Source organism: Balaenoptera musculus, chromosome 12 (genome assembly GCF_009873245.2).
Source record: "Balaenoptera musculus isolate JJ_BM4_2016_0621 chromosome 12, mBalMus1.pri.v3, whole genome shotgun sequence".
Lineage (NCBI taxonomy): Eukaryota > Metazoa > Chordata > Mammalia > Artiodactyla > Balaenopteridae > Balaenoptera > Balaenoptera musculus.
In genome coordinates, this window is record NC_045796.1 from 85,032,044 (window position 1) to 85,176,222 (window position 144,179).

General features: G+C 39.7%; 1 protein-coding gene across 1 annotated transcript; it reads left to right on the plus strand.

Moving 5' to 3' along the window:
- The first annotated feature begins 502 nt into the window (after positions 1-502).
- On the plus strand, positions 503-120,889 carry LMBRD1 (LMBR1 domain containing 1). The gene is made up of 16 exons (XM_036871758.1): positions 503-757; positions 8,542-8,718; positions 16,130-16,190; positions 40,021-40,118; positions 42,155-42,222; positions 55,128-55,216; positions 57,659-57,732; positions 66,989-67,114; positions 71,834-71,986; positions 87,588-87,652; positions 88,008-88,110; positions 88,678-88,782; positions 90,441-90,590; positions 91,954-92,032; positions 120,187-120,278; positions 120,417-120,889. Exons 1-16 carry the CDS (start codon positions 686-688, stop codon positions 120,531-120,533), a joined length of 1,629 nt encoding a protein of 542 aa, XP_036727653.1. The 5' UTR covers positions 503-685; the 3' UTR covers positions 120,534-120,889.
- The last annotated feature ends 23,290 nt before the right edge of the window (positions 120,890-144,179 follow it).

Consider the following 144,179-nt stretch of genomic DNA (forward strand, 5'->3'; position numbering starts at 1 on the left):
GGCGGTACCTTGCTCACTTATTTATGCACATCACGAGAAGCTGCGATTTCATTCTGATATGTTCACAAAGTCAAGTACCTTTAGGGTATAAAGTCATCATGGAAATTTACAGGCATGTAGAGATCTAAATATAAAGGCCATAACATCACATGATAAGGCAGCGTCCAGCCCAGCAGCTACTCAGGCTGGGCCCCGGTGCCAGCAAATCAGAAGGACATTTGGGCAGCTGGGAAACGTTCCCTTCATAGTCCGCCATGCCTGCTACCTGGGGAGGACTTCTGCCTTGGACATTAGGGAGCCTCTTTCTTTACAGCGGCAGTGGAAGCCCCCAAGGCGGCCGAGCTCTGCAGAAACAACAGCTGCAGCGCGCGTGGGCTCCTAGCTTTTCCGGTTCAGCAGCCAGGACCTAATTAAGTATTCCACAGGGGTGACGTGGCCGGGAGACCACGCCCCTTCAGAGCCCCGCCCCGCAGCCGGCAGCGCGTGACGTCACGGCGTCCCGGACGCGCCCCGCCCCCGGCCGCTCGTCGCCAGGGGCCGCTCGCGGGCCCGGTCTCCTAGGCAACCAGGCGCTCCGCCCCTCCGCCCCTTTAACCTTTAGGGTGCGCGGGGCCGCGTCCTGCGCTCGCTCCCTTCTCCCCTCCCCTCCCCCCCTTCGCCGGGGCTGTCCCGGCCGGAAGCGAAGATGGCGGCGGCGGCGGGCGCGGCGTCAGCCGAGCTGGTGATCGGCTGGTGCATCTTCGGCCTCCTGCTCCTGGTAGGGGAGACGCTTGGAGTTCCCCAGGGCCTGGACGGGGGAGGGGGCAGCCCCGCCGTTGGCCTCCGGGGCCGGGACCCTCCTCGCCCCGCCCCGCCCGCTCCTGCGGGGGCTGCGGGGGCCCTGGGCGGGGGCGGGGCCGCGGGGAGGGGCGCGCCGGCCCCTCGTTGCCCGCGCGGGGTGGTCCCCCCGGCTGCTGGCTGCGTCCTGACCCGGAAGCCGCGCGGGCGCACCTGGGTATGGGGTCCGGGGAGAGGAGGGGCCCTGGGAGCCGGGAGCGCCCGCCTGCGCGAGTCCCGTGGGCGCCACGTCGTCGCCCCGTGGGGGGGGTTCTCTGCCCCTCTGAGTGGTCCACCTTGCCCCTTCTCTTAGGACGGGGGGTCTGCAGCCTTCTCTCCCCATTGTGCGACCCTGCCTTGGTGACGTGCGGTGTTCGTTCTGACGCCGGGTGTCGCGTTCCTTCCCGGTCTCTGCTGGGCGAAAACCTGTGCAGGGCGGAGCTGGGCCCCGGTCACTGCCAGTGTCAGGGTCTGTGTACCCACCTGTCTGACTTCAGGTGCCTCCTTCCCAGCTTCCTGGTTCCTTCTTCTCCAGTGAGCAGAACGTGGGCCTTAATGGGCCAAATGGCCTAGGTTGTACTTCCCTAACCCATATTAAAACGCTTTTATGTGGGAATTCAGTTTATTTCTCTTCGTACCCTTCCCCAGTCTCACTCTTCCCTCGTGGTCTCCAGCCCATCCTGTCGTTGCTTCAACAGGACAACTATCCGCCCCAAAGTATTTTGCCACTTTGCATTAGGAAAACAACAAAATCAAACCAAAAAACTGTTTACTTCACTTGTTGAAATCAAGACTTGTCTCATTTTACTTTACTTTCTTGATTCCACTACCGTGTCTGCAACCTCTGTGTTATAGTCTGTTTTTCCAGTAGGTGTTGCAGCGGAAACTACCCTCCCCTCCAAAGTGCGAAAACTTGAAAAGGCTTCTCTTGTTGCCTTTACTCCTCGCCCGGAAAGTAATAATGCCTTTACCCTGGAACACACTTTATTCTGCTTGGAGAAAAGTGGAAACCGTGAAGGTTGGCTGTGGTTTCCAAAGCCTGTACTTGGAGAGTTCACTGGCTTTTCCATACCCTCGTATTCACTTGACTTTGTAGGGGAGCAAAATTTGGCGCCCCAAAGTGGCTCTCTGGCTTGATGGTTAGTTCAGGCTGATTATATGTAAGAAACGGAAGACTCGGGAAATCTTTCTTTTTTACCTCTGTCTTAGCTGCTGGGAGAATTTAGGTAAGGGACTTGTTCCCCAAATAGAGTCATCACCTGAGATGTCTGCAGAGGATGTGGGCTAGGCGTGATGGTGGTGGTGGTACTCCGCTGGGCCTAGAGATCCGAGTCCCTCTGTCCTGTTGTCTCTGCCTGGCCCAGCAAAAGTGTATTTGCCAACCTTTTGCTTTCTGTCTGCATGTGAATTGCCTTCCTCCCTGTTGAAGTCCCAAACCACCCCCGCCCCAGGATCCTCTGTCTACAGCTGAAAGTGGTATTTAAGGTGAGGGCTTTGGCCATTTTGGCGAGTTTTCTTGGGTATCTCCCCTGTATACATGTTCTCAAGCGTTTGTTTGATTTTCTCCTGTTGATCTATCTCATGTCAATTTAATTGTTAGACCAGTCAGAAGAACTGAAGAACGAAAGGTACATTTCTTCCTCCCTGACAGAGGAAAACAAAGGAGCATGTAACCTGTATCAAAGTCCAGGGGGGAATCTCTTGGCAGTTATCAGTGAAAAACATGTAAGGTACAGCAGTTGTGCTGTAAATTGTAGGAGGATGCAAACGAAACATAATGTGGCCTTTAGGAGGGCCTGAAGATAGGTGGGAAAACAAAAATCCTTGTAACAGGTTATTTTAAGTACTGAAAACCAAAGTATGGTTTTATGAATTAAATAGGACTTCAGAGAATAGAGAACAATATTGGGAGAAAGTGGAATTGAGGCAGACTTTTGATAGATAATGAAGGGAAGGCATTTAAGTTGGTGATACTACAGTGGGAACAAGATAAAATGAGAAGGGAATTAAAGGTCTGAAATTAGATGTTGGAATAGAAAGAAATTAGTAATGAGGGCCATTGTTTAATTTTGTGCAAGTCTCTTTAGTTCCTGGATTATTAGAAGAGAGCTGAATTCTCATGTCTGCTTCTGCATTCAGCCTTTTCAGAGATTATTTTGGTTGAAGTATATGAAGTTTTAGTGATACGTAGTTGGAAGCAGAGTATCTTTTAGGTCATTGTGGACCTTGTTCTGTAATACTACACCCAAACTCAGTTAAGTAGAAGCTTCTTAATATGAAATATGGATTCTGAAACCCTATCAATGAACTTTTGTTCAGTTGTATTAAAGTCCACGTTGTACTTTGAATGGATCTTTCCCCATGCGTGGTTTTATAATGTGATGCATTTGATCATTTAGAAAATACTGGTTCACTGAGTTATGCAGATCTTCCAAATGTGGATACCTTTCATTATATAAATCAAAATATCCCATTCATCAGTATCACGACTGATCTTGTCAGAAGAAATGTCTCAGAAATAAGTATTGAGAATTGTCAAGCTCACAGTCGTGGATACAGGTTTTCCAAAATTCTGGTTTTCATTTGAAAGCTTGAATTTTATCACTGGTAACAAATACTCTCAGTTGTTTTTCTTGAACTGATCGGCTTCCTTTGTTCATTTAGACAAAATCTGCCAAATATCCAAGTCTGAATAACCATAGTTAGTCACTTGTGCTTTCAAGTGAAAACGATGTTTCTTGGAAATAGTGCCTAGTTTGGCTTTTGACTCTTAAATACTGAGGTGCCTTTCCTGGGGACAGCCAGCCATCGCAGGTTGAGTACATACTTCCAGTATGCGTTTCCCCAAGGAGTATTAAAAGAGTCAAGTGTTGACGTTTAATAAAGTTAACATTTACTGCTTTGTCAATTATAGTTTTAAGTTAAATAGTCTTTAAAAAAATTTTTTTTTCCCCCTTCTGTGAGTGTGGTGTGGTGTGGTGGTAAAGAATAAGATTACTAATGGCACGTTTGGTGCCATTGTCTTGATTCATGCTTAAATCGCCAGCAGTTTTCCCCACCATGGCTTTTGCACCATCAGTGCATATATCAACATAGTGACAAAGGCGGATGACGGCTTAGTATTATTATGGGGTTAGTTTCTATTTGCAAATCCCCAGAAAGGGTTGTGGGGCTGCCAGGGGTCTGGGGACTTAACACTTTGAGAACTGCTGCCGGTGGTCTTCTAAAGAATTAGAACTCTGAGATTGACTACTTTCGTAACCTTGGGCAAACAGGATGGACTTCGTTTTCTTCTGCCACATAAGGAAAGGTGAGACTTGGCTCCTCCAAAGCCTATAATCTAACTGTCTACGTTTACTGTATCAATCTGAGCTCCTCTACCTAACCCCTCCCCCTGCAAGATGCTCAGTAATTTGGTTTACACCATCTCTCAAGTTGCAGTTCCCGTTACTGTACAAGATTGAGTCTCCGTTTCTGTAAAGCAGGTTTACTCTTGTTAGTCCAAGTGAGGGGATCATCTGGGAACTTGTTAGAAATACAAAATGTAAGACCCCAGCCCCACCAAATCAGAATCTGCAGTTCGACAAGATCCCAGGCGGTATGTGTGTGTGTTCATTTAACAAAAGTTTATCTGTTCTCATGCCTGCCTCTGCCCAGGTGCTTCTCCACCTTGACTGCTCATTAAAGCCACCTGGGGAGTATTAAAAGCCCTAATGCCCTGACAGGTTAAATCACAATCTCTTGGGAGGGGTTGGGGACTGCTCTAAACCTTTCCTTATAATTGTTAGCAAAATTATGTATTGGTTTCTTTTATGAAATCTTCTAAGATGTTATTTCGTATGACATTTAATAATAATTGGTGCTGTTTGTGGCGCTGTGCTAAACTCTTCTTTCAATTTTTATAACCTGCTATGAAAGAAGTATTCTTATTTCTATCTTACAGTTGAGGACATTTGGTTTATTTTATAATGTACAAGCTTGCTCTGCTCGCCGCATGACAGGCCAGTGAACCCGAGACGAGGGCAAGGAATACGACTTTACTCGGAAAGCCGGCAGACCGAGAAGGTGGCAGACTAGTGTCTCTGAAAAACCATCTTATCGGGGTCTGGATGCCAGTTTCTTTTACAGAATCAGAGAGGGAGTGGCCTTGAGGAAGTAAAGTAAAAGGGCCATCAGTCTTGCAAAACACTTCCTGGAATGACCAGCCTCGGAGAGGGGATGTGTTAGTTTCTTCTTTCTTGCAGCCATTCACAGGTGGGCGGGTTCCCTGAGGCAGGCCATTAGGTATGGTTATAATAACAAAAGCAACGAAAAGAAAAGGTTAAAGTCAAAGAAACAGATCCAACTTGGAGTCCGATTTAGCTCTTCCCTGTTACCGATTTAACCTGTAAACGACTGTTTGGGGTTCTGTTTTAAAACTGTAAAGGGATCTTGAGACCAAAAAGTTTGGGAACCTCTGGCTTAACTATTTTGCCTGCGTTGCCCTTTCCCTGCCTGTTATTGGCAAACTCCTTTCTTTGCAGTAATACCTGTCACGCTGAACTTTGTAAAAGTGCAGATCTCCTTGAAGTCCAACAAAAAGTTTATTGAGCACTTTGTGTCAGGTACTGCTAAGGATAGAAAGAAAAGGCTCATCTTCCAGTGACCTCCAAGATAATTGGGGAATGTTTTAAATATCTGTCAATTAATTTAGAAACAAACCCATTAAATATTAATATGAGTAACATTTTATGAAAGAATATTTTCCAGAACAAAAAGAAATTAGTAAGTTGTTAAGCCGGAATTTGAATGAAGCTCTTCTTTCTCTCTCCCTTTCTTTCTTCCTTTCTTTCTTTCTCTCTCTCTTTCTCTCTCTCTCACCCTCCCTCCCTTCCTTCCTTTCTTTCTTTTTCTTTCTCTCTCTCTCTCTCCCCCCTTCCTTCCTCCCTCCCTCCCTCTCCTTCTTTCTTTCTTTCTTTCTCCCTTCGAAGCTTTCTTTCTTTCTTTCTCTTTCTCTCTTCCTTCCTTCCTTTCTTTCTTTCTCTCCCTCTCTCCCTCCCTCCCTCTCACTCTGTCTTTCTTTCTCTCCCTTCCTTCCTTCCTCCCTCCCTTCCTTCCTTTCTTTCTTTCTCTCTCTCTCTCCCCCACTTCCTTCCTCCCTCCCTCCCTCCCTCTCTCTCCTTCTTTCTTTCTTTCTCCCTTCGAAGCTTGCTTGCTTGCTTTCTTTCTCTCTCTTCCTTCCTTCCTTTCTTTCTTTCTCTCCCTCTCTCCCTCTCTCCCTCCTTCCCTCCCTTCCTCCCTTCCTTCCTTCTTTCCTTCCTCCCTCCCTCCCTCCCTCTCTCCCTCTCTCCCTCTCTCCCTCTCTCTGTCTTTCTTTCTCCCTTCCTTCCTTCCTTCCTCCCTCCCTCCCTCTCTCCCTCTCTCCCTCCCTCTCTCCCTCTCTCCCTCTCTCTCTTTCTTTCTCCCTTCCTTCCTTCCTTCCTCCCTCCCTCCCTCCCTTCCTTTCTTCCTTCCTTCCTTCCTTCCTTCCTTCCTTCCTTCCTTCCTTCCTTCCTTCCTTCCTTCCTTTCCTCCTTTGTTTCTTTCTCTCCAACAACCATGTTCCCAGGAGCACATTTTCCTTTTCACCTTATTTTTTCCTGCTATTCTGATACCAACTGAAATGTTAATAATGTAAAGGAATTACATGCAACAATTTGGATGGATTTCAGATTCATTATGCTAAGTGAAAGAAGCCAGACTCAAAAGACATACTATATAAGGACATGATGACATTCTAGCAAAAGCAGAAGGTATGGGGACAGATAACAGATAGTGGTTGTCGAGGGCTGGGGAGTAGAGAGACGGGTTAACTCTGGAGGCGCATAGGGGATTTTTCTGCGGTGATGGAACTGTTCTTAGATCTTGACTGTGGTTGGAGAATTTGGAAACTGAAACTAGTTAGGTGGTGCTTAGGTTAGTTAGGTGGTGCTTAGTTCAGTTCTGGCTCCTGAACTAGAAGGGAAGTTACATGAAAAACTGGGTTCGCCTGTTGATGGGTGTTGAACCAAAAGACACAACCACGCCACAGAGCAGGAGTAGGGAGAACACCGGGGATCTTTCCCAAAGCAGTGTCTCCTCAGCAGCAAGACTGGGGAAGCTTTAAGCTAAGGGTGTGTGCATGTTCCTGAAGGGGCTTGAGCGGAGGAATAGAATTGGGGCACAGGTCCACAGAGCTAGCTTTAATTGATTGAAGTCACTAGGGTCAGAAAAGGTCAACATCATCACCCCTTAGGTTCCAGTTGGTCTAGTGGTTGAGCGCCCGAGGCGGGGTTAAATTCTGCAGAACAGATCAAGAGAGTGCTTCAGGCTAATCTTTACCACCATTGAAACAGAATTGGGAGTTTACAACTGATTTATTATCTTTACTGTTGGTACTTCTCTCGCCTGATAAGTCTTTTGTTCCTTTTTAACGTCTTTAATTACTGAGACCCATTCAAGGATGTGCGCTGTGGCCAGGCTTAGATCACTAAATGGCTTGGGCCAAGAGTGGCTTCTCTTATGTCAGGAAGGCCATGCCTGGTTCTCTGTCTCTAGGGAATCCCTGCCCTATCTGCTTATAGTGAAAGTTAAATCTGTTGAAAAGCATGGAATGCCAAAACCAAGCTTGTGTCCCAGGGCTTTGATAGAGCTTAGTTAAAACCCTGGTTTTCAGGCTCGCCTCAGATTGGAATCCTCAGGCACTGGAAGTGCCGATGCCTGGAGGAGCCTCACTCGCTGATTGAAGTGGTTTGCGGGGTGGGTGTGCAGGTATGTAAGTTTTTACCCAGGGGATTCTAACACAGCCAGGGCGGAGGATCCCTGATTCAGGATCTGTCTGCTTCCCCTAGGATTAGGGCGGATGTTCTCGAAGCGTAGTCCTTGGACCAGCAGCAGCCTCACCTGGGAACTTGTGACAAACGCAGGTTTTCTGGACCTTCTCCAGACCTGTTGGATGGGGAACTCTGTGCTTTAGCAGCCCTCCAGGGGATTCTGATGCTGGAATCTGAAGTTAGAGGATTGCGAGAGTACAGTCCTATACCCTCTGTTAGTCTCTAGGAAGATGTTGACGACTATTGAGAGTACCTGGTGGAGATGTCAACCTCAGTACCTCTGAGTGTGCTTTTTCCCTGAAGAGTTCCTTGCAATGCACGGGCATCCATTTTCAGTGTTCACTTTTCTTCGTTTAATGCCCTTTGAAATGTGAATTATAGTATCATGTGTCAATTGCATGGTGATTATTGGCAGTTAATCTTTAGTTGAATGGTACTCTTGAACTGTAATAATGGGACAGAAGTTAATTTCAGTTCAAGTGGTATTCTGTGATGCTTCAGCAGTAAGAATAGGATAGAACAACTTCTAGTTATGTCTTCCATCTATAGGGAAAAGTATTCAAAGCTAGTTAGAACTGTAATGTTGTGTGAAACCATGAATGGTTATACTGTGTTCAGTGAGGAAATATGTAACTGAGCACTGTTATTGATAACTTTTGCTTGTTTTTTTTGGTGTCTTGGCACCCAAGTGAAGTTGTACTGCTTTCATGAACTCGGCTTTGAAAGTTATAAATCTTGAATAAGTTTATAAAGGGGTAGTGGATGTTGCTTGCACATCCGGAAAAATCACTACTTGACATAATGTTTCCCATTGGGAACTTCCAAACACAGACTAAAATCAGTTTTAGAGAATACATAGGGCAGTAACAAAACATTTCTTTCTGTTCTATTTCAGGCTATTTTGGCATTCTGCTGGGTATATGTTCGTAAATATCAAAGTCAGCGGGAAAGTGAAGTTGTCTCCACCATAACAGCGATCTTTTCTCTGGCGATTGCTCTTATCACATCAGCACTTCTACCAGTGGATATATTTTTGGTTTCCTACATGAAAAACCAAAATGGTACATTTAAGGTAATTATCATCATACTATGGGAATTTTTTCCTTTCTTTTCATATTCTTGGCAATTAAGTATTTACTGAAATGTTTAGCAGTGCAGTGTATGTTGTGTTTTATTGTCGTCTCTGGGAATAAGCGAGAATGGAAATGCACATAGAGGCCGAGTATGTGACAACTACATGGAACAGACTGTTCGCTGACTTACAACCATCCAAGTGTGAAGAATGCATTTTGTTAATCGGAAAATGTGCTAAGTAATCCTAATAGGGTTGTTTTTGTGCCTCTTGCACCTCCCTTGAAGTCTGTTTGACTTGATCTGCATCAATGCAGTACATGATAATTTAGAAAGGATTTTGTTAGTGGCAGATTAGGGTCTTCATCTCTATGTCATATTGAGTACTCTGAGTCACTGTGATGTAGGCTGTGGATTATCAGACCTGAGTTCTAATCTTGATTCTCACTGTCTAACTTGTGTCTTTGGCCAAACTGAACTTTTCTGGACTTCAAGTTCCTCATTTTTAAAATGCATGGTGTTGGACTGGAAAATTTCTGAGTTCCTTTTCAATTATGCAAGTTACTTTTACATTTCTTATTAGTGTAACCTTCTATGAGGCAGGAACTGTGTCTTGTTTGTTTCTGTATGCCCAGTGTCTGACAAGCAGTAGGTACTTAAATATTTGAATGAAATATTATTTCAGTTATCTCAATAATGCATGGTTCCAAAGTAAGTTCCTGAATTGGGCCAACTGGGCTGAAATTGATAATTTTTTGTAGTTAGGTTTGGATAGATTCTGATTGCTGTGAAAACTACAGTTATTTTCTGTAGGTCAGTCATTCATTTAGCGAGTATCAATTGACCACTTAGTATGTGCCGAACACTGTACAGAGATAGTAACTAACGTTTGTTGAGTATTTACTATGTGTCAGACCCTTTCCTAAATGGTTTACATGTCTTCACGCCATTAATGTCCCAACCACCCTATGAGGTAGATAGTGTTATCCATGTTTTTATGGGCAGGAAGCCAGGGTTCAGAGAGGTGACGTGACGCATCTCAGGCCTTGGGGTTTGTAAGTGCTGTTTGCTGGGATTTGAAGCTCTGCAGTCCAGCTCCGAAGCTCTTTGCTCACTGGGATCTGGATCTGTACCTCTGTCTATATCTATCCATCTGATACAGTGGAAGTAGTGTTATCCCTTGTATAACTGTTGTTTGAGTAGGAGATTTTTTAAGTTTTAAATTTAGAATATTTGATTTGTTTAGATTTTGTGGGATTATGTTTTCATCTTGAAATTTCTAAAGTAAATATTTTCATGAAATTATGAGCTTCCCCTTAGATGATGTAGTTGTTCTGGAACCATGCTTACTTTAGTAGTCACTTTCTGGGTACTAGTTTTTTGTTTTACTTTTGTTTTTTTTAATCCGTGAGATTGCATTTATACTTGTTTAAACAAGACTTCAGGAATTCACCCACCTAAAGAAGCAAAAGTATTACCCATAAAAACTTAGGGCATTTATTTTATTAATAATATGCCCCAAAAGAGAAGAAAATGTATAACTATAGTTAATGTGCTTATTTTATGGTTGTTAAATCTGAATGTGCACCAATAATTAGAAGGGAAAAATTCCATGTTAGTGTTTTTTTTCCCCCAATTAAAAAAAAAATGTTTTCTTTCATTATTGAGGGATTATTTATTCAGCAATTGTATGTTCTTTTTTTTTTCCTACTGTTCATTTACTTAGTTGTCTCTGTTTAGTTCTGTTTGTTTTTAGCTAACTCAGCTTAATGTATCAGTTTTTTTTCCCAATACTTTGATGCCTTTCTTGATATTTTAAACATCCTTTGTTTCCCTTTCTGCCTTTTTCCGGGAGGGCTGGATGGGAGACTAGTGAAATTCATAAGAGTTGTCATTTGGAGCTGGCATGTGCTAACACTCAAAGGAGAACTGAAAAGACTTTCAAAGGACACTTTCCCAGTAAACCGTAGAGAGTATTTTCTCCAAACTGTTATTAATGAATTCTCTTGAGGTGCTTAGTGAAAGACAAGAGTGAGTATTTAAGAATTAGTTTTCAGACTTCATGCCGCAGCTGTAAATTTAGCTGTCTTCGGGTAGAAGTGTCCACACTGTCTTTAATCTCTTCCGTCCTTATTAGTCAGGATGAATGTGCAAGTTGACGTTGTTTTCCATGATACATTATGTTGTATCCTAAGTTTTGCAATGTGCATTTCTTATTCCTAAATGAATATAAGTATCGTCTAACCTTCTCCATTTCCACCTCAAATGTTGAAGCCTCTAAACCGATTAGGGACCTGCTTATAAGGTGTAATTGTTTGGAAACTCGAGATATCAAGGACTGCTAACATTTGGCTTAGGAACTGAGGGTGCCGGACAGGCGGTCAACACACTTTCTCTGTTTTATCTTATTTGCCTTCCTAGCTGTTTCTGCCTTCTTTTGGCCAAGGGTATATTGTAATAATGTCTGAACTGTTTCCATTCACCTTTTTTTAAACACATGGCACTATGAATAATTTCAGCCATATCATTTCTTTGTTTCTAGTTTTTGTGAAATAATTAACTTTATAGATTAAAGAAAAAAAAAAAACCTTAAAGTATAGCCGAAGTGTTCTATTATAGTGTCTAGTTGACCAATAACTTTAGCTAGTGATATACACAAAGTATAGCAATCAAAGAAATCAGAAATGGCCACTAACGTGAGCAAATATTCTTTTTTTTATACAGTGTGTAAAATTAAAATAAAATCAGTAGTTAAGGTATGGCATCGCAACATTTGTTTTGGTGGCTAAAATGTTCATCTCCTCCTTCCCTCCATCAATGATTAGTCTCTCTATGGCCCATAATTATGAGATGTCTGGGTTGAACTCTACTACTGCCTCATTCCTACTCTCAGATGCTGGTAATTTTATCTTAGAGCTCTGTACTCGTCACTACACCTTAAGTATGTTCACGCACTTCATCTTTACTGAGTGTGTAATGTGCACCTGACAGAGACGTGGATGCTAGAGGTTAACGATCACAGCCGTGAGGCCGCTGCTCTCAGGGAGCTCACGTTCTGTGAGAGCAGACCAGCAGGCAGCAGCCAAGAGGCTAGCTTCCTAGTACTCCCTGCTGTGAGGATGCGGAACAGAGGGACGGGAGGGTCCGCCCGGCGGGGGGGGGGCGGGGGGCGTTGAGGCCGGAGAATGGCTGAGGAGGACCGGGCTGCCGGCGGTCCTGCAGGTGAGAACCGAGCAAGGGCCGCCTCGGGAGAAGCCGCGGCAGGTGCAGGGGCCCTCAGGCAGACGTGCTTTCGGCCCGTTTGGCTGAGGTGTGGCACTGGGGGCCGTGCTTTGGTACGAGCTGAGATGAAGAGGAAGGTGGGGACAGATTGTTTGTGACTCTTAGGCCATGTTAATGGGTTTAGATTTTCTTCCAAGGGCAGTGGGAAGTTAGAGAAGGTAAAAAATAAAGGTGGTGTGGATTAGAGGGGTACTAGTGGAGAAAAGTGATTAAAACTGGTATGGATTTTGGAGCTAGAACTGCTGGGATTGGCTGATGGATTAGATATGGGGGTGGAAGGAAAATGAAAACCAGAGATTAACGAAGCACTGAAGCCTAGTACACCTTCGAGAAATAGGGCAGCCTGGGGGAATAATTAGACCTGTGTGTGCACACGGGCAAATGAGGGATGTAGAAAAAGAGCTGTATTTTGGACAAGTTACCTTCAAGGTGCCTATCATACGTATTCAAGTGCGGCGCCGAGCAGGGAGTTGAAGCTCCAGGGAAACCCTAGGGTTGGAGAGGGGTATCTGGAAGTCATCAGCACGTGGATGGTATTTAGAGCTATGCACTGTCCGGCAGCTGGGGAGACCGAGTGGTCAGAGAGGGCTTGGCATGCGCCATGGATTCGAGAGCTGCGTTAGTTACGTGGAGGCCGGCCCAGGGGGAGGGGCTGCAGCCTGGGAGGTGGGAAGGAAAACGACAGAGGGGCCTCTCGGGAGGAGAACGTGTTTCAGGAAGCGTGGTGCTGAGAGGTGGAGGGCGAGAGGGAGGGGAGTGACCGCGGCTTTGGTGAGGAGCCGTTTCCGCGGAGCCGCGGGGCAGCTAGGTGGGAGCGGCTGAGTGTGCGCCGGAAGGTGAGGGAGCAGGGGCAGGGGATGCCCACAGCGTTTCAGGAAGCTCTGTCCTCCAGGGCAGTAGGAGGTCGGGCGGCGTGTGCTTATCTGTGGTGGTGGCGTGTCCTTTCATGGAAGCTACTAGAGCGTGTGCGCTTTAGGGTTCAGTAGAGCGGGAGAGGTGTCTGGGAGGAGAGAAGGGGTATCGCCGCAGGTGCAGTGTCCTTGCGAAGGCAGAGGGGTGGGGACCCAAAGGGAAAGGGTTGGCTGTAAATAGCGCGGGCGCTCGGCAGAAGGAAGGGCTGGCACTCGAGTACAGATGGCGGTCGGTTCTAGATTTGGGAGTGAATTGAGTAGCTCTTTTTTGTCCTCAGGTTATTTGAGAGACCTGTAAGTCAGTGCTTGTCAACCATTGGCTTCTGTGCTGGGTGACCCTTATGAGGGCTGCCCTGTGCATTGCAGGTGTTTAGCAGGTCCTGGCCTCCACCACTCGATGCCGCTAGCGTACAGAGCCCGCCGCCACCCTCCAGCGTCTCCAGGACATTGCCAGGTGTCCATGGGGGACGGAGTCACCCCTGCGTGAGAACCATTGGTCTAAGGTGAGGTTATCTGGTAAAATTAAGGAGAGTCAAGTGTGGTTTGGGGTTGGACCGAGCATTTCGGAAAGTCATCTTGAAGAATGGGAGAGGGAGTTTTACATACACGAACCGCTCCCTCTTTGTTCTGTGGACTTTATATCCTTTTCCTTTCTTCTAAAATGTTCTTCTTTCGTATTCTTTACTTAGTATTAGTTCTTGTTTGTCCCACATTCCTTTGGGTCTTCTGAAGTTCCTTTTGGTCTCTACTTTGGGAGGCAGTAGCTTGTGGAATGTATCAAGGGTACAGCATTTCTCAAAATGCAGAAGAAGGAAGTTTCATAAACTAAGCTCTTTTGACAGTACATCAGATACCTTGGAGGCAAGACTGTATATAAAAGCCAAATACACAAATAGTACTTGAGTGATGTTGTATATTTTACACATATTTTTGCTTTAAAATAGTAACAGTAATGCTCTCTAACTGCCACAAGATTTGGTTAAAGTAAAGAACGTTGGAGGGTAAAAGATACTAAACTTCAATGAACCTTTGGCTTTAATTACCTTCAGACTTTCTACATTTAATCTTTTTCTGAGGTTGGAGTCTTCTTCAATTTTGAAGTTTAACTTTTATGTGATTCTCAAAGGGTACGTTAATACCTCGTGGGGTTGTCTTGGAAATTGGTAAGGAGCTTGAGTAAGGATAGATGTAATTATCCTCTGTTTCAAAAAATCTTCAAGTTTGAAAAATCTTTTAAAATGTCTGTTTTGATGTTTAAACAATCACTAAAGAAACACAGCTTTTGGGAGTAGAAGCTTCGGTTGTGTGTATATTCATTTGGATACTTGAGTCGTTGATGAAGAAATTTCCAGTCATTGGCGAGAATTCTCCCCAGTGCTTTTCCAGTCCTGTGTGGGAAGCACTGCTTAACGTTCTTTCCATTTTTCTGTAGTATATGTGCAGCGTTTCTTTCGTTACATTTTTTAGACAAAGATTGTGTATGTTGTTAAAACTATTGGTTGCAACTTGTTCTGTTTACCCGCACTCAAAAGTACTTTATGGATATCCATATACGCCTGTATGTTTTGCAGATGACTTTTAGAATCAGCATGGCAAAACACTCTACCCACTATTGGGATTTTGATAGGCAATATATAGTTTTTATAGATTAATTTGGAGGGATTTGGTATTTACAGTCTTTTCATGTGGGAACGTGTGACTTTTCATTTATTTGGATCTTTTTTATATTCTGTATATAGTTAACATAATTTTAAAATTGAGGCCATTAAGTTTTTCTTTTTTAAAAAAATTTATTTGTTTTTTATTTATTTTTGGCTGCGTTGGGTCTTCGTTCCTGTGTGCAGGCTTTCTCTAGTTGTAGCGAGCGGGGGCCGCTCTTCGTTGCAGTGCACGGGCCTCTCATTGCGGTGGCTTCTCTTGTTGCGGAGCACGGGCTCTAGGCGCGCGGGCTTCAGTATTTGTTGCGCATGGGCTCAGTAGTTGTGGCTCACGGGCTGTAGAGTGCAGGCTCAGTAATTCTGGTGCTCCGCGGCATGTGGGATCTTCCTGGACCAGAGATCAAACCCTCGTCCCCTGCATTGGCAGGCGGACTCTTAACCACTGCACCACCAGGGAAGTCCTCTTAAGTTTTTCATAGTCTTAATTGCTATTGGAAAAATGCTATTTTTATTGTGCGCCGTGTGTCAGGGTTTGCATTTGTAGTGCTAAATTTGGGGTTTCCACATTTTTGTTCTGTTAAGCATTTGTCAATTAGAAATTCATAGATATTCATTGCTAGAGGTGCTTGTAGGTGAAAAAGGAAAAAAAAGAAAAACCTAAATTATTTTAGGAGAGTTAAATGTTTCCACTCTTTGTTAAGAGACCTTGTAAGTGGGATGTTGATACTAGCTTGAGCTCTTAAAGTATTGATAGAACAAAATTGACCTGGCTACTAATTTGAGCCTTGGTGCTTAATCGCAATGACCAGTCACATTGGCGCTCCAGGCTTAATTTTCATATGCATACAATTAGGATAGTCAAAAAGACTTGCTATTATACCCCAGTTCTATTTTGTTAATGTATAGATGTTTTTATTTGAAAAGATTAATTAGAATTAATTTTCTAAGTTAAAGTACTAAATTTAAATGACTAATTTAAAGAAAATGTGGGTTGAATGCGAAGAAGTTTATATTGACTGTTCTTTTAGGTATTTTAAAATACCTTGTTTCTAAAATACAAATCATACCTGTCGCTCTGCACAAAGCTGCATCACTGTCTTCCGTTGCCTTTAGGACAGAGGCCAGAATACCGAGCGTGACTCACGGTCCCTCAAACCTAATGCCTTTCCCTCCCTCACTCCACCTGCTTTCTCTCCCCTTTCCAAAAGCTCTAGTGAATCTATAGTTTGCTTCCTGCAGGTTTTTCAGAGTCTCCATGTATGTTGCTTCATTCTCTTCCCTCCTTCCCACTGTGTTATTCTGGCCCCAGTTTCGTGGCCCTGGCCCGTAGCTGCCTCTGCTTCACGTGCTTCCCCAGGACCATGTCGTCACGTCAGCTCAGCATTCACCTGCTGAAATTGCCTGTTTACTTGTCTGTCTGTCACTTCTTGAGGGGACAGACCATACCTGTCAGAGTCGATGATACATTTATAAGTGATATCCAATCATATTAAAATTTAAGTATAATTGTTAAGCAAATGGCTGTTTCATTAATATTTCTATTGTTTCCTTTTGATCCTAGGACTGGGCCAACGCTAATGTCAGCAGACGGATCGAGGACACCGTATTGTACGGTTACTACAGTAAGTATATTTCCGTTTCATTGCCTGTCTGGGCTGCTCGCCAAAATGTAGAATAAAGCTACATATAGACTTTTTTTTTTTAATTGGAGTATAGTTGCTTTACAATGTTGTGTTAGTTTCTGCTGTACAGCAAAGTGAATCAGCTATATGTAGACATATGTCCCCTCTTTTTTGGATTTCCTTCCCATTTAGGTCACCACAGGGCATTGAGTAGAGTTCCCTGTGCTATACAGTAGGTTCTCATTAGTTATCTGTTGTATACATTTTATTGTGTATGTGTCAATCCCATTCTCCCAGTTCATCCCAAGCCCCCTTTCCCGCCTTGGAATCCATACGTTTGTTCTCTACTTCTGTGTCTCTATTTCTGCTTTGCAAATAGGTTCATCTGTTCCATTTTTCTAGATTCCACATATATGTGTTAATGTACGATATTTGTTTTTCTCTTTCTGACTTACTTCACTCTGTATGACAGTCTCTAGGTCCATCCACATCTCTACAAATGACCCTATTTTGTTCCTTTTTTATGGCTGAGTAATATTCCATTATATATACATACCACATCTTCTTTATCCATTCATCTGTCGATGGGCGTTTAGGTTGCTACCATGGCTATTGTAAATAGTGCTGCAGTGAACATTGGGGTGCATGTATCCTTCGGAATTATGGTTTTCTCTGGGTATATGCCCAATAGTGGGATTGCTGGGTCATAATGTAGTTCTATTTTTAGTTTTTTAAGGAACCTCCATACTGTTCTCTGTAGTGGCTGTACCAGTTTATGTTCCCACAGTGTAGGAGGGTTCCCTTTTCTCCACACCCTCTCCAACATTTTTTTTAAAAATTTTTATTTATTTATTTATTTATTTATTTATGGCTGTGTTGGGTCTTCGTTTCCGTGCGAGGGCTTTCTCTAGTTGCGGCAAGCGGGGGCCACTCTTCATCGCGGTGCACGGGCCTCTCACTGTCGCGGCCTCTCTTGTTGCGGAGCACAGGCTCCAGACGCGCAGGCTCAGTAGTTGTGGCTCACGGGCCCAGTTGCTCCGCGGCATGTGGGATCTTCCCAGACCAGGGCTCGAACCCGTGTCCCCTGCATTGGCAGGCAGATTCTCAACCACTGCGCCACCAGGGAAGCCCTCCAGCATTTATTGTTTGTAGATTTTTTGATGATGGTCATTCTGACTGGTGTGCAGTGGTATGTCGTTGTAGTTTTGATTTGCATTTCTCTAATAATTAGTGAAGTTGAGCATCTCTTCATGTGCCTCTTGGTCATTTGTATGTCTTCTTTGGAGAAATGTCTGTTTAGGTCTTCCACCCATTTTTGGATTGGGTTGTTTGTTTTTTTGATATTGAGCTGCATGAGCTGTTTGTATATTTGGGAGGTTAATCCCTTGTCAGTTGCTTCGTTTGCAAATGTTTTCTCGCATTCTGAGGGTTGTCTTTTTGTCTTGTTTATGGCTTCCTTTTAATTCTGATATCACATTTGAGATGACTGTTTCAGCACCATGAATAAGTAGTGTAGAACTCATCTGGTCACCTGAAACTTCCGTTACATACTTTGTTTCACTTAGGTTCACTTTCAACCCTTCTTTGTAGAGGTTCAGTCAAGTTCCCTTAAATCTCCACTCTCTTCCTCTGATACCATTGTTTGGTAACTTTTGTTACCACTTTCCCACTTGCACTCTTGATTTTGAAAATCTCAGTTTTCTAGAAATTTCTTCTAAGTATTGGCACTAGTACAGTGTACTGTCTGGGAGTTTGCAGCATCAGCCAGTTTAACCTGGGGGTCATGGTGGATTGGTGTGTTTTGTACTTTACAGAACCGATTAATCCAGGGGTGGTGGTGGATTGGCCCCTCCTTCCCTCCTTTCCTCTCTCTTCCTTCCCTAGTGTTGGATTAGAGAAGCTATTTATAATAGCCACCTAAATGTTTTCGAAATTGTCTCTTTGAATACATATGACTCGTGCTTCTATAAAAATGTGTAAGTGCTGAGTTAGGAAAGGGATGTCTTTTTTTTTTTTTTCCAGCAATGAATCAAGAGGTTGAATAAAATTTCAGTAGGACACTGAAAAAAAAATCTATAGAAGTTTCTGTTGATGGGGTAAGTTTTTCAGGGGTTTCATTGGATTTTAACTTAGCTGCTTTGGCTCTAACTTTTGTCTCTTCTCCTGATGTGAAATCTACAGGACCTATGAAATTCCATTTCTTTGGTATAGATTTCAGAAATATTTTTATGGTATTTTAATATAGAATTTATTATTTCTAATGAATAAATTTAATATATATCATAAAATCTAGATTTGACCTGTTAAGTTAAAACTTTTGAAATGGTGGTATATTAAGCAGAATACAAACTTATTGGCAGGATATAAATCACTTCTTCAAAAACAGTTTTGTGAGGTGGGGCCTGTCTCCTATGTAACACTACAGTGTATTTATGCTGTAGAACGTGTGACAAGATAAGCCAGCTTTTATCTTAGTGCAGTCCAGGTTTATGAACCGTATCTTATCAATGAACCTAGAGGCTAGTGGATTGATCCATTGTAACCAAGGTTACAGAGACTTCTACACTGGAATGTTAATTCAGCAGTCTTTCCAGTTGGTTTCATAGAGAGAATTAAGCTTACAGGAAGTGATCTGTGATTATTTTTCTTAATCCTCCCAAGGATAGTGTGTTTCTAGTATCATTTTAAATGCATGGGAGAAAATTAATCATTATAAACAAGATGACTTAGGGATTTAGGGTTTGGTCCTCTGTATAACTTGGGTTGTAGTGAGAAATAATAACTGCCTTGGGATAGGATAGTTGAGTCACTGATCTAGGGAAGAAATCTGCATGAGAAGCCAAATTATGAATAGAAGATTTCTTGATGACCACGGAATTGAAGCAAGAAGATTTAATTCAATAATATTAGTGGTTGTTGTCATAAAGTTAGTTACATCCGTTTTAGCTACGGCGGGTGGGCCTTTGGGTTTAACTCAGATCATGCCCTACAGCTAGGAGCCGTAGCCTCTGAGGTGGTCATTGTCCTCCAGCCCAGCCGTTTCCCAGAAATGCTGGGTGTTATCTGATTACATATTACATCTCCAATTCTGCATGCTGAGGACTAAGCAGACTCCAGAGAATCCGGAGCACGATTTTTATCCGTTCCCTTCTGTGAGGTTCTGTAGTTCATCTAGTCTCTCCTAACATATCAACACATTTTCGTTGTCTGACCTTCCCAGGCACTGTGCAGGGCTTTCATATTCAACACTTTCTTTGATCTTCATGAACGTCGTTTTGTGGAGGTATTTTCTACATTTTACAGGTGACGAAATTGGACCTAGAGATGTTAAAGATCACCTTGTTAGTGAGTGATGTAGCCCAGAGTGGATATTATTTCCTAAGCTGGAGCTGCTTACCGTGAAGTCAGCTGCCTTTTAATAAATTGTTCTGGGAATGTTTGCTACCTCTGGGAATGCTTAGCCAGCCCTGAACCCCTGGGGCCGCTTCAGACATCATCTCGAGACCTTTTAAATAGTACGGAATGTAGATTACATCCGCAGAGATTCTGATTTACTTTGGCATTCAGTTAATATCACCACTATTCTTATCAGAGAAGTGCTTATGCATTGGAAGGATGTAAGACTCAGGGTGCTGGATTCAAGTTTTCCAAAAATTCCGGTTTTCTCTTGAGACCTCAGTTTTTATCATTAGTAACGAATACTGTTACTTATTTTCTTTAAAGTGACTGACAGACTCACTTTATTCATTTTTGAGAGAATCTGCCTAATACTCCAGTCTGGATAGCTATAGTTTTTCTGTCCGTGTTCTTTCAAGTGAAAATGATATTCTTTGAAAAAAAGTGCCTAGTATAGCTCACAACTGAAATAGCACAGGTGCTTCTCACAAGTACACTGTATGTGTACGTCCCCAAACACAGAACACTAAAAAGACGTGCACTCAAGGGTGGACATCTCAGAATTATTTCTTCTTAGAGGGACTTTGCTGAATAAAAGTGCCCCCCCCCCGCTGGTGTGCGCTTGGAGGGTGAAGAGTATAGTAACTGCTAGTGGAAAGGGAAACAGCATCTTAACATTGTCATGAAAATAATTTCACATTGCGGATACCCTGCAAGGACCTTGCTGATCCTAAGGTCTCAAAACGACATTTTTAAGAAACTTCTGTTACGTTAATGGAACTTTGGGTGTTTCTTCTGGAAAGTTTGTGGAAGTGAGGCCTACCCACTGGATATCCCCAGCTGTTGATCGGTTATTACCAGTCTTCATTAACTGAAGCTGCCTACAAAGGTACAGTTTCCTGGAGCTCGTGGAAGGCTGAGAGGGTAGAGTTTGTTTCTGCCCCTTTGCCCGGTACTCATGGGGACCCTGCACGCAGGAGGAGACTTCCTTATCTGAGGATGTTGTGCCCACCCCAGAAACACTAAGGACTTGTTCTTTTTTCTCGTTCTGAAAGTTTTTGTTTGTTTCTTCATCTGTGTCTTCAAATTTCTTTGATATTTTCTTTGAAAAAGCATCTCTTGTCTGATGTTCTGGCTCTCAGTTCTGTTTTAATCTCATATTTGGACCTCTTATGAAATCTTTTATCTCTTCTGTATATGCTTAGCCTTTTATCTGAGCTCTATTTTTTTTTTTAAATTTTATTTATTTATTTATTTATTTATTCATGGCTGTGCTGGGTCTTCGTTTCTGTGCGAGGGCTTTCTCCAGTTGCGGCAAGTGGGGGCCACTCTTCATCACGGTGCGCGGGCCTCTCACTATCGCGGCCTCTCGTTGCGGAGCACAGGCTCCAGACGCGCAGGCTCAGCAGTTGTGGCTCACGGCATAGTCGCTTCGCGGCATGTGGGATCTTCCCAGACCAGGGCCCGAACCCGTGTCCCCCGCATTGGCAGGCAGATTCTCAACCACTGCGCCACCAGGGAAGCCCCCGAGCTTTATTTTTGATTTCGAATTTATTTTTATCTTTAAATTCTTTCCTTTTATTTATTGTAATCTATTGTAAATGTTTATTCTGTTTTCTCTGACTATTCTTGAAATTTTTAGTTTTAATTCTTTCACCATCTACTTTAATTTCTTTTAAGTGAATTTTCCTTTTATTTAATCATTTTTCCTAACCCTTGTTTTGATTTTGTAGTGAGTGCAGGGGTTGTAGAGATGGGGAGCGCCCAAACCAAGAGCAGGGATTGTTCAAGGCTGTCGTGCTGGCTTGTCTGTAGTTGTCCTGTCACTTTCTTCCAGAGACCCTTTCTCCTCTTGATGCTGATTTTTCGGGCTGTCATTTTTTCGTCTACATATAAATTGAGTCATATACTATGTATTGTTTTCTGTTTGGCCTCTTCAGTGCTCAGCATTACATTTGAGACTTATCGGTGTTGTTGTGGGTAACAGTACTTTGTCAATTCTCATTACTGTGTAATATTCCATTGTAACAGCATACCATCGTTTATCCATCCTCGTATTGATGATCAGTTGGGTTGTTCAACTTTTGGCTATTTCAAATACTGCTGCTGTGAGGCTCTTGTATATATGTGTGTGGTGTGTGTATGTGTCTACGTATGCATATAGATAGACACATACACATATATATATATATATATATACACTGCATTGTTTTCCATCGTATGGATACTCTTTTTCAAATAATCCCAGATAATTAGATATTTAGTACGTTGTTAACTTTTTGCTGTTAAGCAATTCTATAGTGAAAATAGAAGACTTTGCCAAAGTGTGTGCATATTTAGATGAGTTACGTTATGGAACTGAGGAAGGATAAGATGGACCAAGAAGGTTTCAAGCTCCTCTTTCTATGCCAGGCATTTTAGAGCACCTAAGAGAGTTTTTAGGAAGTTTCTCCTCACTCCCTATTGGTTAATTGCTGAAAAATTGTACAGTCATTTTGAAGTTAGTATCTAATTTGTGAAGAGTGCCGTGGGACCTTGAGGTCAGCTTAACTTCCCTCTGACTTCTCCACCTGTGAGATGATACTGGAGTAGTGCCTCTTCGTCGTAGCAGGGGTGTGAGAAGTGTTAGTGCTGAGTAGGTGTTACTGCCGGGCAGACCTCTCTCGAACTTCATGTCCCTGTGTCCAGTGGTCCATCTGTCAATTTCTACCAAGAAGTTAACATCTCAAACTTAACGTTTCTAGAACAGCTGATGCTCAGTCTGTTATACTCTGTAAAGTTCCTGGTTTCAGTGAAGGGCAACTGGAAGAATAGAGTTGCTCAGGCCAGAAACCTTGGAGTCATCCTTGACTCTGCTTTTTCACACTGTATCACGTGTGGCAGTACATTCTCTTGTGTTTGACTTTCAGAATTTATCCATAATCTGGGAGTTCCCTGGTGGCCTGGTGGTTAGGATTTTGGGCTTTCACCGCTGTGGCCCCGGGTTCGATCCCTGGTTGGGGAACTGAGATCCTGCAAGCCATGCAGCATGGCAAAACAAAAACAAAAACAAAATTCATCCAGAATCTGACCACTCCTCACTGCTGTCTTAGTCAATTGGGGCTGCTGTAACAAAAGCATCGTAGACTAGCTGGTTTCAGCAGCAAACATTTATTTCTCTGAGTTCTGGAGGCTGAGAAGTCCAGGATCAAGGTGCTGACGATCTGGTGTCTGGTGAGGACCTGCTTCCTGGTTTGCAGATGGCCGTCTTCTTGTTGTGTCCTGACATGGCAGAGAGAGAGAGAGAGCAAGCTCTCGTGTCCCTTCTTACAAGCACTACTCCCGTTCATGAGGGCTCCACTCTCGTGACCTAATTACCTCCCACCTTCAAACCCCAGCTCATTGGAGATTAGACTTCAGTGTATGAATTTTGGGGAAACACAGTTAGTCCATAACGCTGTATAAATGTGAAGGGATAATGGGTACTTCCATGTTGTTAAGGTTGCATGATCTGGGGTGTGACTTCACACATGGCCAAGTAAGTAAGAAGGTTGGCAGAGCCTCTCCCCAGAAAGCAATACAGAACTGACAGAAGAACAACTTCAGTGCTTTGGAAATCAACCAAATACAAGACTCTTTGTACTTGCAAACTGGTAAGGACAGTGGTAGTGTGTAATGTTTTAGACTGGGTCTGTTGCCTCCCCTCTAACCAGCTCTCCCCTCTTCAGCCTGGTTATGTTCTGAACTGAATGAAGATAAAAATACAACATATCAAAATTTATGAACTGCGGCTAAAGAAGTGCTCAGGGGATGACTTGCAGCTTTAAATTTCTCTTGAGAAAAGAAGTCTCAGTTGGGACTTCCCTGGTGGCGCAGTGGATAAGACTTCACACTCCCAATGCAGGGGGCCCGGGTTCGATCCCTGGTCAGGGAACTAGATCCTACACGCCACGGAGCAGCTAAGAGTTCGCGTGCTGCAACTAAGGATCCTGCCTGCCGCAGCTAAGACCTGGTGCAACCAAATAAAAAACAACAAAAAAAAGTCATCTCAGTTGCCTAAACTGCTGCCTTATGAACTAGAGAAAGAAAAGCCAACTGAACTCTAAGCGAGCACAAGAAAGAAAATAAAGGTTAGAGGGAAATCAATGAAATAGAAATCACATATTATACACTGTGACAAAGTGGGATTCATCCCAAGAATGCAAGCAAGGTTGGTTTAATATCCCAAAATCAAGTCATGTAACATACCATATTAATGGAATAAAGGACAAAACCCACAATAGATACAAAATCTGAATACATATGAAAAAAAGCATGAATTTTACAAAATCCAGTATCCATTGCTGATAGCAGCTCTCAGCTGTCTGGTTACAGAAGGGAGCTTCCTCAACCTGGTAAAGGGCATCTGTGGATAACCTACTCCTGACAGGTGAAAGACTGAATGCTTTTCCTCTAAGATTAGGGACAAGGCAAGAATGTGTGCTCTCACCAGTGCTGCTCCTGGGGATCCTAGCCAGAGTAATAAGTCCATATATAAATAGATAAATAAAGGCATCCACACTGGAGAGGAAGAATTAAGACTCTTATTTTCTCAGCTGACATGAGATCCGATAGGTGCAAAATCTCAAGGAATTATATAAAGTCAAATAGAACCAATAAACAAGTTTAGCAGGGCTACAGGATGCAAGATTAATATGAAAACTAGAAATCTACAATTCAAACGAAATGAAGGAAACAATTCCATTCACAAAACATCAGAAGGAAAAAAAAAAACCTGAGAACACATTTAACGAAAGAAGTGTAAAACTTACACACTGAAAACTACAAAAAATTGTTGATAGAAATTAAAGATCTAAATAAATAGACATTTGTTATTAATGGATTTGAAAACATAATATTGTAAGGATGGCAGTTATAGCAATTTTCCCTCAAATTGACAGTGTTTTTCTTTTTTTTCTTTTTCTTTTTTTTAGAAATTGACAAATGGTTCCTGAAATTTACGTGGAAATGCAAAGGACCTAGAGCAGCCAGAAACAATTTTGAAAAAGGATAATGTTAGAGAATTATACTATGAGATTTCAAAACTTACCGTACAACACAATAAACAAGACAGTGTGATATTGAAGAGGGATAGGTACATAGAGCCATAGAATTCAGAGACCAGAGAAAAACCCTTACATGCATGATCAGTTGATTCTAAACAGCTGTGGCAATTCAGTTTAATTCTTTTCAGTTTCAATAATTGTTGGGTGAATTGGATAACCACACGCCACAATAACAGCAGCAACATTGAGCCTTACCTGACATATACAAAAATTAACTCGGAAGTCGGAGACCTAAACTATAAAAGTTTTTCTTTTTTTTTTTTTAAACTGTAAAAGTTGAAAACTTCTAGAAGAAATTCAAGGACATACGTTCATGATGGGTTAGACAGAGAGTTCTTAGATATGACACAAAAGCTTTATTCATAAGAGAAACCTTGATAAATTCTACTTTATCAAAATTAAAAGCTTTGTCCTTCAAAAGACATACTTTAAAAAATGAAGGTAAGCCACAGACAAGGAGAAAATATTTACAAATCATGTATCTCATAAAGGGCTTGTATTCAGAATGTATAAACAGTTCTTACCAGTCACTAAGTATACAAACAGTTAAAAAATGAGCAAAATATTTGAGCATAACTTCATCAATAACGATCTCTAGGGACTTCCCTGGTGGCACGGTGGTTAAGAATCTGCCTGCCAATGCAGGGGACACGGGTTCGAGCCGTGGTCCGGGAAGATCCCACATGCCACGGAGCAACTAAGCCCGTGCGCTGCAACTACTGAGCCTGCGCTCTAGAGCCCGCGAGCCACAACTACTGAGCCCACGTGCCACAACTACTGAAGCCTGCGAGCCTAGAGCCTGTGCTCCGCAACAAGAGAAGCCACCGCAATGAGAAGCACGCGCACCACAACTAGAGAAAGCCCACGTGCAGCAACAAAGACCCAACGCAGCCAAACATAAATAAATAAATAAATTTATTTTAAAAGAATAACGATCTCTCAATTGCTTGTAAGCACGTAAAAAGATGTACAACATTGTTCATTAGGGAAATGCAGATTAAATCCCCAGTGAGATGCTACTACACAGCCGCCAGAATGGCTGTGTCAGCTTAGGCGGCTCTAACAGAATGCTGCAGACTGGGTGACTTAAACAGCAGACACACGTATTTCTCGTGGTCGTAGAGACTGGGAAGTGTAAGATCAAGGTGCCAGCAGATTCAGTTCCTCTCTTGGCTTGCAGAGGGCTGCCTTCTTGCTGTGTCCTCGCGTGGCAGCGGGAGGGGGAGAGAGAGATCTGGCCTCTCTTCCCTTTATCCTGAGCACCCGAATCACGTCATGGGGGCCCCACTCGTGACTTCATCTGAACCCAATAACCTACCAAAGGTCCCACCTCCAAATACCATCACGCTGGAGGTTAGGGCTCTAACCTGTACATTTTGGGGTGAACAAACATTCAGTCCAATGGCTGTCATAAAAACCAGACACTATCCAAGTATTGACAGATCCGGAGAAACTGGAAAATTCAAACGCTGCCATTGGGAATGTAAGATGGTGCATTGCGTTGGAAAGCAGTTTTCAACTTTGCTAAAAAGTTAAACTTACTGTATGATCCAGCTGAACATAATGTCCACATGAAGATGTATGCAAATTCCACAGCAGCTTTTTTCGTAATAGCACAGAACTGGAAAGAATCCACATGTTCGACAACTGATGAATATTTAAGTGAAATGTGTTCTGTCCATACAATGGGATGCGTGTTCAGCAGTCTGAGTCAGAGATCAGCAAATTGTGGCTTGGCCCATGGGCCCCTAAATCTAGATACCTATTTGTTTACCTGTTGTCTGTGGCTACTTTCATGCTCTAACATCAGAGTTGAGTGGTTGTGACAGAGATGTATAAGCTGCAAAGCTGAAAATATGATCTGACCCTTTACAGAAAAAAATCTCCCAACCCCTGTGCTTAGTGAAAGAAGCTGGAGACGAAAGACTGCATCTTGTATAATTACATCTATATGAAATGTCCAGAAAAGGCAAATCTCTAGAGACAGAAAGCAGATCAGTGGTTGCCTCAAACTAGGGGCTGGAGTGGGATTAATTGCAAATTGGCACAGAGCAGCTTGTCTGGGGTAATGGAAATGTTCTAAAAATGAATCATGGTGACAGTTACCCAACTGTATACATTTATTACAAATCATTGAATTGTAGACCTACAATTCGTGCATGTTGTGATATGTAAATTGTATACGAAGTTGTTGGGAAAAATAATGGGCAAACATAAGTCAAGAGTGTAGCACAGAGCTGGATATATGACAGGCTGTCAGCACAGGATAGCTGCTAGTATTATGACTTAAAACTTGAGGGAACTTGCATTATTATGATTTCTTTTTATTTTCTAGAGTTGGAATCTTATCCTAATTTACAGATGGAAAAAAAATGAGGCTGAAAAGTTATGAAGTACTAAGTTTTATAAATTGGAATGTGATTCTTTGTATATCACACAACATGGCTTCCAAGAATAGTTAGGTAGTAATGCTAATTTGCATTATGTCTTTTTTATGTACTGTTATTTCAGCTAATATTTCTATGTATAGCTTTGGAGTCAACAGTTAATGATAACAGTCTAGTTATCATTAATTGCCACACAACTGTGAGTTACACTATAAATTGCTCAGCCTTTTCTCTGACCATGTAGTTTAACAATTTCTTGTTATAAAAATGGCATTGCAGCGTAAACCTTGAAATAAATACCAGAGAGAGGAAACAACCAACGAAAATAGTCCTTAAGGTAAACGACTGTTCTTCAGACGACATATTCTAAATTAAAACCTGTAAACGATTTTATTCTCCAAGTTCTATACTGTCAGATCATGCACCAGAATGTTTTAATCACTTGGCTCTACTGTCAGCAGTGGTACTAGTTATCTATTGTCACGTAACAAATTACCCCCAAATTTAGCAGTTTAAAACAACAAACACTGTGTCACCGTTTCTGTGGGTCAGGAGTCCAGAAGCAGTGTCTCAAGGCTCCGCTAGGGGGGACCTGGCTCCCGAGCTCCCCCTCGTGGGCATGGGCGGCCTCAGGTCTCGTCTGTGTGTCCTCAGCTGTGTCAGTTCCTGGCCACATGCACCTTCCATAGAGAGCAGTTCACAACAGGCCTGCGAGCAAGCTGGAAACCAGTCTTGCAGTAACTTGTTCCCCCACTTTTGTCGTACTGTCCTGTCAGCAGTGATGTACTGGTCCAGCCCGCACTGAAAGGCAGGGCGTGCACATTGGAAGTGCTGGGCTCATCAGGAGCGTTTTAGAGGCTGCCCACCACAGCTGTCTTGCAAGTGTTGACAATTTTGATATTTACTCAACACAAAGTACTTTTATACTTGCAAAGTATTTATTAAGCATGCAAAGTTTGAGGTTTGAAGTCAGCATTTTGAAGTTCCCTGTGCGCCTTTCCCTGACGCCATCTCCTCCCCAACCCCCTTAGAAATAACCACTACTTAAATTGTCTGTGTTAATTCCTTGCTTGCCTTATAGTGTTACCATCCTGTGTCCTTAGTTTTACATTTTCTGAACTTTATATGAAATGACTTGCTTGTTTTCATTCAACCACATGTTCGGGGGATTCAAACATGTTATTGCGTAAAGGGTAGTTTATTTTCATCGTGTATGACTATATACTGCATGTTGGTCAGTCTGGACATTTGGATTTTTTGCTATTAAAAATTGTGCAATGAACATGTTTGTACACGTTTCTTGTTGCATGTGTGCAAGATATATACGTATAATGGCGTCGATGGGTCGTAAGTTATGTTCATCCTCAACATTCTAAATAATGACAGATCATTTTTCTAAATGTACCAGTTTAAGTCTTGTTAGGAGGTTATAACCTTCTAGTTGCTCTATACCCTAAACTTTGACATCGCCATGTAGTTTTAGTTTTTGCCAGTCTGGCGAGTGTGAAATGATCATTCACCAATCTGCATTTCACTTATTTGGAAATGAAGTTGCATGCCTTTTAAGATTTATTGGCTTTTTCAGTTTTCTGCTTCAAGTGCCTTTTTGCAGTTGGGTTGTGTTTTTCTTACTGATATAAGAAATTTTTTAATGTACTCTGAGTAGTTCCTACAGTGATTCTAAATATTCTTTTTCCCACTAGAATTAAGTGATGTGAGAGTAGGGAACTTCTGAGTTTTGATTTAACCATGTCTGTGACCCCTAGAATGATGCCTGGAAAGTACTCAGTAGATGTTTGTTGGATTGAATACATTTGTCAGGGGAGATAATCATACGAAGTTTTTTGGTTTTAGTTCCTCCAACTGATGTGTTACATGGATAAATTGCTCTTAAACCAACTTTGCATTCCTAGGATAAACCCAGATTGGTCATAACGGTGGCTTTTTGGGTTTCTTTTTAAATCTTCTGCTGGACTTGATTGCTGCTGTCTTGTTTAGGATTCTTTTAAAAATTGATTCAGAGGTGAAACTGGTCTGTAGTTTTCCTTGATCTTATTCTCATCAGGTTTGAGTATCAAGACTCTGCTAGCTTCCCAAAATGAATTGAGAAGTGCTCTTTCTGTGTGTTAGAGAATGCTGTGAACCACTGAGCGCTACCATATGGTTCTTTTCTCCCATAATCTGTTTGTGACCAGTGTGACCGGTGACTAAGGGGTAGAAGTGAGCATGGCAGTTTGTACTAGTATTCCTAATGAACCATTCACAAAATTGTTGCTTTTCACCTTGCAGCTGAGTTCCTCTGTTTTAGAATTCTTACCAGCCATATGGGAGTACATCCAGCAGGGATGAAACAATGATTTCATTGAATTAGGAGGTGTGATTTCTACCTGACCATTTTGGTCTCCTTATTCCACTGAGTGAACAGGCTGTAATAGTTACTGTATCAGCTGGAGGGACTGGTGCTGATTATTAGGGGAAGGAGGGAAGGAGAAGTATGTCTTGAACCCAGGGGACTCTGTGGCACCTCATGATGCTGCCATGTGCAGTGGCAAAAACAAATTGAGATCTGTTCCACTCACCCCTCACAGCACCACCGGGGACTCAGGATGGCTCAGGAGTGAATGTTTGGGGTCCCCCATTTCTCCTACAAAATTCTATCTCAGGAATTACACCTGGCTGCTGTGAACAGATTGGAAACGCATGGCTTAAATAGTATAGTGGTTTTTCAGTCTTACTTAAAGTAAGTCTGGAGAGAGGCTATCCAAGGCTGGTAAGGCAGCATCAGGAGGGGCCTAAGCTCCTTTGCTCTCTGCTCTCCATCCTTAGTACCTGATTTCTACTTGAAGGTCACCGCAAAGTCCAAGAGAGTAGCTGGAGTTTAAGCTATAATGTGTCCATTTCAGGCGGAAAGTCGAAGGAAGGGAGAAAGACAAAAAAGGGAGTGGGAGCTGAAAGGAAAATGAATATTGTGTATGCAGCTAGCAGCCTTGACTCCAGATTGTTTCAGCTGGGACAATGGGATAATTTTAGAAGGCTTTTAGGTTCCCAGAATATCTTTATACTTTGACCCTCTAAAGCAAAATGCTTTGTAATGATTAACTATACTATTACAATATTGACTAAGTTATCCTTTGTTTTAGTGTTTTCACTGGTAGTTGGGAGGGATAAAGAATGTCTAAAAATTCAGAAGTCTAATTTATCCAAGCTAATTCTTATGTGAGGAATAATTAATGATGCAGTTTTGAAAAGGTAGATTGTTTGCTTTGCATATATTTAAAAAATCATAAGAATTACCATGTATTCTTTGCTACAGTTTCTGTCTGTGGCCTTTGGAGAGTTGATGGCTTTCTGTTCACTTGTTTTTGTTAGTTCGTTTTAAACAAAGAACTCGTTTTATGAGTTTAATTTTTGCCAATTTCTCTGGGCATGAGGTTTTTTAAACTTATTTATTTTTCTTTGGGTTTTTTTGTGTTTCTTTGTTTCTTTTTTCTTTTTTTTTTTCCTTTCTTTTGGACGTCAGGTTTAAAATTTTTTTCTTAGTCTGTTTTCTTTGATGTTAGTGGGACTATTAAACCAAGTAGTCTGTTTAACTTTTACTTGCTGGTAGCAGTCTTTTAACAAAAACATTTACAAGTAAATGTAAAGACGTCAGGATATAAGAGTGTCATCCCTGTTGGAGTTAAGAATAATTTTACTTTGAAAATAGCTATCAGTTTGAAGTAGAATTTTATTATTTTTATTTATTTTTTTGGCATGGAACAGTGTTTTTCTTTTTTTAACATCTTTATTGGACTATAATTGCTTTACATTGTTGTGTTAGTTTCTGCTGTATAACAAAATGAATCAGCTACAAGTATACATATATCTCCATATCCCCTCCCTCTTGTGTCTCCCTCCCACCATCCCTATCCCACCCCTCTGGGTGGTCACAGAGCACCGAGCTGATGTCCCTGTGCTATGCAGCTGCTTCCCACTAGCTATTTTACATGCGGTAGTGTATATATGTCCATGCCACTCTCTCGCTTTGTCCCAGCTTACCCTTCCCCCTCCCTGTGTCCTCAAGTCCATTCTCTACGTCTGTGTCTTTATTCCTGTCCTGCCCCTAGGTTCTTCAGAGCCATTTTCCTTTTTTTAGATTCCATATGTATGTGTTAGCATATGGTATTTGTTTTTCTCTTTCTGACTTACTTCACTCTGTATGACGGACTCTAGGTCCATCCACCTCACTACAAATAACTCAATTTCGTTTCTTTTTATGGCAGAGTAATATTCCATTGTATATATGTGCCACATCTTCTTTATCCATTCATCTGTCGATGAACATTTAGGTTGCTTCCATGTCCTGGCTATTGTAAATAATGCTGCAGTGAACATTGTGGTACATGTCTCTTTGTGAATTATGGTTTTCTCAGGGTATATGCCCAGTAATGGGATTGCTGGGTCATATGGTAGTTCTATTTTCAGTTTTTTAAGGAACCTCCATACTGTTCTCCATAGTGGCTGTACCAATTTACAGTCCCACCAACAGTGCAAGAGGGTTCCCTTTTCTCCACACCCTCTCCAGTATTTATTGTTTGTAGTTTTTTTGATAATGACCATTCTGACCGGTGTGAGGTGATACCTCGTAGTTTTGATTTGCATTTCTCTAATAGTTAGTGATGTTGAGCATCTTTTCATGTGCGTCTTGGCCATCTGTATGTCTTTGGTGAAATGTCTATTTAGGTCTTCCACCCATTGTTTAATTGGGTTGTTTGTGTTTTTGATATTGAGCTCTGTGAGCTCTTTGTATATTTTGGAGATTAATCCTTTGTCCGTTGCTTCATTTGCAAATATTCTCTCCCATTCTGAGGGTTGTCTTTTCGTCTAGTTTATGGTTTCCTTTGCTGTGCAAAAGCTTTTAAGTTTCCTTAGGTCCCACTTGTTTATTTTTGTTTTTATTTTCATTTCTCTAGGAGGTGGGTCAAAAAGGATCTTGCTGTGATTTATGTCATAGAGTGTTCTGCCTGTGTTTTCCTCTAAGAGTTTGATGGTGTGTGGCCTTACATTTAGGTCTTTAATCCATTTTGTGTTTATTTTTGTGTATGGTGTTAGGGAGTGTTCTAATTTCATTCTTTTACATGTAGCTGTCCAGTTTTCCTAGCACCACTTATTGAAGCGGCTGTCTTTTCTCCATTGTATATGCTTGCCTCCTTTATCAAAGATAAGGTGACCATATGTGCGTGGGTTTGTCTCTGGGCTTTCTATCCTGTTCCACTGATCTATATTTCTGTTTTTGTGCCAGTACCATACTCTCTTGCTTACTGTAGCTTTGTAGTATAGTCTGAAGTCAGGGAGCCTGATTCCTCCTGCTCTGTTTTTCTTTCTCAAGATTGCTTTGGCTATTCAGGGTCTTTTGTGTTTCCATACAAATTGTGAAATTTTTTGTTGTAGTTCTGTGAAAAATGCCATTGGTAGTTTGATAGGGACTGCATTGAATCTGTAGACTGCTTTGGGTAGTATAGTCATTTTCACAATGTTGATTCTTCCAATTCAAGAACATGGTATATCTCTCCATCTGTTGGTATCATGTTTAATTTCTTTCATCAGTGTCTTATAGTTTTTTGCATACAGGTCTTTTGTCTCCTTAGGTATGTTTATTCCTAGGTATTTTATTCTTTTTGTTGCAGTGGTAACTGGGACTGCTTCCTTAATTTCTCTTTCAGATTTTTCATCATTAGTGTGTAGGAATGCAAGAGATTTCTGTGCATTAATTTTGTATCCTGCTACTTTACCTACTTCATTGATTAGTCCTAGTAGTTCTCTGGTAGCATCTTTAGGATTTTCTCCGAATACTATCATGTCATCTGCAAACAGTGACAGCTTTACTTCTTCTTTTCTGATTTGGATTCCTTTTATTTCTTTTTCTTCTCTGATTGCTGTGGCTAAAACTTCCAAAACTATGTTCAGTAATAATGATGAGAGTGGGCAACCTTGTCTTGTTTCTGATCTTAGTGGAAATGGTTTCAGTGTTTCACCATTGAGAACGATGTTGGCTGTGGGTTTGTCATATGTGGCCTTTATTATGTTGAGGTAAGTTCCCTCTATGCCTACTTTCTGGAGAGTTTTTATCATCAATGGGTGTTGAATTTTGTCAAAAGCTTTTTCTGCATCTATTGAGATTATCATATGGTTTTTATACTTCGTTTTGTTAATATGGTGTATCACATTGATTGATTTGAGTATATTGAAGAATCCTTGCATTCCTGGGATAAACCCCACTTGATCATGGTGTATGATCCTTTTAATGTGCTGTTGGATTCTGTTTGCTAGTATTTTGTTCAGGATTTTTGGCATCTACGTTCATCAGTGATATTGGCCTGGAGTTTTCTTTTTTTGTGACATCTTTGTATGGTTTTAGTATCAGGGTGATGGTGGCCTCGTAGAATGAGTTTGGGAGTGTTCCTCCCTCTGCTATATTTTGGAAGAGTTTGAGAAGGATAGGTGTTAGCTCTTCTCTAAATGTTTGATAGAATTCACCTGTGAAGCCATCTGGTCCTGGGCTTTTGTTTGTTGGAGGATTTTTAATCACAGCTTCAATTTCAGTGCTTGTGATTGGTCTGTTCATATTTTCTATTTCTTCCTGGTTCAGTGTCAGAAGGTTGTGCATTTCTAAGAATCTGTCCATTTCTTCCAGGTTGTCCACTTTATTGGCATAGAGTTGCTTGTAGTAATCTCTCATGATCGTTTGTATTTCTGCAGTGTCAGTGGTTACTTCTCCTTTTTCATTTCTAATTCTATTGATCTGAGTCTTCTCCCTTTTTTTCTTGATGAGTCTGGCTAATGGTTTATCAATTTTGTTTATCTTCTCAGACAACTGGCTTTTAGTTTTATTGATATTTGCTATAGTTTCCTTCATTTATTTTTCATTTATTTCTGATCTGATCTTTATGATTTCTTTCCTTCTGCTAACTTTGGAGTTTTTTTGTTCTTCTTTCTCTAATTGCTTTAGGTCTAAGTTTAGGTTGTTTATTTGAGATGTTTCTTGTTTCTTGAGGTAGGATTGTATTGTTATAAACTTCCCTCTTAGAACTGCTTTTTTGCTACATCCCATAGGTTTTAGGTTGTCGTGTTTTCATTGTCATTTGTTTCTAGGTATTTTTTTATTTCCTCTTTGATTTCTTCAGTGATCTCTTGGTTATTTAGTATTGTTTAGCCTCCATGTGTTTGTATTTTTTACAGATTTTTTCCTGTAATTGATATCTAGTCTCAAAGCGTTGTGGTTGGAAAAGATACTTGGTATGATTTCAGTTTTGTTAAATTTTCCAAGGCTTGATTTGTGACCCAAGATATGATCTGTCCTGGAGAAATGTTCCATGAGCACTTGAGCAGAAAGTGTATTGTGTTGGTTTTGGATGGAATGTCCTATAAATATCAACTAGGTCCATCTTGTTTAATGTGTCATTTAAAGCTTGTGTCTCCTTATTTATTTTCATTTTGGTTGATCTGTCCATTGGTGAAAGTGGGGTGTTAAAGTCCCCTACTATGATTGTGTTACTGTCGGTTTCCCCTTTTATGGCTGTTAGCATTTGCCTTATGTATTGAGGTGCTCCTATGTTGGGTTCATAAGTATTTACAATTGTTATATCTTCTTGGATTGATCCCTTGATCATTATGTAGTGTCCTTCTTTGTCTCTTGTAATGGTCTTTGTTTTAAAGTCTATTTTGTCTGATATGAGAATTGCTACTCCAGCTTTCTTTTGATTTCCATTTGCATGGAATATCTTTTTCTATCCCCTCACTTTCAGTCTCTGTGTGTCCCTAGTTCTGAAGTGGGTCTCTTGTAGACAGCATATATATGGGTCTTGTTTTTGTATCCATTCAGCCAGTTTGTGTCTTTTGGTTGGATCATTTTATCCACTTACATTTAAGGTAATTATCGATATGTATGATTCCATTACCATTTTCTTAATTGTTTTGGGTTTGTTTTTGTAGGTCTTTCCCTTCTCTTGTGTTTCTTGCCTAGAGAAGTTCCTTTAGCATTTGTTGTAAAGATGGTTTGGTGGTGCTGAATTCTCTTAGCTTTTGCTTGTCTGTAAAGGTTTTAATTTCTCTGTCAAATCTGAATGAGATCCTTGCTGGGTCTAGTAATCTTGGTTGTAGGTTTTTCCCTTTCATCACTTTAAATATGTCCTGCCAGTCCCTTCTGGCTTGCAGAGTTTCTGCTGAAAGATCAGCTGTTAACCTTATGGGTTATGTTATTTGTTTGTTTTCCCTTGCTGCTTTTAATATTTTTTCTTTGTATTTTATGCTTGATAGTTTGATTAATATATGTCTTGGCATGTTTCTCCTTGGATTTATCCTGTGTGGGACTCTCTGTGCTTCCTGGACTTGATTGACTGTTTCCTTTCCCATATTAGGGAAGTCTTCCAATATAATCTCTTAAAATATTTTCTCAGTCCCTTTTTTTTTTCTCTTCTTCTTCTGGGACCCCTCTAATTCAAAAGTTCGTGCGTTTAATGTTGTCCCAGAGGTCTCTGAGACTCTACTTAATTCTTTTCATTCTTTATTCTCCTCTGAGGTAGTTATTTCCACTATTTTTTCTTCCAGGTCACTTATCCATTGTTTTGCCTCAGTTATTCTGCTATCGATTCCTTCTAGAGAATTTTTAATTTCATTTATTGTGCTGTTCATCATTGTTTGTTTGCTCTTTAGGTTTTCTAGGTCCTTGTTCAACGTTTCTTGTGTTTTCTCCATTCTCTTTCCAAGATTTTGGATCATCTTTATTATCATTACTCTGAATTCTTTTTCAGGTAGGCTACCTATTTCCTCTTCATTTGTTAGGTCTGGTGTGTTTTTACCTTGCTCCTTCATCTGCTGTGTGTTTTTCTGTCTTCTCATTTTGCTTATCTTACTGTGTTTGGTGTCTCCTTTTCACAGGCTGCAGGTTCGTAGTTTCTGCTGTTTTTGGTGTCTGTTCCCAGTGGGTGAGGTTGGTTCAGTGGGTTGTGTAGGCTTCCTGGTGGAGGGGACTGGTGCCTGTGTTCTCATGGATGAGGCTGGATCTTGTCTTTCTGGTGGGCAGGACCGCGTCCGGTGGTGTGTTTTGGGGTGTCTGTGAACTTAGTATGACTTTAGGCAGCCTCTCTGCTAATGGGTGGGGTTGTGTTCCTGTCTTGCTAGTTGTTTGGCATGGGGTGTCCAGCACTGGAGCTTGCTGCTCGTTGAGTGGAGCTGGGTCTTAGCGTTGAGATGGAGGTCTCTGGGAGAGCTCTCGCCGATTGATATCACGTGGGGCCGGGAGGTCTCTAGTGGTCCAATGTCCTGGACTCGGCTCTCCCACCTCGGAGGCTCAGACCTGACACCTAGCGGGAGCACCGAGACCCTGTCAGCCACATGGTAGTTCTGTGATCTTGGACCAGGCAGTGTACCTCTCTGTGGCTCAGATTTCCTTTCGTGTAGCACCTCCTCACCCCAGAGGCCCAGTCAGGTGCGAGGGGAGGGCTGTCGCTCCCAGGCTCTGCAGGGAGGAAGCCCATGAGGCTGAAGTAGAGCTTTAAACGAAGCAATTTCTCTGTTTGATGATAGTGGTAGCAGCATTTTTTTTTTTTCCATTTACAGATATATTGATGTAAGTCCAACTTGGCATTAGAACTGATCCGAAACACATAAAAATGTTAATTTAATTCCTTCTTTACAGTTTAACATTTACAAGCTAAAGGAATAAATCTTTTTGAAGGACACTGAGAGAGAACAGTCCGATAACCAGAAGGTAGCTTAGAATGTGGTGTCAGGGAAACAAAGACTTAGAGCAGTGCCAGACTGAGGGGATGTTAAGAGTCTCTTCAGAATTGTGTCTTCCCCATTTCCTTCCTCCAGGAGTTGGTTCCTAGAAATTGTCTTTTCTGGATATTCCTACCAGCAACATATGAGATTTTTGGTTGCTGTACATCCTCATGTCTCTTTATAGTCAGTAGCTGCCCCAACTACTTTTTTGGTTTGGGTCGTAATAAACCGGTTTTGCTAGTTCTCAAGCTTCCTTAAGTTCAACCCTAGAAGATGTATTCTTGTGTCTGTGCTGCTTTTATTCAGTTTAAGGTCTGTGAGGTTCATCCTCATCGCATGTGTTCATAGTTTATTCTTTCTTATTGCTGTACAGTAGTCATTTGTATGACTGTACCACTCAGCGTATCCGTTCACCTGTTGATGGACATTTGGATCGATTCCAGTTTTTGATCACTGTTAGTAATGTTGCTGTCAGCTTTCTTGTTGTGAGTCAGACCCGATATTGTTTAATTCTCACACATCTTTAGGGGGACCTGCTGGTGTGCTGACACTGGACCAATACTGGGAATCTGGCCCTTGGATGTTCCCTAATGTTAGTAATTGCTGAACGGTTCTGGACAGCTGCGTACGGCCTGGAACCACACAGTCCAACCTGTTAAGCCTGTTCGTGTGCGTGATTTATGGTGAATACTTGCTTTCCTTCTCGGGGTCTGTATTTGGTCATCATAGCTGGTCACTCAGGCAAATGTGCCTATATCCTAAGTCCCCAAGAAGAGCCCTGGACTCGGCAACTCAGGCAGGCTTCTCTGGTCAGAAAGACTTTGCATATGTCGCTGCACTTCATTGCTGGGGGAATAGAATTGTTCAGTCATATGGTAGGTATATGTTTAACTTGGTAAGAAACTACTGAACAGTCTTCTACAGTGTTGTGCTGTTTTACACTCCCTCTAGCAAAGTATGGGAATGTCTGTTGTTCTGCATTCTTGGCCACACTTGGTATTGTCAGTTTAATTTTAGCCATCCTAGTGGGTCTGTAGTATCTCATTACAGGTTTAGTTTGCATCTTCCTGATGACCAATGATGATGAGCACCTGTTAAAAGTGCTTATTGGCCATTTTGTATATCTTCTGTGATGAAGTATCTGCTTGTCTTTTGTCTATTTGTAAAAGTGGGTTATTTGTATTTTATTTATAGGAGTTAATTTTATACCTTGTTATGCTAAATGAGTATAATGGTAACTTAGGCATTTACAAGGTCATTGATCACACAAGTTCAGGAATACCAGGAATGCTTATGAAATAGTCATTAGGCTCTTTGGCTGTGTGAGGGCCTAGGCCACCAAGTAGTAGACACAAATGGTGTACTGAGGCTGAAGCCAAACCTTACTGCGTCTGTCAGTTTATCAGAGTTTTTGGCATGTGGCTGTCAGCCCACTATACTCTGTTGTCCTAATTTCGGGTTTTTCCTGTTCTGTACAGATTATTTGATTATTTCAATCATAATATTGGTATGGTGTTTAGGGTGATTTATAGTACTTTCCCTTTTATGTTTAATTTTTTGAAGCTTTTAGAATACTTATTTTGGTTACTTTTTTTTTTATTAATTAATTTATTTATTTATGGCTGTGTTGGGTCTTCGTTTCTGTGCAAGGACTTTCTCTAGTTGCAGCAAGCGGGGGCCACTCTTCATTGCGGTGCGTGGGCCTCTCACTGTCGCAGCCTCTCTTGTTGCGGAGCACAGGCTCCAGACGCGCAGGCTCAGTAGTTGTGGCTCACGGGCCCAGTTGCTCCGCAGCATGTGGGATCTTCCCAGACCAGGGCTCGAACCCGTGTCCCCTGCATTGGCAGGCAGATTCTCAACCACTGCACCACCAGGGAAGCCCTTGGTTACTTTTTTGAGTACTTGTTTATTTCCACTGGCTCTTAGATTTGTAATAGAAATGTTAATACTGACTACTCTCTGGTTTGTAGTAGAAATACCAATATTCATTACCCTAAAGATTTACTGTCATTATTAGTTTCTCATAATATTAAAAGATTGCATAAATTTCACTGAATATCTGTAGTGCCAAAATTCAGTATGCTGACAGTCATTTTGTGATTGGTCAGTATAAATTAACTGATTTTTCTGTCAGTTATTTAGGGCCCTGTTCTGAGTTTTTTTTTTTAACTATGTTGCAGTTAGTGGGGGCTGCTTCATAAGTGGCCTCCAAATAAATGAGATGGTGCTAGCAGGTATTTAGATCATGTTTAAAACCTCTGTAACTCATACAGTCGTTCCTTCCAAGAGAATAAGTAATTTGGGGTTTATTATACATTACTAACGAATACTTTTTTTTAAATAAAGGCATATAATGATTATCATCCTGTGGTTGCTTTATATAATTATGTCATCACTATTTTCCATGAACTTATGTATATGCAAATAAATGTAAATACACAGAAGGTTTTAAGGCCAGGTTTCTTAGGTAGATTTGTTAAGTCTCAAAAAGCTGTTTATGTTGTTTTTATTTTAAATACTGTATCTTTTGCTGTTCAAATTTTAAGTTCTGTATTAAATTAAAAGAAATATTTTGATTGACTGACTACTGGTTGAAAGTATTTCAAATCTAACGTTATTTTAAAGCAGATAAATAGAAATTCATGTTAGTTAACTTTGAATCTGGTTTTACTGTTCTTACTTTTTCTCTATCTTGATTTGTTATAAGATCAGTTTCATAACACTGCATATTTTAAACTTAGATTAGGGAAATGATTTGTATCAGAAATGCAGTATCAGTTATAGTTGTTTCTTTAACTTGAGTGATTGGCAAATGTGTCAGCTGTACTCAGTATTAAGGTGGAAGGAAGACAAAAGTTAAAGTTTATTTAAATGAGATGGTTCACAGAAAGTTCTTAGCACTGGTGAGTACATAGTGAGACCTGAGATGTTAGCTGCCACAATTTATTGGCACAGTTACTATCATGATTATTGCTAAAAATTGCCCCATAGTTAACTTGAATTATGATTTGTTATGTAATAGTTGTGTTGATTTCTTGGAAGGGGGGTCAGAAAAGGCTGATTTTGGATATTACATATACGTATAGAGTTACGGTTCTAGGGATCGGATGGGGAGTGTGTGTGTGTGTGTACATATATGTACGAAACAGTTATTAAGTTCATGTGTTTTATTTTAACTCGGCTTATTATTTCTTTCCGCAGCCTTATATTCTGTCATATTATTCTGTGTGTTCTTATGGATCCCTTTTGTCTACTTCTACTATGAAGAAAAGGATGACGATGACACTGGGAAATGCACTGTGAGTAGCTTTAATTCACAGGTCTCAGTTTAGGGGGAAAAAGATTATTTCCTTCTTTTTCAGAGAGTGATGTGACTTTGAATTTATTCTAGAGCGGTGTTGTCTAATAGAACTATAGTGTAATCCACATGTGAAATTTTAAATTTTCTAGTAGCCACATTAAAATAAGTAGAAAGAGCAGATGAAATTATTTTTCATGACACATTATATTTAATGTAATATGTTGCAAGTATTATTATTTCAAATAGTCAAAAACTTGTTAGTAACGAGACATTACATTTTGTCACACTCTGAAATTTAGAGTGCATTTCACACCTACAGCACACGCCAGTTCCAACCAGCCATATCCCAGGTGCTCAGGAACCACATGGGACTTGAGACTGTTGTTTCAGAGCAGTTCTAGAGCAGGGGTCAGCAGGCTTGTTTCTGTAAAAGGTCAGGTTGTAAGTATCTTAGGCTTCGTAGGCCTTACAGACTCTGTCTCGGCCACTCAGCTCTGCGGTCGTAGCGTGAAAGCAGCCAGAGACAGGACTCAGAGAGTGTGATGTGCAGTAGGAGGGGCCGTGTGTGGCCCACAGGAGGTAGTTTGCTGACCCCTGTTCTAGGGCATAAAGGAGGAGCATCCGCAGACCGGTCTTACTAGTCCGTGGTAACACTGACACAGAAACCTGATTAGTAGAGCACACACGTGCACGCCCAGAACTGCAGATCAAGGTCACTTAAGTCTTGGTATAAAAATCTTCACTAAAACATTAGCAGATAGAATTCAGGAGCATCTTAAAAGTACATTAATGCAGTATAACCGAGTTGGGCCTATCTCTAGATTGCATTGGTGGTTTAGAATCAGCACATCTGTTAATAAATAGTAATTTAATAGGTCCTCGAAGAAATTGTATGTTGAAGGGTATTTGCGAAAATCGAACACTTTATTTCTGATTTCAGGGGAAAAAAGCAGCAGAAAAGGAATAAATTTCTTTTGTCTTTTTATTGAGTTATAGGAATTTGTTTTATACCTTGTTTTTGTTTTGTATTTAAATACAGAAATACATTCACTCAAAAGCCAGCATTATGCATAGCCGTGTTTATTAAAACCTTAAAGCATTTGCATTAAGATCATGAGCAGAGTACTTCAACAGTATTTTAAATGATTCCCAGAGTGGTAATCAGTGCAATTTGTTAGAGAAAAAAAATAGTATGCTGAAATATTTATAAAGAAAGTCGAATTATTGTTTGCAGATACTATGTAACTCTACATTTGAAAACCCACGGTATGTAAGGTAAAGTGGCTGGTCACCAGTTTACTGTTGAAAACTGAATGAGATAAATGCTTTCTCTTCTCTTCTCTTCACTTCCTCTAAAGCACATCTTCCCCATCCCTTTTGGTTGACCCTCCTTACCTTTACTTTAGATATTTGTGAATAAGAATTCATCATATAAAGCATAAAGTTAATTTCTTTTTTTTTTTTTTAATGATACCATCATCCGTCTCATGAAACTTATTTGTTTATTTATTTATTTATTATTTTTTGGCCTTGCCTCATGGGATCTTATATAATAAGTATATATAAATATATGTTTTATATATGAGATATACAAACATATGTAAATTAAATATTTATTGTAATTATTAATTATTACTTAACCCATTTTGGTGAATTGGGGTAGGGGCATTGTGGATTCTGAATGCTCCCTGTTTTGAGAAATATTTTATTAAATATTGTGGTAATTTTACTAAAGTAAATTAATTACTATTAATTCTCCCATTGGAGAGTTAATTATGCTTTAGGTGTTCTGCTTTTCACAAGGTCTAACCATTGAAAAGATTTTAAAAATCTAGTGTAGTTTGATAGATACTTAAGATGTGGTATATACGTTGTTTTCTTTAAATTTTAAGATTTGTTTTTCAACAAGGGGAGCTTTACACAGTTGAATATAAATGTGCATAGGATATGAAAGTGCTGTTACACTATAGCTGAGAATATTTTATATTTTAAAAGTCTTACTAAATGGAATATTTTTTCTCCCTTGACATCTAGCAAATTAAAACGGCATTCAAGTATACTTTCGGATTTGTTGTGATTTGTGCACTACTTCTTTTAGTTGGGTAAGTCTTGATTTTTGTTTTCCTGAAAATGGAAATAGCATTATTTTAACAATAATAATAATAATAATAAAGACTCATTCATAAAAGTCTAGGAAAGAAAATTAAGAAAATCTAAAAAAGAAGAACAAAGTACTACCTTTTATATCACCAACAAACAATAACCATAATTAACCTTTTTTTCTACAATGCTCTGTCTAGACATTTTTTATGTGCTCAAATACATGCGGAAAGCCCCTTCTCCCACATAACCTTCCATGTTGTAATTTTACACAAATGTGATTATGTTTTATGGGATTCTTGGTAATCCACTGGTTGACATCTCTTCAGTATAGTGAATGTATATCCATCAATTTTGTCTGTATTGCATTTCCTTCTTAGGATACAACAACTTATTTGATCTTCTAGTGATGACTACTTTGATTCTTACGATGTTAGCAGTTTTTCCATTTTTATAAACAACACTTTGATGAAAAATCCTTGTCTGGATATCTTTTCAGATTTGATGCATCAGTCTTTAAATCTTTGAATTAAACTTTGTCAATGAGTTCGTTCTTAATTCTTCTTCCATAAGTTTTTATAAAGTAATGGCAATAAAATTTTGCACATTTTTTATACATTTAAAGTTTTCTTTTTGGAAAACATTTGTCCCTGTTAATGGAAGACATTTATCTTTGTTAAAATAGATCTTGATAATTTTGTTTTTTATGTTAGGAAATATATGAGGTGCTAATAAGTTTTTTAAAGTTTCTGCTTGTAATTTGGTCTCAGAATTTTCAATAAATAAAAAAAATTTTTCAGATACAATTTGTGGTGGGAATAAAATTGGTCAATAACTTTTTGTAGTTCTAGGAGTTCTTAGAATGCATATGTTCTATAGTCAAAGTATATTTTTAGGTCCCTTTCTTCCCTTGATAAGTCATGAAAAAGAGTACTTGCTGAAAGGACACATTTTAGTGGTTTTGCTATTTATTTTAGCTCTCAAATATATTTTTTAAAGTCTTTTTTGGCTTTTTAAGTTAAGCCAGATATAGTTAGGTGAATTTGCTTTGTCAGTGTTCAGGTCCCTTATCTGTAAATCTAAATAGAGATCAGCAAACTTTTCTTAAACAGTAGATAGTAAATATTTCAGGTTAGGGGTCCATGTGGCACTGCTCAACTCTCTTGCTGTAGCTCTAATCACAGACAATACGTAAACCAAAGGACATGACTGAGTGCCAGTAAAACTTTACAAACACGGGCAGTCAGTAGTTGGCCAGCTCCTGATTTAGAACATGACTGAGAACCGTCAGTAAAACCACAAATCTTTACAACAGCCAGGATATCTTTCCCAGACAAAAGGGTTCCTGAGGTTTCTTCTGAAATTTTTTGGTTCTTTGCATGGAAAGTCATCTTCAGTCCTAGAGAGTTTACATTTTGTATGATTTTAATAAGCTTTAACTGATTGTCTACATAATATTTATTTATTTAGAAGCAGTGCATTAAAAGTGAAGCAAACAGCTCCTTGCAAATCCACTAATAACGAGAAGTGACGGTTTGACCAGATATTTTGAACAATAAAATATTCACTTATTTTCCAAATACTTACTGTGTTCCTGATGTGTTCCAGATACTGTACAAGGCGCTGGGGAAACAGCGATTAATAGAAAAGACAGTTCCTTCTTCTCACGGAGTGTACGTTCAGTAGGGGTTAGGGGAGCGGATGAAGAAAATAGTTTGTGTTGGGGGCGTGACATTTTCGGGGAAGGCACTGCTGAGGAGGTAGGGTGAGAAGACACTTGAAGGAGGTGCAGGAGCCGTGAACACATGTGGAGGGAAGAGCGTTGCAGTCAGAGCAAAAGCAGGTAGACAGCCCCGAAGCAGGAGAGCGTCTGGCACGTTCGAGACAAAGTGAGGAAAGCAGGGCGGCTGGAGTGGAGGGGCGGAGGCGGGAGTAGCTGAAGGTGCGGTTAGAGGGGCCGGAGCTGCCGAACCGAGCGGGGCATCGGGGGCCGTTGCCAGGACTCTGGCCTTTATTCTCCAGGAGTGGGAAGCTGTGCTGGGGGTCTGGGCTTGGAGTGACATGATGGACATTTTGCAGAGATCTCCGGGTGGTGTTTTGAGGGTTGACTTTGCGGGGTGTAAGGCGGGAGACATGAGGTCTGTTCAGTAACCCAGGCAAGACAGGATGGCAGCGGCAGTGGCTGGATCCTGCCTGTCTTTTGGGGAGAGAGCCGGCAGGATCTTCTCAGGTCAGGTACGGGGGGTACGAGAGAGAAAGGCATGGAGGACACACCTGGAGTTAGCCCAGCTGCGGAGTCTGAGGGGCACTTCTCTCACTTTTGAAACCAACCGCAAGCTTTGGGGGGGTTCCTAAAACCACCCTCTGCTTTGATAATTCTCTAGAAGGATTCACAGAACTCACCAAAAGCAGTTATATACCATCTATTACAGGTAAAGAATACAGACTAAAATCAACCTTTTAAGAGATGCATAGGACAGAGTCTGGGAAGATTGCAGATGTGAAGCGTGTGTTGTCCTCGGGACGCATTCTCCTTCTGGCTTCCATGTCTGACGACGTGCGTGGAGTACAGGTTTCCCCTGCCATCCAAAAGTAGACGGTTCCTATGAAACCTTTCCTGAGCTGAGAAGGCGTAAAGGGAAGAAGCAGTGACCTTAGGACACATCTTGCTCACGGACGCGCAAGATAAATGGGGTAAAGCACAGATGCCCACAAAGGTCAGAGCTGTGGTGGCTGATGGCTGAGATGCAGAGCGTGGTCCCCGGGAAGGAGCCTGGTGGGGCCGCGCGCTCTGCTCTGGGCGCAACGCACGCCGCCTCTGCAGCAGCTCACTCCGGAACCAGCACTGACGTCGTCTCTGCTTTTTGTCTTTTTCGTAAAAGTGACGATCCTTCAGATTCCTTTTGGTTAGTGTGAAAATAGGTGCTAATGTAGGTCTTTAGTAAAAGTGAAGTGGTATAAAGCGGACGTTCAGAAAGCTGGGGGGATACTTGTATTGCCAGCCAGGGAGGCTCGCTTGAGCCCTGGTGCCTGGTGTTTTTATTGAGACCCTCTCACGCAGGCGTGTCTGAGTGACTGACCGCCCGCCTGGTTCTGTCAACCCCCGCTGATGCCACTGGCCCAAAGCCCCACCCTAACCACATGTTGGTCTTTCTGGCCACCACCTAAGGTTGGGTGTGACCATCCCCTGTCCTAAACACAGACACTCCTATCAGGTCTGACACGGACGACGTCCCGGAATCACGGGGAAAAGTCAGACCTCGTTTGGGGGCAAGGCCGAATTCTTTACCACGCAGGAAGGGTGAAGTTGTCATCCACGGGCACGTCGGAAGGAGGAGCCGCTTTGGAGAGGGGGCGTCAAGCTCAGCTTGCTTCACGGTTAAGTCTTAGGAACGCTCAGGAGAAGGTTCGGGGTAAGCCGTCAGATCAGGCGTTAGGACACTCAAGTTTTAGTCTCTGCTCTGTTCCAGTAACAACACCCAATGAAGAAAATGAGCCTTATCCTGTGTAAAGTGTGGGCAGTAAGCTGAATGACTGCTGTGCGGTACTCCCTGTGTCACCTCCTGCCTTTCTTAGAACCGGGACCCTGTTTTGGTGGAATTGATGGCGTTGGCTGTCAGGGGGGTAACAGGAGAGCAGGAAGGGCGTCCAAAGCACTCAGGCAGTGGGAGGCTCCGGTCAGGGGGGAAGGACGTTTCCTCCGTGGTTCTGAGAGGGATAAGAATGAAAAGAGTTCCAGGTAGGTGCATAGGTTTGATGGGCAAATGAAGGAGTTCCTCTCTGATCGCCTTTATTTTCTCCTCCGTATTTGAGGTGAAGGCATCTGCCCAGGACACTGATGTAGGGGAGGGTGTGTGGACTCCTCTGTTTCACAAGCCAGCAGTTTGTGACTAAAAGACAAGCAGTGTTTGGTTATCTAGGGCAGTGTTGTTCTCATTACCGTGTGTGAGTATTTGAATGAGGTATATTTAGCTTAAGTGATTGACCGCATTTCCTGAAACTTTCTTGAAGGTGACACATTTCTAGTTTTTGTTAAGTGATGTATTTTTTTCTGATAAAACAGTAGGTAATTTTATGGCAAAAACGTGGTCTAGGTTTAACTAATTCACGCAGCTAACACTTGGAACTCCTGCGGGTTGGGTAGTCTTGGGAATAAGGTTGGAGGGTCGTGATGTTTGTCCTCAAGGTTCACATGGGGAGAGATGCAAATAGATAACCTGAGTTACAATACTTAAGGGCTCTAACAAGAGACGGACGCCAGGTGTTGATGGTGGAGTAGCAGGTTCTGCCTTGCGGAATCAGGTAAGACATAAGAGGAAGTAAACTTGGAATCAAAATTTGATGGAGTGAAAGTTGGGCAGCAGACTAGGAAAAAGGTGAACAGCAGGTGTAATGTACGCTTCACCCCTGAACACATGGGCTTGACCTGTGCAGGTCCACTTACACGTGGGTGTTTCTCAGTAGTAAACAGTACAGTACTGCGTGATTGGTGGAGCTGTGGGTGCTGAGGAACTGTGGACGTGGTGGGACCAGGTCTGGGGGGCCGAGTGTAAGTCGACGCTCAGAGTTTTGACTGCGTGGAGGGTTGGTGCCACTAAGCCCCGTATTGTTCAAGGGTCACCTGTATTAGTCTGCTCACGCTGCCGTGAACAGCAGGTGTTTATCTTCTCACAGTTGTAGAGGCTTGACGTCCTGGTAAGGGAGGACTCTCCTCCTGGCTCAGGGATGGTGTCGTTCTCACCGTGTCCTCACCTGGTCTTTCCTCTGTGCTTCACGGGGGAGAGAGTATCTCCAGGGTCTCCTCTTCTTCTTGTAGGGACGCCAATCCCGTTGGGCTAGGGTCCCACCGTTACGACCTCATTCAACTTTAATTACCTCCCTGAAGGCCCTGTATCCAAATACCATCCCGTTGGGGGTTAGGGCGTCAGCGTGAATTTTGTGAGGACAAGTTCAGTCTATACTCTGTTCTCTGGCCCCCCAAAATTCATGTTCTTCTCACACACAAAATGCATTTACTTCATCCCAACAAGCCCCCAAAGTCTTAACCCAGCATCCAGTCTGAGTCCTAAGTCTCATCTAAACATCATCTAGATCAGGTGTGGGTGAGACTGATTCCTCCTGAGTCAGAATTCTTCCCCAGCAGTGAATCTGTGCGACTGGACAAGTTATGTGCTTCCAAGATACAAGGTGGGACAGGCATAGGATAGGCATTTCCATTCTAAAAGGGAGAAATTGGAAAGAAAAAGTGATGGGAGCCAAGCAGGTTCAAAACCTAGCAAGGCAAATTCCCTCAGACCTTAAGGCTCAAGAGTAAGCATCTTGGAAAAAGTGATGGGAGCCAAGCAGGTTCAAAACCTAGCAAGGCAAATTCCCTCAGACCTTAAGTCTCAAGAGTAAGCATCTTGGAAAAAGTGATGGGAGCCAAGCAGGTTGAAAACCTAGCAAGGCAAATTCGCTCAGACCTTAAGGCTCAAGAGTAAGCATCTTGGAAAAAGTGATGGGAGCCAAGCAGGTTGAAAACCTAGCAAGGCAAATTCGCTCAGACCTTAAGGCTCAAGAGTAAGCATCTTGGAAAAAGTGATGGGAGCCAAGCAGGTTGAAAACCTAGCAAGGCAAATTCGCTCAGACCTTAAGGCTCAAGAGTAAGCATCTTGGAAAAAGTGATGGGAGCCAAGCAGGTTGAAAACCTAGCGAGGCAAATTCGCTCAGACCTTAAGGCTCAAGAGTAAGCATCTTGGAAAAAGTGATGGGAGCCAAGCAGGTTGAAAACCTAGCAAGGCAAATTCGCTCAGACCTTAAGGCTCAAGAGTAAGCATCTTGGAAAAAGTGATGGGAGCCAAGCAGGTTGAAAACCTAGCAAGGCAAATTTGCTCAGACCTTAAGGCTCAAGAGTAAGCATCTTGGAAAAAGTGATGGGAGCCAAGCAGGTTGAAAACCTAGCAAGGCAAATTTGCTCAGACCTTAAGGCTCAAGAGTAAGCATCTTGGAAAAAGTGATGGGAGGCAAGCAGGTTCAAAACCTAGCAAGGCAAATTTGCTCAGACCTTAAGGCTCAAGAGTAAGCATCTTGGAAAAAGTGATGGGAGCCAAGCAGGTTGAAAACCTAGCAAGGCAAATTCGCTCAGACCTTAAGGCTCAAGAGTAAGCATCTTGGAAAAAGTGATGGGAGCCAAGCAGGTTGAAAACCTAGCAAGGCAAATTCCCTCAGACCTTAAGGCTCAAGAGTAAGCATCTTGGAAAAAGTGATGGGAGCCAAGCAGGTTGAAAACCTAGCAAGACAAATTCCCTCAGACCTTAAGGCTCAAGAGTAAGCATCGTGGAAAAAGTGATGGGAGCCAAGCAGGTTGAAAACCTAGCAAGGCAAATTCGCTCAGACCTTAAGGCTCAAGAGTAAGCATCTTGGAAAAAGTGATGGGAGCCAAGCAGGTTGAAAACCTAGCAAGGCAAATTCCCTCAGACCTTAAGGCTCCAGAGTAAGCATCTTGGAAAAAGTGATGGGAGCCAAGCAGGTTGAAAACCTAGCAAGGCAAATTCCCTCAGACCTTAAGGCACCAGAGTAAGCATCTTGGAAAAAGTGATGGGAGCCAAGCAGGTTGAAAACCTAGCAAGGCAAATTCGCTCAGACCTTAAGGCTCAAGAGTAAGCATCTTGGAAAAAGTGATGGGAGCCAAGCAGGTTCAAAACCTAGCAAGGCAAATTCCCTCAGACCTTAAGGCTCAAGAGTAAGCATCTTGGAAAAAGTGATGGGAGCCAAGCAGGTTCAAAACCTAGCGAGGCAAATTCGCTCAGACCTTAAGGCTCAAGAGTAAGCATCTTGGAAAAAGTGATGGGAGCCAAGCAGGTTCAAAACCTAGCGAGGCAAATTCGCTCAGACCTTAAGGCTCAAGAGTAAGCATCTTGGAAAAAGTGATGGGAGCCAAGCAGGTTCAAAACCTAGCGAGGCAAATTCGCTCAGACCTTAAGGCTCAAGAGTAAGCATCTTGGAAAAAGTGATGGGAGCCAAGCAGGTTCAAAACCTAGCGAGGCAAATTCGCTCAGACCTTAAGGCTCAAGAGTAAGCATCTTGGAGAAAGTGATGGGAGCCAAGCAGGTTGAAAACCTAGCAAGGCAAATTCGCTCAGACCTTAAGGCTCAAGAGTAAGCATCTTGGAAAAAGTGATGGGAGCCAAGCAGGTTGAAAACCTAGCAAGGCAAATTCCCTCAGACCTTAAGGCTCAAGAGTAAGCATCTTGGAAAAAGTGATGGGAGCCAAGCAGGTTGAAAACCTAGCAAGGCAAATTCCCTCAGACCTTAAGGCTCAAGAGTAAGCATCGTGGAAAAAGTGATGGGAGCCAAGCAGGTTCAAAACCTAGCAAGGCAAATTCGCTCAGACCTTAAGGCTCAAGAGTAAGCATCTTGGAAAAAGTGATGGGAGCCAAGCAGGTTGAAAACCTAGCAAGGCAAATTCGCTCAGACCTTAAGGCTCAAGAGTAAGCATCTTGGAAAAAGTGATGGGAGCCAAGCAGGTTGAAAACCTAGGAAGGCAAATTCGCTCAGACCTTAAGGCTCAAGAGTAAGCATCTTGGAAAAAGTGATGGGAGCCAAGCAGGTTGAAACCCTAGCAAGGCAAATTCCCTCAGACCTTAAGGCTCAAGAGTAAGCATCTTGGAAAAAGTGATGGGAGCCAAGCAGGTTCAAAACCTAGCAAGGCAACTTCGCTCAGACCTTAAGGCTCAAGAGTAAGCATCTTGGAAAAAGTGATGGGAGCCAAGCAGGTTGAAAACCTAGCAAGGCAAATTCGCTCAGACCTTAAGGCTAAAGAGTAAGCATCTTGGAAAAAGTGATGGGAGCCAAGCAGGTTGAAAACCTAGCAAGGCAAATTCGCTCAGACCTTAAGGCTCAAGAGTAAGCATCTTGGAAAAAGTGATGGGAGCCAAGCAGGTTGAAAACCTAGCAAGGCAAATTCCCTCAGACCTTAAGGCTCAAGAGTAAGCATCTTGGAAAAAGTGATGGGAGCCAAGCAGGTTGAAAACCTAGCAAGGCAAATTCCCTCAGACCTTAAGGCTCAAGAGTAAGCATCTTGGAAAAAGTGATGGGAGCCAAGCAGGTTGAAAACCTAGCAAGGCAAATTCCCTCAGACCTTAAGGCTCAAGAGTAAGCATTGTGGAAAAAGTGATGGGAGCCAAGCAGGTTGAAAACCTAGCAAGGCAAATTCCCTCAGACCTTAAGGCTCAAGAGTAAGCATCTTGGAAAAAGTGATGGGAGCCAAGCAGGTTCAAAACCTAGCGAGGCAAATTCCCTCAGACCTTAAGGCTCAAGAGTAAGCATCGTGGATGGACGCTCTGCCCTGCAGGCCCCCGAGGGGCAGGTCACTGCCGTGGCCCTAGGCAGCGGCCCTGCCCCCTTGATTCTGGGTGTGGGTCCTGCCCCCTTGACTCTGCAGCAGCTCCCTCGCAGCCAAAGCTGAGCGGAGGGCGGGGGGTACCCTATCCTCTGAAATTGAGGAGGAAACAGCCTTGCCCCCTTGGGGCAGTAGAAATGGCATCCCTGGTGATAACTGAATTGCCTTTGGGGTCATTCTTGGGTTTTCTTGAAGGATAAAGCATGTTCTCAGCGAAATAAGTATCACCCTGTCCTGTAGAATCCCCAGAGTCTCATAGCCTCCCTTTATTTTGTCTCATCTCTGTTCCCTTAGTTCCAGCTGGCCGTGTCTCTGCTAGTGTCGCCCTGTCTCTACTCCTGTCTTCTGCTGAGATCGCCGATGAAATCCATGGTTTCCACCCACACTGATCTCCTTGCCAGATGGTGGCTCAGCCACACTCTTGGAACATCCTTTCTCACTTTTTGCAGTGTGGATAGGCTGCTTCCTTTCTGCTTAACCTATCTCTCTGCTCTCTCCCTTTACTATAAATGGTAAGGAGAAACCACCCAGCTTCTTCCAGCACTTTGCTTGGAATTCTCCTCAGCTAAATAAATATCCCATTTTATCTCTTGCAGGTTCTGCCTTCCATAAAACACTACAAAACAATTCAACCAAGCTCTCTGTCGCTTTCTAATCAGGATCTCCTTCCTTTCAGTTGCCATTGACATGTTCTGCATTTCCAGCTGAGAGCTCCCCAGAATGACCTTTAGTGTCCATATTTCTACCAGCATTCCATTCATGGTGATGTATGTCTTCTCCAAGATGATAGAAGTGTTCTCTATGGCGCTCCTCTTTTCTTGCTGAGTCCTCAACAGAATTGCCTTTAACATTCACATTTTTATCAATAGCCCCTTCAAGGCAGCTTAGGCTTTTTCTGGCATGCAACCTCAAAACTCTTTAGGCCTCTCCCTATCACTGGGTACCAAAGTCACATGCACATTTTTAAGGTATTTGTTACAAAGTAGCAACCCGCTTCAGGGTACCAAAATCTGTATTAGTCTACTTGTGCTACCTTAACAAAATACCGCAGGCTGGCTAGCTTAAACAGTGGACACTTGTTTTCTCACAGTTCTGGAGGCTAGAAGTCTACAGTCAAGGTGTCAGTGAGTTTGGTTTCTGGTGGGAGCTCTCTCCTTGGCTTGTGGATGGTCACCTTCTCACGGTGTCCTCACACGGCCTGTCCTCTCTGCTGGCGGCGGGGAGAGAGAGCCCTGGTGTCTCTTCCTCTTCTTACAAGGACACCAATCCCATCGGATCAGAGCCTCACCCTTAGGGCCTTATTCAACCTTAATTACCTTACGAAGGCCCTGTATCCAAGTACCGTTCCCATTGGGGGTTAGCACTTCAACATAGTAGTTTTGGGAGGAGGGGACACGGTTGAGTCTATAACATATGGTAACTGAGAGACTGAAGTTAGCATGGAATAGTTAAAGAATGATATAAAAAGTACAATGTAAATTTAATCCTCCCTCCCTCGGTACAAAAAAGAAAAATGTAAGATGTGACATTTCAAGTGTTTGCGGTGGCAAGTGACAGACCATGACCTTAGCCACATAGGTGGACTCTGGGTCTTACTTAGAGTGTTTAAGACGTTGCGTTTTATCCTGCTGAGCAGCTGAAAGGCAGGGCAGATGTGTATGTGTTGGTGTGTGAACGCGGGAAAGCAAATACGTGTGAATTGGTCATAACACTGAAGGACGCGTCAGAAGGGGCATTTGGGAGTTGGTCAGGGAGTGAGATATAAATGGTAACTGGGAAGGCCACTTAGTGGCCACTGTTGTAGTTCAGGTGAGAGGTGAGGGCCTGAACTAGAGTAGTTACGGAGAGCAGAGGGGAAGACACAGGCTATTTGGAAGATAAATAGGACTTGGCATTTGAGTGTAGGAGGTGAAAATCTTATTTTCAGTTCTGCTGAATTCAATATTTCAATTCCGTATCCACTGAAATTCATTAGCCTTTCCTTTGTCTCTTCCTGAAGAGATAATCTGTATTAAGCTAATTCACTCAGTCAGATGGGATGTAAAATATTTTTTCTAAGCAGTTTTACTATTGTTAAGAGCCTAAGGGAAATTTATAATCTCACGAGATTCCGGTTCTTATCTTGATCTAGCATTGTGTGTCTTTGAAAGCTGAGGTTCTCTGTATCCAGTTTTTTGAGAGGGACTGAGATGAAGAAAGTATCTGTACCTTTCTACCACGCAACTCCCATTACACTCTCGGTTACTTGAGGACCGTCACCATTTGGTAAAGGCCTGAGAATCTTATAACTGCTGCCTCCCCTTCAAAATGACTCTGGCTGTGGTCCAGGCTCGTCTGGCTGAAGCGGCCTCTGCATCTGTTAGCAGGTGCTCCCGGCAGGTCTTTGTCTTCGGGGCTGGTATTTGGCCCTGAACATTGCTTGGGCCCTTCTGGTCGTTAAAAGGTTGAAATGCTCCACCTTCCTGAGTCTCTTACCTCACCCTCGGCCCAGTCAAAGGGTAAAGCCCGGGTTAGCAGGGTCTTCAGGACCAAGGCCAGCGTCCGTTGATTGGTTAATGCCTTTGCCATATTGGTTGTTAAATGTTTTGAGTATTATTGCCCAGGACATATAGACATCTTTAGTTGTAACTCGTTTGAATTCTGCTTATGGATGTTACTCTTAGCTTATGAGAAGGCATTTTATGTCTGTTTCTTGGATTCTACAGCGCTGGTGGCCAGGGGGCTGAGGAAGCTGCTTTGGGTTTGTGCTTTTGCCGCTCTAGCTGTACCTAAAATAACAGTGCTGAGATGTCAGCACTCTGCTGATTGCTTCAGAATAAGTATTTTCCCGAAGTCGTTCTGGCCGTAGTTTGGGCCATTTAACCTTTTATTATTATTATTATTATTATTATTTTAATTTTTTGGTCAAGTCAAGTTTCCTCTGGTGTTATTCTTCATTAAATATTTGAACTGCTCAAGAGCCCTGCTCAGCCGCTAGAACATGAAAGTGTCAAGATCGAGAGAGCTAATTGCTTTTCTTCTACCTCTGGACAGAACGTCTGATTACCTAAAACTGACATAGATACTGAATGTTCTAAGTAGGAATGCTAGTTTTAGGTATTTGTGACACGTATTTCTATTTTAATAGACTTTAGATGATATTTTATACAACATAGAAGTTTTTCCCCATATTCACAGAAGTGGTTATTCCAACTAACAAGTTCAAAATATACTTTTCAAAAAAAAAATATATATATATATATCTGGAAAAAACTGTTCAAATAAAATAGAGGGCTATTACATAGGTAGTTTTTTCTTGCTTGATTTATATTTTTGTTTCAATGCTAATATATAAGTTAATAGCATTATAGAAGTATAATATGCAAGAGTTTGTTTTTTGATTCCACCCTCTGCTTTTATTTAATTGTTTTTGATTTTATAACCAGGGCAGCAGATAATGAGCTCTTTACATTTATTGCTCTATCCCTGTGAGTAATCACTTTTCTTTCTAAAAGTAGTGAGAAGTAAATCTCCAAGATTGAGAAGAGTGTAGTAAACTGATGTCAGTGCAAATAGTTAGAAATTTAAATAACCTCATGACATGTCTGATGATTCATCTTTTTATAAGAATAAAAAGTATCGGTAGTACCAAGGAGTAAAGGTTTTTGAAATTTTTAAAAATTAGAATAATTACTTTGTTTTACTTACATTATCCAGGCAGGTACTTTAATATATAATAGGTGAACTCATGCAGTATTTCTTCATCACAAAAAAGGATAGATGTTACTGCTTTGCTTACAATTAAAATTAGGTTGGAAAGGAGGTAATATTAGAGTTACTTCTTACATTCCTATTTGATCCTCCGTATACACAATCTAAGGGATACTGAGCCCTCTCCTTTAATCTATTCTTGCTTCTGAGCTAGATAATAAAGCGCCTTTCTGTCTGTCTGTCTGTCTCTCTCTTTCTCTCAGCTGTCGATTGAAAAATAAATAGAAACTACTTACTTTCATTATGTATATTAGGTAGAATCTTGAAGGATACAGAAAAATACTAAGAAGAAAGTAAAAAAGCACCCCTGATTCTACAATGAGATATTTACTGCTAATTCTGGTGTATTTCCTTTCTGTTCTTTTTTATGCATATAAATATACTGAAATCATTACTTAATATTTATATTCTGTTCTCCTGATTTAACGAAGGAATTCTTAACCTGCTTTGTGCTGTGGACCTTTTTGACCATCTTGAGCCTATGGCTCCTTCTCAAAATAGTTTTAAATGCAAAAAATAAAATACACAGGATTACAAAGGAAAGTAATTATACTGAATACAGTAATTAAACCATTAAAACAAATTTGTGATATGGTAAACACATAGATAAGCAACTTCTCACACCTCTCTGTACTTGGTGCAGATTTGATTTGCTCATTCTTTTGGGGGGAAAGTTGATCTTGGTTTAAAAAATTACTAAAAATTGAGTTTCAGGTCATTTCCTTTTATTTGACCTTTTGTCCTTAAAACCATTAAAGAGTTATTTTCTCCTTCATAGTGCTTTTGTTCCATTGAATCTTCCCGATAACAAAAATTCTACAGAGTGGGAAAAGGTGAAGTTCCTGTTTGAAGAACTTGGAAGTAGTCGTAAGTATTCTTTTAAAAAATAAAGTCCGTAATAATTCATATTTCATGACTCTTGCAACTTTTTTCATAAGTAGTCTATTTTTACACTGTTAAAAATTTAACTTCATAATTCTTTTAACCTGTGGTTAAAAGGATGTTAGACAAATTAGGAACTTTGTGTTACTGAGACTTCTAGCTGTCTAGCTGTTCTATAGCCCAGTCTCTTGACTTCTTCATAAAATTACCATGTTGAAAAGACAGTGTAATCTTCAAAGTATTTTAGCGGTAAAGGTCTTATAATTTCTATGTGGTCTTTAATTCACTTAGGATAATATAGAATAATATGTTAAAGAAATGTGCTAGATATATTGGTGTTTATTTTTAATTTTTAAATGAGAGAACCGTATATTGCTATTTGATCATGATTAAGTAATCTTTTTGTGGAATATAAATACAGAGGTTTTATGTGGATGAAATAATAGTTTATTATAAATTTACCTCACCAGAAGATCTAAGTTTTCCTCCTCTTAATCAACATGACCTTGGTTTTTAGAGAGGAACTAAAAAGCAGGTTTAGGAAGTTAGCTTAAGAAAGTTGCCTAATCATCGAAAAATATAGTTGGTGTTAGAAGCTGATATCAAATAAGAATGTGTATTTTATTACTTAGAATTTCATGTGCCTTTGAACTATTTTCAAAGAAAGCTAGAGAACTTATTTTATAAACATTATGCTGAAAATTCGTATTGCTTTTGTATTTATTCTTTTTATTAGGTACTGTACATTCTTTGAACAGCACTTTCTCTTTACCCAGTTACAATATTAAATGATGGTTAAATTAGGTCTTGGAGTCTTTGCTGTACAACTTCTTAATTTTCTTGCTTTCCACTTAAGATTTCATCTTGTAAATTGTGGTCCATTAATATCTTGCTGATACCAGCAAGAATACGGATAGCGGGTCTGGCATATACTGATACTGCATGTCAGGATTTATGTACCTGAGCCTGTTGCTGAGAAATAAATTGCTTCTTTTCCTGCAGTTAACTCCTTCAGGTCTCTTTAGTAACTACTCTTCTGCCCTAAACATTATTCTATCAGTTTTGCTAGTCTTTGAGTGTTAGCATAACTTGAATCAGTGATTATAATAGGTAACATTACTGTACTTGCTGTAATCTCCTTAGTCTTAACATTTAAAAAACCTCACATCTTAAACACCATATTTTAGAGTACATTTTGCTTATCACTATTAGTAATATCAACTTTTTGATTAGCCAGATATCTTAGCAGAACACTCCACTTTATCAATTCTAAGATGCATATTTTTATACATTTTCATATCTCTGATTTTGTGATGTATTTTGTAAGTGGAGGTACCTTAAAATTGCTATCAGCCAAATGCCAGACCTCTCCTAGTTGTATGAATACTTTCTGTTGATACTTCTAGTAAGATCAAGAAAGTAACAGCACCAATGGTCTTTGATTTAATAAAATGTAGTATTACAGTTAAAAAAATTAAGGCTTAAAAATTTGTCTTTAATAGTTTCTGAACTTGTTAATAATATGCTCTCTCTAAGTGTTATTTTAAAACTGAGATGTGAGTTTTAATAAGATGGGTCATTCTATTATTATTTAAGATTGATACATTAAATTAATTTAAAAATTATGTTTGGTTCCACAGTACCTGCATTTAAACTAGATCAATACAGGTCCAATAGAACCTGTATTAAAACTAGAACAATTAGTATTACTCCAATTTAAGAATATTCAAATTTGCATATTTCGTTGTATTATCTGGTATGTTTATTTGAAAGCGTCACTCTCACTACTCACTCATTGGCCTTCCTTTAAAAAGTTTCCTAAATCTAACTTGTTAGCATTGTATTCCCATTTTGGTATTATGTTTGAATCTATTTTCTGTTTGTTTGCTTCTCCCCCCCTCACTAAGGGAGCATGCTAGCACCTTTCAAGTTAAAGAGGGAAGTAAACTCTTTACGATTTTAGTTCTAGGCTGTGTTTTAAAAACTTACTTGAAATTTAAGAACAGAGGAACTAGGGGTTTGAGTGGAGGGGGAAGACAGGGTCAAGGTCAGTGGCATTCCCATCATGTTATTTCTCGAGGGCTGCCTTTGAGCAAGGCCAGGGCATTTTTTTGGCCAACTTTTGAGCATCTGGTATTTTGCTGATTTCCTTTTAGGCTCAATAATTTGGCAGTAATTTCCCTCTTTAATTTTAAGAGGTGAAAGAAAGAAAGTCTTAGCCTGAAAGATCTTTAACAAATCCATTTATGAAGAGCTATTTAAAAACTCCTTTCCACTTGGAGTTAGCACTTCAAGGATGGGGTAATGCATACTGGGTTTATTCCTTTGGAATGTGTAAGAAACCCAATTTTTATATTCCTGTTGATTTGTTGAATATAAACATTTGAATAGCTGTACATTTTTAACAGTGTTTTTCTTCTTTTGCAGATGGTTTAGCTGCCTTGTCGTTTTCCATTAGTTCTCTGACCTTGATTGGAATGTTGGCAGCTATAATCTACACAGTAAGTATAATGGTAATAATTGAGTTAAAATTAAAGAATCACTTTATGATGCAATTTTGTTACCTTATTGGTATATTCAATTTAGCTCTGTTTTCCTTTTTAATATCTAGTACTTTCTTCATTTTTCTTGAGAGGAGGGTAGATTTTTAACTACTTGGTCATAATCATTTTATCTGTATTTGTGAATTTTAATATTCAGAAACAAACTTTATAACTTGTGAACCTTGAAGTGGTTATATACTATGCAATAATAGACTTAGTGATTTATAAGCATATTAGAACTCTGAACCATAGATCAGTACCTGTTATGGATTCAGTAGATTTATCCTATATGGGGATATAGGGCTTTTAAAATCAGATATTTTACATCACTTGATATATCTCTAGTATAAAGAATCTAATCTTATACTCTCAGAGACTTTGATTTTTTTTTTTCTGGTCTCTCTGGGAATGGTACGATATGACTTATAATAGCCTGACAAACTTGCATGCAGAGTGCTTTTTGAGTTTTTTGCTCAAATTACAGAGGAAAAGCCAGTAAAAATGCTTCTTACTTGCCTCCCAAAAGAGAGTTGTGCAGGAAGCTTTAAATTATATGGAACCTTTTTCAGATTAATGGAGTTTATGTTTAGAGCATTCTTGATTGATGCAAAGATGAAAAATGCTGGTTATAAAGAAAACATTTTGGGTATTGTTCCAGTGTCTCCCTTTAAACATAAAAGAAATGGGCTATTAGTGTGATAGCAGAATCTGGTTTTGTTGCATAATCATTCAAGTGTCATAATGTATAATAAAAGAAGTCTAAAATCATGCATTTTAGTATCTTTCAGGTGCTTCAGTATTCAGTTTTATTATTCATTGCCATTTTTGCTTTTTTCATGTATTACTACACAAGGAATGTATCGGTGGGTAACTATCTTCCCATCTCAGAGAATATGTATACTACATGTGAATTGTCTTTCAGGAAACATTCACAAGTTAATAACACATTAGGAGTTAGACCTGGACTCTAATTGCTATTCTGTGACTGATTTGTTATGCTGATCTTGGGTTTGTCTTTTACCCTTCCTGGGTCAGTGTTTTCCCCATTAGATAGGAATAAAAAAATGCCTCTTAGGGATTTTTGAAGGTCAAACGATACTTTTTGTAAAAGTGCTTCGAGAAGTATAGGGAGATGAGGATATAACAGTCAATGAAAGGTGAGTCAGGAGAAAGGAACAGAAAAAGAGGAAACCAACATGTAAGGTCATCCTCAGGAACCAGGAAGAGTCTGCGATTTTACCCTGCTTGTAGCTTGTAGTCTGCTACAGTTCCATGGATGCTGGTCAAAGGTGCAAGACTTCTGGTCAGAGAAGAACTTTCTGTTGCGCAGCAATGGCAGCAGCCACGGGAGCGCGTTGTCTTGCACCCATTTCCTGAGTCCCGACTCCCATGGGGCGACATGAAGAGCACCCATCGAGACTGTCACAGAGCTGAGGACCCTTGAGTGTAGGGAAGCTGAGTCTTTATTAACGGACAGGAAACGTGCCTGCTCTCGCTCCAGAGGAATACTGTCTTTGTCTTCCCAGGCTATTTGCTGCACAAACATTCTTGAAAAGATAGTACAGGAAAAAAAGGGCAGTTAGTGCCCGGCTTGCAAGATGTGCAGAAATGAGAGACCCACGGAGAGTTGTCTTCTGACGGCCAAGTGGCGCTCGCACAGCGCCGTGTAGGGGACAGACAGTAGTGGCAGGTCGGGATTAGCTTCTCTGACCTTGGAGCAGAGACCCGAGTGAGGGGGAAGGACAGCCGGCCGCGAGGGCAGGTGAGGGCAGAAGGCCTGGGGTGGGCACCCGGTGCTGTGCTCAGACAGTCAGCAGGAGGCAAGCTGGCGTGTGGGAGCTCAGGCAACTGGGGAGCCTGGCGAGCCTGGGTGGGAGGCAGCCACGGGGCGTGTTCTGAAGCTCCTCATGGGCCCTCGTTAGGGTTTGGAATTCATTCGGACTGAGATTAGAAGCTACTGGAGGGTTCTAAATGGAAAGTAATAGGATCTGACTGGCATTTTAACAGTATTACTCTGGTGGGTCTGAATTCAGTAAGCTCTAGGGCTGATGAGTGGGAGTGGGAAAAATGTGTGAAGTTGTTAAAACTCTTTGAAAGAGAGCTTCCCTGTAGGAGCGATATTGTAAAGATAAATATTTCAAACTAATATAGTGTATATTCAAATGGAAACTGTGAAAATTATCATTTATGCAATGAAACCAAATATAATAATCATACTGACTTAGTTAAGATAGCCTTAGAAGAGCTTTACTTTTTCTAGAATGCAGAGGGCTGGGCTGAAGGCCATTGATAAAACAATCAGAGGATCTGATGGCGGGAACCAGAAAGACACGATACTGAGTAGGTAGGAGGGGCCACCAAAGGCCTGAGCCCAAGGGGGAGGGTCCAGTGTCATAGGCACCAGGTGAGACTGCCTAGGGGTTACCTACCTAGGAGTTACCGTGTGCGTTTTTTTTAAGTAGCATAAGCAGTACCGTTATGATCCTTGGGGGAGAGGCTTAAATGTGGGTCCCTTTTAAGTCCATGGGTCTCTTGAACTACTTTCCCATCTAAAGTGGGAGTAATATTTAATAAGGTTGTGAGGATTTAATTAAACAATTCATCAAGTCTTGGAATCTGTTGGCCACTCAAATCAGTAATCACTAGGAGCTCAAACTGTGGAATATTCAGTTTCATGTGGTTCAAGCTATAGATTCCACCGCTTTCCTCTCACAGTGAAAGTAAACCAGGTGTTAACAGCAGTTGTGTCATGGTCAGTGAGAATGTGGATTATGGAAAGGTAAATAAGTCCAAGAGACATTCCCAGTCGGATGGTGGTTACTCTTGGGGGTGTGGATAGACAGATAAACATCATCTAAATAGCACTACAAAATGTGCTCAGAACTGGGCGGAAGAATGTTTTGCTACCAAACCGTAGTCGCGCCAGTTTTACTACCTAGGTGGGGTAGAGAAGACCCCGGTTAAGGGGGAGCGTGGTATGCATAGCTGAAGACTAGCCATGAGTGTGAGTCTTTATGTAATATGTAATTTCTGAATCCTAGCTTCCCCATCTGAAAAATGGGCCAATAATACTTATTCAGACTTTATTAAAAAATAGTTGAAAATCAACTGCTTACTGATAAGTGGTTTTATTATTGGTAGGTGGCTAATGGTACTAATTATCATATTTGCTTGTGAAAGCAAAGTTTTCTCCTAAGTAGTTAGGGAAAACTCAAGAATTGGAGCAGAACATGAATGAGGGTATAATAGATATGCATGGGGAATAGAAGAGGTTTAATTTTACTATGTACCAAAAGTGGGAAGTTAATGCTTAGAGTACTTTGACCCTGAGTACAAGGAATTAATTATTAAAGGTAAGATTATGTCTGTTATTGAATCTGTAGCTATTAGTATTGAGACTACAGAAGTTTTTGTAATGTATGTGTCATTTGAATGTGAATTTCTTAGGTATGCGTTGTTGTTTAGTTTAGAAACTAGTTGATTATTTAAATTTTACCAAGATTATATCCACTGTACCACATCTCAAGGAATAGCCAAATAATTGGGCACTCAGTTTTAGGAGAAGAATGTCAAATGACATGTTATCTTGCCTGTTGTTTTCAGTTTAACTTGAAAGGGGATCTGCTACATTTTAAATTAAAAACAAACAAACAAACCTCTAGACACAGATATTTATGCAGACATTTTAATTTTTTGGTGCCACCAAGTGGGGAAATGTTGAATAGTGCTATTTTCATACAAAATGTATCTTACGGAGCACTGAAGTGCCTATAAAGACAGTGACTACTGAACTTTTTATTATGTACACTTATCAGTAAAAAAATTGAACATGTCTTCCAGGAGTTTATGAATTATATATATATTTATGCTAATCAATATAAATTTACTATAAATGTAGACCAATGTATTAAAGAAAACCAGAGTGCTAAATTAAGGATTTGAAAATAGAAATAAATAGAGCAGTGGTTCTCAATAATCTTTGAAGACAGAACTCTACTTTAAAAATTAAATTTCTCGGCCTTCTATGTGATAGTATGCTTCATTGAGTCTGTGACCTGATTTGCAAGATGCTCCTTATGTACCACTGTAAGGAAAAGGCCCTGCCCATGCTCTCTAATCATTCATACTTTTTGTTTTACATTAATGAGAGAAGTGTTTTAGTCTTACCTACATAAAAAAAAAAGTCATATCACTCTTCTGCATACAAGATAAGGAAAATATAAGTGCAATAAGTTGTAAAGGTATTCCTAAAACTTCACATTTGGAATGTGAGTCTTCTGAATCACTTTTTTGAATAGGCTGTTCATGTCCGTGTTTCACTCTACAGGGTTGTTTTATGCGATCAAGAGAACTGAGGCTAACGGCTCTTCTTGGGTGCTCCATTCTTGTCTCCGGGATTTTCTTTGAAGCTGCTAGCACACCTGTTGTGTAAATTTAAGCTGTTTTTGTTGTTGTTTTGTTGTTGTTTCTTCTTTTGCTACCTAAGTAGCAAAGTACAGAATGTCTTCTACTTTGGGCATCTTCCTTTCTTAAGCTTACAAAGCCTTTGACTGTTGCTTTGCAAGAAAATACAGAATCATGCTCATTGTTCCGGTTAACTTTTGCTTCACTGCTTGCTCCTTTGTTCTGTCTTTCCTTACACATTAACTTTTTGCTTCGATGTCAAATCGTAGTACTATCTTATAAGACGTGGTAAGTGGCAGTTAAACTCAAGAGTTGTACCAAGAACGCAGGTCACTCCACTGGAGAAGTAACTATAATGTAACCAGCTGTGACCAAGTTTGTGAATGTGCAGGTAATGACAACTACGTCATGACTTCTGCCTAGCCAGTGTTTGTAAGATGCATCCGAATTTCACTGATGTTAAATGTGAAAAAATATATGTATATTTTAGAATCAATGAATATTTAAAAGGGAAATCTTCATTGAATACATGTTTAGTGAGTTGTTTCATTAGTCATGACAGCATCCGTGTCCTTGAATAATAGGTGTTATAAGTATATGCAGGACATATATTCAGTTTACAGGCAGTGCTTGGCGTTGACCTTTCTAATCCAAGGCTAATAGGTTGGAAACTCATCCTTCACAGAAGAGAGAGGTGCAGGGAAAAGTGCTGTTCTTACAGGGGCAAGAAGGTATTAGAAATGTTTGTAGTTTGCATATATTCTTTTAAAACATTTGGCTTTTAAAATACAGGTGGTGATTTATTCTTGGAAGTTGAAACAAATAAAATTGGAAGCAATTATGGCTGACCTGGAAGCATTTTAAATGATATGATCTCTTTAGCCTTGTTGATTTTCTGGTAATTCACTAGAGGGCAGTAGTAAGCAATAAAAGTTTTGTGTTTCTGAAAAATGATAGCCTTCATACATGTTTTTCAAAGGAATCTGAGGTTAAATTCAAAAGATTGTTGTTTAAAGATCTTAAAGTTGTAGTGATTAAATATTTTGTATAATGTGTTATGTCAAGTTTATCATAATCTAAATATTATACTTAAATTTCCTGATAATCATTGAAATTTAAACATGCAATCCAAAAATAAGCTAAAAGCTAGGTAACCAAAACAATGATTACTTTCTTTTACTTGTTCTCTTCAGACAATTAATAATTCACAAAAAGATGTTGTATTCTGGTCCCATGTTACCACAAGGTGTTACCAAGGATGAATTTTTATTTTCTAAAATTTTTACTTTAAGCTATTTTTTATTTATTTATTTATTTTTAACATCTTTATTGGAGTATAATTGCTTTACAATGGTGTGTTAGTTTCTGCTTTATAACAAAGTGAACCAGTTATACATATACATATGTTCCCATATCGCTTCCCTCTTGCATCTCCCTCCCTCCCACCCTCCCTATCCCACCCCTCTAGGTGGTCACAAATCACTGAGCTGATCTCCCTGTGCTATGCAGCTGCTTCCCACTATAAGCTATTTATTTAAGCTATAGGAATTCAGTTTAACTCTTCGAATAAATGTGTAAATTCCATGTAAGGAAATAAGTTCATGTGAATAAAGGGCACTGACAAAATTTGTTTTGTTTGAATATTATTTTCTTAGAGAAGTTGTTTTATTAATTGAACACGTTTGTTCTTGGAATAAAGGTAGGTAAAAGAAGAATTGAGACCTAGTCCTCACATACCAAACAGTCTACTGCAGTTATTACTAGTCTGGCTGAGAAATCTATATTGTTACGAACTTTCCACATGATTCTGATTAGCTAAGTTTGGCAGATCTAGTGATTAAAACAGACATGCAGACAAATAATGTTAATGTCCAGTGTTCTGTACTATAGTTGAGTTATAAGCAAGGCACATTTACAAATCAAGGAAGGTTTCTCAGATGCGGTGTAGTTAAGCTGAGCCCTGAAGGGCACTGGGCTGGGCTACTGAGGTCGGGTGAGAGGTGGGCGTTCCAGGTGAGGCACTGCATATACGCAGGTGTGGATGCGGAAACTGCAGTGACTGAGGAGCAGTGAACCGCTTGGAGGCATGAGGTTGGGTGGCAGGGATCAGGTCACGAAGGGCTTCGTAGGCCAGGATTAGATAGTGGCGTCTATTCACAAGACCAGTAATTGTACCTCTCATTGGAAAAAAAAAATTGTAAAGCGACATTTTCAAACAGTCGTTCGTGAAATTCTGATACATACAAAAAGAGGTGAACAGAGTAGGGTGGCTCTGGCCAAAGCAGCAGCAGACCGACCCTCCCTGGCCCCCTGCCTTCTTGCCTCCTGTGTGGTCCTGACGGCCCCGAGGTAGAGTCCTGGGGACTCCCGCCAGAGCACTTGGTCCTGGGGAATCTCAGTGGATGCGAATCAGAGGAATGGCATAATCTGACCTGAGGGTTAGAGCAAGATCACTTTGGAAACAGTGTAAAGGATGGACTTGTAGAAAGTGAGACCAGCAGACCAGTGAGGAGAATTTAGATGGCCTTGTCTTTGACAGTAAACTCTAAGTAGCGGCCACGTTTTTAGTACTGACTGGAGTACAGATTCCTTGGGAAATAATTGAGTTGGCCAAAGAGTTCGTTCAGGTTTTTCCATAACATCGTATGGAAAAACCCGAACGAACTCTTTGGCCAACCCAATAGTATTGAGTTCTGAGGTTAGTATATTTAGAGACCCAGATCCATCAAGCAGAATAGCAAGATTTGGGATAAAATAAGCCTAGTTCGGAGGTGGTTGGAAAGACAGGAAAATATACTTGGGCATAAACTCAGTTTAGCAAAATAATTTTGCCTCGGCAGTTGGTTGTAAAAAGCAACGTGGACTTGTGGTAAAATGACATGTGAGTGTGGAGAATCGGTGAATAATCATCATGTAATACTGTATACTCATCAGAGTCTTAAAGTGCTGTGTTACTTTTTTTCATTACTGTTTAAAAGGTGTGGAACTACTAGAACAACAGATAGGTCAGAGTGATAATAGGGATAGGACACTCCTACAAGGGAAGGGTAACCATCTCTGGGACAGCTTGGCTTCCATACGCTTTTTTCTTTACATTTTCAGTATTTTGAGGATATAAAATTTACTGTTAAAAAAATAAACCTGATTATGTTTTTCCTTTTTATATTTTACCAAGGTCATTAGGAGTATAAGTTGGATAAGAATTTAGTTAGTTAGAAGAAAATTATCCTACTCTGTCCAAATTATATTTTCTTCTAATACAAATAGAACCTTTCCCCAACCTCTCCTTGTTGTTTTTGTTTTCGGATGATGGGGAAATCATGAGAACATTAACTTATGTTTTAACAATATTTAAAATGCAACATTTTAAGTATCTTGCCTTTAGAAAATGCAAGGATTTGCATATTGGGTAATAATTTCAGCTAGTTAATTATCTAAATACAACATGCTATATAGAGTTGATACTACCTGATAGAACTGGTTGAGTTCTGGGATTTCCTTTTAATCATGTTCTTTGTTTCTATTCTCCCTTAATTAAAAAACAACCCTGATGTGTCAGAATTTATGCTTCCGTATATGAATTGTGGTTTAATCAATATTTAATCAATGTCTAAAGGAGGCTCAGTGAGAATACTGAAGTGATTAAAATCGACACTAAACACATTTGAGGTCATCCTGGGAGTTGACAGCCTGGTAGCCGAGAGCACGAGAGAAAATATGCAGGATTACTCAGGATATTTTAGAGTTCGGGGTTAAGCCTAAGAGGTAGCGTTTGTCACTTCTGCCCACATTCATTGCTTGAACTCAATCTCATGGCCCTACCTAACTTCAGGGAGGCTGGCTGAAGTAGTTTGGCCGTGTTCTCAGGAACAAAATGGAGAGATTTAAATACGTGATGTTGTATCTACTTTAGAGCCCATTGCTGCAGCCAAGAGGTGATAGTTGTCAGTTTTGCTTCTAAGGATTTAAGGTCAGTAACGATTTTGAATAATGGTCACATGGCAGTTGCCGTTAAGTGTTTTTAATAGTTACAATAAAATTTCACATTTGGGACTGGCTAATATAGAATTGGGTAATATAAAATAATATGTTTATTTTTAATGCTGATTAATATTTTAAAATTTCTTATAAGAATTATATTTAAAATACTTAGCGAAAAGACTATAAATATTTAGAACTTACAAATAAACTACATACAGATCATTGGTATGCTAATCAAATAACATGTATATTAAAATACGTTTTATTAAGGGTTTACTATATACACTTGGATAAAATTGGTTGTTTCCATAGAAAATAATTTTATAAATTATTTCTACTGATTCATACTGTCTTAACCCCTGATTAGCCTGAAATTATGACTTATTACTTTGATAAAGTATTATATTTACATTAATTTTGTAACTTGTCTTTTGAAAAATAGGTATTATCTATTCTAGGAATAGTATTACAGACGTAACTCTATGTAACTAAACATGAAATAAACAGAATTATGAGGCAATATAATCATGATTCACTCCCATATACCCTGTTCTTCAGTGACTGTCCCCTTCACAACTGCTTACTCATTTTGTTATTACTTAAAAGGACATTTTTTACCTGAAAATTCTGTATAATATGTTTAAAATAGTATTACTAGGGAATTCCGTGGTGGTTCAGTGGATAGGACTTGGCGCTCTCACTGCCAGGGGACCAGGTTTGATCCCTGGTTGGGGAACGAAGGTCGCGCACGCCACATGGCGCAGCCAAAAAATAAAGAAATAAAATAAAATAGTATTACTACAACGTGTTTTACTTTTGTTTCTTTCAGGCCTATGGCATGTCGGCATTACCTTTAAATCTGATAAAAGGCACTAGAAGCGCTGCTTACGAACGTCTAGAAAACACTGAAGACATTGAAGAAGTGGAGCAGCACATCCAAGCGATTAAATCAAAGGTGAGTTGATACTTTATTGAGATCGGGGAGCGTAAAAGTACTTTGTCTTTGAGCTGCTCCGTGTTGTGACTTAGACATTGGTAAGCCCATATTTTGACATTGTTTGAGTTTTTGTTCAACGTGTCCTTAAAGAACCATATTTTTAAAAAATTGTCTTCTGTGAAATGTAGGACACTGACAGTATGAGAATTTTTATCAGTGTTCTAACAACTAAAACACAAAAGTTCTACTTACGTATGATGAAGACCTTGCAATTTCCCAGGTACGCTGATTCCATGTGTAGTATCAGATTTCACTGTATCACTTATGTTAAAGTTTTATGTACTAGTTGAATAAGATAAGATTACGTGTAACCACTTGCCAATTAAATGTACTTCTAAAAACACAATAAAGTTTTTCTTCCTTTGTCACCTTCAAGTAACAGATAAATCTTATTTATAGAACATAGGAAAAAATGGAAAGTTTTCTGAATTAAACTGTCATAATCCTGAGACAGAAACCAGATGGTAATAGCACACCAAAAAGAAAACTGTTTACTGGGCTCTCTTATGAAAGTACAGGCAAATAATTTAATATAAATAAAAATGTTAGCAATTCAAAAACTATGCTGTAATAAGAGAATATTTCATAATTATAAGATTAGGTTTATCCCAGGAATGCGAGGATGATATGTTAGAAAATAAAGTAGTTTAATATATTGAGAATAAATGAGAAACATAAACTTCTTAATAGATGCCAAAGAGTATTTGGTAAGAGTCAATTTGTAGTTAACGACGTTTAGAGAAAAGTCTTACCGAATTGGAAGAAAAGAAGTTGTTTAGCAAAGGAAGCCTGCCGTGAGCATCGTACCTAATGAAAGAAACATTCTCACTAAAGGCACATAGACGACAGGGATGTTCGTATCCTATTCCTAGTCAGATAGAAAAGAACGTAGGGGTAACTGTGGAAGGGAGAGGAGAGAAAAGGGGAAGTAACTTCTGTTATTTGCAGATAGCCTCTACCAAGAAAATCTAAAAGAACCAACTGGCAAATTAATAGACCTAAGAAGAGTTCATCAAGGTGTCCAGATACAAATGTACAGGATCGTTCACCAGGTGGAGGATGTAATAGAAAATGACCTCATTTCCAATAACTGTGAACTATAAAATAATAAGAAATGTCAGCATCTTCCTGGTGGAAATTACAAACTTTATTGAAATACATAATAGAAGACTGAAGTAAATGGAGAACTTCATCCGTTCCTACTTGGGAAGATTCAATATTGTAGAGACGACAGTTTTCATACGTTTAGGTGGAAATTCAATACAGTCTATAAAAGATAAAAAATGAAATCTTCATAAACCTCCTACCATATACTAAACAAATTCAGAATTTAAATCCAATATAACATTTACAAAACATTAGGAGAAAGTGAAAATAAAATTTTATTTTGGTATGTGGAAGACCTTTCTAAATAAGACTCAGAACTCGAGTGCAAATTGAGAAATTGGTGAGCTTTACATTTTTATGTTTTTAAATTTATGTACCAAAAAAAGTGGCAGCAAAAAGGAATTTAAAGAACCAACAATAATATGAGAGGAAATAATCTGCAATATAGCTGATATATACTGAGCATCTTTAAGTCAAGAAGAAAAAAAGACAAGAAATATGTAGAAATAATGAACAAAAGACCTAAATAGACAGTTTACTGAAGGAGAAATTAAACTCTTCAGTGAAAATATGAAATGATGCTTCAGCTCATTAGTAATGAGTAGGTTGACTAAGATCCCAGTGTGTGTGGGACCTGAGGAGTTTTCCAGAACATGCTGGGACTTTTACTGCTAAAACCAGGATGGCTGGTAATTAGAGCAACTCAGTATTTTTTTTATCCTTTAGAAGTCTTTAAAATTTTTACCTTCGTCAGGGGTTGATAAGAATTTGGGGATAGGAATACTGTTTGAGGGAATATAAAATATATAGCTTTTTAAAGAAAACTAAATGTTGTCACATGCGTCTGCACACAGAAACGCACAAACAACGTACCTTTTAATAATTAAATTTTAATCCAACAGATGCCTAGGAACCTATCTTACTGGATTGTATGTGTGTGCTTGTGCCCAGGTGAATAAGGATATTCATGTCCCTGCCCCCTCAAAAAAGAAAATAATCTAAATGTTCAAAAATAAGGTATTTGTTAAATTAAAATATCATGGTATAATGTGCTGTGCAATGATGAAAAAGAATGAGGTAGATTTATATAGCTTAGAGAACATATCTTATGAAATTAAGTTAGACTTTCTCAGTTTAAATTCTGGCTCTCCTGATTATGCAGGTAATATCTGTGGGCCTTATTTTCCTCATCTAATAAATGAATAAAATGCTGTTATCAACCTCAAAGTTTTATTCTGAAGATTTAAGGAGAATAAGGCACAGGAAATGTTAGCTATTATGTAAAGCAAAAACCGTAAGTATGTTTACACAGAGGGACACATGCAGACACACAGATATACATGGTCTCTGTGACAGCGATAACCACAGAAGAGGGGGTGGTCACTGGGGACCATGGGAAGGGCAGCTTTCACGTGTTACTGTTTTTCCAACACAGGATATTGTTTATGTGCTATGTAACTTCATTTTTTTTTTTTTTCCAAATGAAATAATTGGGTGACTGCTGGGTGTCTCTCCTGGTGTCTGTCTGGCCACAGTTCTTCTTACGTTGGTTTAGACAGTTGCTACAGCAGATTGGGCCTCCATTCACCCCACTGATGCTTCAGCAAATGGGCAGATAATTTGAGCGTGTTTTCAGTGGACCCTTAAATCAGCTTACGAAAAAATTTCTTTCCTGAAATAGGGAACGCCAGCAGTGAAATAAATCTACCTTGTTGGTATCCTTTTGCTATTAGAATGGCAGTTTTGAGAAAAATTGTGTAGTTAAGATATAAAGTACCACACGCTTGAAGCATCGTGGCCTGGATCTGTCTTCTGGAGGGAGGTGTCTTATTCCTCTGGTCTTCAGAAAATACCCTTCTGTAAGGTTCCTTTTTGGGGGATACAGTTTGATAATAACCAGTGTACTTAAAGCAGTGAAGACAGTTAAATAATAGTAATAGTCCCACGTATGCGAAGTGTGGTCTCTGGTTGGGGGATACAGTTTGATAATAACCAGTGTACTTAAAGCAGTGAAGACAGTTAAATAGTAGTAATAGTCCCACGTATGCAAAGTGTGGTCTCTGGTTGGGGGATACAGTTTGATAATAACCAGTGTACTTAAAGCAGTGAAGACAGTTAAATAGTAGTAATAGTCCCACGTATGCAAAGTGTGGTCTCTGCACCAGCGGCAGCGGCATCTCCTGGGGGTGTGGCAGAAATGCAAATTCCGGGCCCCACCCGAGGCCTAACTAAGTCATGTTCTCTTGGGGTGGGGTCTAGAAACCTGTGTTGAACGGACTGTCCTGCTGACTGTTATGCATGTGAAGCTTGGGAAGCAACACGATCAGGAAGAGGATGGCTGGTGCCAGAAGAGGATGGCAGCGCCACTGTGTGAAGAGATCGTTGTGACCCTGTACCTCCCCTTATGAGAGGCCATGCGGGCTGTTTGCGTGTGCCCGTCATTTCACGTTGATGCTGCTCTGGGCCGAGCTGCAGAGCGCTGGCCGCTCTGCCTCCCAGCGCACTATTTAACCTTGATGGGGGTTTTAACACTCTAATTACCTAACGCTTTTGCAGTTTAAAAATGTCCCAGGAATTCCCTGGCAGTAGGACTGCCAGGGAATTAGGACTCAACGCTTTCACTGCTGAGGGCGTGGGGGTTCAATCCCTGGTCGGGGAACTAAGATCCCACAAGCCGCGTGGTGTGGCCAAAAACTTAAAAAAAAAAAGAAAAGTGTTGTCCCATGTAAATATTTTCTTGGTCCTTCCAATAAAAGCAAACAAATTTATATTTCACCTTTTTAGTATTTAGCAGTTGTCTTGTCATTGTGGTTTATTATCGTACCGAGTTGAAGACACTTAGGGGCAGAGGGGAGTTCAAGTGGGAAAGTGTCACTCAGACACCACAGAAAGGTACTACTCATGGTTACGGTAAATATCGTATGAAAATAGATGAGAATTATCTGTCAGATAGGTCAGCCAAAGAAAACATGACTCATTTGCAGATGTAAATGGAGAATAAGAAAGTGCTGGTTCTTAGCAATTGTTATAAAAGCCTGTGCACACCACGTACTAGTACTGCATCACGCTGCTGGTGTTTGAATCAGGGACTGAAAAGCATCAGCTCGGATACACTGTAACACAATCACTTGACCAGAAGGAGAGAGAGCAGAGGACCGAATATGTTAAGATAAGGGATAGGATGAGGAATTTGGAGGTGAAGGAGAATAATTGAGCAAAGAACATAAAGTGCCTCATAAAAAGGGTGTTTTAAAAAATATTTATCTGTCTCCACATAACTTTACCGTGTACGGTATTTGGAAAATAGGGATCAAGAGGAAGTTCAGCATTAAATGTACACACATTCACATCACATTTTGACACTGATCTTGGTTCAGAGATGTGTATTGTCACATAGAAGTTGTTGGGTTCGTTCTTTCTTTTTTTTTTTTTCCCCCAATTTGTAAATTTGCGAAAGGAGTCAAATCGAACCTAAAAAAGTTTTTGTTGCCTGATCTGCTAAATCTGATAGGTACTTTATAAAGACCTTAATGGTAAAAAAACTGTTTTATTTTGTTCTCTTATTTGCAGAGCAAAGATGGTCGACCTTTGCCAGCAAGGGATAAACGCGCCTTAAAACAATTTGAAGAAAGGTTACGAACACTTAGGAAAAGAGAGAGGCACTTAGAATTCATTGAAAATAGCTGGTGGACTAAATTCTGTGGTGCCCTGCGTCCCCTGAAGGTAAGTGGAGTTTTACAAAATTATGCTGTCACTCTTCCAGGTTTCTGTAGTACCTCTCAGAGAGGTTGAGTTCTCCTAGTGAGGCATTGCAGCATGGAACTTTAAGGGCGTGGGTTTCGCAGTTAAAATAATCTGGTTTTAAATCACAGCTCTGATATTTGGTAGTTGGGGCAAGGTACGTAACCTCTCTGAGCTTCATTTACTCATGTGTAATGTAAGTATTACAACAGAGGTTTTGGGGAATTTAAGTTAAAATATAGGTAAGTAATGTGGTATTCTCCTGGTTTTACAAGGTTGTACTTTTCTGTAGGAGATCTGGGACCCATATTAGACCTTTCTCAGATAGACAGATTTCAATATTCAGATTGAAAATTTCAATAGAATTTGCTTCATTGTGAGGTGGCATGTTTCTGAAAGTATGTAAAAAGGTATTATTTAAGATGGAAAACCATTAATTTCCTTTTTTTTTGAAACCATCATTAGCTAGCCTTGAATTCTTCAGACTGTGGTCTTCCTCTTATAATTCAAAAGGAAATGAGGAAATGCACTGACTGCTTACCCTAAAAAGCTTCTCTTTTGAAAGACTGCTTCAAAAACATACCATAATCAGTTAGATCTACTGTGTATCACTTTTAAACCTTTTTTAAGACTTACCTCAGTCCCTTTTCCCAAGGTGATTGTCTTCATAGCACCAAAGGTATGAAGAAACCCTGCTCACCCTTAACTTAATTCTAAATTGTTTCTATAGCTTCCTTATAAATATTTATAACTTGGTCGCTAACATTAGCTGCCTTGTTTTAAAAGTGCTTTGTGCTGTTTCACTGTACCTGTGTTTAGAGGGACTTTCAAATCAACTTTATTAAGTGTGCAGATTGATTTTGCCAAACGTAGGTATGTAGGTATAGAAGATCTACATCACTACAGAAAGCTACTTTATGTCTTCCCCTGCGCCACTGGGCTCAGACCCCGACCACCCACTGATGTCCTTCTGTCATTGAGGTTTACTTTTGTGTGTTCTGTGGAGTCACGGCATATATAGGCTTTGGTCTGGCTTTTTTGGCTCAGCATGGTGCTTTTGAGATTTCGTCCATGTTACTGCATTTCTTTTCAGTGGTTCAATCTGTTTTCTTGCTGAGTAACATTCCATTGTGTCTGTTTCACCATTTGTTTATCCACTCACCTGTTAGTGGGGATTCGAGTTGTTTCCAGTTTGAGGCTATTATGATTAATGCTGATGTGAACATGGTGTACAAATCTTTGTGTAGACATCTACACATTCATTCATTTTTCTTGAGTAAACGCCTAGGAGTAGAATTGCTGGGTCTAATGTTTAATATACATTTCACTTTATAATAAGTGAAGTATTTTTCAAAGTGGTTGCACCATTGTGCATTCCCACAGCAGCATGAGATTTCTGGTTGCTTCACATCCTTGTCAACTCATATTGTAACTGTTTGTGATAGGTGTTCTAATGGGTGTGTAATCTTACCTCATGGTTTTGATTTGCATTTCCCTGGTGACTAATGATATTAAGCATCTTTTTGTATTCTTATTGGCCATTTGTTTATCTTTTCTCAAAGGCCTGTTTAAATCTTTGGCCACTTTAAAAGTTAGGTTTTTGTTTTATGAGTGAGTTATGAGGCTTCTTTGTATATTCTGAATCAAGTACTTTGTCAAATTTGTGTATTCTTAATGTTGCCCCCTAGTTTATGCCTTGCTTTTGTGTTGTCTCAACACTGTCCTTCAAAGAGACGTTTCTTAAGTTTTTATAGAGAGCATTTTCTCCTGAGTGTCTTCTAGATGATAGTGTTAGTTCTTATATTTTAGGTTTGTGGTCCATTTTAAGTTAATTTTGTGGAATGATGTGACTTAGGGGTCAAAGTTTATTTTATTTTCCATATGGATAGCTGGTTGTTTCAGCACCTTTTTTTTTTTTTTTTGACAAGACTATCCTTAGCTCATTGAATTTCCTTGGTACTTTTGTCAAATCGATTGTATGTATGTGTGGGTCTGTTTCTGGACTCTTTTCTGTTCCATTGATCTGTATGTTCTTATGCTAAAACTTGATTACTAGAGCTTTATAATCAGTCATGAAATCAAGCAGTGTCAGTTCTTCAGTTTTGTTTTCCTTTTTCAATATTGTTTCGGCTCTGCTAGATCCTTTGCATTTCCATATAAATTTAGGATTGACTCGTAACTCCACAAAACACCCAGTGGAATTTCTATTGGGATTACTTTGAATCAGTAGGTAAATTTGGGGAGAATTGTTATCTTAATATTGAACCTTCTAATCCATGAACGTGATATCTTTCCATTTATTTATGTTATCTTAAATTTCTCTCAGCAGTGTTTTGTAGTTCTCAGTATAGAGGTCTTGCAGGTATTTTGATAAATTTATAAGTATATTTTCGTTTATAATATTACGCATTATTTTGTTTAATTTCAATTCTCAATTATTTGTTGCTAGTATGTAGAAATTCATTTCTGTACATTGGCCTTGTATCATGCAACCTGGCTAAATTATTCTAGTAGCTTTATTATAGATTCCCAAGGAATTTTTATATACATGATTATGTCAGTGCTAGAAGACAGTTCTACTTCTTCCTTTCAAATATGAGATTTCCGATTTTTTTTCTCCTTATTGCACAGGCTAAAACTTCCAGTACCGTCAGTTTACCATTTATTCCTTTTGTTATATAAATAAATCAGTATTCTCGAATACTGATTGGAATTCTTACCTATCTTTCTGTTATCTGGTTTTAAGTTAGGAATAATAGGAAACACTTAGGATTAGTTAGTAGTAGTCATGCCTGATGGAAAAATCTGAGGATGCAAACTTATTGTTATGTAATTGAGGCTTTAAGATGAATTTTTCTCACGTGAAGTATGAAAATGATTTGTTACACAGATACAGCTCAGAAAATGGGAAGCCGCGCTGTTCGTGCTTCTCATACTTCAGCATCCGGTGGTCCTAGTGGGAGCAGGCAGGCAGGGCCGCGCCCCGCTCTGCACTGCTCAGCCGTGCTGGACGTCGTTTAACACCTCTGAGAAGCTCCTGGTGCAGAATTTCTTTAAAGTTATGTCTGTCTCAAAATTTGGTGGTAGTGTTCGGTGCTGTATATAATCCATGTTTGCTTTATTATAAAGTGTATTAAATTACACTGAATTTGCCATTTTTTATAAGAAAATTTTATAATTATTTTTCATAAGAGTAGCTCCCCCCCTACCCCCCCACCCCCCGAGATGCAATTGGTCTTGTGATTTCACACGTCCATGATTGCCTAGCATATGTGTATCTCATGTCAGAGGCACGGGGGTTCCGAGCATGGCTTTTCTGTCACATACATCTAGTGTTGAGTCCTTGCTCTCCTCCTCACCAGCCGTATAGATTCTTGTTGCTTCACCTTGCTACACCTCATTTTTCTCATTCATGTAATGGGGTTGTGTACTTTTTTTTGTTATGGGAATTAAATGAAATAATCTGTGCTGTGCCTTTTGATGTAAGCAGCTCAGAAAATTGCCGCTGCTATTGTTACAGTTCTATATATAGGATTTTTCAACTTCTTGAATACTGCCATGGAACTCAAGGAAGAAAATTAGTTTTGAGTTGAAGGCACTTATAAAAATAAGCATCTAATTAGAATAAGTTAATGGGTTCTTAAAACAGCATTTATATATAATACCGAGCACATTTCTAAGCATACAGTCTAATCTTCGTTAGACACTTGATTAAACTTGCCTCTGACAGATGGGCATTCTTTGAGTGTGTACAACTAATTGGCCTGGGTAACCTACAGATCCATTAGGTTTTAAATAAAACTTGAGATTTTACTATATATACACCTGTTATTGTATATATATTTATACCTCTTATATTTATAAAGAGAGATATAAATTCATGTCCATAATTATATCACGTATTTTTTCAGACTTTTTTTTATTGTGGTAAAACATACATAACATACAGTTTACCATTTAAACTATTTGTTGGTGTGGCATTACTTACATTCACAGTGTTGTGCAACTGTCACCACTCTCCATTTCCAGAACCTTTCATCATCCCAAACAGAACATTCAACAGTAACTCTCCATTCTGCACCTCCACCCCCCATACCCCTGCAACCACACGACTCAGACTGGGACTTGAACTCACTGTCTTTTAGTTGAGATCACACACCTGGTCTCAGGACTTAATGAAGCTCAGGTTCTTGATGTCTCGTCGCAGAAAGAATTCAGTGAGAGACAAAGTGATAGGTAAGAAGTGCATTTATTTAGAGAGATACAGTCTATAGACAGAATGCGGTCCATCTTAAAAGGCGAGCATGGCCCTGGGAGAAGCACCCTCCACAGACAGAGTGTGGGCCATCTCAGAAGGCGAGAGGCCCTGAAATACGGCATGGTTAGTTTTTATGGACTGGGTAATTTCATAAGGAAAGGAGTGGGAGGATTATTCCAACTGTCTTGGAGAAGGGGCGGAGATTTCCAGGAATTGGGCCCCCGCCCACTTGTTGACCATTTTTTGGTCAGCCCCAGAACTGTCATGGCACCTGTGGATATGTCATTTAGCTAATGTATTACGTTGAGCATATAATGAGGGTTAATGTCCACTGGAACTTGAATCTTCTTCCACCTTGAACCTAGTTGGTTCTAACCAGGTTACGTCATATCCAACAGCTCTGTCATTCTTTTAAAGGTTGTGCCCTGCCCCGTTCCCTCCTGTTTCACCCCTGCCCAGCTCACATCCCCTAATGACCTCTATTCTCTTTTCCGTCTCTGAATTTTCCTATTCTAGTTACCTCATATAAGTGAATTATATGTACTTTTGTGTCTGGCTTATTTGACTTCACATAATGCCTTCAAAGTTCATATTTTTGATGTATCAAAATTTCATTCCTTTTTAAGGCTGAATAATATCAATTTTGTTTTTCCATTCATCTTTTTGTTTATCCATCCATCTGTTGGTGGACATTTGGGTTATTTCCAACTTTCGGCTATTGTGAATAATGCTTCCAAGGTAATTGGTATACAAGTATCTGTTTGAGTCCCTGCTTTCAGTTCTTTTGAGTATATACCTAGAAATGGAATTGCAAGATCTTGTGTCAGTTCTGGTATCACTTTTTGAAGAACCTACAAATTGTTTTCCACAGTGGGTGCACCATTTTACATGCCCACCAATAAGGCACAGGGTTCCAGTTTATCCATATCATTGTCAATGCTTATTTTCCTTTGTTTTGATAATAGCCAGCCTTATTGTTGTGAAGTGATATCTCATTGTGGTTTTTATTTTCATTTCCTTAATGATTAGTGACATTGAGCATCTTTTCACTTGATTGTTGGCTTTGTATCTTTACTTTGGAGAAATGTTTATTCGGGGTTTTTTTGTTTGTTTGTTTGTTTTTAATATTCTTGTTGCCAAAATATTGGCCCTCTGTGCTCTGGTGCTGACTAGAAATTCAGAGACAGAGTTTTGACAGGCAAAGAGGGAACACAGCAGGCTAGCGCTAGTGCCCCCCTCCCTGGGGAATAGGGAGAGGTCTTACAGTCAGGGCTCCTGCTTGGGGGTAGGTGATAAGGATCAAGGCAGTGATGGGCTTGCATTCTTCTGATGGGTTGGTGGTGAGGGAAGCAGGAGTCAGCATCATCAGCCTTCAGGTTCCAGCTGGTCTGGGGTCTGCATGCTTGTGGGCAGCGTACCATCATTAATCATTAACTTCTCCCACCTGGAGGGGGGTTCAGTATCTGCAGAACAGCTCAAAGATACCTTTGTGTGTATCCATTGATTGGGACACCAGGACCTTGCCCCAAGGCTGCACTATTGTTTCTCTTGACTGTTTGTTTCTCCCTTGTCTCCCATCCCCTCTCTTCCCTAATTACCAACTGCTTGAATCTGCCCATTGGAAGTCGGGGGAAAGTCATGGAGGCTGAATGAAGCCTATTTCCTGTAATCAGAGAAGTGGGGGACACAGAAAGGCTTTGTTCCTTGGAGCCCCACAGGGCCTTACTCAGTATCATGCTGAATGTTACTCCTTATTAGATACATGATTTGTAAATATTCTCCTATTCTTGGCTTGTCTTTTCATTCTGTTGATAATGTCCTTTGATACACAAAGTTTTTTTAATTTTGATGATGCTAGTTCATTTTTTCTTTTGTTACCTGTGTTTTTTGTGTCATATACAAAAAATAATTGCCAAATCCAATGCCATGAAGATTTTTTCCCTAAGAGTTTAATAGTTTTAGCTCTTACATTTAGATCTTTGATCTATTTTGAGTTAATTTTTATATATAGTGAAGGACAAGGGTCTGATTTCATTCTTTATGTCTGTCTTTAGGCCAGTACCATACTGTTTTTTTAAAATATATATATATTTATTTATTTATTTTATTTATTAATTTTTGGCTGCGTTGGGTCTTCGTTGCTGCGTGCAGGGTTTCTCTAGTTGCAGCGAGCGGGGGCTACTCTTCATTGTGGTGTGAGGGCTTCTCGTTGCGGTGGCTTCTCTTGTTGCAGAGCATGGGCTCTAGGTGCGTGGGCTCCAGTAGTTGTGGCTCACAGGCTTAGTTGCTCTGTGGCATGTGGGATCTTCCCGGACCAGGGCTTGAACCCATGTCCCCTGCATTGAAGGCAGATTCTTAACCACTGCACCACCAGGGAAGCCCACCATACTCTTTTGATCGCTGTGGCTTTGTAGTAAATTTTGAAATAAGGAAGTGTGAGTCCTGTAACTTTGTACTTCTTTTTCAAGATTGTTTTGGCTATTCAGGGTTCCTTGAAATTCCACATGAATTTCATGATGGATTTTCTTGTTTCTGCAAAGAACATCATTGTGATTTTCGTTGGGATTGCATTGAATCTGTAGATCATTTTCAGTAGTATTGTCATTTTTAACGTATTAAGTCTTTCAAACCATAAATGTGGGATGTCTTTCCATTTATTTATGTCTCCTTTAATTTCTGTCAGCAGTGTTTTGTAGTTTTCAGTTGTAGGAGAGGAAAAAATTTACTTCTACCCTTCTGGGTTCTTCTGTCTGGTCTAAGAATTAAATTGACATGAGATTAACAGGAGAAATTCAAACAAAAGTTTGATAACATGTACATATGGGAGAGACCCAGGAGAACTGAATAACTAGCCCAAACAGCCGAAACCGGCTCCTTAAATACCACCTTCAGCTAAAGACAAAGGAGGATGTTGGGCGTAGTGGTTTGAGACTTCAAAGGGGAGGAAGGCAACTCACATGGAGATGGAAAAGCAAATGTTCGGTAGACAAGTGTTTGCTAGACCAGCAGAGACAAAGGAACACAGAGTGGACCCTGAGCTCTAGGCCCTACCAAGTTTCCCCCCACACCTGGCCCTTATTCCTTGCAGACATCTCTGGTGACAACTCTATTCTGGGAACAGGCCCTTTATCTAAATTCTTTAGGCAGCTGGGGGGTGGGGTGGGCGTGGTTTTAATAAGAAAGGCTTTGAGTCTTCTGTTTCCTAAAAATAATCAGCCGAGATTAATTCTCTTGCCAGAGGGACACATTTTCTGGTGGCAAAATTTCCCCCCCAGTACTGTACCTAAGTAGAGCATATCAGTCATTTGCCTCCTTGTTTAAATTTCTCCCTAAGTGTTTTATTCTTCTAGATACTTGTTTACAGGATGAGATTTAAGTAGTTGCCTTCTGCATTGATAAGAGTTTCTAAAGATTTGGTCATCACCCTCTTCCACCTTCACAAATGGAGCTTTCCCTTATAAATGTAAATATCTCTTGAAAAAGGGTAACTGTCAGTTTAAAGAGCTTCTGTTTCTGCTGTTTCTTAAAAATAGCTTAAAATAATTCTTAAGCCAAAGAGGCATATTTTAGGGTGGAGAATTCTGCTCCTCTTTACCAATAACATTATGGTATGGATATTGAAGTTCATGTAAGGGTAAAAACCCACTTGTAAATGACCTAACCCATCTTTACACTGGCATAGCAGTAAGCCTCAAGTGCGTAGAAAAGCTTGGACTGGGTCTTGGATATCAGTGACTGATCAATACATAACCTTGTTTGTTATGTGTTTGTGTTTAAGAACCACTGACATAGTGTCGATTCATCAACATTGAACTTAGGACCAACAGCAGTATAACTCATGCCTGAACAAAACTAGCACATATGTTTTCTCAGTAATCATAGCCTTCTTAGTCTTAGGAACCAAACAGCACTTCAGCACTATGCTTGGGGGCCATTTTAAACAACAAAGTTACCAACAAAAAGCACAAAAAAATGCAAAGAATGTAGCACTCAGTAGACCACTTACAGGGTACTTGTTCGCAGTGTGAGAGCTGAAACAAGAAAGCAGAGCGTGGCCTGGTTCAGCCTCAGCTGGGAACTTGCGCATCGGGTGACTTGGAATTTTTACCTCTCTGCATGTATCCGCAAAAGACTGCCAAGGGCCACATGTATTGATTTTAAGGTCATAAATAAATTTTAGTGAGCAGAGAGCTTGCAAATGCCAGATCTGCAAACGAGAATCAACCGTACTTATAAGTAAAAACAACAACAAAAATCCCCAAATCCACCAAGTTTTCTCTCCAGCTCAATCTGGGAAAAATTGCATGGTAGAGAGAAGAGAAGATTTGGAGGTGGGCCTAAGATGGATCTTAAACCGCCCAAAATTAGGTGAAATAAGCCAGTCACAAAAAGACAAATACTGTATATGAGGTACCTAGAGCAGTCAGATTCGTAGAGACAGAAAGTAGAATGGTGGTCTCCAGGGGTTGGGGGCAGGAGGTGTGGGGAGTTGTTTAATGGGTACAGAGTTTCAGTTTTGCAAGATGAAGATAATTCTGGAGATGGGTTGCACAACAGCGTGAATGTATTTAACACAACTAAACTGTACACTTAAAAATGGTTAAGATGGTAATTTTATGTTATTTGTATTTTACCACTATTTAAAAAACCAGAACCAGAAATGGCCAAAAAGCAGGTAGAAATGAAGAGAGTTGAACTCAGAGGGGAAAATGGGAGGAAAATACGCTTAATTTCAGAAATGAAAACAAAATTACAAGGTGTCCAAAGGAGAATAGAATCAAATAAAATTTAGTAAGGGGAGGCTTTGAAGAAAGCCAGAAAGATAACCAAGAGAAGGAAAACAAGATGAAGTAAAAAGGATCAGAAAAAGAGTGTTGAAAGAGAAAGAAAAACTACCTGTGTGTAGTGGTTTCCATGCAGTAGCAAAACAAAACAAATTAGCAGAATATTGAAAGGCGTAATCTCCCCCAAAACACCGAAAAATAAATAGACCTGAATCCACGTGTCATGGATATTCTGTCGTGGTCCGAACGCGGGTTGGAAAAGAATTTCCAGACCCAAGGCAGAAGGTAAAGAAGACAGGATTTATTAGAGGGAAGGGTCACTGCCAGAACAGCAGGCCGAATTCCTAGTAGTCCCGGAGAGTAGAGCCCGAACATGTGCTGTTGATCAGTTTTTATAGCCAGAAAACAAAGGAATGGTCCGAGGTGAAAATTTCGTTTACATATTGGTCGAGGCACATACACCTTCCTTCTATAGGGTGGAAGTGGGACGGGGCAGATGCCTTTCCTCATTTGGGACAGGTCCCGTTGCCCAGGTGGGCGTCGCCCAGGTGGGCTCAGGAATTTCATAACCATGGCAACATGGGGCGGAGGGCGAGTAAGAGTCCAGTAGGGGGTGGAACGCTGACACTTTTTCAGGCAGGGTCATCCTTTGTCCTTGAGGCACCATTGTCCTCGGAGCACCACATATTCTATTTCATGAATAGACATGAAATAGACACTTTGTACCTGGGAAAGTTTATGTGCAATTTCCTAGTAAAACTGACTTCAAAATTAAAGAAAAATCCTCAAGATTTCTAAGAAAAAAAAATCAACTCACAAGGGCAACATTGCTGGACTTTTTAAAAAAAACATGCAAAGCAAGGCAGGAATGGAGGAACATTAGAAACAAACAAAAAACCTCAATGAAAATGTATGAACTGTCGACTGAAAAAAAAAACAAAACACACACAACGTGAGAGTTGTGAGTTAAGTTTTATTTGGGGCAAAATGCAGACTATAGCCCCGGAGACAGCATCTCAGGTGGCTCTTAGAAACTGCTCGCAAGAGGTGGGGGGAAGGGCGGTATTCTATACGGTTTTAGTGAAGGGGGTACGTGTAGTCAAGCACACATTTAGGCAGAGGCTCGCTGCTAGTCGTGAGGAGCAGACATCACCATTGCTGATTAGTGCTTTTCTAGATACGAGGAGATGCAAGAATCGGGCTCATAACATTGTCTCCAGAAAATATCTAACCATCTGAAGACCTGTTCTGCCCGTTTTTCCCAGAGCACAGAGGGCCTCCCTCCTGATCTCCACCCTGAACTCCTTTCAGGGGGTGTTGAAGGTCAGCGGCTGCAGCGGTTTGTGACTTAGTCCTTGTAGAGGCAGATGGCAAGTGCCAGTTTTTAGTTGGCAGAACCAAGGAATTGATATTTAGCCAAAATAGCCTTTAGAAAAACAGTTATGGAATTCTGTACCCGTGAGCTCTTTTGAGAAATCCACGCGTTGCCAAGCTTTGACCAATTAAGAGGTGAGAACATAAACATCAGCGAAGGGAAAAATGGTCAACATGTAATATTGTAGGTCTGTGGAGAGAAGGTGTGGGCCAGGGCAGAGAATAAGGCACAAACATACGTGCTGATGAATAGAAATAATGTAATTAAGAAGGGGGAGAAAGAAAAGTAGAATTTCTCATAATTATTGTGTAGGCAATAGGTAGGAGTTGGACACGTAAAAACTAATGAATTGTTTAGTAAAGGAATTAATAAGGAAATGGGGGCTAAGGGCGCTTGAAAGTTTAAGTACACTAGAACAAAAATATAAACCCTCTTAACAAAAGAACTAAAAATCAAAGAGCAAGGAATTCACATTAACTGGAGAAAGAAACATGGGAAATATACACACAGTTATCAAACAACAAGATATTTTTGAGACGAAATGTGTTAGTCATATCAATAAATGTGAATGGACCTAACTCACTATTAAAAGAAAAATTTTTAATTTTCCTCAGAAAGCAGGGTATAACTATATCCTAAAACAGTGATTCACAAAGGCTAAAAATGTGTATTGAAAGATATACTGAGCAAATGGAAACAATAAGAAAGCAGGTAATGATCGTGCTATTAGACAAAGTAGGATTCATGCCAAAAAACGTTAAATCCAACAAAGAATCACTATCACTTTTTGTGATAGACAGAATGCCTCTCTCTTCCCCCAGTGATGTCCACGCCCTAATCCCTGAAACCTGTGAGTATAATATACACGAAATGTCAAAAGGGACTTTGCAGATGCAGTTAATGTTATAGACTTTAAAATATGGAGCTGATCCTGGATTATCCTGATGGGCCCAATCTAGTAGCACAAGTCCTTAAAAGCAGAGAACTTCCATGGTTAGAGTCAGAGAGATGTGCTAAAGTAAAGTGTAAGAAAGAGACATTCAGAATGTAAGACTTGAGCTGCCATTACTGATTTGAGGATGGAGGGGATGTGAAAAGGAATGCAGGAACTGAATGCCCTCAAAGAACTGAGAGGCTCCCAGCTGATAGCCAGCAAAGAGGTGAAGACCTCAGTCCTATGACCTCAAGGAGCTGTATTCTGTTACTCAGACTTGATCATCTCAATCGATTTATCTTCAAGTTTAATGATTCTTTTCTCCTGGCTTATCAAATCTGCTGAACTTTTCACTTTGTTTTCTAGTGAGCTTTTTGTTTCAGTTTTTATATTTTTCATCTTGAGAATTTCAGTTCACTTCTTTTTTTATAATTTCTATTTCTTTGTTGATATTCTGTATTTGGTGAGAAATTGTTCTCATAATTTGTTTTAGTTCTTAAGACATGCTTTTCTTTAGTTCCTTGAACATATTTAAAATAGTGGCTTTAAAGTTTTTGTCAAGTAAGTTCAGCATCCTCAAGGACTTCCTCAAGGACAGTGCCTATTGATTTTTTTCTTCTATTAGTCTCACTTTCTTGCTGCTTTGCATGTCTCTTTAATTTTCTTTTTTTTTTTTGGTTAAAACCTGGGAAATTTTAAATAATATAATGTGGTAACTCTGGAGATCAGAGTCTCCCCTGGATTTGCTGTTATTACTCTTTGTTGTTGTTTGTTTAGTGACTTTTGTGAATTAATTCTGTAAGTCTGTATTCTTTTTATTTATTTATTTATTTATTTATTTATTTATTTATTTATTTATTTTTGGCTGTGTTGGGTCTTCGTTTCTGTGCTAGGGCTTTCTCCAGTTGCGGCAAGGGGGGGCCACTCTTCATCGTGGTGTGCGGGCCTCTCACTATCGCGGCCTCTCTTGTTGCGGAGCACGACTCCAGACGCGCAGGCTCAGTAGTTGTGGCTCACGGGCCTAGTTGCTCCGCGGCATGTGGGATCTTCCCAGACCGGGGCTCGAACCCGTGTCCCCTGCATTGGCAGGCAGATTCTCAACCACTGCGCCACCAAGGAAGCCCCTGTATTCTTTGTTGTGTGTAGTCACCGAAGTTTCTGCTTGGTTACTTTAGTTAATAACTGGACGAGGATTTAAACACCTAGAACCAGTAAGTCTCCCAGTCTTCGCTGAGGGGCTGAGTGTGAGTGGAGACATGACTTCAGCACCCAGGCTGACTTACAGTGCTGCCTTTGCCTGCACTTCCTGCTCCTGCAGACAGAGCTTCAGGGTCAACCACAAGTGGACATTTAGGCCTCACCTGTCTCTCCTGAGCATGCACAGGGCCTTCTTCATTCCCAGGAATATGTGGAAACTTTTCAGAGCACCTGTGGACATCTCATTCCCTGGGTTTCCATTTTAATCTCTTTAGTTAGTTTATTTTTTGCCTGACATTGACTAGCTCTTGTGGCCATGAAGTTCATTGGTTGCCTGTAATTTTTTGACAGGCACTCCTACAGAAAAGGAATTTTTGCACTGTGAACTCCAGTTCAGGCCAAACATAGACAGTCTTGCAAATGGGATCTTCCACGGAATTACCAGGCGGGTCGAGTAATGGCAGTTCTCTGGGAAGGAGACTCTGAAAGAGCTGCAGCCCCTTTCTTACAGGCCATCTACCGTGCACGAGAGAGGAGGGATTGGTACTAGAGCAAGTCGGAATGCCACAGTGCTCTGTGCTCTTACTGAGATTCAGCCGTTTTTCTTGAATAAATGCTCCTAGATTGTTGCATGCCTCTGGTTAATTTCCATAGCGTTGAAAAAGTTGATTCTGACCATTTATGCCAGTTTTCTCATTGCTTTTAGGGGGGAAAGGATTTTCGGAGGTTCTTATTCTGTTACCTTTGCTGATGTCATCTCTTTGGCTTAATTTTTATTTTAAAACTGACACTATAGCTAGTGTGGAATATGTAGCATTTAGGTCAGCCCAGGGTGGTCACCCCTGACATTCTGGAAGTAGTAACTTAAGTCCTTATATATAAATATATACAGTTTCCTTGGTCTTTATAAAACATTTATCTTTTTAATATTTTTTCTTTGTTTTGTAAGTAGCTGTGATTAAACAGTCTAACTCTGGGTCATTCATCTCAACAGACTGGGAAGATACTTAAGGATTTTCTTTTCTTTTCCTCCCCCAAAACGGAGATCAGGGGAGGGGAATGTTAATTTCTCCTGCTATCTCTGGGTGATGTTCCTCCTCTGCTCATTGGTAGTTGGCAGCTGTACTACCTCATGCTACAAGCTATTTCTTATCAACAGGCTACTGGGAAGTAATATGTTTCCTCAGTGTAAGGATATTGTCTCCAGTTCACTTAGGCATCAAGTGCCGTGCTCAAACCTAGTAGAAAAAGGTTGTGTATGCTACTAATAAACTTCTGTTACTATAAAGGAGTCACTTCAAACTTATTTAGCAATGAAACTTTTTTAAAATAAATGAATGCTCACGTGAAACCCAGTATGTAAAATGGATACATGCAGGGGTTTTTATTTCAAATGATGCCTATAGTCGTTTTTTGGTTTTTTTTAAAATAAATTTATTTATATATTTGTTTATTTTTGGCTGCATTGGGTCTTCGTTGCTGCGCGCGGGCTTTCTCTGGTTGCAGCGAGCAGGGACTACTCTTTGCTGTGGTGTGCGGGCTCTAGGCACATGGGCTTCAGTAGTTGTGGCACGTGGGCTCAGTAGTTGTGGCTCGCGGGCTCTAGAAAACAGGCTCAGTAATTGTGGCTCACGGGCCCAGTTGCTCCGCAGCATGTGGGGTGTTCCCAGACCAGGGCTTGAACCCGTGTCCCCTGCATTGGCAGGCGGATTCTTAACCACTGCGCCACCAGGAAGCCTAGTGTTTTTGGTCCTCTCTTGCCAAGCTGCCTCTTCCAGTGAGCTCTAAAGGCACTCTTTCAGAACTGAAGAGTTCCCTAGAACAAGTCCTAAAATTTATTTCCAGATTCATCTTTATATGCTGGGTAGGATAATGGGTTGTTATTCTACTTTTTTTATCCTGTCAGCATTCTAAAATATACTCAACGATCATGTGAAATAAGATGAAAAATCTCCTTAACATTCATGATGTTTTCCATCTATTCCTATCAATTCCAGGCAAAGGAGAAACCAAAACACTTAACTGTACTTAATAGGAATCTTCCTTTTGGCTCTCGCCAAACATAGACTTCATCCCTTTTTTATTCTGAAATTTTATTCCTTAGAGACCCAGTTCCAATCATTGTTTTCCTTGTTTTCTGTGGTCCTACTATAAAGTTCATATGCTATCCTTTCATACTTCATACATACCCTTTCATACTAGAAAGTTCATACTTGAGTACAAGGGAGTGTACAGTGCTTATTACCACATTCTTCCACAGAGAGAGTTCTACCTGACAGTTCCTTCAGTGCCGTTAGTACTCTATTTCAAGAATATTATCAGTTATATAGACTTTTCTAGGCTGTGGTATAATTTATTTATAAGGTATACACAGCTGACCCGTGAACAGCATGGTTTGAACTGCTCAGATCCACTTACACATGGATAATTTTCAGTAGTACATATTACAGCACCGTGCCATCCGCAGTCGGTTGAATCTGTGGATATCGCAGTGGGCCGACTGTAAGCTCTGTGCAGATTTTTGACTGGGCAGAGCGTCGGTGCCTCTAACCCCTGCGTTGCCCAAGGGTCAGCTATATAGTATCTCATTACTTCTGTGAGAAAATGTTCCAAGTTCTCTGTTTTAACAACAGGTTAACATAACCTGATGAGTTTCTTGGTTTTGGTTTTTTGTGTATGTGTATTAGTCTTAATGTAGTTTTCAGCTAACTTTTTATATTTGAGTATAACTGAATATAAACCTTTTATTGAACCTAGCAAAGAGCCTCATTTGTTTATTTACCAATGAAAACTTTGAAATGCATTGTCTCTTTTGTGTTTTTGTTCTCAAATAGTCTCATAATGAAAATTTAGATGACGTGTGCCTAGGATTATATACTAAATGATTACATATTAAATTAAAATGTATCTTAGGTCATTTTTTTTAGATCATTGTCATATACTAGTAACTCATATTGAGCATAATGGTTTTGTGCTTTTAATATCAACTTCAGAAGTATATTTTAATGATTTTTTTTTTTTTTTTTTGCTTTTAGATCATTTGGGGAATATTTTTCATCTTAGTTGCATTGCTGTTTATAATTTCTCTCTTCCTGTCCAAGTAAGTACAATAGACACATTTTCTAAAGCACTTACACACATCCTATGATATTATACATTTTCCACGCTGAATTCCATTAGTGTAGCCTGTTCATCTTAAGTAGCTATTTTACTTGAAGTGTTCTATAGCATTAACTCAAAGAATGACTAAAAAGCCCCACTAATAGACAGTATTTCTTTATTCTGTATCAATTGAACAATATCTGTAAGATATTTAAGTGAGGTTTAATTTGTTATCTGTGGTTTTCTTTGACTCCATGAGTCTGCATGCTTAAGTTATGATGATATTCTTTCTAAAGTAACTGAAAATGTGGTGCAATATATAAATTCACTCTTTATACATTTTTTTGTTATAGTTTGGATAAAGCTCTCCATTCAGCTGGAATAGATTCTGGTTTCATAATTTTTGGAGCTAATCTGAGTAATCCACTGAATATGCTTTTGCCTGTACTACAAACAGTAAGTAAAAAAATCATCCATTTTATACTCTAGCAAACATTGTCACACTCTGTCAAATTATTATGTTGACAAACCTATTAGTACTTGGAAGTATATGCCTGTGCCCTCTGCTGATTTGGCTTTTTATTTACATATAACTTCTATGTTGATATGTTGCTTTAAAAATTATTGCATTGATGTATTACTGAACTCTTACGTTATACATAACTTGATTTGGGGATACATTATAAGACTTGGGGTGAACTTTTCCAAGCACTTCCCGTTTTTACTTTTTAACGAAGTCCTTTATTCCATATATAAATGTAATTTTTAGTTTAATTTGTTATAGGATTTTTCTTAGGATAATGATACTGAACAATTTGGTAATAGTTTGGTAGTTTGGTAATTGTTTCTTGGAGGTTTTTTTTTTTTTTTTTTTTTTTTTTTTTTTTTTTTGCATTATCAAAGTAACCTGATCAGGGTTATTTTAAACATTGCCAAATATGAACAATGAATTTTCAGTTAATTTTACATGACTTCTAAAGCCCTTATTGTTTGTGTATTAAGTTTAATTTTATCTTTTTTCAGGTGTTTCCTCTTGATTATGTTCTTATAACAATTATTATTATGTACTTTATTTTTACTTCAATGGCGGGGATTCGAAATATTGGCATATGGTTCTTTTGGATTAGAGTGAGTATATATTACAGTATCATTCTGATTTTTTCATCATTTTGTGCATAATCTCCATTATTGCAAATTATATTAGATTTATAATATAGAAGTTGTAAATATCTTGATACCAAAAATGGAAATACTGGCTTTTTCACTTCATGTTAACATAAAAGTGCTCTTCGTCTACAGGGACGATTTTGCCCTCCCGGATACATTTGGCAAAGTCTGGAGATGTTTTCAGTTGTTACAGCTAGGAGGCGCTACTGGCATCTGTTGGTTAGAGTACAGGGATTCAGTTAAACATCTTGCATTGCACAGGGCAGCCTCCCACAGCAAAGACTTATCCAGCCGAAAACATCAGTAGCGCCGAGGTTGAGAAGCCCTGGGCTAGAAGTTCTATTGTTTTCCTTAGTGTTGGGCTGCATGGAAACACACTGAAGCACAACTGGATGCATGGTAGCTCAAAAGATGGCCCTTACTCCTGGGAGTGAAAGATTACTGTATGTTTGGAGAAAGGGTTATTTTCTTCTTAGAGTCACCTTGATATAAATTAAGAATTTTAGAACAAGATACATCATCTTCATACTTCCAGCTGTGGGTAAAATCCACTTAAATAGTGGCTTGAACTAATGAAAGACTTCTTGCTGTGGAAAAATTTTTAAAATCTAGCATTGCTTCAGTAGCTCAAAAATCAAGTCTAATATCTCTGGATTCCTCTTGGCTTCTCCCTCATGATTGTGATGTGGCTGCTTCAGCCCCATTTATTCTGTCCATGTTCCGTAAGGAACAGGTAGCTGGGAGAAGTGGTGACACCTATATCAAAAAGCAAGGCTTTCCCAGAAATCCCCAGCAGACTGCTTTCCTTTTGACGTTTAATGTTTTATCACTACCAGCCACTACTAGGCGTAGGGAAGCTGGGAAATGTACATTTTTAGGTGATCATATCCCATCCAGTATTGGAGTCCTATTACTCTATACTGTACTACAATCTAGTAATAAAACAGGGAGGTGCTATTTTAGTTGCTAGAATAAAAGTGTGCTCTGCCGTTGAAATGAAGCCCGTCACCAGTCTCCTTCTATCTGTTACCACATGTTTTAGTTTCCCTCCTGTATGGATGCATGTGAAGGTAGCTGTAGTCAGATGAACATAAATTACCATAAACTATATTATAGTTTTATAGTAGAGTATAATATGAGGATATCGTATTTCATGGAAATGAGTATTTAAAACATGTGACATGTCTGTCCTTGGGAAGTAATATTATGTAAAGCTCAAATATATTACTAATACTTACAGTTGAAACTCCTCTAATCTTTAGATAGAATTAAAAGTAGTTCTCAGTTCTTCTTAGCTCTAGGAACTTCTAACAGATGCTCTTACATAATAAGTTTAGAAGATTTTTCTGAAACAGACCGTGTGAATACAAATATATTCTCTAGGATTTGAGTTTTTAAAATAAACATGGATCTGAACCTAAAAGCTTTACAGGGAAAGCTTTGTTATTCTTTGTTATTCTTATAATTATCTGGAAAGATTAAGAATGCTTAGCATTTATTTTGGGAAAAAGACATGGTGGATTGAACTGTGTTCATTACGCCCTAACAAAGGAGTGGGACTCAGGCCCTTCACATGAAACGTGTTGCTGAAGTATCGTCGCTGTGCTCTTTTGTTGCAGCTGTATAAGATCAGAAGGGGTAGAACCAGGCCCCAGGCGCTCCTGTTTCTCTGCATGATACTACTGCTTATCGTCCTTCACACTAGCTACATGATTTACAGCCTCGCTCCCCAGTATGTTATGTACGGAAGCCAAAACTACCTAATAGAGGTAAGTGCACACTTTAAAAAAAGTCATTATTTTGATATTTTAAGCATAGTGAAATCTAAAATCAAATTCTGATTTGTGAAAGCTAACATAAAATATTAGCTCATCAGGTTAAACTGAATATTGCTAAAACTAGTTTTTCATTCCATTTGTCAGCATGTGTATATTTGTTTCATACAAGTTCTTTTTAAAAATAACACTGAATTTCATTACCGTAGTTCCTTAAATGGATCCCATGGTGCCAAGCTACTGAGCTGTATCTCAGCACTTTGCTAAAACTCATAATATTTACTCTAAAATAATATTTTAAGTAAGTTTATTAATATGGCTCCCCAAAAAGTTTTGGGGTGCAGAAAAATATGTCCGCTCATTGGTACCATGAATCCCATAGGAGAGGCTTTATAACTATTTTATTTGTACGTAACTATGCTTTCTCTTAACATGACAGGGATCCTCGTACCTGTTACAATGATTCCTTGGTGTTGATCTTTCAAAAGCCAGCTGTGATTCCTAGTTGTACCTGGAGAGCTAGTTTGAATATCTTGACAGCTTAAAATATTTTGACCATATCTAATTCAGCCTTTGTTTAGTTTCCTTTTCCTAAAATATCTCTTGCTCTACCTTCTAACAAGTCAAATCAAATCCATGTTTCAGGACCCAGTTCAAGCCTTACTTTAATGGAGTTTTTCATTATTAATCCAGTCTGCCCAGGTCACTCCTTTATCCTGTACTTCCTCCATTCTTTCTTTAATATGTAATTAGGAACAAACAAACAAAATCTAGTAAGCACATCAGACCTTTAATACCATCCATAATATTGCTAAGGATTGAGAAGTTAGTCCATTGAAAAATATTAAGTAACAATGCCAGGGGATCAAAGATAAGGCACGATCATAATGGAGGTAACGAATGACACAAGTTTGGGAAACAATGCTAGAAGGTCACCTTAGTCATTTTTTTCATTTCTTATACCTTTTATTCTCTTCTTGCCTTATCTCCTGCACCTGGTTCACTAGGTCATGCTTATAAAACATTCTTCTATGAATGAATGAAATAACGTCATGCTTTTGCATGGATGAATGATATTCTTTTCTTGTTCCACAGTGGAAAAATAAGTAGGCTCTTTCTCTGGGCAGAAGCTCTGTTGTTCAACACAGGGCCTAAAGATTGTTGTAGGAAAGCCCTAACGTTAAATTTACCCTAAATCTTTTTCTTCTAGTTGCAATTTTATGTAATTTACCTTTTAGAATATTAGCTAGATGTAGTTTAATAGAAAACAGTATAAAGTTCATAAAGTGATTAGTTTTTAATCAAAATATATTTATTAATATACTATTTATATTTTAACTATATTTTCATCTTTCAGAGCAATATAACTTATGATGCCCATAAAGGCAATTCAACCCTTTCTGTGCCAAAGAGATGTGATGCAGATGCCCCTGAAGGTAAAGTAGCTTTTATCACCCATCTTAGAATTTATAGCTCTGTGAGAAAAGATGTGTCTTGCATTTTGGTGTCTTAATCATTTGATGCATTTGTTTTAATATGTGGTGACAAAGGAACTTCCAGCAAGAAGACCTTGGTCTCTTCAGTAGACTATCTCGGTAATTTAATGGTTTCCATTAGGGAAAGTATCATTACAAAGTAGTTACTTTTGAAGAACAAAACGTAGTTATTATTTATCACGTGTACTAGTATAATGAGAAACATTCTAAATGTCTTTTTTCATTGTTCTTAAAAATTTCAGGAGAGTTTTGGTGGTATCTGCAATTTTTAGGACTGAGACCAAAAGTACCTATGACCTAGAACGACTTTTGATCCATCCAACTCTCGTTACTTTAGTTAATAATAATAATGTTAATTATGACAGTGATGAACTATTAAGAACATGTAATTGTGTTTCAGACACTGTGCTAAGTATTTCGTGTGTATTCTGACAAAAGCTCTGAGATCCTGTGCTCTTAACCTCTGTGAATTTTGAGACAGTCTTTTTTTTCTGTTTTCTGTGTGCTAAGATGACGGTTTTTTTCCCTTTGAATATTATAGTATGCTGTTCTGATTAAGGATTCTAAGTTGATTCTTTCAGGATTCGCAAAAATTTTTTCTACTTTTGTCTTCAAAATGCTTTTATTTCAGGGTAAAGTCATATGTCAAATATAGTATATTTCTTGATAAATCATTCAGGGGTACCGTTATGGAAAAGATAAATTTGGAGTTTTTTACCAGGGTCAACTCTGGAATGTGGTAGAGTAACAGGAATAGGTACAGAGTCCAGGGTAGCCCAGCGGAAGAAGTAAGGAGCTCTCCGTGGAGATCACTGGGGGGTGGTGGTCTTCAGAAAGCAGGGCTTCAGAAAAGGGAGAGCAGAGCTGCCTCTCAAGGTGTGAATGAAGAATTTACCTGGTCTGTGCATCAAGGGGAGGCTGTTCTAGGCAAAGGAACAAAATGCTCAAACGAAATTCGCTTAAACTGTAAAGTTTTGTGTTCCGGCGAACGTAAAGCACTGTTACTGTTTTGTTGTTCTAATTCTGGAGGGGTGTGGGTTAGAGGGAGGGAGAAAATGGGATTGCAGAGTTAGGACTCAGGCCCCGGAAGGCCTTGGAAGAGTTCTAAGCAAGGAAGTTGAAACTGTGGTCTGGTTTGTTTTCAGTAACTTTATTATAACAGAGAGAACGGGTTGGAGAGGTTGAGAGCAGAGCGTAGAAATCGGCTGGGAGAGGCTGCCGGCAGGGGCTGTGTGCAGTCATGCGGGCGAGATGGTGAGAGCCTGGAGTAAACAGTGGTCTGGAGGGTGTGAGATGAAGAGAGAAGCAAGAGGATTTCTGCTTGCTTGGGTCTGAAGCAGTGGCAAGGCAACAGAATATTCTAGAATGGCCCTCCAGTTACTGAATAATGGGGTAAATTTTGGTATCACCAAGCTGAGTTAAAAATGGATACTAAGATTAGAGAAGAAATGTAAGAAATGATTAGTTGACTTGAGATGTCTCACAGATCTTGAGGTGGAGATTTCGTGGGCACTTGGATATTTACGTAATGAACTCAGAAGGTAGAGAGTGAGGAGCGTGGAGACCGGGGCTCGGAGGAGGATGGCTATCCAGGGGCAGGCGGGTGAAGGAGGTGTGGGGAAGGGGACTGCACAGAGGCGGTGGAGGCGAAAACTAAGTGCAGTGAATAAAAAGAGATATAAAGCTGTGACTGAGTTTATATTCTTCACAGAAATTATTTGTGGAGGTTGAGAGGGATTGGATGGAAACTAGAGAAGGCGTGCAGGGTCAGGAGAAAATCTTTTTGTTTTTCTTTTTAAATGAGGAGAGACTTCAGGGATGATGGAATGGAATTAATGGAGCAGGAAAAGTTGAAGAAAAATATCAGAAAGGATGAATGATGGGCCAGTATCGTCCAGTTCTGGAGGAGATGGTATTTAGAACATCAAAGACTGAATGCTTTAGATAGAAGGAGGGATACCTCTTTCCCTAGAACAAGGAAGGAAGCAACAATATGGACTCAGATAGTAATTTCTTAGGGTGAACAGGAAGTTCTATATGATTGCCTCATTTTGCTGTGAAGTTTGAGTTCGGTCATCTGCTGAGAATTGTGTGGGCCATTGGGCACCAAACTGAAGAAAGTGGCAAAAGTTTTGATCGGTGAACAGAAGAAGGATCTGACTGAAGATAAGTTCGTGATAGATAAATATGTCAGGGGCCAGAGATGAAATTATCTGTCTGTATTTTTGTTGAACAAATCGGTACAGCTGGTACCATTCTCCATCATTGCCTAGGCTGTCTGGGAAGGTGGGTGGAAGGACTGAAGTAGAATGGAAAGCCAAGGACAAGCTGAGAGCGAGAGAATGAGGAGACCTACCGCAGAGTCCAGGGTGTAAGGGAAAGAAGGGAAGAGACTAAACCTGGGAGAAAAGAATAAATCAAGAGATGAGATGGGAAAACAGACATGAAGAAGAAATAGTAATAAAAGGTTTCTATTTTTTTTAACATCTTTATTGGAGTATAATTGCTTTACATTGTTGTGTTAGTTGCTGCTGTATAACAAAGTGAATCAGCTATATGTATACATACATCCCCATATCTCATCCCTCTGGTGTCTCCCTCCCACCCTCCCTATCCCACCCCTCTAGGTGGTCACAAAGCACCGAGCTGATTTCCTGGTGTTATGCGGCTGCTTCCCATTAGCTATCTGTTTTACCTTTGGTAGTGTATATATGTCCATGCCACTCTGTCACTTTGTCCCAGCTTACCCTTCCCCCTCCCTGTGTCCTCAAGTCCATTCTCCATGTCTGCATCTTTATTCCTGTCCTGCCCCTAGGTTCTTCAGAACCATTTTTTCTTTAGATTTTATTATAGGTTTCTATTATAAATAAATATGACTTGATTTTCCAGCTCTACTTTTGTAATGAGTTTAGTCCCAGATTTTTTACTTTGAAATGTACATACACATGTCACAGTAGGGTTGATAGTTGAAATGCTTTGGGTTGTCGTTTTTAGCTCAGTGAAAATAGAATGAAAAATTACTGTTGAGTTGATTTGTAATTTTTTTTTAAGAGGGCACTGATCTTGAAGATCTAAAATAGGTTCTGTTTCTTAAATTGTTATAGTAGTATTGAAACCTTAGCAGAAAAGCATTAAAATTTCAAAATTAAGTTGCACTGGTAAAGGGCTTTAAAATGCCCTTATATTGCTGAACTGAGTGAATTTTTATGTTATAGATCAGTAAGTTTAGTTAAATCATACCCTTGGCCATAACTTTTTTATGAATCACATTCAGTATTTTTCTTTTTCAGTCAAATCTAATTTATAGTGGCTTAAATCAGGGGTCCCTAGCCCCAGGCCACGGACTGGTATCGGTTCGTGACCTGTTAGTAACCAGGCCGCACAGCAGGAGGTGAGCAGCGGCCGGCAAGTGAAGCTTTGTCTGTATTTACAGCCGCTCCCCATGGCTCGCATTACCGCCTGAGCTCCGCCTCCTGTCAGATCAGCGGTGGCATTAGATTCTCAGAGGAGCGCAAACCCTACTGTGAACTGCGCATGCAAGGGATCTAGGATGCACGCTCCTTATCAGAATCTAATGCCTGGTGATCTGAGGTGGAGCTGAGGCGGTGATGCTAGCGCTGGGGAGCGGCTGCAGATACAGATTATCATCAGCAGAGAGGTTTGACTGCACAGAGACCATCATAAATCAGTTACTTGCAGACTCATATCAAAACCCTACCAGTGAGTGGCAAGTGACAGTTAAGCTGCTTCTGGTGGCAGGCTTTAAGTCAGAATCCGACACTTATTTTAGTCTGTGCCTGGCCTGCCCATTATTTTATTTACCACTTCCATCCACGCCTCTTTCCTGCACTGCGCCCTTGTCTCAGTCACAGTTTTGGTAAGCCCACAAGATAACCCTAGGCAAAATGAGTAAAAAACAAACGTCGCTGGAGAGCTTCTTTGAAAAGGGGGAAGGACCCAATGATGAGACAGAAGACTCTTAAGACTGCCAACAAAAAGAAAGCTGCATTTAAAAGAAAATACCAAGAGTCCTACTTAAGTTATGGGTTCATTGCAACAGGTGATTCACATTCTCCAAGCCTGCTTTGTATAACATGTGGTGACCGGCTATCCAACAAAGCCATGAAACCTTCAAAACTGCTTTGCCACATGGAGACCAAGCACCCTGCATTAAAAGACAAGCCTTTGGGGTTTTTCTAAAGAAAAAAGGTGAACATGAAGAACAGAAGCAGTTATTGAAGGCCACCACTTCATCACATGTGTCTGCACTGAGAGCGTCATTCTTAGTGGCTAACCGCATTGCTAAAGCTAAGAAGCCCTTTACTATTGGTGAAGAGTTGACCCTGCCTGCTGCTAAGGACATTTGTCGTGAACTTCTGGAGAGGCTGCAGTTTAAAAGGTGGCACGTGTTTCTCTTTCGGCTAGCACCATAACTAGACGAATTGATGAAATAGCAGAGGATAGTGAGGCACAGTTAGAGAGGATTAATGAGTCACCGTGGTACACAGTCCAGGTTGACGAGTCCACCGATGTTGACAACAAGGCAACAATGCTTGTTTTTGTGCCATATATTTTTCAGGAGGATGTGAATGAGGGTGTGTTATGTGCACTTTTGTTGCCAACCAACACCACAGCTGCAGAACTAGTCAAGTCTTTGAATGATTACATATCAGGAAAACTGAATTGGTCATTTTGTGTCCGTATATGCACGGACGGAGCGGCTGCCGTGACTGGACGGCTTTCTGGTTTCACTACTTGGGTCAAAGAGGTCGCTTCTGAATGTGGGTCCACGCACTGTGTCATCCAGAGAGAAATGCTGGCTAGCCGAAAAATGTCACCTGAACTTAACGTTTTGCAGGATGTGATTAGAATTATCAACCACATTAAAGTACATGCCCTTAACTCACGTCTGTTTGCACAGCTCTGTGAGGAGATGGACGCAGAGCACTCACGTCTTCTCTTATACATAGAAGTGAGATGGCTTTCTAAACGTAGAGCACTGGCCAGAGTTTCTGAGTTAGGAGAGCCGCTCCAGAGAATTCTTTTAGAAAAACAGTCACCACTGGCAGCACATTTCAGTGACACAGAATGGGTTGCAAAACTTGCTTACTTGTGTGGCATATATTCAACCTGCTCAACGAACTCAATCTGTCACTTCAGGGTAGAACAACCACTGTGTTCAAGTTGGCAGATAAAGTGGCTTCATTCAAAGCCAAACTGGAATTGTGGGGGGCGACAAGTGAACATTGGGATTTTTGACATGTTTCCAACATTAGCAGAGATTTTGAAAGAGACGGAGCCAGGGCCTTCTTTCTCCCAGCTGGTGCATGATCACCATCTCAGCTTTCAAAAGAGTTTGAGCATCACTTCCCAACCACAAAGGACCCCCAAACTGGGAAGGAATGGATCCATTACCCATTTGTGAATAAGCCAGGTGAATCGAGTTTGTCTGTATTAGAAGAGGATCCACTGCTTGAGATGGCAAATGACGGTGGCCTTAAAAGTATGTGTGAGACAACTTCAAATCTCCATGCGTTCTGGATTAAAGTCAAGGCGGAATATCCTGAGATGGCCACAAAAGCACTGAAAAGCCTGCTTCCATTTCCAACATCCCATCTTTGTGAAGCAGAGTTTTCTGCAATGACAGCAACCAAAATGAGATTATGGAGTAGACTGGACAAAAGCAACACACGTCGGGGTTCACTGTCTCCCATCCCCCCCAGATGGGACCATCTAGTTGCAGGAAAACAAGCTCAGGGCTCCCACTGATTCTGCGTTATGGTGCGTTGTGTAAGTATTTCATTATATATTATAATGTAGTAATAGAAATAAAGTGCACAATAAATGTAATGCGCTTGAATCACCCCCAAACCATCCCCCCCACCCCCTGTCCATGGAAAAATTGTCTTCCACGAAACCGGTCCTTGGTGCCAAAAAGGTTGGGAACCACTGGTTAAAATGACCTCCTTTGAACTGTCGAATATTTTTGTAAAACATTTTAGTTGACTTATTCTTTGAAATGTTACTTTGCAGTACAAAAACATACCCTTTAGGTTTATGGCTTTATTTTTCCCAGTATTTTTTTGGTTCTCCAGCTAATCTCTAAAGTCAAATTTGCCTGTGCATACTTGGAAGAGGATGGTAGAAATATGACCATTGAATTTGGGGTGGCAGGGTAGATTTTTTAAGAGAATACTTTAAACAAAAATGATGAGGGGCTCTAAGAGAACTCTCCTTCCCCAGATTCAAAATTAAGATGGCTTTGGGGACTGCTGCTCATAAAGAAAATATTAATCCTACTAATTCATATATAAGGAGATGAAAATTATTGAGTTTTAAATGTTAAAAGTTTTCTGAAGTGATGGAGAAAGATGAAGGAGCAGGTTAGAACGTGAGGTTTGACGCATAGGGATGGGGATGGGGTGGTAAGTGTGGTGACAGAGCGATGGTGCAGAATGCATTCACTGCACGCTAGGAAATGTCAGCGTGCAGAGGAGAGACGCACCACTATTACCTGTGACATTTTAGTGGGCACAGTGACTAGAGCAGATAATACTGTAATATAAATACCCCATAAGGTACTTGATGTCACCTTCGTTATGTACCTTTTGCAAGTAACAGAGTTTTGGAGAATGATTTTTAGATTATGAAACAAAAATTATAATTTAGAGTGTTATACTTAGAATTATTTTTGAGGAAAGGTAATCTCCTTAAAAGATGTTAAAGCAGTGATTTCTAAAAATACATATATTGATCTCTTACCATTATTAAGTGCATTTTATAGACTTGTTTTTCTTAAGTAATCTTGCATTCATATATGTGGTGGTCTGGCATTTATTAAATGTTATAATGTTTGAGAGTCATCTAATACTTAACTATTTGTTAAGGTTAAGTCATCTAATACTTAACTATTTGTTAAGGTTTTTTGTGTTTAAAATGATCCCTTAAACAATAGGATGATTTAGCAGATTTATAAAGAATGCCTATCATACTATGTTCACAAAGTTACCTTAAAACAACAATATTACTTAATTTATCCTTACAGGTAATGCATTGTTTATAAGTCCAAAGTGAGTCAGCTGAGCAAATTAGAAATCAAGTTTTAAATTTTATATGCTAATATGACAAAAGGACTTTTATTTACATTCTTAGTTTCACGTTCTTTAATTGCTGCTTAATCTAATGAGCATTAGTACACAGACAACTTATATGTTAGTGTGAATAAAATAGTTAAAACAGACACAGAATTATGAAGAGCAACATAAATATACAGAAATATTTGAGCCCAAATAGGAAGATGAATGATCCGTGTCCCTTTGTGGACAAACAGAAGAGAGTACTGGGGTAGATTCTGGGAAGGAGAGAAGGCATCAGAGGAGACACATATACCACAGCCCCTGCCTTTGGAAAGCAAACAGCCTAATGGATTTGGATATGAAAATAAATAATTGTAATAGAAAAGTAAATGGCAAGCTATAATGAAATTACAGACAAAATGCTATGGGAAGGCAAAAGGGGCTAATGGTTTTCTCTGCAGTGTAACTTTTTAACTGGGTCCCAAAGCATAAGTTAAATCCAAATGAACAAACAAAAAAAACTGGAGGCTATTCCAAGCAGAGAAGGAACCTGCATTAACAAGGCATAAAAACAAATCTACTTGGCATCTTACAGAAAAAATAAATTGTGGCAGGAGCATTGAGTATTTGGGGAGTACAGTGAGGGATGAAGCAAGATAATATATTTCCAAATGATCATTTTTAAAAATCTATGAACCCAAAGTCTTATTTCTGCCATCCTATTTATTACTTTATCATTCCTTGGAGTAAACTTGTGTTGTCTTATTTGGACATTAAAGCAACTGGAAATGGGATGATCTGTATAAATCAAACTGGATTTTTGTGGATTAGTCTGGTTAAGTATATTTGTTAATATACGTAGCCAGCCTTAAAAAATCATTGAACGATCTATGGCTTTAGATTTTAGCTTTAGGATATAATTTTACTAGGACAAATGGTTAAGATGACTCAAGTTAGCTGATGATGCTAAAATAGAAACTGATGTGTTAAACTTTAAACTACGTGAATTACAAAAAACTGATTTAAAATTAAAGGGCTAAAGCAGGGTTAAAATTATACTAAGTACAAAAGGAAAAGTAAGAATTATTTTGAATAACTAAAGATAATGTTAGAGTAAAATTAATAAAGTAAAATGTGCATTGATATCTTACTTTAGAAAGTAGTTGAACACTAAGTTCTGGAGTAAACAAGCCCATTATCAAGGAGTGACTCAAAATACATTCTCTATAAATAAAACGTGTTTACCAAGCTGTTTTGCTTTTGCCAATGATAAAAGTGGGTTGACTTGTTTTCTCAGAACCTCAAGTACCTGTCCTTCTGCAAACTTTTATCTAAGATATTATGTCAGTTAGAGATAGAGAATCTTTTCCCCCTCATTTTCTGTATTAGAAGTATAGAAATGGAAATACAGGCTACAAAGAGACACTTAAGTTGTAAACAATTTTAAAAATATAAACTAGAATGTTAAAGCAAAAAAAGGGAACTTTAGTGAAGCCATCTAACTGGTTTAATACCCCTTTTCTGCAGATACAGATACTAAGGCCCTAAGAGATAAGTTAAAAGTTGATAGTATGAGACTTGGGACTATAATGCAAGTGTCTGGATTCCAAGTCTCTTTTTTCTACATTTCACATTTTTGTGTTTTGTTTGCATCATCTGTCCTTTAATTTTAAAAACAAAAGGGTGTTACTGCTTTTTTAGTATAATGGAGACAGTCATTTGAAGTCACAAGGAAATCAAAGTCACAGACAATATAAAAGAAAATCAGAGGTCAAAGAGCTTAAACCTAGGTTATTTGAGAAGGAAACATAAGTCTGGACAATGAGAGATGAACAGAATACTAAAAGCATTACAGGATCCAAGGTACTGCTGTGTGCAGAGATCATTCGTGTGGATGCTTCAGAGAGATATTCACCAACTAGCCAATCTTAAACCTTTGAGAATGCAGTTTCAGTTAGGGTAGTATGGGCTGAAGTATTAGAGAATTAAGTGAAAAGATTTAACTGTGAAGAAAATTCCTTTCTGAATTTGTTTTTTGTTTGGGATTTTTACCATGCTTTCTAAATAGCCTTAACAGTCCCACATATAAGTGGCACGCGGACTGAAAGCATGAGGGTATTGCTGAAAGTTGTATATGAATCTAAGTTTTAATATGATACCATACGGAAGTACATTCAGGAGCTTGCTGTTGGGCTGATGCCTCTTGACTCTTTTTGCAAAGTGAGTATATTCTTAATTCCACAGATCTGTTTCCCTCATTCATGCAGTGAGGGAGAACATGGGGTTCTGGTTTGAGTATTTTGGGTTGAGTCCTTTGTTGAACATCCAAGTACAGATCTTGAGTTGGCAGTTGAGTCGGGTCTGGAGATCTGGAGAAGTTTATGCCGGGTTGGCTGGGGCAGGTGGGAAGGAAAGCTGTGAGGTTGGATGTGAGATCACCTAGAGGGTGAACTCAAACAGAGAAGAGGTGCGAGGGTGGAGCTCTGTGGCCGTCCCGTTGAAAGAAGAGCAACCAGCAACGGAGAACTAAGAAGAAGGAAGATTAGGTGACGGTAGTTTCCTGTAAGCCAAGGGAAGAGTGATCAACCATTTCAAGCAATCAAAAGGAGAGCCATGTTTAAACAGATTATTACAGTAGGAAGAGGGGATGCTGCAGAAAGAGGAGCTGACCATGAGATACTTGCAGGCGTTTCAGACGCCAGGCAGGAGAGGGCTTTTCTTTTCTAGGGAGGAGTAAGCAAGGCTAGAAGGAACCAGCTGGAAGAGTGGGATGACCATGGGATGTTTTTCCTGAGGTCAGCCAGGAGGGCTTGCTTAGGAGGGGCTGTCTGCTGGCTCAGGCTGAGGGTAGGGCAGAAGGAGGCCCTTTGGGGGCCTGGCGAAGGAGGGAAATCTAACTAAAGGTTACTCAGGTCAAATCAACAAGCCTCTTGTTCTGATTGATCAGTGGGAACAAACAGCTTAGCAGATCTTTCGTGAAGGAGAGACAGAGCATAGAGGGCTGCTGTCTGGCTTCGTCCCAGGTAAACAAGGGAGGTGTCCAAGAGCCTTCTCTGTGTCATACATTATATCCTTTTTCATACTAAGTCCTCAAAACCTGGTGTGTGTTTTATACTTACGGAACATCTTAATTCAAACACTATAAATTTTCATTATCTAAATGAGAACGTTTATTGGTTAAAGTGAAGTATAGTTCTACCAAAGCACTAAAGTTGTTTAATGAAAAAATATTTTACACTGCTTCAGTTTTTAGTTTAAATTAATTAAAATTAAATACAATTAGAAATTCAGTTCCCTAGTTTCAGTCTCAGCCATGTTACCAGTGGCTATTATATTCGACAACGCAGGTCTAGGGCCCACGTGAGTGGCTGGCATCTCATAGGAAATGCAGCCTCTTACAAAGCTAAGCCCCTCCCTCTCCCAAGGATGGCATCATCGTGTGAGGGTGAACCACAAAGAAAGTTAAACATGTTACTTGCAGAAAACCGAAAGCAAAGTTGGCCTTAGTGCCAAGAACAGGAAGGAAGGAATCACATTCCTAAGAAATTGTAGCCGCAGACTAGCTCTTTGCAGATTTGCAGGCCAAATACACATCACCAGAGTGAATTTGTTTCATTGCAATTTCTGGCAGTGCGGTAGGCACATGGTGCAAGTAAATTTAATCCTCCCTAGAGGAAAGTACCATAATTCTTGGCTTCACGGAATTCCCACAGAGGAGTGCAAGTGAAGACATCAGAGTCAAATATACAAGCACGCAAGGAATCAAAACACCATGTAAGAGAGCTAGAAGAAATAGCAGACAGCAGAAAGAGACTTGTAAAGCCCTGATATTGGAATTACCAACACAGATTATGGAACAGCTAACTGTGATGAAAGGAATAATACCAGATCAAAATATCAGCAGGGAACAACAAAGTATTAAAAAAGAATGAACGAAACCCTAGCAGATTTGTAAATGAACCAAATACAGTGTTTAAAAATGAAGCTACAGTAATTGAAATTAAACTCAGTTTAGAAAACTGCAGATTAAAACCAGAATGAGGCGTCTCCACTTACCGTTTGTTAGCTGTAAGAGGAAAAGTAGTAGCTGTCATAGCACATCTCAGAGGAAGATGGGCACACGCCGTCCCGGGTGAACAAAATTAACATCATCCAGGGGCAGCGCAGCCTGTGCCTCAGGATGTGACACCCTGGGAAGAACGGGGAACAAGAATCAGATCCCGAGGAAACAGGAGACAAACCCAGACTGACGACTGACAAACATGGTATAAAGGAGCTGGCCATGTGCTTCAGAACTGTCAGTGTCGTCAGAGACCAGAGGCTGAGGAATTCACAGATTCAGGGTAGTAAAGGGACACCAGAACACAGTGTAATACGTGGTCCTGGATTGGATCTTGCACTAGAGGGTAAACGCACTGTGAAAAATACACTGGGATAAATGACATGTCGAAGAATGGACTGTAGAGCACATTTTAAAAAATAGAATCATGATTAAAATTCCTAAATTTAATAGCTGTTCTCTGGTTATGTAAGAGAACATCCAGCTATTAAAAAGTGCTCTGTTGTTAAGAGGTTAAATCACATGATATATGGTTCAGAAAACGTAAGTGTATATATTTTGAGAAAATGATAAAAGGGAGGGGAAAAAAAACACATGAGAACCACTGTACACCACCAGATGGCTACTATTTTAAAAACTGACAGTTCCAAGTGCAGGCCACGATATGGAATTACTAAAGATAACCACTTCTAATTACCATTTTGGGGGTATTATAATTACATTATTTATATAATTATATATTACTTATTTCCTTTTAAAAATTTACACTTCTATATATTATTTTTCTTAAATTCCAAAAAATTTAAATTGATAGGCCCAGTGGTTCAGCAAGATGAATTTTGCCCCACAAAATGACAGAACATATTTTCAACATAAGAATTAGTGAATACAGTGTATGCTATCTGGTAATTCCCTAAGCAATTTAGATTAAAAAGTATACCTTCTTGTGCAAGTGAGTTGATCTTTTGTGTTTACTTTCAGTTTTGAATCTGCTACAAAATAATTTGTCTCTCACATTTTCCTGTCATTTCTGGTATAAATTTCTAGCATCAAATAAACCTTGGTTTAACTATAGGAATATTCAGCTGTGGAAAATGAGTCATTCTTTGACTAGGTTTACAGAATCTACTCCTTTTGAGGCTCTGCAAAAGGACAGTTTAAATCCACAAAGAACATAATAAAAACTCTTCAGAAATTAAACCTCTAAAGGCACATAATACTTGAAAACTTGTTGAAGAATTTTTTCATGTATTTAAATAACCCACCAATTTAAATGCAAAGATGGTATTCTATGTTTGGTTATATAATCCAACTTACTTAAACAATTTAAGATATTTCTATACATTTCTCACCTATTTTTAAAGATAGAGCAATTTTTACACTTTCTTATGTTAAGCATTTGCTCAGAAAGCTGTGAGCGAAACAGGAGGATTTTCTAGTCAAAGTCACTTCTTATGATAGTGTCAGAAACCTAGTGCCTTCTTCCTGGATATTTTCCATATGTACTCCAACTCTAGCATCTTATCCATTCCAGGGCACTCTCTTGTTAACAATTCATACTAGACTAAAGTCTAAACCATTCCCAAATGCTGCTCTGTAAGTTTTAAAAGCTTTTTAATCCCATAAGATGTGGGGAACTGACACCAACATTGTGTTGCTAATGCTCAACAATTCTGGGTGCAGACGCATTTCCCTGCCCCTGCGTTAAGTACCGCCAAGGACAAACACAAGTTGTTGACAACTCCTACTGTGAAACAACTCCAATAGCTTACTTACCAAGATTAACTGCCCAGGAAGACTTGCTTCGGGATTTCTCATTTCACTGCATCCACCAACCCAAAACCTATGTCATAAACGTAGCCCAATTCTAGCCTGTTCCCCACCATGTCTAAGACCTTGATTAAAGTGGTCCAGCCCAGCCCCTTAAACCTTATAAATACCCTTTGCCTTTGCCCTTCTTGATCTCCCTCACTGCAGTTAGTCTAATAAATGTAGCTTTACTAGATCAATGAGGTTTTCTAAGTCATGTTTTGGAGACTTGACAGTTGACAATAAATAAGCCTAGTTATGCTGGATAATTTAAGGGGTATTAATAATTTAATCAATAAATTCAGAATCTTAGATTTCCATTCCTATCTTCTAACCACTATCTGGTTTATCTATACCAAAATGAATGTCCTGCCAACCCCTCAAACCTCAATTCCAAGGTTGAACTCCTTTCCTTCCCTCTTCCACTTAGTTTCCATCTGTCATCCTCATCTCATAGGGTAGCAGGAGTTGTCCTCTGCCTTTTGTGTGCCCTAAACTGTTTACTCAGAGGGAAATCTTGAAATCATATTTGCATTTTCTTGCTCCTCCAATACTAACCAGTTTCCACGTCCCACCAAGTTTAGATAAGAAATAGCAAACAAAAAGAAACAACTTGGGTATTTACCCATCAATGAGGATACTTGAAATAACATTACATACAGTGTAATGATACAGCTTTATATGTTTTGACAGAAAAATATTCACCATATTTTTGATGATAGATGGAAGAATGTATATATTATCTCATGTTTTATGCTTTTGTGCATAAACAGTGTAAAAGTCAGGCTGAAAGTTCACAAGGATGGTTCAGCATACTTAGATCAATCAATGTGATACACCACATAAACAAAAGATGAAACTACATGAACATCTCAGTAGATGCAGGAAAAGAAATTCAACATCCATTCATGATAAAAAACTTTTACCAAAGTGGGTATAGAGGGAACATATCTCAACCTAATAAAAACTATTTATGACAAACTCACAGCCAAAATAATGCTCAACAGTGAAAAGCTGAAAGCCTTCCCACTAAAATTGGCACAAGACCAGTATGCCCACTCTCACCTCTTCTATTCAACATAGTATTGGAAGTCCTAGCCACAGCAATCATACAAGAAAAAGAAAAGTATTCCACATTGGTAGGTAAGAGGTAAAGTTGTCATTGTATGCAGATGACGCGATACTATATTTAGAAAACCCTAGAGACTCCACACAAAAACAACTAGAACTGACAAATGAATTTAGCAAGGTAGCAGGATACAATATTAACATACAGAAATAGGTTGCATTTCTTTACACTAACAATGAAACATCAGAAAGGGAATGTAAAAAAACAATACCTTAAAAATCACATCCAAAAAAATAAAATACTTAGGAAGACCTGACCAAGGAGGTAAAAGACTTATGTGCTGAAAACCATAAAACATTAATAAAGGAAACTGCAGATGATTCAAAGAAATGGAAAGATATCCCATGCTGTTGGATTGGCAGAATTAATAATGTTAAAATGGACATACTACCCAAAGAAATCTACAGATTTAATGCAATCCCTATCAAATTACCCATGACATTTTTCACATAACTAAAACAAATAATCCTAAAATTTATATGGAACCATAAAAGACCCAGAATTGCCAAAGCAATCCTGAAGAGAAGGAACAAAGCAGGAGGTGTAACCCTCCCAGACTTCAGACAATACTACAAAGCTACAATAATCAAAATGACGTGGTATTGGCACAAAAACAGAATATGGATCAATGGAGCAGAATAGAGAGCCCAGAAATAAACCCCCCACACCTACGATCAGTTAATCTTTAGCAGGAACATACAATGGAGAAAAGACGGTCTGTTCAGCAAGTGATGTCGGGAAAGCTGGACAGCTGCATGTAAATCAGTGAAGTTAGAACATTCCCTCATGTCACACACAAACTCAAAATGGCTTAAATACTTGAACATAAGACATGACACCATGTAACTCCTAGAAGAGATCATAGGCAAAACATTCTCTGGCATAAATTGTACCAGTGTTTTCTTAGGTCAGTCTCCTAAGGCAGTAGAAATAAAAACAAAAATAAACAAATGGGACCTAATCAAACTTACAAGCTTTTGCTCAGCAAAGGAAACCATAGACAAAACGAAAAGACAACCTGCAGAATGGGAGAAAATATTTGCAAATGATGCGACCAACAAGAGATTAATTTCCAACATATACAAACAGCTCATAGAATTCAACAACAACAACAAAAAACAGCCCAATTGAAAAATGGGCAGAAGACCTAAACAGACATTTCTCCAAAGAAGACATACCGGCCATGAAAAGATGCTCAATGTTGCTAATTACTAGAGAAATGCAAATCAAAACTACAAGGAGGTTCCACCTCACATGGGTCAGAATGACCATCATTAAAAAGTCTACAAATAACAAATGCTGGAGGGCATGTGGAGAAAAGGGAACCCTCCTACACTGTTGGTGGGAATGTAAACTGGTGCAGCCACTATGGAGAGCAGTATGGAGGTTCCTCAGAAAACTAAAAATAGAATTACCATATGATCCAGCAATCCTACTCCTGGGCATATATTCAGATAAAACTATAATTTAGAAAGATACATGCACCCCTATGTTCATAGCAGCGCTATGTACAATAGCCAAGACATGGAAACAATCTAAATGTCCATCGACAGATGAATGGATAAAGAAGATGTGGTACATATATACAATGGGATATTACTCAGCCATAAAAAAAGAATGAAATAATGCCATTTGCAGCAACATGGATGGACCTAGAGATTATCATACCATGTGAGGATAAGTCAGAAATAGCAAGACAAATACCATATGATATCACTTACATGTGGAATCTAAACTATGACACAAATGAACTTATCTATGAAACAGAAACAGACTAGAGAACAGACCTGTGGTTGCCAAGGGGAGGGGGTTGTGGGAGGGATGGAGTGGGAGTTTGGGGTGAGCAGATGCAAACTTTTACACAGAGGATGGCTAAACAACAAGGTCCTACTGTACAGCACAGGGAACTACATTCAAAAACCTGTGATAAACCATAATAGAAAAGAATGTAAGAAAAGAATGTATATATATGCATAACTGAATCACTTTGCTGTACAGCAGTAATTAACACAACTTTGTGAATCAACTCTACTTCAATAAGAAAAAAATGTGTATATATATGTATATATAAAGTCGGGCTGTACCTCCGGGAAACAAGATGTGGAATAAAGAAATAAATATTCACTGTTTTTTGTTGTTGTTGATAAATAGCTTTTATTCTGTAACTAAAGAAAAAACACCGTTAAGCCTTTTTAAAGGATGAAAACAGTGAGAGACCAGATAGTGGCACGCGTCTGCCCAGTAGCTATGGATTATAGAGAAGACTTATTTCCTTCCAGTTTGTTGAAAGGTAGCAGTGGGGAGGGTAGTTACTGAGACTTTGAAAAAATGTATTTCTTTTTTTTTCTTTTGGCCATGCCTCACGGCTTTGTGGGATCTTAGTTCCCCAACGAGGTAGTGAACCCGCACCCTCAGCAGCGAAAGCGCGGAGTCCTAACCACTAGACCGCCAGGGAGTTCCCTGAAAAAATGTAATTCTCGAATTCTTGGTAACATCTTTTTCCCAGAATATGAAATGTTTCTTTCTACTTGAACTTCTGAGTTTCCAGGAGATTTTATAAGTCAAGGTAACTAAGCAGTGGTGCTCAAGTACTTACATAATCACTAACAATGGATTCAGGTGATTGTTTTTTTTACCTACCAATACTTTCGCCTGTAAGCAAAATTAAAAAATAAAAGATAAAATAAAAAATTTTTTTTTAAATTGAAAAATGTATTTTGCAGGAGAGACTTCTGTTTAAAACTAGTTTTATTAAAGGAGTTACTCCACTAGTTTACACTTGATGTTTGGTATACAGTTATAAATAAAAAGCTCATTTTAAGGAAAGCCAATTTTAAGAGGCTGAAAATGAAGCTGGTCAAGGGATTTCATTAGAAACTTAGTTGTATGGCCTGAGGTTAAAAAGGGACACTGATGCTTTGTGATGACAGTATTTGTTAATGTCTCCTGTGGTGCTGTGTGCCCAAGTGGGTGGTCCATAAATGTAATTTGAAATGAAAATGGTACCAGACTCTTTCTGTGTGGATTTAAAAGACAGGTTTGAATATGGACTTTAAATTTAATACCTCCTACCCCATGTTAAGTGAAGCTAATTAACTTTAGCTTTCTGGAATTTTGTAACAAGGAGATCCACTTCAGGAGAATATACGTAATCCTTTCCCTCAGACTCAAGCACATGGGGCCTTTAAAAAAAACACTATATGGTCTTTTTGTCTTATACTCTTTTTGTCTTATACTCTTAATTTGGAGGTTGGGATGGGAAAGTTAAGGACAGTTAGGTTTAGTCTAAAGATGAGGAGAAAGGTCACCTAGAATTGTGATAATTTTGATAGCCTTATTTAGAAAGTTGTCCTATTTATTTGAGGAATGCAACAATAATAACAGCCTTTCCAACTTGAACACCTTTGGAAGATATTGACATATCATTTTTTCTAATACTGAGAATCAAAGCCTGTGTGTCTTGAAATTCTAAAATAAATTTATAAATGTCTTAATTTCCAGGATTCCATATGATCATTTAGTTTTTCTTATCTATCCTTCCTTGCTTTTTCATGTAACAAATGTTTATATTGACATCTAGTATGTGCCAGGCACTATTCCAGGTACTAGTGACACAACAATGAACAAAGCTCAAATGTTCCTGTCCCCATGGAGCTTACTTAGTAGAAGGAGACAAATAAGTATGTCAGGCGGTAAGCATTATGGAGAAAAATAAAGTGCCAAAGGAGGGTAAGCGGTGCACAGGAGGAGGGACGGTTTGAAATGCTGAGTAGAGTAGAGTAGAAAGGAAATCCTTACTGAGAAGCTGACATCTGGGCAAAACGACCTTCAGGAAGTGAGATTCCTGGGGAGAAGCCCTGCAGACCAAGGTGACAGCAGGTGCAGAGTGGGGAGGGGGAGGGGAGCCTGGAAGAGGAAGAGGAAGGGCAAGTCATCAAGGTAAAGGACTTCAGGTTTTACGCTCAGATGCAAAGTCTAGAAGGTTGTGAGCAGATAACTTGATGTGATATGTAGACCAGGGCCTGGCAACCTTTTTTCTCTAAAGGACCGGATAGTCAATATTTTAGGCTCCGTGGGACCTACAGTAGGGTCCACGCTGCTCAGCTCTGCCACTGCAGCACAGAAGCTGCAGTACACGGTACGTCACGGATGCCGTGGCCGTGTTCCAGCAAAACTTACAAAAACAAGGAACGGTTTGAATGTACCTTTTTGGGGTAGAGTTTACCAGCCCCTGAGATAGACCATAATAAACGAAGGGCAAAGGCAAGTTGAGAGAACTTTTGCAGGAATCCAAGGCAGAGCTGATGGTGGTGGTGGACGTGGCAGGAAGTGGTCAGGTTCTGCATAGGTTTTGAAGGTGGAGCCCGTGGGGTTTGCTGAGGAGTCGAGTATAGCATATGAGAGAGAAAGGGGTTACGTCTGTGGTTTTCGAGTTTTAATTAGGAAACATTGCTTAATATTTTATATTCTATATTTGATAGTATCTGGAATAATTATCTTTTAAAATCTATTTGCAGCTTTCAAGGCTGTCCTTTTTTTTCCTTTGAACCTGTTTAACTTTGTTTTGTTCTTGGTATTCCATCATAAACTGAGAACTAATAAGAAACCAAATAACTTCTCAGTCTACCGTTGGTTACTGCACATTTTTTCATTAGGTTTCCCTTATGGCTGAAAGCACGTGTGTAGTTGCAGTGTGGTGTGCAGGGTCAAGGAAGAAAGCGAAATTAAGATGTTAGCATGTTAGCTTAATCTATGGTAGTCCTAAATGAGACTTATCAACCATATGAAAATAATATACAGAGCCTTCTTATTTTGATAATGTGCTTTTATAAAAATGTTTAAAATGAATAATTATTGGGGAAGTACAAACTATTAGATAAGGTCTTGGACCATATGTCCTGACTTCACTATTTCTTTTACTACCATCATTCTTTTTATTTTATTATTTATTTATTTATTTTTGGCTGTGTTGGGTCTTCGTTTTTGTGCGAGGGCTTTCTCTAGTTGCGGCGAGTGGGGGCCACTCTTCATTGCGGTGCGCGGGCCTCTCACTATCGCGGCCTCTCTTGTTGCAGAGCACAGGCTCCAGACGCGCAGGCTCAGTAGTTGTGGCGCACAGGCTTAGTTGCTCCGTGGCATGTGGGATCTTCCCAGACCAGGGCTCGAACCCGTGTCCCATGCATTAGCAGGCAGATTCTCAACCACTGTGCCACCAGGGAAGCCCACTACCATCATTCTTCAATGCACAGTTATCTTCATTCACTTTCTCTTCAGCTAATCAGTTGCTAAGGGATGCAGAGTCTGTTGCCATAGTGACCCTCACATCTCACCTAAATGACATGTCAGATGAATTGCTGAGCCTTTTAACTAGTGCTCCACTCTGATCCACACTACACAGTGCTGGTAGCCTAATTGTTCTGAAACAGTGGTTATCGAAGTTTCGTGTGCATCAGAATCACTTGGAAGGCTTGCGAAATACATCGCAAAATTTCTGATTCAGTGGATCTGAGGAGGGACCCTAGAATTTTCTGACGGTTTTGGTCTGGAAACCACACTGTGGAAACCACTGTTCTAAAGTCCTCTGACAATGTCATTCCTCCACCAGGAACCTTAAGTGCTGCCCTGTACCATCTGATAAATTCAGCCGAGGACTGAAGGATTCCACTCTCTAACCTGTCCTGCATGTTTCCAGCCTTTTTTCATACACTTCCTGAACGTGGCCACCTTTTCCGTTTTTGCTTTTCAACTGTTTGTTCTTGGAACGTCACAGCCAATTTCTACCCATCTCCTCCCATCTTTGTCAGTCAGAATCCTGGCCATCTTACAAGGTTTCTTTTAAACCTGACCTTCTTTTTTGAATCTCCAAACACGTGTGCCATTTCTCTTTTTTTCATTTGAATCCCCATAGCATTTATACTTCTGATGACATGACCTCACTCTGTCCTAATCTATCATCATTTATGTGTCTTATCTCTGTCCTACCCTTTTATAGGAACGTGTAAGCTCCTTGAGGATAAGAAAACATATAGATATATATGAGTATATTTTTCTGCCTTGTTCAACCAGCATTTGTAGAATTGAACCACTTTTAAAATTTGTTCCTTTTTTTCTTTCTCTTGTTAAAAAATGTTCTTAAAGTAACATAAGATTGATATCTACCTAGTGTCTTGTTGCTTCTTGCTCACTTTATCTGTTGGAGGAAACCCATTGTATTTACTTCCTTCTAAGTACCTACTGACCCCTTTTCTTTGGATTAATTGCTTTCTAATTGTGGTGTTCAGCTCTAATGTTATAATTTCTGTTCATCGGACTTCTGATGCATTAGAAACCATATCTTCTTTCTTGATTTCCTTCCCAAAGCTCTTAGTTTACTTAGAGTTAAAGAAAAGAAATGCTTTGTGCAAAATGTATATCTGAAAAGTATTATATCCTCACAATTGATAGAATTGATGGGTTTGTGCTTAGAATTCTACGGAAGACTTCATTTCTTTTAGAACTTTAAAGGCATTGCACCATCTGTGTTTCATTTTTTACTGGTGAGAAATCCAGCGCCAGTCTATTTCTTCTTTTGAAGTTAACTTGATAGTTTCTGTTTTCTCCATTTTCCCCTTGGGGAGCTCTTGTTCATTAGTTGCTGGATATCTTCAATTCATCATCTGTCTCCTCTCGTATTTCGTATTTTCAGCCTACCATTTTGCTCTAGATTCTTGGATATGTATTCAGCTTTATCTTCAAACTATACCCTGAATTTTTTATTTCATGTAACAAATTTGTACTTTCCTTGAGGTACTTTATGTGTCCCATTTTTCTTTTTCAAGCATCTTTGTTTTATGGATGTAATATCTTCGCCAATATGTGAAGATACTAAACATTTTTCTCATTCGTTTCCTTTAAGTCAATTACAGTTCAGTTCATCTTGGAGCATTTCTCTTTATCTTGTTCTTTCCCCTCGTGCTGATCGTTTTCTGTATATATCTGATGATTCATTCATATTTATGCTAGTTTGTATTCAAGTATCAGGAACCTGGGAAGCCTCATCACTGGGGACTCTATGACTGGGGTTTCTTGATCCTTAAGTTATATTTTAAAGTGAATGAGAAGGAAACCAGCTGTTTTACTGGAGACCTTTCAAATGTGGCTTCATCTTCCAGAATACTGCTGAGGTCTCCCATCACCGGGTGGCCTGCCCCCCATTCTCTTCGCTGTTAAAGTTTGCTCCTGGCTTTATTCCTGCTCCATAACTTTCATGAGGTCCTGGGAAACAGCACAGGGAACAAATGACTGTGCTCAGTCTGCCCTCTTGAACCAGAAGGCTTTGTGTTCAACAAGTTAAAATAGTCCTTCATGGTTAAGTACTGTAAACTTATAATCTTTCGCTTGACAAATAAGAACTCTTTGTTGATAGCCTCATTCGACTGAATTCTACCCATCAAATGGGCAGAGCAATATTGAAATTAGAGTGATGAGATAGAATTATTATTTAAGAATCCTGCTTGATCTCCAGCATCTGTATTTGACTCCAGATAAGTGGAGAGGAAACTAAAGTTTTAGGCAGATGGCAGTTTATTAATTTACCATAGGAAGTATAACCATTAAAGAAACTAGAGGCTCAGGGCTAGTGAATTCTCAATGGAGGAAGGAATCTGGAAAACCAAGTTTATAGTCACATAGTTTCTAGGTGGGCTTGGAGTCAGAAGAGGGCCTCACTGACATTGGCTGGTATCATCCAGCTGAGAAAGCCTTATGTATTGTGTCCGTTGTCCAGTGAGGTTGCCGTGCAGACCAGAAAATTAAGTATTGATCAGAGCATATTTTTCTTGGGTTTTGCTTGAGATCCAGAAAGTCTCTTACTGTCAAAGTTCTTTTTCGAGGCCACATTTTGATTGTGTTGATAAAAGTTCAGCTAGGACAGTACACTGAAGTTAACTAGGTGTAAGGTTTCTCAGTTCTTTGGAATCCACTCTGAAGCCAGCCCAGGTGATTTTGTAAAACTTCTCAGCCACTTTTTACAGATCCTTGCTTAAGGATGCTGTCTCCTAAAACATCAACCTTTTTTTTTTTTTTTTAAGCACATGTAGAATTCTCTCTAATTTAATTCTCAGAAGTTCAGTTTATCTTATCACTATCCATCAGAAGTAGATATTATCTCAGTGACACTTAGAAAGAAACTGATACTTAGAAGTTAAATGATTCCAGAATCTCACAGTAAATATAAGTGGCAGACTCAAGAACCAAATCTCAATTTTCTATCTCTAATATTTTCTGCTGTACCCCTTAAATTACTATCATTTTATGAAAAAGATAAAGTAATAGAAAGCAGTTGTTTTATATTTTACTATCTTGGACAATTAAGAGTAATAGTAAATCTAATTAATTTAGAGTTTACTAATACAGTTTAAGATTGTGTCTACATGTTATGCTAATGCTTACCTTTGTAACTCTCTTTTATAAGTTGTGTATGGTCAATTATTTTTATATGGTCAAGACAAATGAAATTAGGTTCATTCTTTCTTAAAGGAGCAATACATAATTTTAGCATCTTTGAAATACATTAAACTTAAATAAATGTAATCAGAGCTCAACACAGATGATAGTGGTTCTTAAAACAGTCACTATAAAAAGTTACTCTTTAGTACGAAACATGTGACAAATGCTATCTTTATTAGCCTGGTACAATTTATATATCCATAAAATATAATAAATCAATTTCCTTTAGAATTTCTATGATTTTTGATGTTCACCAATTCTTTCTTTCCCTTTTACCCACAGCTCCTGCAGTGAGACTTAACAAAACATTATTAAACTGTATGCCATTTGTTAAGTTTCAGATGAGCATACAATTTTGGTTTTTATTACATATTTAAATTTTTTCTGCCCTCCCTTATTTGGATATATGTTGCTAGTTGCTCACATCTTTTTGTGCGTATATATTTCACATGCTGTAAATCCATTTGACAGTAGTTACTCACTGGCATTTTACTCCCCAGAACCTCAGATCCAGCCTTCCTTTCATCCCGACAGCTCGTGTTTTCACTTGGGTTGTTTCCTGGTTTGATGAACCTCTTCAGTTCCCTCTGCCAGCCTGCAGTGCACTCATGTTATCCCCTTTGTTAAAACCATTTGATAAACAATTCCTAATCATATCACAATAAAGCCTGAGATCCTCAGCCTGTTTACAGTTAAGATTTGTATGTCTATTGTATTCAGTAGTAGCAAGACCCTAATCAGAAACCAAAGTTAGCGTGATCACGGGCAACCATGAGAAAGGAAGTGGTGTTCTCAATAGTCCAGTCTTCTCCCAGTTTTTTTGTCACTAGTCCAACAAAGAAATTGCTTTAAAATTCTCTGTGATACATGAGTTTTCCCAAATGCCCTCTCTCTGAATGCACATGTTAACATAAGGATTTGTTTTATAAGTAAAGTACAAATATAGAGTTAATTAACTCTAAGCTGATTTCAAGTGAAGGTGTAACATGGTGATGACATCATGGTGGCTTAAATCGGCGCCAAGTATTGTTTTTCAAAATATATTAAAGTAGAAGGTGCTGTTTATTATAGTTAATGAGCAAAGTTATGTTAGTGGCAGTCAGCATACATTAACAATGACATAACAAGTGGTCTAAAAGGACACAAGAAATAAGTAGTATAAAATCTATCAGGTATATTTATAAAGGCGGCTGTTCCATGAGAGGCAGAGGTTTAATTGCGCTTTCTGTTGGTTACTCATCTAGTTTGATGATAAGTGAGAACAGATGGGGGGAGGGTGGTAGAAGCAGGACTTTCATTCTGTTCATATGCTCTAGGTGCTCTCTCTTGGCTCTTTTAATCTTGATCTTTACTGTATGGCCACTTTGTCTGAAGAAAAAATTTTGTCTGAACCCCTGTTTTTAGTTTTTCATTGTAAACATGCACTCTTTGGTGTAATTGGAAGTTTATGTGTCCCTGTGAGGAATAACAGCCAGAAGTCTCCTGAACAATTCCGGTTTTAGAATGCACTCCCTAAACTGAGGAATTCACATTTACTTTGAAGGCCAAACCAAGTTTGAAATACTTACTGTAGTTTTTTAGATAGCAGTAGAAACACCTCTCTAGATCTCCTAGATATCTGTGATTCAGGTGGGCAGCTGGGAGGTGGCAGATGGTGTATTCAGTGTGGAGTTATCACTTGAACATAAAATATATGCATGGGGATTATTAACTAAAATTCCTCTGTGGACATATGCCACTTTATACACATATAAATATAATGATATATACATAGAAAGATAACTATAAAAGCTGTTACATACTTTTTCAACAACAAAGCAGAACACTAACAATGTACATTTTTTTCTTATTTTAGAAGGCTTGCATCAACTCTCCAGCCTTTGAAAGTGGTAAACATGTAAAATAATGTGATAGGAAAAATATTTAAGATATGTTTTTTTGTGATGGGGAAAATAATCAGCAGGTATAACCAATTTAAAATGTCACTGAGGTTGAGAATCTGCCTGCTAATGCAGAGGACACGGGTTCGAGCCCTGATCAGGGAAGATCCCACATGCCGCGGAGCAACTGGGCCCGTGAGCCACAACTACTGAGCCTGTGCATCTGGAGCCTGTGCTCCGCAACAAGAGAGGCCACTACGGTGAGAGGCCCACGCACTGCGATGAAGAGTGGCCCCCGCTTGCGACAATTAGAGAAAGCCCTCGCACAGAAATTAAGACCCAACACAGCCAAAAATAAATAAAAATTAAAAAAAAAAAAGTAAAATCAATCCCCAAAATATTAAAAAAAAAAAAAAAAAAAGGGCTTCCCTGGTGGCGCAGTGGTTGAGAATCTGCCTGCTAATGCAGGGGACACGGGTTCGAGCCCTGGTCTGGGAGGATCCCACATGCCGCGGAGCAACTAGGCCCGTGAGCCACAGCTACTGAGCCTGCGCGTCTGGAGCCTGTGCTCCGCAACAAGAGAGGCCGCGATAGTGAGAGGCCCGCGCACCGCGATGAAGAGTGGCCCCCGCTTGCCGCAACTAGAGAAAGCCCTCACACAGAAACGAAGACCCAACACAGCCAAAAATAAATAAATAAATTAAAATGTCACTGAGTGGATTATTAGACCCCCTGGGGAAAATGATTTGATTCTACCTGCTTTTGCCAACTCAGCCTCTGTCTTGTAATCCCTGTTCTGGCCTTGAAATTTCTAGTTCACTCAAGTTCTGACCCCCCCAAATACCTTTAGGTATGGAAATGAGTAATAGAACTTTTTATTTTTTAAGTTTAGAGCATTTGCAGTGTTGAGAAGGTTGAATAACTTTTTAAAAACAGGTTTGTGGGCTTCCCTGGTGGCGCAGTGCTTAAGAATCTGCCTGCCAATGCAGGGGACGTGGGTTCGAGCCCTGGTCTGGGAAGATCCCACACGCCGCAGAGCAGCTAAGCCCGTGCGCCACAACTACTGAGCCTGCGCTCTAGAGCCCGGGAGCCACAACTACTGAGCCCGCACACGCCACAACTGCTGAAGCCCACACGCCTAGAGCCCATGCTCCGCATCAAGAGAAGCCACTGCAATGAGAAGCCCACACATGGCAACGAAGAGTAGCCCCTGCTCACCGCAACTAGAGAAAGCCCGTGCGCAGCAACGAAGACCCAACACAGCCAAAAATAAATAAATAAATAAATTTATTTAAAAAAAAAAAAAGGTTTGTACTTGTACAGTAGAGCTCATGTATTGCTTACGCCATGAAAGATACTGTTGATGTTTTTAAAATAACTGTGAACAGGCATTTTTTACAGCCCATTCCGTTCTTCATTTCAAATTGGTTATTTTTATTTAAAGGTATATTACTGTGCAGCAGGTATCCTTTTACTGAATTATACACATTTAAATTTCACCAAATTCATTTGTATCTGTTTTGACTGTAGAGACAGAAGAATAATGAACACGTACAGAGTAGTCGTGATACTAATACCTAAGCGAGTATTTTCCTCACTACTAGCGTGCACATAATCTTCTAAAATCTTAAGATGAGTTTTTATTGGCACCATTTGAGCAGCTCTTGAAAATTGTATTCTTTATCATGGTCTTGGTATATCTTGAAGAAGAAAATGGACACTAACTGCCCCTTTGCAACCCTCGTTTGGTCTTCAGGATGACCCTATCAGGAAGTGTGGTGACAAGCAGAGTCTCGTGCTTCAGACTTGCCTGTTCACATGGCAGAGAAGTGACCAAATGATACCTGACGCCAAGTCCGTCAAGACCAGGGCCTGGACTTGCTTTGCCGTGCTGGACATTTAAGTTATACTTTCATTTTCGAGGCATATTCAGAGCATCTTGTTTTGACATCCTTGGAATCTTCTCAGATTTTAGTCAAAAGAAATTAGAAAATGTATTATTTAGCAATATGATTTTAAAGTAAAATACCCCCTTTTTAAAAAGTTTAGTTTTTCAGCAGTCATACTGAATATGAATGCCAGGTATCCTGATGGGTACTGTGGAATATTCAGGCCAATCCAGTGGAAAAAGTGGCAAATTGAGTATGTGATATAACTGTGAAGCACCTTCTGTGATCGAGGGGAGAATTCGCTGTGGGGCAGAGTGGCTGACCAGTGGCTTTCCTGCAGGGAGGCGTCTCTGCTGCCTGAGCTCTGGTGCCTGGTGTGAGGCCGTGATCTGGGGGGGCCGTGACCTGGGGGGCCGTGATCTGGTGTGAGGCCGTGATCTTGGGGGGAGCGTGATCTGGGGGGCCGTGATCTGGGGGGAGGGCGTGATCTGGGGGGGTATGATCTGGGGGGCCGTGATCTGGTGTGAGGCCGTGACCTGGGGGGCCGTGATCTGGTGTGAGGCCGTGATCTTGGGGGGAGTGTGATCTGGGGGGGTATGATCTGGGGGGCCGTGATCTGGTGTGAGGCCGTGACCTGGAGGGCCGTGATCTGGCTGGGGGGCGTGATCTGGGGGGCCAGGGACTGTAGGACAGGAGAGAAACATTTGTCCCTCCCCTGCTGCTCGATACCTTTCTGGTTTTCCTTAGGAAGCTTGGAATATTCCTCTTAGCCTTTTGTGCTGAGAAAGAGAACGAGGAGTACGAAGGGGGCCCGTGGGGATCAGAGGATCCGCATTAAATTGCTGTCCTGCTTGCGAGGGGAAGGTGCTTCCCTGTGAAATGGCATGTTTTCCTGCCAGAAGCAGAGGCTGTCTGTCCAGCTGGGCATTGAGCCATCCGGAAGGACATGCTGAACTGTAGGGGAAGGGAGGGGAGGGTTGGGATAAAATAGAACCTAATGCTGCTTTTCAGAAATCCATGGGACAAGTGGTTTTCATAAACAAGTATTTCCTTAGACTTCCTTTACTGGATATATGTATAAAGGACTTTGTAAAATAATGGAAACAATGTATCTGGATAAAATAGTACGGAGTCTCACACAAGTATCAAGTAACCAGTCTGCCAATTTCTCTTTAAAAGTTACTTTTTTTTTTTCTGAAGGAGAAAAGTAAGTGATTTCTTTTTAAATTCAAGCTATAATGCTGTCTAAAATTCATACAGTAAGCAATTCAGTAAATAATGATTTTTCTGTGTTTCTTTATAAGCAGTGGCCATTTTTTCAATAGCATTCTTAAAAAGAAAAAAAATCTCAAAAAAATCTCTCAGTTGGATTCTTAGAAAAGAATGCTAACCACATCTGATTACTTTCTTCATTTCTCTTCTTCATTCTTCATCAGGAAAACTTTGTTTTGTTTTAGGATGTGTCTGGCATTCCAGGTTAAAATGCTTTTTCTATTTCAATTACACTGAACTAGCCAATATAATTTTTTATACCTAAGAGCTGGGGTTACATTGGTGGCATTCACTTTTAAAAATATGTCATATTAGTTGATAATTTAAACTATATTAAGGTGGTTGAAAGAGTGGGCTTTGGAGATAGGACTAAATTTCAATCCTGTCTCTAACACTGATAATTAGTCTTGGTTAATAACCTTTTAGGTCAAGTATTAATAGTCTATTTCAAGAGAAACTACCTCACCCTAGTCCTTTAATTTGCTTTTATAGATCAGTGTACTGTCACCCGGACCTACCTGTTCCTTCACAAGTTCTGGTTCTTTAGTGCCGCCTACTACTTTGGTAACTGGGCCTTTCTTGGGGTAAGTACAGGTGTCCCAGGGATGCTGTGACCATTAGTGGCCTGTTTGTGTCACAGCAATGCTATTGGCTTTTAAATTCGGTGCTTTCTGGATGACTTCAGGTTTGAGAAATAACATACAGCTTGTTTACATTTGCAGGTGTTTGTGATTGGGTTGATTGTCTCCTGCTGTAAAGGGAAGAAGTCGGTCATTGAAGGGGTAGATGAGGATGACTCAGACCTGAGTGATGAGGAGCCCTCTGTCTACTCTGTCTGACGGCCTCTGTTGTACAGGTTTACTAAGCTGACTCTGCATCTCTTGTGCATTTGTAAAGTGTCAAACTAACATTAGGATGAACTGACTAGCTTTCATCAAAAATGGGAGCATGGCTATTCAAAAAAAAAAACTATATTTTTTATGTTTTCTGAAGTAACATTATTGTATCATAGATTAACATTTTAAATTGCTATAATAATACTATGTAAATATAAAAGTACCGGCCTTGTGAGGGAATGTTTGTGGAAATTTTTTTTTCCTCTAGTGTATAATAGTGTTGAATTGATTAAAAATCCTCCAGAATTAATATTCCCTTTGGTCACTTTTTAAAAACATAATAAATCACTTGTATCTGTGCCTTTGGGTCTCTAGAGTACTGTGGAATTTTCAGGTGTCTATATCTGATTGTTGAAAAATAATATTCACAGTATAGCTGATAAATAAATGTTATTCCGCTATGCAGCTTGTTTTCTATTTTCTACATTAAATCACTAGCACCATTGAAATCGATTTCATGAACAGATTTCAGGCTGCTTGGTGTGCCAAGATGTATTATATTGTTCAGACATTAGTCCATTAGATATCTTATCACCTCTACAGTATTTGAGGCATATACATTGTTGTAAATAACCTCGAAAGTTGTATTCCAACATAAATGGGAATATTGTCAAGAATAAGTAATCCTGAAAAAAATCAGTGTACTGATCGGTTTAAGATATATGACATCATATTTTAGCTTTAAAGATATTTTCTCATTCTAAAGATTTAGAATTTGCAAAAGATACAGGGAAAGCTATATACTATCGATAGGGTATTTTGAAGCCATTCCGGATACTGAGATCCTAGTTTACTAACACAAGGAAATTAGAACTCAAGAAAAGCACATATTATGATCCTTGAAGTAGAATACCATTAAGTTTCTGAAAAAGACTTAGGAATTAACAACCATCTCCCATTCAGTTCGTCTCTCTCTTAATTTTTGTGTCACTTTGCTCTCATTCTTTGTCTCTCTGGATAGACCTCCACACCCTTCATGTTTGGCACCTTTGATGTTATTCACCAAGATTCCATTCCCTTCTGTTTTTATTTCACATTTTCTTTTTGGACAATGCACCCTCAGTTTCCAAACTTTTACTTACCTGTTAACTAGAAATTACTACTTCAATTGCAGCATGTTGATAATTGAACTCCTCGTTTTTCTGGTCATACCAAGCCTCCTTCTTTATTCATTTTTTTGACAGATGGCACCAGCACATACTTGCTTGCCAAAACCAAAACTCAAGCAGACCTCCTTATCTCCTATGTGTACCTGGCCCATCACTAATCAGGCCATGTTGATCTCTGCTTAGCTGTCCTTCCATTTTCCCTCTTCTCCATTCTTACTATGTTACAGACTGAGTTGTGTTCCCCCCTGCCACCACAGACAAATTTCCGTATTGAAGTCCTAACCGATAGTAACTGAGACTCTGACTGTATCTGGAGATTGGGCCTTTAAAGAGGTAATTAGCTGGCGCCCTAATCCAGTATGACGGGTGCCCTTATAAGAAGAGGAGGAGACATCGGGGATGTATGTGCATAGAGAAAAGCCCACATGAGGACCTGCAGGCCAAGGAGAGAGGCCTCTGGAGAACCCGACCCTGCCGGCACCTTGATCGTGGACTTCCAGCTTCCAGAACTGTGAGAAAACAGGCTTCAGTTGTTTATGCCCCCCCAGCCTGTGGTATTTTGTTACAGCAGCCCAAGGCTTCTAACACACACTGCTTCTTAATTTCCTCACTGGGCTTTCTGCTAAGTCCCAGCTCCTTTCAATCTTTCCTCGACAGTGAAAACACAAATCAGATGATGACATTTCTTTGCTGTGAAAAGCTTTCCGTTATTTCAGAATGAAATTCATAGCTTTCATGTGACATCTAAGACCGTTCTGGTGTGTGTCCTGCCTACCTATCCAGTTTTCACTGCCATCCCCACAGATGTCTCACCATTATCCAAATGGCTCTGATTTCTCACCTCCCCACTCTGCTGAACTGCCCCTTCTGCCTATGACACACTTCCCCTCCTCTTGTCTCCTGAGAGAATCCTTACTCCTCAGATCTCAGCCGTGACGTTATCTGGTCAGTTACCACCCCCGAGTCTCCTAGGCACAGTTAGGTGCTGTCTTTTCCCTGCTCACAGGGCTCCCTGTACAGTGTGTTGTGACTGTTACCTTCAGGGTAACTGCTTCCTCTGGGCTGCAAGTCCTTGAACACATATCTGGTCGTTCAACTTCGACCCTGGTGCCAGAGCAGCTCCCTGCACTTGGAAAGCACTCAGTTGGCAGGCGAATTTGCTAATTCAAAGCTTTATGGGAGAAGAATCAAGATGCCAGAATAGAAGGACGTGGAGTTCACCTCCTCCCACAAATACATCAAAAATACTCATACATGTGGACAAATACCTACTGAACGGTGGCAGAATATCTCAGACACCCAAAATTGCAAGAAAGATCTCCACATAACTGGGTAGGACGAAAGAAAAAAATTGGGATGGGACCTGCGCCCTAGGTGGGAGCTGTGAAAGAGCAGAAGTTCCCACATCCTGGGAAGCCCCTTCACTGGCAGAGAGTTCAGCCAGGACAGAAAGGGAGCTTCAGAGGCTTGGAGGAGAGCGCAACAGCAAGTTGGCAGCAGGCAGAACAGAAAGAGAGCTGCATAGATGGTCCACGCCATTGCCCTGCACACGCCAGCCTGAGACGTGTTCGCTGTTGCGTGTGGGTCCGGGTGCTAAACTCGGACTTTAGAGGACAGACCCAGGGAGAGGGCTGGTGTTGGCTGTGCAGAGACAGCTTGAAGGGGCTGGAGGGTGGTATGGCGGCAACCAGGGGTGTACACGGAAGAGGCCTGGGTCTGCCATAGAAGTGAAGCGCCTTCATTGAGTGGTGCATGAAGGGAGAGGCTGGGCCTCCACAGCAGCCTCACTCTGTGTGTGCTCACAGTGGTCCTGGTGCTGCCATTGAAACCCCACTGTTAACATGCGTGAGGGAAGGGAGGGGCGGGGCCTCCCTAGCAGCCTCTTTCTTGGTGCTCTCTCAACTGGCTCGGTGCCACCTCTACAAGCTCTGGGAGCTCGTAAGTGCCAGCAGATTGCCCACACGCAGAGGCGGGGTTGAAATGAGAGGTGATCTCCAGGGGCCGCATGACTTAGGAAGCAGGGATGAAATCTGAGCCCTCTCCTCACAGCCGTGTGGTCTGCAGATTTACGCCACCACCAGCAGCTTTGTAAGCTCAGCGCCTACAGGACTTCCAGGTGGACGATGGGTACTCCCGCAGCTGGGTCAGGTCTGGCCTTAGCAGCTGTGGGCTCTGTCGGCACATGCATGCAGAGGCAGGGCCAGGGTCTGGGCTGCCTCCATAGTTCTCATCGAGGTCCAAGTGCATGACTACTGCGGTCCTGGTACCTGACTTCAGTGGATCTGCACTGGTGGCTTTGTGAACAGAGCACCTGAGGGACACCAGGGACGATTGCCAGCATTCCCACAATTGAGCCAGGGCCGAGGGCAGTGCCAACAATAGCATACTTGGGAGCCCTCACAACGGGTTTCAGGTGACGCCACAGAGCGCACTCCCTGGTGGACAACTCCAGCAGAGGAATACTCAGTGGCTCATCTCCCAGTGGGCATGCTCCAGTCCCACCTATTCACTCCACAGCTCAGAAACGGATCTGGGGGCTTCTACTCCAACAACTAGGGAGCAGACCCTGCCCCACAATAGGGCAGTGACAGCCACAGAGCAAAGAGGAGGCCCCGCTCAACATCCCGTGCAGGCTCTGGTCACCACAACACCATTCACACCCCCTATCAAGGGGATAACGGCCAGCACACACTGAAGAAAGACATGGCAGGCATCCATACAAAAAACAGCCCTCACACCAAAAATATTACCACCACACAGGCTACAAAGGGATGCTCCCTCATAAAAACAACCCTCCAAGAACACAGTAGATAACTGTTTCTCCTAAACTCATAGAATCAGAGAAATATAAGTAAAATGAAGAAGCAGAGGAACCACTCCCAATTAAAAGATCAAGAGAGTTCCCCTGAAAGAACAAACAATGAAACAGACCTCTTCAGACACCACCATAATGAAAATACAGAAGGAATTAAAGTTTATTGAGGGAATTCCCTGGCGGTCCAGTGGTTAGGACTCTGCATGCTTTCACTGCTGAGGGCCCAGGTTCAATTCAGGGATCTAAGATCCCACAAGCCATGTGGTGTGGCCAAAAAAAAAAAAAAAAAAATATCGATAGAAATGCGAATTACTGTAAAAAGGAACTAGAAACTATAAAGAGGAGCCTAGAAAAATTAGAAAACTCATTTCCAACACAAAAGCTGAGCTAAAGGCAATGAATAGCAGATTGAATAATGCAGAAAAACGAGTAAGTGATCTGGAAGATAGAATAATGGAAATCATCCAATCAAAATAACAGAAAGAAAGACAAATGGAAAAAAAAATGAAAGCAATGTAAGAGACCTATGGGATAATATAAAGTGAGCCAATCTACACATAATAGGGATCCCAGAAGGAGAAGAAAGAGAAAAGGGGTTCAAAAATGTATTTGAAGACATTATGGATGAAAACTTCCCAAACCTAAAGAAGGAAACATGTCCAAGTACAAGGCATACAGAGGGTCCCAAACACCAAGACATACTGTAATCAAAATGGCAAAAGTTTAAAGATGAAGAGAGGATTCTAAAGGCAGAAAGAGAAAAACAGAGTTAATTGCAAGGGAACCCCTAGAAGGCTACCAGCTGATTTCTCTACAGAAACTTTGCAGGCCAGAAGGGAGTGGCAAGATATATTCAGAGTCCTGAAAGGGAAAAATCTGCAACCTAGGATACTCTACCCAGCAAGAGTATCATTTAGAATAGAAGAAGAGACAAAGAATTTCTCAGACAAACAAAAACTAAAAGAATACAACAATACTAAACCTATCCTAAAAAAAATCTTGAAAAGTCTTTTCTAAATAAAAAAGAAGCAAGAATCTATAGCAAAGAGAAAAATCACAATTGGAAAGTAAATCAAATAAGCCAGTACACAGATTAAAAAATAAAAAATAAAAACATTTTTGCAAAAGTGATGATATCCGCAATGAACAGCAGCAGGATAAACATGAAGATGTAAAAGAGGACGTCTAAATCATAAAATGTGGGGGAGGAGAGTAAGAACATGTACATTTTTTTTTAGAATGTGTTTGAGCCTATATGACTACCAGTCTAAAGCAAGTAGATACAAGAAGGGCTTAACATACTTGAAAAACAGTAATCAGAAATCAAAGGCATACAGTAGAATCACAAAAATCAAAAAGAAGAAAACAAGCATTATACAGAAGAAAATCATCAAACTACAATAGGAATAACAAAAAGAAAAAGAAAGGAAGAAGAAATACAAAGTCAACTGGAAAACGAGGTTTAAAATGGCAATAAATACATATACAATAAATACAATAATTTAAATGTCAGTGGACTAAATGTTCCAATCAAAAGTCATAGAGTGACAGATAAAAAAACAAGAGCCTACAATATGCTGCCTACATGAGACCCACTTTAGGGCAAAGGACACACATAGGTTGAAAGTATCAGAATAGAAAAAGATCTTTCATGCAAATGGAAATGACAAGAAAGTGGGGGTCACAATACTCATATCAGACAAAATAGACTTTAAAACAAAGTCCATAAAGATAAAGAAGGACAATATATAATGATAACAGGGTCAATAGAAGAAGAGGATATTACACTTATTAATATGCACCCAAATACATAAAACAAATGCTAACAGACATAAAGAAATTGACGGGAATACAATAATAGTAGGAGACTTTAACACCCCACTCACATCAATTGACAGATCTTCTAGACAAAATCAATAAAGCAACAGAGATCCTAAATTATCTAATAGAACAGCTAGACTTAGTTGATATTTTCAGCACATTACATCCCCCCAAAACAGAATACACATTCTCTTCAAGTGTACATAGAACATTATCTAAGATTGACCACATAACAGAGCACAAAACAAGCCTCAACAAATTTAAGAGGATAGAAATTATTTCAAGCATCTTTTCTGACCACAATTGCATGAAACTAGAAATCAATGACAGAGAAAGAAATGAGAAAAAAACAATTACAAGGAGTCTAAACAATATGCTACTGAAAAACCAATGGGTAAACGATGAAATCAAAGAGGAAATTTAAAAATACCTTGAGACTAATGGCAATGAAAACAACCATACAAAATCTATGGGATGCAGCAAAAGTAGTTCTTAGAGGGAAGTTCATAGCCATACAGGCCTTTTTCAAGCAACAAGATAAACCTCAAATAAACAAACTAACCTACCACCTAAAAGAATTAGAAAAAGAAGAACAAACAAAACCTAAAATCAGAAGGAAGGAAATAATAACAATCAGAGAAGAAATAAACAGATTTTTTTTTAATAGAAAAAAAATCAGTAAAATCCAGATCTGGTTCTCTGAAAGGGTAAACAAAATCAACAACCTCTGGCCAGGCTCACCAAGAGAAAAGCGACAAGACCCAAATAAAATAAGAATGAAAGAGGAGAAATAACAACTGATACCACAAAAATACCAAAAACCAAAAGAGAAGACTATGAACAATTATATGCCAACAACTTAGACAACCTACAAGAAATGGACAAGTTTCTAGAAACAAATGCTCCACCAAAACTGAATAAAGAAAAAAAAAAAGTAATTTGAACAGACCGATAACTAGAAGTGAAATAGAATCTGTAAAAAAAACCCAAAAAACAAAAGCAAACAAACAAAAAATCAAATGCCTACAAACAAAAGTCCAGGACCAGATGGCTTCACAGACCAATCCTACCAAAAATACAAAGAAGAACTTATACCAATCCTTCTCAAACTCTTCCAAAAGATTGAGGAGGAAGAAACACTCCCAAAGACATTCTATGAAGCCACCATCACCCTGACACTAAAACCAGACAAAAACACTACCAAAAAAGAAAATTACAGGCCAATATCTTTGATGAATGTAGATGCAAAAATTCTCAACAAAATATTAGTAAACTGAATCCAACAACACATAAAAGAGATCATATACCACGAGCAAGTTGAATTCATCCCAGGGTCACAAGGATGATTCAACATATTCAATTCAATCAATGTGATACACCACATCAACAAAAGAAAAGACAAAAAACACATGATCATCTCAATAGATGCAGAAAAAGTATTTGATAAAATTCAACATCCATTCATGATAGAAACTCTTACCAAAGTAGGCATAGAGGGAACATATCTCAACACAATAAAAGCTATTTATGACAAACCCACAGCCAACATAATACTCAGTGGTGAAAAGCTGAAAGCCTTCTTGCTAAAATCCGGAGCAAGACAGGATGCCCACACTCACCACTTTTTTTTTTTTTTTAAAGATTGATTGATTGATTGATTGATTGCTATGTTGGGTCTTCGTTTCTGTCTAGGGCTTTCTCTACTTGCGGCAAGCGGGGGCCACTCTTCATCGCAGTGCGTGGGCCTCTCACTGTCGTGGCCTCTCTTGTGGAGGAGCACAGGCTCCAGACGCGCAGGCTCAGTAGTTGTGGCTCATGGGCCTAGTTGCTCCGCGGCATGTGGGATCTTCCCAGACCAGGGCTCGAACCCGTGTCCCCTGCATTAGCAGGCAGATTCTCAACCACTGCGCCACCAGGGAAGCCCACACTTACCACTTTTATTCAACATAGTTTTGGAAGTCCTAGCCACAGAAATCAGACAAGAAAAAGAAATAAAAGGAATCCAAATTGGAAAAGAAGAAGTAAAACTGTCACTGTTTGCAGATGACGTGATGCAATACATAGAAAATCCTAAAGACACCACCAGATAAATACTAGAGCTCATCAATGAACTTGTTAAAGTTACTGGATACAAAATTAATATACAGAAGTCTGTGGCATTTGTATAAACTGCCAATTTCTGTTATCAGAAAGAGAAATTAAGGAAAAAATCCCATTTACCATCTCATGAAAAATAATAAAATAGCTAGTAATAAACCTACCTAACGAGGCAAAAGACCTGTACTCCAAAAACTATAAGACACTGATGAAAGAATTTGAAGATGACACAAACAGATGGTTTGATGTAACATGTTCTTGGATTAGAAGAATCAATATTATTAAGATGACTATAATACCCAAGGCAGTCTACAGATTCAATGCAATCCCCATCAAATTACCAATGGCATTTTTCACAGAACTAGAACAAAAAATTTTTTCATTTGTATGGAAACACAAAAAACCCCAAATCACCAAAACAATCTTGAGAAAGAAGAACAGAGCTGGAGGAATCATGCTTGCTGACTTCAGACTAGAGTATAAAGCTACAGTCATCAAAACTGTATGGTACTGGCACAAACAGACACATAGATAATGGAACAGGATAGGAAGCCCAGAAATAAACCCACACACTTATGGTCAATTAATCTATGACAAAGGAGGCAAGAATATACAATGGAGAAAAGACAGTCTCTTCAGTAATGGTGCTGGGAAAACTGGACAGCTTCATGTAAAAACATGAAATTACAACATTCTCTAACACCATACAGAAAAATAAACTCAACATGGATTAAAGACTTAGGTTTGTAAGACTGGATACTGTAAAACTGCTAGAGGCACAACACCCTTTGACATAAATTGCAACAATATTTTTCTGGATCCATCTCCTAGAGTAATGAAAATAAAAGCAAAAATAAGGAAATGGGACCTAATTAAACCTAAAAACTTTTGCACAGCAAAGGAAACCATAAACAAAACAAAAAGACAACCCACAGAATGGGAGAAAATATTTGCAAATCATGCTACAAACAAGGGATTAATTTCCAATATATATAAATATCTCATACAGCTTAATATCAAAAAAACAACCCAATCAAAAAATGGACAGAAGGCCTAAATATACATTTGCCCAAAGAATACACACTGATGGCCAACAGGCACATGAAAAGATGCTCAATATCACTTACTATTAGAGAAATGCAAATCAAAGCTACCATGAGGCATCACCTCACACCAGTCAGAATGGCCATCATTAAAAAATACAGAAATAATAAATGCTGCAGAGGATGTTGAGAAAAAGGAACTCTACCACACTGTTGGTGGGAATGTAAATTGGTGCAGCCACTATGGAGAATGGTATGTAAGTTACTTAAAAAAACTAAAAATAGAGTTAGCCTATGATCCAGCACTCCCACTCCTGGACATATTCTGGAGAAAACTCTAATTTGAAAAGATACAGGCACCCCAGTGTTCATAGCAGCATTATTTACAATAGCCAAGACAAGGAAGCAACCCAAGTGTCCATAGACAGATGAATGGATTAAGAAGAAGTGGTACGTATATACAATGGAATATTATTCAGCCCTAAAAAAGAATAAAATAATGCAATTTGCAGCAACATGGATGGACTTAGAGATTATCACATTAAGTGAAGGAAATCAGGCAAAGACAAATATCATATGATATAACATATGTGGAATCTAAAAAAAATGATACAAATGAACAAATTTATAAAACAGAAATTTTATCACAGACATAGAAAGCAAACTTATGGTTACCAAAGAGGATAACAAGAGGGGGAGGAGATAAATTAGGAGTTTGGGATTAACAGATTCACACTACTATATATAATATAGGTAAACAACAAGGTCCTACTATATAGCACAGGGAGCTATATTCAGTATCTTGTAATAACCTATAATGGAAAAGAATCCGAAAAAATATATGCATATGTTTAACTGAATTACTTTGCTGTACACCTGAAACTAACACAACATTGTAAGTCAACTATATACTTCAATAAAAAAAAAATCATTTTGCTAAAGGTAAATAGTTTTTCTAAACAAAGAAAGGTTGGCTAATGACATAAAATTTATAAAACTACAGAAGGGGGACTGGTAAACTATATGAAAAAGAACTTTCTTCAAATGCTTTTAGCATGTTGTTTCATAGTTTTTTCATGATTAAACATAACTTTTATTTTCAGTTTAAGGGTGGTATGAACTTGTAAAAGAATTCAAGCAATTCAGGAGTTGTAACTGACCTAGAGAAATAATAAATACAATATGCAGTGATCTCTGAATTTATTTGATCAAGGATTTGTTTGTCCTGTATCTTCTCATTTGGAGCCCAGTGGGAGAAATTATGGACAAAATTATGTCTACACTACCTTCCACTTCCAATATTTGTGTCCTATTTCTCTCTTTTGGTCAAAGGGAATTATAAATGTGACTCCAGAGTTGAAAATTGTGAATACAGTTGTCCCTTGGTATCTGCAGGGGATTGGATCCAGGACACCCCCAGTGGATACCAAAATTTGTGGATGTTCAAGTCCCATGTGTAAAATGGTGGAGTGTTTGCATATAACCTACCCACACCCTTCCATTTCCTTTAAGTCATCTCTGGATTACTTATAATACCTAATACAATGTAAATGCTATGTAAACAGTTGCTAGTGCATTGGAAATTCAAGTTTTGCTTTTTTGGAACTTTCTGGAATATTTTCTTTCTGAACATTTTTAACCCCTGGTTGGTTGAATCTGTGGATGTGAGACCCTTGGATACGGAGGGCCAACTCTACTAGTGATTATTCCTCTCTGTGTCACAAGTTTCCTCATTTGTAAAATTGGAATAATAATATTATCCCCTCCATGGGATTACCGGAGACACAAAATCAGTATAAAATGCTTAGTTTAGTGTCTGTTAGGTGATAAATTCTCAATATTTATTAGCTATTTTTGTTGTTATTTCCAAGGTGCTTTCCTTTATTTAATAATGCTCTTTAATAATCAGGGCTCCAAAAACTTTATATTTAAGAAATATTCTTGTAATCCCACCTCTAGTTTAAGGGCCTAGTAAATTCAAAAACAAACATTTAACCATATTATGAGAGCTCGGAGTGTAAGAAACCCTAGAGGAAATATTCTTGAGATGTAAACTTTTGTAATGTAAATCATGGCTATTAATGTCTTTGTTTTTTCTGTTTAGAGACTTCATTTTCTCAAATTGTATTTCAAAACTCCAAATAATGAAATGCAAGAGTGAAACATCCCAATTACTTCAAGCAAAGGAGCAGTGAGTTATAGTCAGAGCACTAATTAAGAAGCACAGCCATTGTGTTTCTCCTTCCTCACAGGCTCCCTTGCTGGGTGGCTAGGAAAAGACTACAGTACACTCTTTGTCTTCTAGGTTTTTGTGTTTCTGTTTACTTAAATGTACAGAGTGGAGAATTTCTCTTCAGTTCCTCCTGGGAACATTGTGAATTCAAAAAATAACATTTGTAAAGCTTTTTTCTCTTTCAGAGTGAATAAAAATTGTACACGTACCATCATTGTGGAACTCAAAAACAAAGTAAAATTAAGTGAAACATTTGTCACTTTAGAGGCTAGAATTTGCAATTTATTACCTAAGCTTCTGTTTCCTCATACACCTCCACCAAGCTTGCTTCCATCAGCAGTGTGATAAAAGTAAAAAGAGAAGAAAGACCTAGATCAAAATCTGACCTGAGGTGCTTAGTAGCTGGGTGAATTTAGGCAAGTTAATTTTACTTCTGTAAGCCTATTTCTTCATCTGTAAAATGGGCTCGCATTGCCTACCCTGTTATCAAAGCACTCAGAACATAGTAGGCACTCAGCCAATTATCACCAAGGACCAGTCTACATACACACAAGCCTTAGGAAGGCACATGGTTTCAAACCAAAATGGATTTGAGTGCTTTGCGTGGGGTGTATATTCTCCAGGTGGCCACACTTCCAATCCAATAGCGTCACACATTTGCAAATACGTGCTCCAAGAAGGCTTCTGAGTTTGGCCCTCGGCAGTGGATTCTGTCTCTAGAGTTCAAATGGATAAGCTTCCCAGAGGAGTAAACTGAAAACACAGGTTTCTCTCCCCGTTCATTTCACAACTATTCCTGTGGGCTGATTGAGCAGAAGTGGAGACCTACAAAGATGTATAAAGCATAGCCCCTGTTGGGGCCCAGGGCAGGCTGCCCTAAAATGTGCCTCAATGGTATATTGATTATTTTGAATTAAATTTACTTAAGAAATGGCCAATGCAAAAAGGACACTGACTCTCCGTTTGTCTCCCTGAAAACAGGAAATAAATCTCTCATGTGAAAAGTATGCTTCCTGCATCTGGAAGTAGAGGGACACTCGTCACCAGGGACCAGGAATTTGGGCTGAGAAGCCTGTATAAAGAAACCTCGCTGCTTCAATTGAGTACCCCAAGCCCACACTCTGTTTAGATTCTTCACTAATTAAGCACCCAAAGCCTAAGTTTCTTTATCCTGTCAATTCCTCCCAAGTTTATTGTTTCTTTGTCTAAAAAGTATAAAAGCTGCCTGCTTTTGGTCAGTCTCTGAGCGTCATTTTATGATCTCCCGTGCACACAAAATTAAATTGTTTTTTCTCCTGTTAATCTGTCTTGTATCAATTTTATTCTTAGTCCAGCCATAAGAATTTAAGAGAGGTAGAGGGGGAAATTTCCCCCTCCTGACACTCCTATCCAAGGAACTTTTCCATTCGATGATTTTTTTTTAAATAGTTGGAATTAAAATTACATAGTATATTATGATCAGGGCAAGTTCGTATGGCAAAATTTAAAGGCATATAACTACCAGAATTTAATGAATTAATTTTCTGTTTTACCTTTAACTCTTCTCAGCCTTACGTCTTTCTCCTAAAGCTTTAAAAATGGAACCTCTAATTTTTCATCTACACTACTTCAGGTGCCAATTTTTAGTGTAAAATACAGTTTCACACTGTCAAAGACAAATGACCCCCAGGAGCCCTTCTGAACGTGGTAGCTGTCTGTTACCTCAGCCTCTCCCTATTTAGTTGTTGAAGTAATTTCCTCAGAGATTTGTGCGTTTCTCTCTTTCAAAGCTATCTTTCTCTTCCCTTTGGTTTGACAGAAAAAGAAGAAATCTTGACCATGGAGGCTCCACATTTCCCAGCATGACTCCACTTTTCTACTCAGTAAAAGCAATTTCTCACTTTTTTCTAAGACCCAGTCAATTCTCTCCTTCTCCTGAATTTCTTTGTAGCTGTTGCACATTCTTCCCTGATCCAAGTTGTTCACATGCAAAAGAGCCAGACTTTCCTCCAACATATATTAAAACAATATTGAAAAACGCATCTCAACAATTCAGCACGTTTTAAACCTAGATGTGAACGTGTCTCCCTACCATACATTTTTTAAATGAAGTAATCAAAAACCAAACAAAAGCCAAGCTTTGCTCTCACTCCATAAAAATCACAGCAACTTCAAACTTACATTTTTGTCCTGACGGCCCTTTGGAAATAGAGATATAAATATCATATATTTATAAGATTAAGCACTTTTAGAATCATTAGAGAAAAGAAAAATAAATTAAACTCTATAGAAATTTCCAGAAGACCCCATAAAAGAAAGAGTGGCGTCAAGGGGGCAGGCCCTGGCTGTAACCTCAGTACCTCCCCCTCCAGGACTTCCCAGGTGTGTGTGGCCATTTACACAACAACCCAAAGAGCTCAACTAAGTGCCTAGGGTGACACCTGGCTTGTAGTAGACATTCAGTGAAAGGTAGTTGCTTCTACTTTGTACGCTGGTGTTCCTGCCAACAGAACTGTCTTCCAACCATCTCTCTGTCTTTGTAGTTGGGATAATGGCTTGCTACTTGATTTCATCCAGCCACGTTCCCTCACCTCCCTGGATAAAATCATCACTGTTGGGAATGTCTAGGCATTAAGGCACAGCAGACGTTTTCTGTGAAAAGAAACTTTTGCAATTGTTTTAAGTGTTATATAATTTCTGAGAGTGTAGGGACCTTTTACTTAGGCAGTCTCTCACTCAACCTGCAATTAAGAGATACTGAGGAGGTAACCTAGCTGTGGCTACGTTAACATTTCAAGATAAATCTCTCTTTACATTTATAGCAGCATTCCTTTGACATTATTTGCCTGAGAGCAGCAATTATTATGAGTCATGGTGACTTAACAAACCCAGCGCGCTTTCAATCAGAAACATGTTGTGAATGTTTACCGCGTGCCAGACTCCAGGAGATGCTGAGATTACAAAGACAAATACAGCCTGCAAGACAGAATCCTCTCACACCTTCGAGGAAGTCTCATTTCATAAATGGGCTTACTCAGGAGCTTTCAGAAAAGCAGATTGTACGACTCTGACAGAGTGTGTGAGGCCAAAAATATCAACAGCCCTCATCACCAAGGCTTCCGTCCACCTTGGGTTGGTGGCTGTAAACATTGTTTCCAAAATCCTTGGGCAACTTCTCCATACATAATTTATGACCTTTGCTCCAAAAAATTTCTTTATCTGCTTGTGAGTCACTGGATGGCATTTTCTAGCAATCAACAGGCATTCTAGAACCCACCTTGGGAAGCACGTGTGTAGATCTCTCTTTTTACTCCCAGCCGTACCCAACAAGCTGGTAATTGGTACTCCTGATCTTTTTTTTTTTTTTTCTGGGCAGAGTATCAACTGTAGCTATTCCACTTAACTGATAATGAAGCATGGAAGAAATCAGGATTTTTACAAATAAATTGAAGGTGTGAGGATCCTTTTAAGTACAAAAGCTTTAGGTAAACACCCTGTCAAAAGTAAAGGATTAGGAAATATTAACGCTGGGCTTTGATTTATGATGTTAGGATCTTGAAAATAAATATTTACAGACTACAAATGGATTGTTTCATACCAGAGGGGAGCAAGCTGCTCTGTCCTTTACCTGTAGAACTTACAAACAGTGCTGGGACCTCCGTGTTTCTCTCTCTCTTGTTCCTCAAGCCCCAAGTCTTTGTGATTTGGGTTCAGCGTCGTTTGTGCTTTATTATAAATAATGCCCAAAGTATTACTCAAATCCATTTTTCAAAAACATACTTTTTACTTAAGTGTTCAATCTTATATTTTCATTCTTATTAAGACTTGGAAACAACAGTTTTGAAAGGAAAGCATCTCCAGTTCAAAGTGAAAAGGGTCATTGGGGAAAATATATCTTAGTTTTCAGACATTCACTATAGACACGAGTCTTTGAAAGTTTGTTTTAAGCTGTTCAGGGAGATATGCCTGGTGGACATATCGGCGTCAGGTTGTGTGTTTGACTTAAAAAGTAATAGAATCTTGCCCGCTTGGATAATAGTCTTTCATGTCGGATTTCTTGTACTGTGTTCTCCCTTTTGGAAAAAGTGTAAGGTCTGGTTGGTATGGTGAAATTAGTTATGATTTTACTCGATTTAAAAATCTTTAAACGTTTACTTCTTACATATGGATTTTTTGTGAAGTTTCTGTTATGAGAACTGAGTTAGGTGGACAAGGCAGAAGAGCAGCTTTGTGGCAGCTTTTGGGGACTCTGGCTCCTCCAGATTCATGCTCCTTAACGTTTGGCCCCCAGACCAGAGAAGCAGCGTCACAGGAGAAGTGACGGAGAAGGGAACTCCGGTGGAGACGGTTTACCCCCATGGCGCCTGAGCCGTCTTCCCCTTTGTCCCTCTGTCCCCTCTGGCTCTCTGGGTTATGCCTCTGTATTCTGGACCATTTTTTATTTTCCAGGTTGGTAACCCTGTTCTCAGCTGTGACCATCTTCTTTTTTTAGTTTGTCCATTGAAATTTTAACTACTTATTATACATATGTGTTACATAATGATTATATGATTTTAATTAAATGATCATAGGGCAAATATATTAAAATCATTTAATTAAATTATGTACACGTATTTTTTCCAGAAAGTCTATTTTTGTGCTCTAATGTCATCTCTTTAAGATTTATTTTTAATTCTTTTGTGTCCTCACTTTTTCCTCAAAGGGAATGTTCTGCGCCACAGGATCCATTCGGCCTTCCTTTTTCGGGTGACATGCCCCCTTAAGTGTATTCTGATTTTGCTTTGCTTGCCTGCTCATGTGACGTCCCCTCGACGTTCAGGTTGTTTTGGACTCTCCATCCTTGTCAGCAGTGTCTGTCCTTGTGGGTCAGTGGTGAATGAGCTGACCAATCACTGCCAGTTCTGGGAGAGAGGGACTCTCTACCAGCAGGGGAGGAAAGGGGGCCGTTAAGCCCACCATGCAGTTCCTGCCCTTAGCTCCCCCTCAGCCGAGGCTGTTATGATCCAACAAGCCCTCATAAGACCAGAGGTAGCAAGCAAGCAAATTCAGCCCCGCATTGCATCCTGTGCCCGCTCTGAGAACCGCAGGAACTCTGACCTGCCTGAGTCCCGGAGGAAGGTATGGAGCAGGACCCTCAGGCCTCGCGGGACAGACCCTCCCCCCATATCCGCTGCTTTAGCTCCTCCCTGAAGTACCCAGATAACAGTGTCTGATACACATTCCTGAGCTGTTTTACAGACCCCCACTAAGCAGAAGAAATTAACTACTCGATGACCATGAGCACGTAGCCCCCAGACCTACTGGAGCCTGAGGATTGGTAACGTTAACCCCTGTGACACCACCCTGTTGCCACCATCAACCAACCAGAGGGCTGTGCACAAACTGATCGCACACCCTGGGACGCCCCTCCCTCACCTGGCCTTTAAAAAGGGCTTCCCTGAAACCCATTGGGGAGTTCAGGCTTTTTGAGCATTAGCTTCGCTGGACTCCTTGTCTGGTGCCGTACAAGAAACGCTGCACTTTCCTTCACCACAACCCGGGGTCAGCAGATTGGCTTTACTGCACGTGGGTCAGTGGACCCAAGTTTTGGTTTCACAACAGGAAGACAAGGCCTCAAACCACCTCTTGTACCTCAGCTGTCTTAAGCATCAAGATAACAATTCCTTATTAGAGCAAATGTGAATCAAAGCTACAATGAGGGGGCTTCCCTGGCGGTGCAGTGGTTGAGAATCTGCCTGCCAATGCAGGGGACACGGGTTCGAGCCCTGGTCTGGGAGGATCCCACATGCCGCGGAGCAACTGGGCCCGTGAGCCACAATTACTGAGCCTGCGCGTCTGGAGCTTGTGCTCCGCGACAAGAGAGGCCGCGACAGTGAGAGGCCCGCGCACCGCGATGAAGAGTGGCTCCCGCTCTCCGCAACTGGAGAAAGCCCTCGCACAGAAATGAAGACACAACACAGCCATAAATAAATAAATAAATAAATATTTAAAAAAAAAAAACTGCAATGAGGTGTCACCTCATTCCAGTCAGAGTGGCCATCGTCAAAAAGTCTAGAAATAACAAATGCTGGAGAGGGTGTGGAGAAAAGGGAACCCTCTTGCACTGCTGGTGGGAATGTAAATTGGTGCAGCCACTATGGAGAACAGTATGGAGGTTCCTTAAAAAACTAAAAATAAAGTTGTCATATGATCCAGCAATCCCACTCCTGAGCATATAACTGGAAAAGAGAAAATCTCTTATTGGAAAAGACACATGCACCCCAATGGGTGCAGCACCATTGCAGCACTATTTACAATAGTCAAGACATGGAAGCAACCTAAATGTTCATCAACAGAGGAATGGATAAAGAAGATGTGGTGCATATACACAATGGAATATTACTCAGCCATAAAAAAGATGAAATTTGCAAAAACATGAATAGACCTAGAGATTATACTAAGTGAAGTAAGTCAGACAGAGAAAGACAAATACCATGTGATATCACTTATATGTGGAATCTAAAACAGGACACAAATGAACTTACCAGAAATAGACTCACAGATGTAGAAAACAAACTTATGGTTACCAAAGGGGTAGTCGGGGAGAGGGATAAATTAGGAGTTTGGGGTTAGCTGATAGACACTACTATATATAAAACAGATAAACAACAAAGCCCTGCTGTATAGCACAGGGAACTATACTCAATATCCTGCAATAAACGATAATGGAAAAGAACACAAAAAAGGATATGTATATATGTGTGTAACTGAATCACTCTGCTGTACGGCAGAAACTAACACAACCTTGTACATCAGCTCGACTTCAGTCTAAAGAAAGATAGCAATCCCTGTGCCTGCTCCATTGGGGATCATGCCACCTTGGATGCACCTGCCACCTAGACCAGTTTGACTGCCCTGCCTGATCGAGGCCACCAGAGAAGAAATGGGAGGGAGAGGTGCTCAGATCACTAGGAGAGCCTTATACGTTAGATGAATTCTCTAATTCTAATAGTTCTTCTAGCAGATTATTTTATATTTCCTACGTATGCAGAAGTATACTCTACATGTAATATGTTTATTCCTTTTTTATGAACAAAGGCTGAGTCTTTCATTTTATTACTTTTCCAAAACAACCATGACTTTATATGCAGAATCTAAAATATGACACAAGTGAACCTATCTATAAAACAGAAACAGAATCACAGACATAGAGAACAGACTGGTGGTTGCCAAGGGGGAGGGGGTTGGGGGAGGGATGGAGTGGGAGTTTGGGGTTAGCAGATGTAAGCTTTTTATATATAGAATAGGTAAACAAGTTCCTACTGTATGGCACAGAGAACTATATTCAATATCTTATGATAAACCATAATGGAAAAGAATATTTTTAAAAAAGAATGTATATATATGTATAACTGAATCACTTTGCTGCAATAAATCAACTATTACTTCAATTAAAAAAATAAACAAAACAACTGTGGCTATTGATTCTATACAAACTACCTTAAACTCAAGCTTTGAATCCAACTTAACCTCATCATTACACTATGAAGAAAATGGAGACATTTTATTGTATTTCTGGGTAGGCATCATATTTAGGCCTAAGAATCAGAAAAGCTTAAGATATATTTTAGGAGATTTAGATCCAATTCAGAAGGCATAAATAAAATTTTAAATACCTCATTGTTAGGTAAGAAACAAATACTTTCCACTAGGAGTCTCTTCCTACTAAAAATTTATTGGATTGGATCATTATAGAAGTAATGGCTCCTTATTTTATTTCATTTCTTTTTTTTCTAGGTCTTTAAATTATTTTTTTAACATGTATACAACTATATGAAGTTCTGCTGCCTTATATAACCACTCATGTGAAGTGTTCCTCCTTGGGGTGGGCTCTGTAGAAGCCCCGTCCATGTATAGTAAATGCAAACATGTGATCATACGAATGTACTGATCTCAAGTTAGTGAATTCTCAGAGTTTCTCTCCCTCTTGCTCTCTCTCTTTCTGGATTCTCTCTCCTCTTTCATCTCTTTCTTATACCTTTCCCTACCTCTGCAATCTGTGAACCATATAATTACTCACCACATTAAAAACCTGATAACCTGGTACACTCCTGTATTTTTCCAAGCTTATATAATCATATGTTTATACCACATTTAAATAATTATATGAATCTACAGGATTTTTTAAAACCTTTGCTTCACAAGAGATAGTATACATCTGTTTCTATGTCTTGCTTTCCTTTTGTCCTTATTTGTTGTACAGATCTCAGCAAATCATCTGACATATCTCTGATTTATTTCCTTTATAAAAAACTTTTTCTTTGTTTATTCTTAAGTTTATAATTATTTTAAAAATAAAACGTTCGTTCTGTGAAATGCACCAAACTTAAGCGTATAATTTAATGACTTGATAAATATACACACTCCTGTAACCAACACCCCAATTAAGACATGAAACATTTCCATCTCCTTGGAAAGTTCCTAGTGGTGCCTTCATGTCTGATTTTTGCCTATCATTGATAAGACTGCTAGGAACATTTGTGTACAAGTCTTTGTGTGGGTAAGCGGATTCATTTGACTTGGACGTATGTGGCCATTTCATTCAGTTCCAGCTGGTGGTGGAACGGCAGGGTCATTCGGTAGTGTCTTTAACTTTTTAAGAGCAGTCAACCTGTTTTCCAAAGTGGCTGCACCACTTTCATTCTCACGGGCGGCACAGGACAGCTCCAGTTGCTTCTGCTTTCTCACCAGCACTTGGTGTGGTCAGTCTTTTCCAGTTTTAGCTATTTTTAATACTTAGATGGTGATTTTCATTTTTTTTCCCTAATGACTAATGATGCAACTTTTTGTGTCTTTATTTGCCATCTGAGAGTTCTTTACATATTCTAGATATGTGTCCTTTATGTAATTGACAAATATTTTCCCCCAGGCTGTGGCTTGACTTTTCATTTTCTTATCAGTGTCTTGTAATCAGCAGTACTTCTTAATTTTGGTGAAATCTCATTTATAGGACTGTTCTTTTATGTTTTGTGTCATATCTAAGAAATCTTTGTCTAAACAAATTTCACAAGATTTCTCCTACGTTTTCTTGTAAGGGTTTTATGACTTGAGATGTTACATTCAAGTTTATGATCCATTTCCAGTTAATTTTTACATATGGTACAAGGTATGGATTGAGGTCCCTTATTTTGCATATGGATATTCAATTGTTCCAGCACCATTTGTTAAAAAGGTTATCCTATTGCCACAAACTTGCCTTTGCATCTTTGCAAAAGATCAGTTGTCCTTTGAATGCTTGGATGTATTTCTGTATTCTCTATTTTTTCCTATTGAACTATTTCTCCATTTTTTGCCAAAACTACCCTGTCTTAATTACTCTATAATAATCTTGAAGTAAGGTACTGTAAGTTCTTCACTTTGATCCTCTTTTAAAAACATTTTTGGTCCTTTGTTTTTCCATAAATATTTTATAATTGACATCAATTTCTACAAAAATATCTGCTGGGATTTTGATGAGCTTGTACTGAATCTACAGATTAATTTGAGGTCAATTGCTATCTTAAAAATACTAGGTCTTTTAAACCATGAACCCAGTAATCTCTCTTCATTTATTTAGGTCTTTAATTTTTCTCAACGATGTTTTGTAGTTTTCAGAGTACAAGTCTTATACAACTCCTGACATGTTTATCCCTAAATATTTCATATGTTCATGCTATTGTAAATGGTATTTTTTTTGTTTAATTGCAGTTTCTAATGGTTCATTGCTATACAACTGATGTTTTATATTGGCCTTCAATTCTTCAACCTTATTTAACCCACTTAATTGTTCCAAGATATTTTTTTGTAGCTTCCATCTGCAAAGACAGTTTTATTTCTTCTCTTCCAATATGAATGTCTTTACTTTCTTTTTATTGCCTTTGGGGTTTCCTGTATGCAAATGCAACTTAGAGGTCAGCCAGTGATTTAAAAGAAGCTTCTTTTTTTTTTTCCCCCACAGATTTTCGGGCTTCTCCCAGTGAATGACTCCTTCTTTTCAGGGCTTTTCCTCTCAATTTCCAGCCACTGTGACAGCCCCAAATTCTGTCCTTTGACACCTCAAGCCATTAAGATATTTTCTGCTTGAAGTTTAGTGGCTCTGCTCCTTGTGGGCTGAAGAGGGCCTCAGGGCAAAAGCTATCTGAAAGTGGGTCCCCCATGGACATCCATTCTTCCAAGGCTTGATTTCCTTCCAATTTTCGCCTGTTTTTGGTCACTCTCCACTGCCTTTAGTTTTTTTTTTTTTTTAATATTTACAATTTTGTACAGAATTTATAGTTTTTATATGCAGGGTGTTGAAGGGCATGTTTTTACACATTGTATGGCAGCTTTTGTCCCAATCTTTATACTGATGTTTGAATAGAAAACCACCTTGGAATATAGAAATAGGTGCTCTGTTGTGCCATGAGAAATAAAGGCCTTTGTTTTTGACCTGGGGGTCTGGTTTCTTGTGTCAGCATCTGTGAAACTGTGATAGACTAACTTGTTAGCTTCAAGCAGAGTAAAATCTCAGATTCTCCCCAGCCCTTGACAGAGGGCTACTCCAGTTACCTGTTAGTCAACTATTATAAGAACCTGGACCAGTTTTATAAGCAAATCTATTCCATGATGTGTAAATACATTTATTCAATTATTCTCAGATTGATGGGAATTATTTTATTCTCTCTCTTTCCCTCTGCCAGCACAAACACATACACCCTTGTAAAAAAACCCATTCTGTTCAGGGGCTATTTTTTTTGCAGTTGGATAGATAGCCACGAATATGATGGCTTTGTCCTTATTCCAGTTCTATTGTTTGCCTATTGACTATGTTTATGATCTCTTTGCCATCCAAAGCATTTAAGGTTTATGTAGTCAATGAAATCTATCTGTGCCAGTTATTAAACATTTTGTTTTTAAGTTCCAAAGTCATTCCAAATGCTAGAGCTGAGACTCTGTAAATTACTTTTCTCCTTGCAGCTAGCTTCATGTAGGGTCTGTGACCCAGGCTTGTAGGCCCCCTGAGCTCCTAGGTCCCCTGAGCTCCTAGGCTTTATAAATGAAACCTTTTCTCTCTGTTCTCCCAGACTTGGAGTAGGGGTGTGTGTGTGTGTGTGTGTGTGTGTGTGTGTGTGTGTGTGTGTGTGTTCATGCTGCTTCTGCAGTTACTATCTCTGGGTAATCTCAGCGTCTTCTTCTTGCCCACTAAGCTCTCCAGCAACATGTACCAAATTTTTATACTAAACCCTCTGCTGAAACAATTAGTGCATTTCTTGCTTTCCTAACTGGATCCTGACTTATACACAATTTCATAAAAACCTCTAGACCTTGATTTTAAAATATATTCCCTAAACACTAGTCTGTACATATCTTATATTTTCTGTTGATACTTAATTTTCTGTACATTGAAATCTTTAATATATTTGAAATTTAGTTTTGGATTCTTGTATAAGAGAAAGATTAAATTTTTATTTTATTCCACATGAATACTCAGAATAGCAGCAGCTTATTAACTAATTCATTGTTTTCCCACTAAGTTATAATCTAAAATTATCATGTTAATTATCGTATACACTAAGATATATTTCTGGAACCCAATCAATTTTAGATTACCTCTATTCATTCCATATTGCAATATTATAGTAGATTTATAGCTTGATATATTTAAAAATTTCCTGTTTCTATTTCTAGACACTTGTGTCTAGAAATTTTAAAAAGTTATTGATCTTTTTAATGTTTATCTAGTATTCAGCTTTTAAAATTAAATTCTTATTAATTCTAGAATATTTTTTCTAGAATCTCTTTAGTTGATGGGCTTATGATATATAAAGTTCAATTTGTATGAAAATAACACATGTTAACATTGTTAAAACAAACTTTTTTTTGAAATTTATTTCATCTAATATTAATTAATTTGGATTTATAAACTTTTTTTGATTGGTAATTTTCTAGTATGTCTTTTTTATTCATTTCCTTCAAACTTTCTCTATCCTTTATAACCTGCATGTGGCTGGATTTTTAGCTTATTTCTTAATATTGTCTGACAATATGTCTCTTTTAATTAAAATTTCAGTTCATTTAAATATACCCAATTATTCATAATATGGATTTTTCCTGCATATTTTATAGAGGTTTTTATTTAACCTGATTTGTTGTTGTTATTTCCTTTTTCTTCATCCCTCCCTTCACTCTTTCTCTCCTTTCTTTCCTTCTTTTGACTTAGGCTCTATTGCATTGGGAATTATAATCTCTATTTCAATTATTTTAGTTCATATTCTGGGAATTTAAAGTCTAAATATAGTCAATATCCTTATGCTTCCCTTCAACCAGGGATTGGTAAACTTTTATTTATAAAGAATCAGACAGTAAATATTTTAACCTTCAGGGTTTTTTGCAAATACAGCTCTGTCATTGTAGCATAAAACAGCCATAGACAATACATAAAGAAATAGATATAGCAGTGTTCCAAGAAAACTTTGTAAAAATTGATGCTGAGTT

Bases quoted from the DNA above. Each gene is read 5' to 3' on its own strand.
- LMBRD1 (XM_036871758.1), top strand. From the start codon at position 686: ATGGCGGCGGCGGCGGGCGCGGCGTCAGCCGAGCTGGTGATCGGCTGG. The intron at 40,119-42,154 runs GTGAGTAGCTTT...CTTGACATCTAG, and splicing joins ATGACACTGGGAAATGCACT to CAAATTAAAACGGCATTCAA. The intron at 71,987-87,587 runs GTAAGTGGAGTT...TTTTGCTTTTAG, and splicing joins GTGCCCTGCGTCCCCTGAAG to ATCATTTGGGGAATATTTTT.